Consider the following 144,179-nt stretch of genomic DNA (forward strand, 5'->3'; position numbering starts at 1 on the left):
ACCATTGTATATGTAAGTCATCCTCCCAAAGAGGCCACGTATTAATTACCCAATAAACAACTTAACTTATCAGTCTGATTATAAATTCCAAAAGGTATGTGGTGGGTGCTAATATCAAATGTGTGTCTGAGGGCGGTTGGGCGGCTGGCGCTGACGGCGACCACCGCACTAAGTAGGCCTATTGCCTTCTCAACGTTACTTTCTAACAAGCTTTGATTGATTGTTATGTTTGGGAAGGCATTGATTGTGATTAGGGACTCTGCCTTTGCGTGCCGTCGCAAATCGCAATGGATTTGAATTTATTTCTTCTTTTGTATACAACCTTTTCCTTTTGGAAAAGGATCATCGCCGGATCATTTTCCTAGGAGTCCCATGATCGTAACCGTTTATCATATATCCTACAATTAGAAATATTTCAAAATTTAAAATTTAAAATTAAATATAAATAGTACCTAACGAAAACTGATAACACGATATATGATGAACGATCACGATCACGGGATCTCTAGGATCCCTAGGAAAAGGATCTAGCGAGGATCCTTTTCATTTTCTTTCTGATTAGGGACTATCCCTAGGTGAAGGGAAACATATAAAATGTGAATGCGTTGTAGAGCGAATTGTTTAGGATATGTTTTGGAATGCTTCTGGCAATGCTAAATGCGTTTTTAATAACTAAAATTGTTTTTAACCGGTAGACGAAAATAGAAAAAGTAGATTTGTGAGGGATAGAAAAAAACTTGTGCAACCATTTATCAAACATTGCACAAGTATCTGAATTTTAACGAAAGCGTTACGCAAGATGATCAGTGGAACTCGACCTAAATTATGTTGACAAAAGAGTTCTAAATTCAAGTCAGATGAACAAAAATCATTCAATTAAAAAATTATAGATAAAGTTAGTTTTGAAAGCGATCCATTTTAAAGGTTTTTGATTAAAAGGTCCTTAAAGTTAGCATAACTCCTTACTATGTAATAAAAATCGAGAGAAGTGGTCATTGAGTTTGTCCATCGAAAATCATTTTGATCATTTCGTGAAAAATTTGTCAATATTAAATTGTCATGTAGCCGATCACGTGACCATCTTTTAAGTGTATCTTGTCAAACCAACCCTTCCACTTAATAAGGATATTGACAAATTTTCACAGAATGACTAAAATAATTTCGGTCGACTAACTCAGTACCATTTTTATCAATTTTTATAGTTAAGAATTAAGTAAGATCAAGTGATTAGGTATACCAATCTATGAGATTATTTTGGTTAAAAAACTCAAGAATTAAAAAAAAAAAGTATTATTTCAAACTTTGGAAGAAATTAAAAAGAAAAAGAAATGTGAGAGGGGGACATATGTGGTAGGGACAGTATTGATGCAGTGATATCGTATGATTGTTGTTAATAATAAGAGTTAAATAAGACAAGACAAGTGAGTGGATGAGACAGTTTGGTGGTGCGTCACAACTCTCAAACTCCCCGGTCGGTGCGTCACCAGCGCTCAAAACGGCCGGCGAATCACTTTGCTCACGGGCTCATAAATTTATTACTATTATTTTTTTTTGTAAATAAAATGAAATCAAATTCACAAAAAGACAAAGAATCAAGGGAGCTGTTTTTGTGTATCCACATTCCGAAAAGGTCATTTTATACTCTGTTACCTTACAACTTAACAACAATTCCGAGTCAATGTTATAAAATATTTTGTCAACAAAATGAGATGACAGATAGTTAAAGGAGAATCCTACTTTTAAGAGAGTCCATTAGCATTTCTCAAATACAAAATGAGAATGTATAAAGAGGAGTGTAGATAATATTCTTAGAATTACTTGGCTCTTTACATGTGAGAAGTTACTTTTTTTCTAATAAGACATGACATTATTTTACTATACAAATGTCATAATCTAAACGCTTCAGCTATTATATAAAGCAAATGAGTATTTGATAAACTGTATTTTTAAAAGTGTTGTGAGTATGAAAAGTAGTGTAAAAGCATTTGGTAAAATTTAATGTACAATTGACATGGTATTTGCATATAATTATAAAAATGGACATATAGTGGGGTTGTGACGACGACAGCGGCGGCGGGGGTAATGGTGGTGAGGTAGTGGTGGTGGTGATTGTAGCGGGAATAATAGGGGTATGGTGGTAGTGCCAATAGCGGAGTGTGGTGGTTGGGGTGTAGAAATAACAATGGTAGTAAGGGTGGATGTAGTGGCGGTGGCAGTGTTGGCGGCAACGTTGATTGTGGCAATGGCAGTGGTGGTGGGTGATGACGATCGTTTTGTTCACCAATGGATAAAAGGAAAACTAATGAAAATGGCTTGAAAACTTTGAGTTTTAACGAAAATGACAAAATAAAGGGTAAAGTGAATAGTACCATGTTTGACTTTTTAGTGTAAAATTATGGTTTTTCATTAAAGTGAACAATACTGCGGATTTTTCGTTAAAATTCCCATGGACAAAACATGTGTAAAAAGATAAATAATTTTGTTTAAAAAAAATTAATGAAGGTATTTCTTAAATGCATTCAATGTTATCTAATCTAAGGAATGAGAGAGATGGCTAAACCTCACAATGGATTAGTCATAATAATTTGGTTCGAATTCACTTTTGACAAAAATCAAACCTATGATGTTTACTTATAACTGAAAAGAAATATCACTAGACTGGAGTATGAAGTTGCAATGAAGGTATTACATGAATTGAAAATATTCATTAAAGGCTCAACTCCGCTTTTTATGAAGTAGCTTTTAAAAATAACTTGCTGCTTTTAAAAGTTCTTGCTTGAAGGCAATAAGAAGATATTTTAGTTTTACCATACGTTTTTTTTATTACTAAACTACCAAACGGAACCCAAATTTGAACCTATTTGTATCGTATAGATGACTACAAAGTCTCCAAATCGACTAAATTTTTTCAAAAATGAATTTTAAAAAAATAATAAAGAGAATCCTGGATTGGAATTACAATATTTACACAGTAAAATATCACGTTGTCATATAAGAAAAAACATAATATTCTATTATTAAAGTGCTAACGACATCACCGAAAACAAAACAAGAAAAACAAAAACCAGAACAAAGTTGAGATGGGCGCACGCGTGGGACTGAACACTGGAGGGGGGCAGGAGAAGGATCCAAAGTGAAACTGTGAAATGAATGATGCATGGATGACGGTACGTGCATGGTCTGGCCTTTTGTGTGTGGGGTAGGGTACCCTTCATGTGACGTGTCCAAACCCTACAAATTAGGGCCGTAAAATGAGCAGCGGTGGAACTCATGCTCAAAAATTGTGGTTAGAGTTCCTTGCGATCTAATCCCAAGGAAATTGTGGGTTGAAAACCATGTCGTTTTGTGGATGTTTTCAAGTTTTGATTGCTATGTTGAATTCGTCCAGTAAATTAAGGAGTCGATCTGACCATTTACACCCCAAGTTCGATCTATCCTACATTCTTATTTCGTTTGTATAGTTTCATTTATTGTAATGCCACCCCTTATTTTTTTCGTCTTTTTCACAAAATTTCTGCAATCATTTGATCTAGTGACACTAGTTTTGACTTTGCTAAGAGAAGGCATATATTAAAAGGAAAACTAATGAAAATGGTTTGAAAACTTTGAGTTTTAACGATAATAACAAAATAAAGGGTAAAATGAATAATACTAGGTTTGACTTTTTAGTGTAAAAATATGATTTTTCTTTAAAGTGAACAGTATCGCGGACTTTTCGTTAAAACTCCCTATATTAAAACCTTTAAGACGAATGATGAACGATGGTGGTTGAATACAAATTTATTAACGAGAACGATTTTCAAGGGACAACCCTTAGGTTTTAGGGTGGTGCTATCGACCCATCCACCCATTTTCACTTCCCTCACACTCCATTTTAATTTTTATCATTTGATCTCCTTCAACTCATTCAATCCGACGATCTAGAATTAAGAGGAATGGGTGAGAAGTAAAAATAATGTGCAGATAGTACACGCCTAGTCTTATTGGTCTTTGGTTGTTTTTGGTACAATCTTCAATTTTGTTTTGTTTTCTCCTTTTGGTATGTTGGAGGCCCAAACTCAAACAAACACAAAACGTACACAAGGCTTGAGCCCATCGAGTCCGTTACATCCAGGCCCAATACGAATCATGTATAAAATCGATCATTTGACTTGAATCACCGATTTGGTTGGCATAACACATCATGTGACGAGAGAGACAAAGGATACGAAATATAGTAAACTTTTATCTCCTTCTAAAGGTTAGAATCCGCGGGCTCTTGGTGCTCAGAATTCGATTAAATTGGATTGATAAATGTAGCAGGCTAAAGAAAGACGTGAGGAAAACAAACATTCCTATAGAAGATGGATTACGCGCGACATATTTCCTTCCCGTCTAATTACTCATTATGGTTTAGAAGTGAAATTTTATCAAACGTGAGATGCGGTTTGTGAGTTATCCAATTCAATCTAATCCATGCAACCGAAAAGATAACGATAAATTGCAGACATACCCGATAGGGAATAGTGCTTCTTCAAACATAGGAAAACGAGAAAGAAAATTAGAAAGGAATATTCACAATATTGATAAACAGAAATCCATACCTTGAGTGCCTAAAATAAACCTCACAGTCGTCGTTAGAGACCGAAGATGATCCTTGATCATACAGGGTTCACAGACAAGCTTCCGAAAGAAATGGAACAATTATCAGGCAGCAAACGGTAGCTTGCGAACATTAAACTTCCAATATTCCAACAAACATCAATTCATCCAAATTTCCATTTTAAAATGACAGTGAACAGCATATATTGCATTAATGTTATTTTAGGGAACGATGAACCTTCGCCATGCCATTACACACCGCTTGCATATAAACGGGTCCATTCCTTGGCTGCAAGGATCGAGGAAGAATGCATTAGCTTCAAAGTTGTTGATTGACATTCGAATAATAGGGTAAGCTGGGGGAAACCAATAGTAAGACAAGCGAGCGATCAACACACCTGTTTCAACAGCTTCAGCCTCATTCGATTTCCAATGCTTTGCGATGTTCTCTGAGAGCGGATCATCGGGGTTTGGGGCACTCAAAAGTGCCTGAATACTAGGGAAAAAAAGATAGCAACATTGTTGATAATTCAGTTTCAATTTTAACTTAAAAAGGATATGAACTCAAAAAAAGATATAACCATACATTACAGGCGTATGAACCTTCACTAAAATTTATTGTGATATTTTACCCTGTGATACACACGGATGTACGGTTTTGTTTTGATCACGGAACAGGTATAGATTTACTACAAAGACAATATGAAAGCATAATACCTCAAAAGTACAGTTCGAATCTGGAGAGCAGGACTCCACTTATCTTTCAAAATATCAAGGCATATCCTTCCCAGCTGGATTAAGAAAACCGTGCATGAAAGGCATGAAATTATTTGGGGAACCTTTGAAAGTGAGAGGAATGGGGGAAAAAAACCATACGCACAGCCTACCTTGTCAATGTTAGGATGATAAATTTTGGTGAGAAATCGAACCTGATACAACGGAAAAACAAAATGATTACTTGATCGACATAAAATAAAGAATGTTAGGACGTCTGGGGGCATGCTTAAGGAAGAAAAACTGGAGCCTTACACTGCAAGACCGAAACCACATCCTTACACATACACAAAATCAATAAACAACGACAACCAGTTGCCTTAGGAAGTCTTTAACAATTTCGGGTACCATGTTGGCATTCCGTGGAAAGGCCAGCAAACTATTCAACCGCACGCTACCAAATTTCATCTATGTGAGCATGCCACAATTGACAACATTTGCCAGTAAAGATGAAAATATGCAAATTATTCTTGGAATGTGTTTTTTTTTCAAAATCTAAAACACCATCCACGTACAACTATTAACCAATGTTCTATCATCATCAATACTTGCAATATATTCAATAAAATTTGAAAGTATTCCAGTCCATAAATCATTAACGATAAGAATCACAGTTGTCAAAAGAGTGTCAAATAAAAAATAATATTTATTCATAAAAGCCAAATGACTTCAGCTATTTAACTTCTTTATCTTTTGCAACATTAAGAATTCCCTCTGAGATCCTAAAGATCCACCCCAAATGCATTATATATACACATACCAAACAACAATTTGTCATCAGTAAATAGAATACCTGGCTTTAAAAGACTACCCTGTTTCAGAAAAGTTCTCAAAACACATACAGCTACAGTAGGCAAAAACCACACATAACAGAAAAGCACAGAACCCCATAAAGTGTCATCAGATTGCACGACGAGAGAATCATACAAATGAAAAAAAAAATATGATGAAATCCATCACAACCGAGGAACAAAAACTGTGAAGATAAAACCCATTTTATCAAATAAGGGTATAACTCCAGATATCTGAAGCAAGAATTAAAAGTGCTTCTGTCAATTGAAATGTTTTATTTCATACTCTCCCTCAATCTTTTAGCTGTTTGAGATTGTGCTATTCAAATCAAAGTACCTTTGGAGCAGCCATTGGATATTCTTCAGGCAAAAAGAGTTCCAACTTGAAAACTCCTCCTGAAATGAAACAAAATATATGATGATAAATCTACCAATTATGTTGGTAAGTGACGGAAAAGAAAGCATAGGAATAACAAGAAAAAGGAGCCATGTTAACCCATATTACATTCCTAAAACTGACATTTGATAGTTATGTTTCTGACTAAGAATATAAACTGTAGTAACCAAGTGGCAAATATAACAGCATATAAGAATAAATAAGGCTACCATTTCTCTCAAGCTGAAACAAATCAAAGTGTACTGTCACCTGGCACAAATGCAAAGAGAAATTTTCTCCAGTTGTATACACTGAAATTGTTGCCGACCCCACTTAGTGAGAAAAGGTTTTGTTGTTGTTGTTGTTGTATACACTGAAATTGTTGGTTGGTTAATATTTAAAATAGCGGAGTGGTGACTGGCTAGAAGGGCTATCTTCAATAATCTAGCTTGGTTTATTGTAATTGACACACAGTTGTTTGATGTCAAAGTTATACCCCTCTAACAGGCCAACAAACATATATTAGATAGACAGGCGGTACATAAACGGACTACACTTTCGCACAGTATGAGCGACATACAAATTTGCCAAGGTGAGATATAACTCTCACCAATTTTAGGGATGATTACTACATCATCTCCTCAATTAGCCTGCCTTTCTTAGTAGCATGATCTCCTCCTAGCCATCCATTGCAACTGAATCCAAAGCATTCCTGTTTTGCTGTACTTAGTCCTTGGGAATATTGCAAAAATCACTAGTCGCTCCATGACGTTGTCTATATATATACTTCGTCTAGAAACTGTAAGGGAGATTGATTATGCCCCCTCAGCACAATGTAATCCCAGGGAACTCCACTTATTACATTAGAAACTCTTTTCGTACACGAGTAATGATAATCTCAAAGATAAAACCTTCAGCGATCACTAACCACTATGTGGCTCAACAAAACGATCCAACCTCCTAGTCATCCCTCAAAAATACTCTGACATACAACAAAGTCCTTAATTTGTTCCAGCTCACTTTCACATAAAACAACACGAACACAAACATCCAAACAATAATAAGTCATCATTCCCCCAATCAGAGTTCCATCACGCTTGAAATCCTAATGTAGAGCTCAAACTTATAAATTTGTGCATATAAAACCATTTCAAATAATAAACCTTCTGTAGATGCATTTTTTTGAAATTTACTCAAACAAGTAAAAGATTTCAAACAATGATAACCAACCAGGTATGGATTTCGTAGATAACGTATTCCACAAATAAGTCAGTCCTGTTATATATACCTTCATAAGGAGATTGTGTCGGGCCAAGGATCATCACATTGAAATATCGCATATTGTCTTCTGACGGTGAAGCACTAATTCCCGGTGCTGTAATCACATTTCACGGCATCAAATAGTATGCAAACCTCAAATAACCCTTTAGAAATAAAACCCCAACAAAACTAGCAAACTTATATTACATCTAAAGCCTAAAAATACTATCACGCTCACATTTGAATTGCTTTATAAGACAATCGAAAATAACTTTAACCACAATTTCAAATTCCAGCTCCAAATAATTAGTGGGAAAGAATGAATCACTTACCAGGTTCACTAAGGAGACGTTGAGTTTCCTGTTGGATCAGAAACCCAAAAGCAAAAATTGTCAAAAAATTACCCAAATATCAAAACCACAAAACCCTAAATCCCCATTTGGTTGCTACGAAATTCTATATAAAGATCCAATCTTTTGAGGCACATATCACAGTAAAAATATTGGATGAAATTACCACAAAAAAAGAAAACCAATTCAAACTTTTTAAATTTTCGTTTCAGGGGACGCATACAGAGCGGTGAGAGGTAAATTAAAAGAGGGATCGCCAAGAAGATTGAAGGGCGAACCTTGATGATTCGTCGGGGAAGATTACTGTTCGCCATTCGAAGGTCGATTGCAGACTACGCAATGAGGGTTTTGCAGAGAGAGAGAGAGAGAGATTGCTTTTCTTCCTTTCCCTCACTAGGACGAAGAAGTGATCAAAATAAAGCACTCGGTTTACGAATATTGTACGTGTTTTTTTTATTTCCTTGAAAAATAAAATAAAAGGGAATGATTTGACTTGTTTATTATTCTTTCTCTCTTATTTTCTCTTTCATAAAATTATTATCTTCTATTTTATTCATCTTTTTTCCTTTTAATTTGTTTATTATCCTTTTCGTTTTCGGCTTTGGGGAGTTTTGTGCAAACCCAACAAATTTGTAAATGAGTAATCAGTTTAGTTGCTTTCTTCATTTGGTTGAAAGTAGTTAAATAGTTATGTTAGAACAAGCGACATTTTATCTTAATCTGTATTAACGAAACCTGAAACGTAATAAGGTTGAGTGCAATTCACCACTTGCAAAATTTATAATTGATCGATTTGATTCAAAGTTTAAATTGTCAAAAAGGGATCCATAAACAGAAAGTACAGGAGGGTTTGATGCTTATTTTGGTGATTTTATTAAAGGACTCGTTATGCTTCAGCCACCATTTTGTCTCCATCTTGGCTAATTGCTAGTCGTTCTGTTACATAAAAGGATATTACTAGGAAGATTAAATTTTTAAATAAAAATTTTATAAGCCAAATGATTTGGAACTAATGGGAAAAGGGTTGAGGAGACGATTATGGCGAGTGATTATAAATAGGATGATGCTTGTGTTTTCTTATGAGGATTTACTTGTCTCTTACTTATGATTAACAAATCTTTATTGTCCGAATACCGTAATTAGAATGGTCATTCTTTTTATCATTATTTAAAGACATCTGCAAAAAAATCATTCAATTTCGAGATCTTTTAGTCATCATTACGTGTTAAACCTATTAACAGTTTTGGTAACAAGTAACATTCTCATGATGAACCATCTATTTATTTTATGCATATGAATGACAAAATTCTCCAAATTGAATAACTTTTTGCATATATGATTTTTAGATGATGATAAAGTAGAATGAACGACTATAACTATGATGTTCGGATGATAAAAGTTCGTTAATCATAAGTAGTAGAACAAATAAGTCTCTCCATGAAGGAGGCACAAGCATTATCTGTTTGGTAACTGAACATGATTGATTATTGCACACTCATTTTTTATTTTTGTGCAATCACATCCTTATTCATTTTTGTTTCTTAATTTTCTTTGATTTATTTTGTTCAAAAACTGAAAATATACAAGAATGTGCAGAACAAAAAAAAAAGTGCAGAAATTACAATCTCTAGCTAGTAGATTTTTACAATCTTATATACTGCAAAATCTGAAGTAACAAATAAGATACGATTGCCTTTTGTGTTCTTCGAGTATGGTTTGTATTGTACCTCTTTCTGATCACCTCGAGTTGTAGAAAAATACAGAGCAATCCAAACACCAAAGTTCGACTTCCCTTCACATCATTCACAGATCATATACATGCAAGTTCTGTGTACTTTTCACATGCAAAGGTACAGAAACTCATAAAGATTATTCTCACGTTCAAACATACAAACACGCTTAAGTTTCGTCGGCCTTTCTGATTGGCAAATAACACTGATTTGATCAACTGCTAGATTTAACAAAATTCTGAGGCTTGGATCGACTGAAGTTTCCCCTTTGCAATGCTTTGTATTCTATTTCAAGCAGATTGATTAGTTTAAGCTGCAGTTATTTTACTGATTGCGAAATGCCGAGAGTTAAACCCTAAGCGACGAATGACAAGACACACAAAAAATTGTGTGGTTATAATAACTTGATATCCTACACATATCAGAAACTTTTTTTCCCTGTTGTCCTTTTTCTAAAATGATATTGATGATCGGTATTTTAATGGTAAACAAATTTGTAGTTATCATACTTTACGATGCTTGTGAACAAATTATATGTACATTGCAGAGCAAATGCTTGTTTGTTACAACACCAATGTATGTAGAGAGAGCTGAAGATAATATAATGGAAGGAAATAACATTAGAAAACAAACTCGGACGGTCGCACAAAAAGTGTGAAATCCTAGAACACCCCCCAATTAAATTCCTATTTCGAGTGTTCAATTAATGGCGTCCACAAGTTCGATCTTTCTTGTATATCAATAAGCGGAGGGAAAAAAACAAAATGTTTGAATTTGAGTGGCATGAAAGCTTGTATACAAATCATAATTATAAAAACCAAAACCAAAACCAAAACCAAAAACATAAATAAAAGCATCCAGTCATTTTTGGTCAAATTAACTAGTCCACTAATATAAAAATTAAACCTATTGTTGGAGAGATTTTTGAATGTGTAGGGAATACGTTTTGGTACACCAAGTGTAATAATATTGGTTGGAAACTTGATAAAAAAATATTTTCAACCAATTGTATTATGACGGACCAACACATTGAAAACATTTCTTCTATTATTGGTCATATTTGATTGAGTGTTTCTAATTCCGACTCCCACGTTAATTTTTTTTTCTTTTAAATTTCTTCTAAAATTAAATACCAAAAAAGTAAAAAATTGTAGAGAAATGGTGTATGATTAGATATTGGGATGGTTATATTTCTTCCCATGAATATTATATAATTAAGTAGTTTACATTGTAATGAGGACGGAGAGTTCAGTTATACATGATCATATATTTTATTCATCTTCAGTCTCCTCGGGGAACAATTCCTTAAGAACTGCCTCGCACTCTGTTGTACTCTCCTTCTTCATGAACCCAAGGGGGTTGGCGTAGCGAGCCATGGCCTTCACACCATTGTTGTGAGTGAGCAAAATCCTAGCCTTCTCGATGTCGAAGTGGTCAGCGCAATCACCGGTAGGGCTGCTCACGGTCCTCACCTCACAGATTTGCTCCTCAAAGTTCTTGTCGGCGGGCAGACTGTAGATGCCATTCTTATCGGTCTTGCCTTCGAGTGTGTATACCATTGTACCATTTTCACGGCTTCTGCACTCCAAGGCTACCGTAGCACCTGCATGCATGCAATTATTTTTAATATAAACACATGCGTGGATAGTACGGTATTACGTTAAAGAAAGAACTTGCAGCTCAAATGGTTAGAATATTTACTATGTAGTTATGAGTTCAATTTCATACCCTGAAATATAGTTTGTTTAAAGAAAAAGAGACACCTTCAAGTTTGAGGGACAAAATCACTTTGAGGAACAAATAACCTTCACATAAAACCATCTTCCTTTCGTTTCATAAACCAAAGAACGTTTGATCATTTGTGATAAGAAAATTGAGAAGCCTAATATATGGAGTCACTGATGAATAGACAAAACAGAATATGTATGTAATTTTGATATGAATGGATAAATCGGGACTTCAAGTGCAGAGGTGGATGCTCTTGATTAACCAATTGATTACGAGCCCCATGTGTATGTAACTACTAGTTAGACTATACTACTTACCGTCGAGGGGTGTGCTGAGTCTAGTCTCGAACTGGACGCGGCATGGGTCGCAGTACACCTTACCCTCCACAAATAGAGTTTCGATGTCGGCACCGGTGGTGGCGTATGCCAGAGAGTAGAAGCAGGACAAGGTAACGAAGAGTGCTGCGATACCCGAAGCCTTGGCCATTTTATTTCCCCTCGACTGGCGTTATGAATTTCTTGTTTCCTTATTATATATGGTGTTTGGTGTTCCCCCTCGTGTTAAGTTTCTTGAAGGCAACCAGGGTCTTTTATAAGTGAAAGAAATTAGGGTTGGTTAGTATTGTGTGGTAATTGTTGGACTTTCTATTTTAAAGTACGGTGAGGGAGTCAAATTACTTGTTATTTTCCGCAATTTTTTCCCTTTCAACTAAAATTTGACAAAAAAAAAAAAATGACAAAATGATAAGGGGAGAATACAAATGTTAGGATTGCATGAGGTGGATTTTTGGTCTGAAATCTGACAAGTCATTGTTCAAACTTCAAACATTTGGTAAATTGAGAATACCAATGTTTTGTAATACATTTTTCAAATTTCAAATGAACAAGAAGATTTGAGTATTTTACATGAAAGCTATTATCTCTAACGATCAATTGGATCTTAAAACGTAAAACACATTGTATGCGCTGGTAGTCTAGGATATTTCTTTTTATGTGTAAATGAAATATCTCATGTTCAACTCTCATAGTTTACAAATTTGATGCCTACGTTTTTATAAGGAAAATAACATTAAGAAATGTCGGCTTCCTAATTTAACATCTAATCTAACAAATCTATCGTATAAAAAAAAAATAAAGATTAGCAAATTCGGCAGAACTAGAAAGTATATGATCCCAAAAACAAAATCTTGAAACAAAGAAAAGGATAGAACGTAAAATAAAAAATAAAAAAACAAAAAATTTGAAAACAAAAGAGAACTTCAATTAGGTGAAGTAGCCAATGAAGAACTTGGCGGCAACCTTAGGCTTTTTCAGTTTAATTTTCCTCCCCTTGAGTTGGTTCTTTATGGTATTGAAAGGGTACGAGGAGGAAAATTGTTATCACTTCTGTCCCCTGTATTCTTGGCTTTGACATTCGTTCTTGTTGTTCAATGTTTGGGAAACCGATAATATTGCTTACAAATTTGTACTACGTGCATTGAGATATTCTCTTATATGTTCCTGCTTTCTTCTAGTAAGAGAACTGCTTAAGCTTGGAGCAAAGATTCAGGTCTGTGCGAGCACTGCTCTGGTTTATGGGAAAGACAATGGAAGGCAAGCAGATTTTCCTTCTACAAATTCGAATTTTTCCTTTCTCCCAATTGGAAAATAATATGATTGTGCTGATTCATGTCCGCTATCTTGTCTGCGTCTTGAATGGTTCTTCACTTGTTGCAAATGACATTATGGGGGATGTTGTGGATGCAAATTTTTTCATTCTTGTTCTTGGATGAAAATGCACCTACAAAAACAATTAACACCTTAGGTCAAGGCCAAGAGCCTCACACGCCCATGATGAATGTGGGGGAGGAGGGGGGGCTTTGGCCGAAGATCCTCCGATGTCAAAGTTAGAATTTTGAGGGAAAAGTTAGGGGTGGGTACAAAAAACTGAAAACCGAAAAAAACCGAAAAAATCGAACTGAACGAAAAAACGGAACCGAATTGAAAAAACCGAACCGAACCGAATTCTTTTGGTTCGGTTTGGTTTTAGTGATCTAGAAACCGAAACCAAACCGAACCGAATTAATTAAATTAATTTTTTTATTTAATTATTTGTTTTGGGTATTATTTTCTAAACCCAATTTGTAAGTTAAAATGTGCTAAACCCAATGTGTTGCCAAACTTTAAGCTTAAAATATTAAAAAAAGGCCTATAAAAACTCTAAACCCTAACCTATTATTTCTCCCCCATATAAGGTTCCGGAACCAAACCTTCTCCTGAAGTACCTACATCCATCTCCATAGCACTGTCTACTTCTGCCCCAGCTTTCTTTTCCAAATCTACTCTCATATAACATGTAACAGAATCCATAAACATTTATTTTGGGTAAATTACTTGGGTAATTTGTGATGGAAAAGAATCCAACACACACTAAATAAATCCACCAACGCATTACTTTTACTAATCAAGTTGTCAACATGCAGTTACAAGCAAACAACCCTGATCTTTGAACAACATCATACAATTTAACTTTTCTAAGTCATTTGTACGATTTTTGTGTTGTGAGGTTGTTAGTTTGGACTTTGGAAGACTTGATTGATGATTTTAGTTTAACTTTAAATGTTTATTTTCATTGTCTTTGATTCTAGTTAGAATGCTTATGTTATGATTGTGTTGGATATGTTAAAATTTAAAATTTCAATGTTTTTCATTTTTTGAAAAAAAACAAAAAACAAAAAACCGAACCGGAAAAAACCAAACCGAAAAAAAAATGAACCAAATCGAACCGAACTGAAATTTCGGTTTGGTTTCAGTTTTGGCAAAAAACCGAACCAATTTAAACCGAACCCACCCCTAGGAAAAGTGTTTGGAGAATTTTGCAAGAGGATTCGACTTAGGTTTTTGGAGAAATGGAGTGGTATTTATAGGGGTGTGGCCGGCCCCCTTTGAAGAGTTGGGAACCAGCCACATTTAGTGGTTTTAGGGTGTAATTGCAAGATATTATGTCACCATAATATCTTGCAATCAATTAGGAAATTAATTAATTACAATCAATTAGGAAATTAATTAATTTAGGTAATTAATCATATTTTGAATGAATATTTGGAGGTTACCTTGTGGGGAGGATTTGATGAGGATGGATGAAATAAGTTTTGAATAAATACCTATTTTGATCACTTTTGACCTTGATTGAGTGATAATTGTCCGCTGCTCGGGCGTAGAAGCTTCGGTGTGCCTCGAGAGTAATTTTGTCTTTTTAACCCTAGAATTCACGTGTCACCTCCATATTTTTCTCGATTATTTTTGGCTCCACAAATGCCCCCACACCTATTGGGCTGCTCGCAGGAAAGGACAACAGGTGTAGAGATCTTCTTACTTTGGGAAACTTAGGGTTGTTTACTGTTTTGATGTAGATTCCATCTTTAATTGGAAATTAGATCCTTCTAGGAAAGGGAAATAAATTTCTCTCAAAGCCTATTTAAGTCTACCATAAGTAGATTATTAAATCAATTTTGAAGAGCGATTTATTTTTTCCTGCAAGAGAGAGAAAGCTTAAAGGATATTTGTTCTCCCTCTCCTAGCAATCTTCTACATCTTGCCCGGGCAAAGAATAGTCTTTCGTTGCTTGCTTCGTCTTCACGCTGCTTCAAGGTAAGAAAAATTTAATTTTCCTTGTCATCTTAATTTTTTTAGGATCCTTAGGGCTTGAAATTTGGCTTAACAGAGGTTGAGAAGGTATGAAAAGGTGGCTGAAAGGCCACGGTACAGTTGCTACCGTGAGGTGGCTCCGTGGGTTTGGCACGGTAGTGGCTCGGCTCGGGCCGACGATTGGCGGCGCGGGCTTGGCATGTGGTTGGTAGGGGCTTGGGCGTTGCGGTTTGGGCCTATGTGCCTGGGCCGTGAAGCTTGATGCCTTCCTTTTTTGTTTTTTTGAATACTGGGCTCGAGCCTGTATAAGAGGAGATAGAGTGGGCTGCGGGCCGCTGGGTTTTGCCCGCCTGAGCTATCTTGGGCCGTGAGCTGCTTTCCTTTTTTTCTTTTTGCTGGGCTTAGGCCCATATGTGTAAGGGAGAAGAGAAAGAGGCCAATAAACCTTTTTGGGCTGTGGGGCTTGTTGCACATTTTTTTTTTAATTTTTTAAAGCAACCATCTTACAAATTTTCTTCGCGTCTTTGTAGAATTTCCTTAAGCATATCTTTCTCGAGCCATAAGAATGATGATGGTGTGCCGTCATTGTATCGTTAAGGTGGGTCTTTGAGCAAGGTTGGCTACTTCAAGGCTGCTCACTTTAAAATTAGCTCCGATGACTTGTTTAGAGGCTTCCTTGAGGCATATAGGCATGCTATTCCGTTGGGAGTGCGTGTGAAGCGTGTTAAGGATGGTAGTAGCCGTGAGCTGTGCAATGGGGCTCAGAGAGCCATCAAGTTTCACCTCTACTACTTTGTGTTGGGGTTTACTTTTTCTATGCCACATTTCTTCCAATAAGTGCTCTGCTGCATGAGATGTGCCCCCGTTTGACTTAGATCTAATCGTCAATGGATTTTGGTACTTTTTTGACATAGGCCATATCGAGGAAGTTGGGCAGCTGCAATCTCACCATAGACTTTTCGATCATCCAAGCAATGAGGATCATGATTGGGCCAATAAGACTTTGGAGATAAGTGGAGAATGGGAGTCTGATTCTTCTCTCGAGCTACGTTTTCCAACGGTTTTCATATCTGGTAAGTAGGCTGCTTAATCTCTCGGCTGCTTTGTATTTGCGCTAAGCTGCTCTCTAATTTTCTGATTGTCTCTTGCTATTTTGTGTAGATTCGGAATTTAGCTCAACTTTTAAGACTTCTCCAGACATGAAGAAAATGCATGTCGCTCTGTGTATCATCTCTGAGTAATGTGAGTGGTGTTAGCTGCTTAGTCCTCTTCGTCGGGAGAAAGGTGGGCTGCCCCCAAAAAGAGGAGATAAAGCAGATCAAGGCGGAGGTATTAGCTCGTCCAATCACCGTTGTGGAGCCCACTGTAAGTGAAGGTGGGAAAAAGAGACCTTCCCTGCCTGCTCAAGAGATGCCGATTGAGAAAAAGCCAAAGACTTATTCCACTGTTCATGAAGGTTCGTCGATTGCTCCCAAGCTTGTGATTTACTTAACTTCCCCCAAATGTGAGAATGATGAGGCTGTTAGATCCGTACCGGTGACACCTACCGTTCCAAATATGGCTAGTTCGATTGTTGATAGGATTGCTCAGCGTAAACGTTCATCTGTGCCTTCAATGTTGAAATTTGTGCCAAAACGTCTGTCTGGGGTTAAGTCTGGTTCACCTTTAGAGAGACTTATTACTATGAAGAGTGACAAGGTGCATCTGCCTGCTAAAATGGTGCCAAAACCCGTTCACTCTGCTACCGAGAATAATGAGACTGCTCATACGTGCAGTTGTGAGAAATCCACCAGGTTTGTTTTCGGGGAAGTTGCTGAGGTTTGTGCACTCTTGAAACCAGATCTGCTCGAAGATATAAATGTGTATGCCAAGTTTGTTGATGACGTCAAGGGGGTTGTTGGCCTGAGTTTTTTTATGAAGCATACGACTGAGTATATAAGGATTGTTCTTGTCACGCCCTGATCCCGAAGTACATCCAGGATCGAAACGTGACATCACCAAATACTCGTAACTCTAACATACCCCGCCTTCGGGAAATGGAAAAACACAACTTAAGATCCAACTGCGCAATAATTCTTTGTAGACTTTATGGCTGCATCTAACATCCTCGTTAGACTGCCTACGTACCCTAAATAGGGATCAAGCCATTCGTAGTTCATTATTCACTACACTCGAACATTCATCACATAAATCGTTATGTCCCAACAATCTACCACAATACATATCATGCAGTATTCCAAAGAACAAACGACGAAGCACAATCATACTCTCTAACCATATTTATCAACAAGTCTAATCATAACAATAACAATGATATCCAACATAACAATTCCACATGACGATTAATGTTTCCACTTCATCCATCACATAAATCATCATGTTTCCCACATAAAATCATAGTTCATAGCGTGTAACATATTAGAGAATTAATAATGCACAATATTATTCTCTAGAAACATTGATCAACTAAAATAATCATAAAAACAAAACTCATATCCAACGTCATTCCACAATCCAGTCAATTAATCAATTCATGAATCAAAGATGCATGATCTTAACATTTAATTACTTTAATTAATCAATGCGATAACATATTATTTCACGAATTTAACTAAGGAACTCTATATAATTTCCTACTTGGATTATGAGTAATAAACATGGTAATTCTAATTTGTATTCACAAGATCTATTGTGGGTAATTCCCATTCACTAGAATCTAGGGTTCTAGACTAATCTTATGGAAATGAGCGAAAGCAAGGATTTCGGACCACTCAATGGAATCCAACAACATCGGGTTCCAGACCACTCAATGGAACCAAAATATCAAGTTGTTTCTCGTAATCTACCCAAACCTGTCATATGTACAGTCATGCCTACATTATGGGAATGGTACACTGGCAAATCAGACACTCAGATAAGCTGCGAGGCTCAGGTGAGTGACAATAATACAAGTATGTGATATTCAATTAAAACAGACCATTAATCACACTCTATAAACATTAAGTATAAAATCATGCTTTATGGAATCATAATCAAGTCACTGAAAACTCCGTAGGAGTCACCCAAACATCTAACAGTTTTTCTAATTCAAACCATAAGATTACCAAAAACCATCATTCATTATGTGCATTAAAAACTAGGGCTAGAGGGACACAGTTCGGCCGAAGCCTACATATGTAACCAAACAGGAAGTGGCCCCTTATCGCGGATTAACCAAGTAGAGTCACTTCTATGCATCTGTTAGGCAGTGATCACCTATCGCGGATTAACCAAGCATGATCACCCCTAAGTGTGTGTATATGGCCATACCAAAGATATAAGGATCGCCTATTGCAGATTAACCAAGCACAATCCATAGAAAATTTGGTCCCATATCGCGGATTAACCAAGCAGGACCATAGTCCTCTATCGCAGGTTAACCAAGCAGGACCAAGATAACTAAGTAGGTAGTGACCCCCTATAGCGGATTAACCAAGCAAAGTCACACCTACGAAACTGTTAGGCAGTGATCACCTATTGCAGATTAAGCAAGCATGATCACTCCTAAGTATGTATGGCCATAAGGATCGCCTATCGCAGATTAACCAAGCACGATCCATAAATAATATGGTCCGCTATCGCGAATTAACCAAGCAGGACCACTAGTGACCCTCTATCGCGGATTAACCAAGCAGGGTCATGGTTTCCTACTAGCCCTTAATTTAACAAACATTTCAATATGCAATTCAAATCACTTTTTCACAAATATTACCAATCCATGAATCAATTCACATTTAATCAAAATAGATCGATGGCCAATTATAAAAGAATCATATTTTAACAAAAAACACATTTATAAAACTAAGTCACATTTTAACAGAAAACACATTTATAAAACCTAAATCATATCCACAAAGGGTATTAATATAAAGAATCGGGTAATCACCATATCACATATATTAAATTTACTCACCAAGATAAGACCACAAACCCTCATTGAGCCTCAATTGATACTAATTTTAACTAAATATTATGTTCTATAATGCATTGAGGTTTGGTGACGATCCAATGGTCGGATTGTTGTCAATCACACAAACAAGTGGCGGTCCAATTTGATCACCACACCAACAATTGAATTTCGGGAAACCAAGCTAGATATAGGTTCATAGGGTCACTAGAAAGTATTTGGTACTTTGACAACGTGGACGGTCCCACGCACCGCCACATGTGGTGGTAGTCAAGGTGGAGGGTTTAGAAACCCTGAATTTTCAACATTAACTAAATGAGTTCAAATTTATGTGGTAACTAGAGCTCAACAAGGGAAACACTTTTCACAACTAGGCCAATGATAAATTCTAACCAGAAACCGTCCAAATTCACTGGAGAAAATTGGATTTCTAGGGTTCTAAACACTCAACTCTAAAATGAATGCGAAAGTACAAACTAAGCATACCAACTTGAAGATTATGAAGAGTAAATGAAGTTTCATACCTCACTCGAAGGAAATGGTTACCGGAATCACAGGAAAAATGATAAAACCGCCGAAAAGTCGTGGGCTTTGTGGCTTTGAACTGCAAAGATGGAAAAGAAAATGGGAAATCTAACACTACAGAGATGTAGGGTTCGTCAAAAGCTTTTCATGGACACCAAGATCACCCAAAACGGAGCTCGGATGAAGGAGATACAAGCGGGTCAAATTTGTGGGTTAACGAGTCCAATTCGCCCCCCCCCCCCCCCCAAAAAATGGGTTAGCAGCAGCCCCTCCCCATTTTTTTAGAAACCTTCCCCATTTTCTGGAGGTTTCTCTCCAATTATAGCATTTTGGTAAAATTACCAAAATGCCACCAACTTTAAATGACTCTAACTTCTTCGTTATGACTCGGAATTAAGATCCATTTACACCTACGCGCTCATGGAATCGAACTCTACCTAACCAACCCAAGAGTTGACCGAAAAGGTCAAGAAAATTTGAAATGACTAAAGTACCCCTCACTTCGTTTTTCTTAAAATTAGAGAATTAACGAACTAGTTTCAATTAAATCTCTGAAATATGTCAAGAATAAGATAAAATACTAATTTTAGGGACGGGATATCATAGCTCTGCTGGATATGTTGCAGAAAACGAAGATTCTAGCAGCCGAGTCTATGTTCCTTGATCAAAAGGATACCAAGGCTGCCAAGAAGGTGGCAAGAACCATGGCAGCTGAAGCTTACTCCTCGGCCAAGAAAGTCAAGAAGTTGAAATCTGAGCTTGCTGCTTTATAAGGGTCTAATATTTCTACTTCCACTTCTCTACAGCTTGAGAATGTTCGCCAAAAGATCGTGGATTTGAAGACTAAGCTTGATGTAATCCAAGTAAAATATGAAAGTGCAGAGAAGGAAATTGGGTGTTATATACCTTAGATTCAAGACCTTGAGTGTGCTGTCTCTAAGCTTTTCTCCACTGCTTACGCAAAGGATAAAGAACTAATCGTTGCTTACAACTAAGTGATCCACTTCAAGAAGGTCGTTGATAAGCTTAAGCCTCAAGTGTTGGAACTCCAAGGTGCTTTGAAGATCAACGACAGTTTGAAGAAATAAGTGGAAGAGCTACAGCGGGTCCATGCTTTTCTGAGGAGAATGAGCAGTTAAAGGGTGAGAAGGCTGGGTTTGAGGCTTCGCTTATGTAACAACCTGAAATATCTAATTCAGAAGCCAAACACATATGTAGGCCATAACAAAATAATGGTTAATTATAATTCTAACTAACCACAGTAAAAAAAATAATCATTTTGTTTAATTTATGGCTGCATCTAACATCCCTACGTACCCTAAACAAAGGGATCAAGCCATTCGTAGTTCAACTTACGCTTCTAGAACAACATACTAAAATTTCATTCCGATCCAACAGTCGGATATCTGCCAATCACGAAATCAAGTGGCGGTCAATGTTTTATTTTACAAACTTGCAAATCCAATTCGGGAAGATCCATATGTCAGATTCCCGATTCGTAAGTTCCTAAGGTCTTCAAATATTATATACGATAAGGTCTCAAAATTTGGTGACGATCCAACGGTCAGATCGTCGATTCACAAATTGATCAAGTAAGGTATCGTAGTGAAGTTAGGTTAAAACGATCAACCTACGTCACATGAATATCAAAAATGAAATCAAGGCATCTAATTTAGCCTAAAAATAGCATCGATGACCCTTTGGCCACGTGCTGCTATGGGTGGTAGTTGGCTGTCCCAACTTTCCGGAAAATTTCAACTATTTCCAAAAATTCTTAAATGTTATAGAAATGAAGATCTCAAAGAGTAGAGCAAACTTTATAACTATGGCCACGTCCAATTTGGCCGGAAAAGGCTCCAATTTGACTCGAACCCGTAAAAAACCCTTGATTTGGGTAGTTGTCGATTCGTCACCAAAACAAACTTCGTCGCCTCATCAAAGGCTTGGGCCTTGCTCCTGGGGTTGGGAGGAGTCTTTTGGTGGTGGTCATCGATGGTGAAGCTCGCCGAAGCCACCAAAAAAAGATTAAAGCCGCCGGAAAAGTCATGGGCTTTGTGGCTTTGAACTGGAAAAATAGGGAAAAGATTGGGAAATCTAACACTACAGAGATGTAGGGCACATCAAGGGCTTTCCATGGACACCAAGATCACCCAAAATGGAGTTTGTATGGAGGAGATATGAACGGGTCAAGTTGGCGGGCCGGATGGAGAAACCTAGTTGGCCGGTTCTTTCTTTCTCCCTTCCTTCTTTTCTCTCCTTTCTTTTCTCCTTGATTGGCCAGTTCCCCCTCTCCTTTCCCTTCTTTCTCTCATTCCCTCTTCATCACAGCCACACACATGGCATCCCAGATTTGGCTCCAAAAATCTAGAGCCTTCCAGAAATGGTAAATTAACCATTTTGTCCTCGACTTCAATCGTTAATAACATCTTCGTTATAACTCTGTTTCACGAACAGTTTTCCCCTACGTACTCGTAGGATCTAACTCTATCCAAATATGTTAAGAAATATGACAAAATATATGAGGATAAAATACGTCCTCGTATAATACAATTTAGCCAACCAAGGCATTTTCATCTTTTCCACTTCCCGAAATTTTTTCCACATAATCATATGTTTTAAATATTTCTAGAGTATTACATTCGAACCCCATTAAAATAAATCTCGTCCTTGAGATTTCTACCCTCGAATAACAGAAAAGGAATTAACGCTAATTCCAACATTCCATATATAGTGAATAAAATCATAACCTCAATCTACGATTTTATTCAAGCCCCTAGAAATAAATACTTCCACGAAGTAATCATTTACACTTAGGTTTCCTACCACGCTCATTGGTAGGATAAATATCGAAAATTCTAGCCATACACATTCGCAAAATAATACCAAACATCAAGCCATAATCCTCAGGCCTAAATAAATACTAGATTATCAACCACATCTACCGTTGGTTAGATAAATACTAGCATCATAATCATTGGTAAACTACTTACCATCATTGGCTATACGCAGCCGTTACCATGATTCTTCCTCAAAATTTCTAGCCACAATCATTGGCGATATCAAACATCAGAAAATTTTTGCTATATTCATCCTCGGCAAAACAAATATCATAAATTCTAGCCAAACCATCATTGGCCAAATAAATATCAGAATTCAAGCCACCCCTACTATTGGTAAAACCACTTACCATTATTGCCATATTCATCCATGGCAAAACAAATGTCATAAGTTCAAGCTGTAACGATCATTGGCCAAATAAATACCAAAATACCAAGCTATAATCATCAGTGGCTAGACAAAAATCTCAATTTCAAGCCAATTTATTTACATTGGCAATTCAAATATAAGAAATTCCAGCCAAAACCATTGGAATTTCAAATCACAATCACTGGTAAAATCACTTACCATTATTGGCTAAACATAGCCGTCACCATGATTCACCTTCAGAATTCGTGTTCCAACATAATCCAATATGATGACCGGTCCTGCGGCCGATTACCCTTACTTTGATCTGACCATAATAGCACAAAGTAGGGTAACGTGAGTGTCCATTTAATCCTACACCCCAGAACCAAGTACCCTCCCAATATGATATGGTACAATTCCGGCTGTGTAAGCCTCCCAAGGTTTAGGGGATCGAAACCCAAGGCAGTGCATGGTGCCCCTCACTCCTAGTAACTCTCAATCCAGGAGTGTCCATTTCAACTGCCATACCACATAGACTAACCCGCAGGAGTAGCCTGACCGTATAACACCCTCTGAAGGTTTAGGGGATCGAAAACCAGGGGAACCTCACAGTCCCTTTCAATATTAGGTTATCAAAATCATCAATGGTACCTGCATTCACAATCCACAGGAACTTGCACTCACAATCCAACACGTGAGTGATTCAAGGCACATATATGTATCTCACATAACCATAGAAATTATGAAATAGTGCAACCACAATGCAAATCATAATTTCCACTCACAAAACTCCATAGTTGCCATGGAAATTGCACATGCCATATACGTGAGTGGTTCTTCATTTATATGTCACCTGGATGCCAACTTATTCACAAAATTTTGAAATAATGCATTCACAATTCATATGCATTTCACATAAATGCCTCATGATTCATAAAACTTGTGAAATATAACAATATCACCACAATCATATTTCATAACATCAAAACACGAAAATATATCTATATTCACTCTCCTGCCAATGAGAGATTCATAATACATATGTATTTCACATTAATGCCACATTAATCACAGAAATTATGAATAATGCACTAACAATGCAAATCATAATTTCCATAGCACTTTATTGACAAAAATTATGAAATAATGCATTCACATTGCACTTCATAATTCACCACAAGAAGAATTCAAGAGTATAACAAATTGAAAGTAGGATCGTTCGCTCTGATACCACTTTGAAACGACCCGAAATTTCTAATTCAGAAGCCAAACACACAGGTAGGCCACAATAAAATAATGATTATAATTCTAACTAACCACACTAAAAAAAATAATCATTTTGTTTAATTTATGGCTGCATCTAACATCCTGATTAGACTACCTACGTATGATAAGCTCATATTTATATATATTTTACATAAAATTCACTTGTCTTTTCTTAGTTAGTTCCTTATATTTTTGAGCTATTTACTATGTTTTTGTGTTTTGTGTGATTTATCAAGCAAAGAAAAGAAAAGTAGCACAAGTGAATTATTAAGTAACAAATTCGTCAAAACTGCCTATGCAGATTATCTGACTTTGGAAGCATGTTACAAACAGCTCAGAATGAATGAGAGAATGAGCCTTATATGCGTGGAAAGCTACGGATGTCTATTTTCTGGAGCAATTTACGGATTGTTAATCTCATTTTTCTAGAAGAAGTTATGGGCATTGTAACACTGAAAGGTCAGAAAAGGGCTAAGCAGATTTGGCTAATAAAAAGAGAAAGGCAACACATGGGCAAAGGAAACACACTCACATGGGCAGAAAATGGGTGGATTTTTGGCTGAAATAATGAAGAACATGTTTCTACAAATGCAAAGGAAAAACACACACACATGGGTAGGAATTGTGTGCGTTTTATGGTTGAAATGATGAAGCATGTGTGTGTAAATGTAAAGGGGAAACATGACAACACACACCCACACAAGCTGCACATGCAAAGGAAATGGAGTGGTTCTCTCTCAAGCCTATAAATACCACCTCCCATATTCATCAAAAAACAGATTTTCTCCTTGCTTTGGCCGAAACTTCCCACCACCATTCTCTCTAATTTCAGCCAAAAACCACCCCTAGCCACACCACCCATCAATCCTAAACCTTTCCATACCATTCCCCATCCATTCTACACCATAAAAACCACCCAAAACCGTCCAAAACCTCTAGTGCCGCTGCTTGCAAGGAAGGAAAGAGAAGGAACATCTTGTGCCGTGCCTATGCCCAAGCCTTGGGAGTGTTGGAGCGTTTCTAGGTGTTTTCTATCTTTGTTTTTAATGTCTAAATTTATGCATCTTTGCTTTGTAAGTATGAGGAACTAAACCCCTCTTAGTTAGGGGGTGATTCGAAACTATGTTCATGCTTGCAATATGATTTGATTACATCCAGTTGTGATTCATAAGTTGTGAATTCAATTTACTTATCCGTTCGTATAAAAACTGATTTGTGTATGTTGGTTGAGAGTGCACGCTTAATTTTCATGCATGAATTTGACGCTAGAATATAAGGGAGTTTCACCTAATCGTTATGAACTTATATTCACAAGTAGTGAAGGTTGCTAGTCACAATCACGTTAAGTAAATTCTTGGCATAAGTTTCATGCAAATCATAGTAACGAGTGCCTCGTCAATGCTTATGTTTTTCATAGAACTTAATGATTCTTGCTTGTATCTCTATTATGCAATTCATGTAGGGAACTTGTAGGGAATGTTTTGGGTTGTCGTATGCAATCATCCAACCTAATAACTTGTGGAAAAACTGAGGGTTAATTAGTGCAATTCACGGTTAATTTGGGGCGTTGAGTATTCATAGTTTATCGAAAAGCAACTGGAAATCGTTTTGTATGCAAGTGTGACATGTGTGGAGAAGAACCTCCTAGCTAGCCTTCCATCCATAAGTTTCATTCAAATTCATTTACAATCTGTTTTGATTCACCCAAATTTGTCTAAGAATCTGTTTACTTTGTTCTTGTCTTAATTTAATTATTTTCGTCCAAAATCAACCCCATCTTATTTCTTTGAGTCATATTAATTAGAACTTGTCTTAGATTATGTTTTTAAGTGTTTTAGTCCATTAGAAAACCAAAATTCGTCCAAGTTTGTGTTAGGTGTTCAAAACTGTCCAGAAAGTGTTTTTAAGGCAGTTTTGAGTGTTTATTTGCTGTTTTGAATCTTTTTGTTTATCTTAGTATTTTAAAGTATAGTTTTGCATTCTTTGAGTCTAGTTTAGTGTTTTAAACTTTGTTTCTACGTTTTCAAGTCAGTTTCCAAGTGATTTAGCAATCCCTCCTAATCCCCGGCCTAGAACGATCCCTACTTACATACTTTACTACATTTGATAAAAAGAGGGTTTAATTTGTGTGCTTATATATTTCGCATCAACGTACCCTAAATGAAAGGATCAAACCATTTGTAGTTCACCTTACACTTCTAGAACAACATGCTAAAATTTCATTCCGATCCAACATTCAAATCTCCGCCAATCACGAAATCAAGTGGCGGTTAACGTTTTATTTTAAAAACTTGCAAATCCAATTCGGGTAGATCCGTACGTCAGATTCCCGATTAGTCGATGCTATTTTTAGGCTAAATTAGATGCCTTGATTTCAGTTTTGATATTCGTATGACATAAATTGATCGTTTGAACCTAACTTCACTACGATACCTTACTTGATCAATTTTTGAATCGATGATTCGACCGTTGGATTGTCACCAAACTTTGAGACCTTATCGTACGTAATATTTGAGGACCTTAAGAACTTACGGATCGAGAATCCGACGTACGGATCTTCCCAAATTGGATTTGCAAGTTTGTAAAATAAAACGTTGACCGCCACTTGATTTCATGATTGGCGGAGATCCGACTGTTGGATCGGAATGAAAGTTTAGTATGTTGTTCTAAAAGTGTAAGGTGAACTACGAATGGCTTGATCACGTAGGCAGTCTAAATAGGATCTTATATGCAACCATAAATTAAACAAAATGATTAATTTTTTTTAGTGTGGTTAGTTAGAATTATAATTAACCATTATTTTATTGTGGCCTACCTGTGTGTTTGGCTTCCGAATTAGAAATTCGGGTCGTTACAGCTTACACAGAGTTAAGCTGATTTCTACAAGCTAGGGTATGTAGACCAACTCTTTGGGCGGTCGTTTGACTTTAAGTTTTCTGGTAAAGACTTCGAGATCTTCTCTATTTCTTTGGAAGACTTGTTCGCCTTTACTTTTGAGGCTTATATTGGTGAAGTAGTCGAAGAGGTTGGTGCCCAGGTTGGGGCAGTTGGGGATGAAGTGCTTGATAATGCTGCTACTGAGAGCATCGTTGCTGCTAAAGGTGTGGCGACCGAGTAGTCGTGGGATGTCCAAGTTGCTGAAAAGTAGTATTCTAGGTAGCCTTTAGGATTTTCTTTGTTTTCCTTGTTGTTTTTACTTTGCTTGAACTCATTTGGTCTTTGCTATTTGTTTATCAATTTTGCTAGAAAACTTAATAAACTTGTTTCCTTCGTTTTTCTCCATCTTTGCCTCTTTTGTTCATGCCCTAACCTTTAGACTTTATAGACCAGTGGCAAACGTGCTACTTTTCTGTGAGCAGATAGGCCCGCGTAGTCTATGCAGCCGTATGTTTTGGTGTAGAACTTTACAAAGTTGTTAGTCATAGGGTTGGCAGCGAGACGCCTTACTTACAGAAGCAGACAAGTCCGCGTAACCACTAGTCTGTTAACCTTGGCTTTCTCCAATTTTGTAGGTTGCGTAGCAATTATCACAACACTTTAGGAATTGGTGTAGGTTGTTCTGCGCTTGGTAGAGGTGAAGCTTATCGACTACGTAGCATGTCGGCAATGGATAAAGCTCCGTATCTTATTTAACCTTTCACAAGAATGTGCGGTTGTATAAGTTTAGCGCAGCTGTACTGCTTGAAGGGTAAGCCGTAGGCAGTTTTCCAAAAACTGTAAGTTACCTTAGTGCACTCGGTAGTAGCTTTATGGTTCCAGGGCAGCTGTCTATAGAACGTACTGCGTTATGTGCCCCATCTGTTTCTAGGGCCCGATTCCACACAGATTAGGCCAAGAGACCCAAAATCCTTCAGTTAGCTAAGCCTTGAAAGAGACCATTGTGGCTACTTCTAGGAATCCCGGTGCAAGCCATCGTGTATCTAGTTATACTAAGGCAACCCGGCTCATCCACTTCTGGATATTTGGAGTGTGGAGTTTATCCTCTTGCTTTCGAGAGTAGACTGTGTGGGTGTCGGGGAATTGGTTTACCCTATCGCATTGGAGAACATGGTTGGTCCTTCGGTGGGTGCAATTCCTGTGATGAGTTTATAAGAAAGGCACGGTCTTTTTTTGAAGTGCAGAAGTGATAAGTTGTTGTAGACATGTAATCGAGCCAAGTTGTAAATTACTTTTGAATTCCTCATTGAAAAACAAGTGAAATGAATGAAAACTTAGCTGTAAAGTAGAGATTGCATAACAACTGGATAATCTTCGGCTTGCGAGGTGGTGCCCGTTGAGCTGCTTGAGTTCTCCTGGCTTTGATGTAGTGGGAAGTCATGCATGGTACTTCATCAGATTGTAGGCGTTCCACTGGTTTTTGATCTCTTTGTCGTTTATGGTGGCGAGGGTGTAATTACCCTTGCCGCCTACTCTGTTGACCTTGTACGGACCTTCTCAGATGAGATCCATCTTTTTGGAGCCTTCTCTGTGGGCAGTGATGAAGGCTTTTCTTATGACTAGATCTCTGTGTTGGAACTGCTGGATCTTGGCCCTTTTGTTGTAGCTGGAAATGAGTTGTTGCTAGTAGGCTACGATGCAGGTGATGGTCTGCTCATAATTTTCCTCTACCAGATCTAAGCTTGTGGTCATCTCTTTATTGTTCTACTCAATGCTTGGCAGTAGAGTGTTGATACTTAGCACGATCATTGGGTAGAATGATTGCTTCTGAACTAAATGCCAAAGAGAAAAGAGTGTCACCGGTTGCTCGTCTTTTGGTGGTGCGATATGCCCATAGACATCTAGGGAGTTCGTCTGGACATTTTCCTTTCTTGTCGGAGAGATTTCTTGAGGCAGTCGAGGATCATCTTGTTTGATACTTTGGCCTGCCCATTACCTTGAGGATATCTTGGCATGGACATGTGCTGCTTGATGCCATATTTTTTTAATAACTTTGCCAAATCTTTGCCCACGAATTACGGGCCATTATCAATGATGATGAATTGAGGGATACCAAATCGGCAAATGATGTTCCTCCATATGAAGCGTTCTATGTTCGTCTGAAATGTGGTTGTCAAGGGATCTACTTTTACCCATTTGGTGAAGTAATAGGTTGCCATGATCATCATGCCTTTGCCCCCAATAGTAGGCCATTAGCTTTACTAGGTTGATTGCCCACTGCATGAATAGCCAAAGACTCGTTTACGGGTGTAGTTCGCTGGCGGACAGTGTTAGTACTGGCTTGTAGCATTGGCAGCGGTCACACTTTTGTATTAACTCCTTAGCGTCTTGATGCATGGTAGGTCAACAGTAGCATGCGTTAAGAGCTTTCTAAAAAGGATCGACCTCCGGGGTGATTTCCACAAATGTTTTCGTGGATTGAACTTAGAACTTTTAGGTCGTCGGGAGGCACTCGGCAACGGAGATGTGGTCGGGTGTATAAAATTCGAACGAGAATGCCGTTCCACATGTAGTAGCGTGCTGCCTTTATTTGGAATTTTCTAGACTCAAATCTTTCAGTAAGTGTGCCATTGACCATGTAGTCTATAATAGAACTTTTCCAGTTGGGAGTTATACTAACTTGTGACACTTCGTCTGTTGGCTCTTCCTCTATGCTCGGATGTCTAGGTACTATACCGGAATAGAGCGTTTGAGTTAGTGGTCGAGGATGGAGCCTAAGTTGGCTAGCGTGTCTGCGTGAGCGTTGTCGACCTGCGGAACTTTAGTGAGAATGTAAGTCTGAAATGCTTCAAGTTGCTTGTATACTTTTTATAGGTATTGCACCATCCTTGGATGTTTTGTCGTGTACTCCCCAGTAGTCTGGCGGGAATCGGAATGAATTGCAAGCTTTTTCACCGCCAAGTCTTTTGCCATTCAGAAGCCTGCTATGAGGGCCTCATACTCTACTTCGCTGTTGGATGCTTTGAAACCTAGAATGATCGCCTGCTCGAGTATTGAACCGTTTGGGGTGACATTGACCACACCTGCTCCCGAGCCTTTATAGTTGGATGCACCATCGACATGTAAATGCCAAAAGTCTCCGTTGGGAAGAGCAGGCATGGCTAAGGTATGTTTAGCTGCTTACGGGGCATCATTGGGTCTCTTTGTTGCATCACTTAGGCTAGGCGTGAATTCTGATATGAAGTTCACCAAGGCTTAGGTCTTTATGCGGGGTCAGAAAACTAAACCGTATTGGCCAAGTTCCAATGCCCACTTCATCACTCGTAGAGAAGCGTCCGGACCATGTAGGATTGATCATAGAGGATATTGAGTCATGACGATGACTATATGAGTTTGAAACTATGGTCTGAGCTTCCAAGCCGCAACATTTAGCGCCAAAATTAATTTTTTGATCTTTGGGTATCTAGTTTCCACATCGAGAAGAGCTTTAGAGGTGTAGAATATCGGCAGTTGGCCCCCAACTCTTTTTATATGAGGGCAGAGCTCACTGCTACTTCTAAGACTGCCAAGTAGATGTACAAGTCCTCTATTGTTTTCGGCTTTGATAGTAAGGGAGGTGATATAAGATACTTTTTCAGGTCTTGGAAAGCTTTTTCGCATTCTTCATCCCATTTGTCTTGATGTGCCCTCTTGATGGCCTTGAAAAAAGGTTTGCATCAATTGGTGGATCGCGAAAGAAAACGGTTGATGGCGGCTGCTCGTCCGGTCAAGCTTTGGATTTCCTTCAAGGTAGTTGGAGATTTCATCTCTAGGATCGCTCAGATTTGCTTAGGATGTACCTTGATTCCTCGTTGGGTTACTAGGTACCCTAAGAATCTGCCTAAAGATACTCCAAATGTGCATTTGGTGGGATTGAGCTTCATCTTGTACTTTATAAGGATGTTGAAAGTTTTCGCCAGGTTGCCGATGTGGTCTGACCGCTACTTGTCTTTCACCATGATGTCGTCGACGTAGATCTCCATAGTTTCTCCAATTTGCTTCTTAAAGATCATGCTTACTAACCTTTGGTAAGTAGCTCCCATGTTGTTGAGCCCAATGGGCATCACCTTATAGCAGTAGGTGCCTCGTTCAATCATAAACTCGGTTTTCTCTTTATCGGGCTCGTACATGGCCATTGGGTTGTAGCCGGAGTAGACGTCAAAGAAACTGAGCAGTTGGTTCCTAGAAGTTTAATCTACTAATAGATCAATTTAGGGAAGTGGATAAGGATCCTTTGGGCATGCTTTGTTGAGGTCGGTGTAGTCTATGGAAACCCTCCATTTGCCCTTCTCTTTCTTCTTTACTAGCATGACGTTGGTAAGCCATGCTAAGTGCACTCGTTCGGGTGCAAAATGCCTTCTTTTTTGGATCACAGGTTTGGCAACAGGGTCAACGTGTAGCTTGTGGCAAGCTATCTCGAAATCGATGCCGGGCATGTCGGAAGGTGACCACACAAAGATATCACGATTTTCCCTAAGGAAAGTCGTAAGTTCTTCCTTCTCGGCTGGGTTTAGATATGAACCGATTCTAGCCGTCTTTTCCGGCTGCTAGGGAACAAGAATGATGTCATTAGCATCCTCTTCGGGTTTCTATCCTATCTCGTCTGCTTGGGCACTAACTTCTTAATTCGTTTGTTGTTATTGCTATTGGGTAGCTTCTTCATCCTTTCAGACCTCGGTAGCATCTATAAGGGTAAATGTCTTCTTATTTGATTTCTTCAATACTTGCACGGTGCATCGTTGAGGTGTGGCCTAGTCAGAATTGATTTCTCCGACTCCTCATTCGGGGATGCAGAATCAAATTTTTTGATACTTGACTGAAGTGACGGCATCCAGCTTGATCAACCAAGGTCTCTCAAGAATCCCATTATAGGGAGATGGGTCATTTACGATCGTAAACGTTTGCTTGAGACAACTGGCGGTGTTTTCACGTCAAGTGTGATATGGCCGATGACAGTCAAGGTGTGCCCATTGAATCCGGTGAGTACCTCCGCTTGGTCTATGATTGTGATTTCCAGGCCCATCTTCTGAATCACCAAGAACTGAAGTAAGTTAACCGCACTTCCGTTGTCAACTATCATTTTGTCGACTATAACTTGGGCTAGTTACACATATACTACTAGTGTGTCATCGTGTGAGAAGTAGACGTCTTATGCATCTTGCTTGGTGAAGCCAACAATGGGTCTAAGTTGGGTGTCGACTGCTTGGACCTATGAGAATAGTAGAGCCTGTTGGTTCTTTCTCTTTTTGGAGTTGTTGGTGGCCCCCAATTGCTCAGATTCGATGAAGATGTGATTGATCCGAATCGTCTTGGTTGACGGCTCTTCATCATTGTCGACATTCCTTCTAAGCTGCACAGCTGGCTTGTCCAAATATCTGTCGACCTTGTTTTCTTTCATGCGCTTCTCTAGGTAGTTCTTCCAAGTGTAACAATCGTCGGTTGTATGACCGGGACCTCAGTGGAATGCGCAGTATTTGGTGTGATCCAACTTGGAAGTATCTTCTTTTGATTGTTTAGACAACTTGAACCATGGCTTATTCTTGATGTCGCGAAGGATTTGGTGGATCGGGATTGAGAACTTAGAGTAGTTCTTGGTCGTGGGTCGATCCCTATGCTTGGCATTCTGCCTGTTTGTACCGGACTGCTTCCCGTCCTTCTTCTTTTGAGCCACTGCCGACTCTTTCCAAGGATGCTCAAGCGCCTTGTCTGCTTATCGAGCCTCGTCCCAAAGTGCATGCTTTTTTGCCAGAGCGAAAGAGTCTGCCAGGTTATATCTTCTTTCATGATCAATTTTCTAAACAGTAAATGGTCTGCTGGGAGTCATTTTTGGAAGGCTGCACTTGCTATCGAGTCATCACATTCAACTATCTTCACCTTCTCTGCTTTGAACCTCTTCACCTAGTCGCGGAGCGACTCATTTGGATTCTTCTTCACATTGAACAAATGGTCGGACTTTTTCTTAATCGAGCGGTATGATGAGTAGTCTTTGGTGAAAACCAAGGAAAGATTATCAAAACTCCGGATAGATCGTGGTGGCAAGGTGTGAAACTAATCTTGTTCCGATAAAGGACTTTTTCTTGCACATAAGGGCATCTTTGTTCCAATAAAGGACCATCGTGCTTCGGTAGTGCTTCAAGTGCCTCTCCGAATCTCCATCTCCTTTGAAAAATGTGAAATGTGGCATGCTAAACTTGAGTGGAGGCTCTGTCTACTCAATCCCGTCCGTGGAAGGTGACTTGTTTATATTGGTCATGTTTCATCATAATGCTTCATCGGCGACTTTGTTGCATTGGAAATCATGCAATCGTTCATTTAAGAGATTTTCTACCTCTTCCTGAATCTGCATTTGTTGAGGTAGCTAAGCTCTCGGCTGCCCCCGATCTTGACCTGCTGGTCTAGGCTGCTCTTCTACGTGTACGACTCATCTACATTGCGGCTGCAATGCATGTGGTTCATTCATAGCAAGCGAGGGAATTCTTCTCAAGCTGCTGGTTGAGCTTGAGCCGGACTGAGTGATTGTTTCTCCTCGTCCTTCATGCTGCCTACTCCGATGTGAGGTGAATGATGCTCATTGCAGGGCTAGCCACGAATGAACACTTCGCTTGGAAGGTTGCTCATGTTGACTTTCGGAGTGTGGCCACAATCGTGAATGTATGCTCATTTGTGGGCCTAGTTGAGAGTGCACACTTATCCACGTGCTGAGACAGGAGTATAAACTATCTCGGGGGCCTAATCGGGAGTGTATGTTGGTCGAGTGGCGGCTTGCCGGGATACTACTGGAGAGGTTCTTCGTTTACCCTTGTCCTACTTCGGGACACCTCGTATGGGGCACGTTGGATTTTTGCACGCTACAAGAGCTGATTCACCAAAGCCGTCTACTGTGTAAGGGTGCTTGTCAACTCTATGACTTGTCGAGACAAGTGTTGTTCGACATTTGGATTGGAAAAGTTTGGAAGAAATGTATCTACTTGAGCAGTGGAAGTGTGGTAGACTCCGGGCACGAGATTTGAGTTGGGAAATGTCAAATCCGCAGAGAAATATGGTAAAAATGCTTATGGTTCAATCGTAAGCCCATAAATTTGAAGTTGGGACTGTTGAACTAATCTTGGACCGATTTAGGCTACTTGGAAGGCCACAGGAGCAAGTTGGGTGGCGGGTGTAGGCTTGGGCTCGGCTTGGCAACACGTTGGTCTCGCATTGGGTTTTGGCACACGGGCTGGCTTGGCTAGGGCTTAGGCCTTTGATTGAAGTGGCATGGCTTAGGCTGTGGCCTTGGCACCATGGGTTTTGCCGAGGGTGGCCACGGTGGTGCCCAGTGAGAGTGGTGTCACTCCACTCATCATTATGTTGAGCGTTATAGATCGTCGTGATCCTAATTCTTAACGTTGGAATTTCCATTTGTCGAGGTTTCTGAATCCATTGCCATTGTACTTTTCTTTTACGTTTTATCAAATAATTTTTAGAAATAAAAATTCAAAGAATAAGAACGTACGAAAAATCTACAAATGAACAAGAAAAAGAAAAACCTTAGATGCGAAAGTCTTCTATGAGTGTGTGACTTAACTTTCAATGAAAGCACCAATTTGTGGATGCAAATTTCTTCCTTCTTGTTCTTGGACGAAAATGCACCTGCAAAAATAATTAACACATTAGGTCAAAGCAAAGAGCCTCAAGCGCCCACGGTGAATTGGGGGGGGGGCTTTGGCCAAAGAACCTCCGATGTCAAAGTTAGAATTTTGAGGGAAATGTGTTTGTAGAATTTAGAGAATTTTGCAAGAGGATTCAACTTAGGTTTTTGGAGAAATTGAGTGGTATATATAGGGGTGTGGCCGGCCCCCTTTGGAGAGGTGGGAACCGGCTACATTTAGTGGTTTTAGGGTGTAATTGCAAGATATTATGTCACCATAATATCTTGCAATCAATTAGAAAATCAATTAATTAATATAGATAATTAATCCTATTTTGAATGAATATTTGGAGGTTACCTTGTGGGGAGGATTTGATGAGGATGGATGAAATATGTTTTGAATAAATACTTATTTTAATCACTTTTGACCTTAATTTAGTGATGATTGTTCGCTGCTCACGTGTAGAAGCTTTGGTGTGCGCTTGCTAAACCCAAGTGCAGGTGTCGCGTAGCAGTATAAACTCGAAGTCTGAGTGTTGTATTCCTCAAAGAGCGTTGAAAAAGAATGCAGAATTATCAAGACTGAAATAAAGAACAATATCGAATGAGATGTAACTTATAGAAGAAAAGTTCAACAATTAAAAACACTAAAGCATCAGGGTTCCACCCACATACAACTATGCAATTTCAATATTTCGATTCCTTTTTATAACTCAACTGAGATACCAACAAGAAGTGATCTCAACCGGAAAATATAGCAATTAAGTTTTCCTCATATAAAACTTCTTGAAAAGTGATTTTCATTGCAGATATTCAAAACAAAACGCCCATTCAATTTCTTATAAAGATAATCCCAAATATAATTTGTACCTCCGGCAACAAAATATTAAGAAATTACTCCGTCGAAATCGTACCAATCTACTAATTTAGTCAATTCACTAAAAGCATGAATGTGAAACAAGACTATACGAAAAACATGATTAAACCTATGAATCATAACCAACATTCATCAATCCAAAAATAGAATAAATAAGAAATTCCGTTGAAAATCCACAATGTAAAATTGACATTAAAACTCCGAAATAGAATCGAAATAATAAAACTACATAATCGTAATATAGGTTCCCCCTAGCCTTAGCTAGGGAGATTAGTTCTCCATAAACTAAATAGAAAAAGAATAGTCTAAAATTATGAAAAAGCATGCCCCCTTTGGAAAACAATCAAATGGAGATTATATAAGCTGCTGCCACAACCAACCTCCCTTCATATTCTTCTTGAATAATGGTCATTCATCAACCCATTATTAATATGTTAATGCCAATCCCCATAACCCTTTGAATAATGGCTGTTGATAAGTCTTAATGCCATATTGAAATGGTAATGTCTGGCTGTTTCTTTTTCTTCTTCGTTGCCTTCTGCTTTCTTCATTTCTTTTCGATAATTGACTTAGAGTTAATCACCAGTTTATTGTCTTGTGCCTCACCCTTTAATTGCCTTGCAACATTCTCATAGTCTTGCACATGAACATTAATATAATAGAAAATTAAAACAAATTAGATATAAAACCTATTTGACCAGTTATACATGATAAAGCACAAATTTGATAAATTACTAGAGAAAAACATGTAACGGGTATAATCAAAGCGCATGAGACATGCACTTTTGAGCAATTATCACACCCCCCAACTAGCTTATTGCTAGTCTCTAGCAATTCAAGCAACTGAAAACATACTCTAGCACCAAACCAAAAACAAAAAGTTACATGGAAAAACCAGTTTCCCCTACATAACCCTCAAAGCATTTTATTCAAGTGTACATAAAAATCAAGAACCTTAATAAGCATAAAGCAAGCGAATCCACAATATTCTAGTATTAGCAATAATTTCTCAAATATCCTTGGAGTGTAGTGTGTGAAATAGTCATAACAAGGTGATCCTCAGCTTCTTTAAATCTCAATATGAAAACAAGTGAGTCTCTCATAGGATTTACACTCATGCACTCAATATTTCTGCGTTAATGTGTCACACTCAAGTGATCTTATAAAAACATGCCGCCATATGCTTGCTTGTCCACCAACTCGTTATCAATATCATGTGACTACTTGAATCAAAGGTCTTTATTAAGGTTGTAATGGGGCTTGTGGTTAAGGTTAAAAAGAAGAAAAAGGAATGGGAAAAAAAAGAGCCTATGAAAATTAGTAGAGCACATGATGAAAATAATGGACTGCAAAGTCACTTGAATCCTCGGTGGCTCCACCAATATCTTGAACATAATAACACCTTTCACTATTAGAGACCAAATTTCATTGTGTTGGGTCTCAGACTTCATTTCAGCAAGATTGTGTTTTTGTTTTTTTTTTCTTCTTCTTGTTTTTTTTTCTTTTTTTCTTTTTTTTTTCAAATAAATAGTATAAACAAGAGTTAGTTTAGATACCAAACACATATACTCCTTTCCTTTCAAGACTTTTCCGTTCTACAAGCTCTACAAACTTCCATAGACTGAGGTAGGATATAGTATTTAAGCTTTATGGGTAAGGAGAACATGGGTCATGAAAAAAAAAACATGCTTATTTAGGCTCAAATGGTTATCTAAGGGATAATGTATTAGGGACACTAGCTTGTTTGGCCATGGTGGATATCCTAAATGCCTTCTTCATTTTCAAGTTATCACATGAATTGAAATATGTTCGAAATGTTTAAAGCAAGTTCTAGAGATACATGTGATTGTGAGATCATACGTACAAGAATAAAAAGTGATTGATGTATAATGTTTCGATCATATAGGCTCAAAAACTCACAAGGCTACATAAGATCACTAGATTCACATATTAATCTTTAAATCATGCATTAGTTTCACATCAAGATGGCTATGTGCATTGCTTTTCCAAGAATAATCGAAAAGGGAGAGAGCTAATAAAAGAATAAAGCTTCTCAATTAAAACATGCTCACTATGTCCTTAATTACCATGTATGAAATTCAATTCAATCTGATCATTGGGTTGAGAAGCTAATAAAAATCAAATTAAAAACAGTAAGAAAAATGCAAATTTCTTTATTTTTTATTTTATTTGGACTTTTTTTTCTTTTTAAATAAAAGGGAAAAAAATTACATAAAATAAAAAATAAAATGAAAAACAACTCGACATGTTGCCAAAAGCAAGTAAAATATACTTCTACTCCCCCTAACTTAAAACTGACAATGTCCTCAATGTTAATATTCATAAGAATAATAAGCAAGAAAGACACGCAATTTAAATTGAGAAAAAGATTTAGGAAAGAATACACCTGAAGGTCTATGAAGGCTTCAAAATTCTTCCAGCAACTTGTTGGCGACACGGTAATAAAACAAATGAAACAGAAAAATAAAAGAAAATATGGGCTAGAGTAAAGAAATCAATATTGATAAAGATCCTCCAAACCAATAGTCTCATCCTGCAAGGCAATACTTTCCAAAAAGGGCTTAAGCCGCTGACCATCAACTTTAAATACATTACCATTCGTTGGATCCTTGACCTCCACAACTCCAAAAGGAAAAACTCTTTTCACGACATAAGGACTTGTCCATCTAGAACGAAGTTTACCAGGAAACAAATGCAACCTCAAATTGTACAAGAGTACTTTCATTCGTTCCTTGTAAATTTTAGAACTTTCATAGGCCTCATTCCTAATTTCTGCCAATTCATTCAATTGAAGTTTTCTATTCAAACCGGCAACATCCAAGTTAAAATTTAACATCTTAATAGCCCAGTAGGCTTTGTGTTCTAGTTCCACAAGCAAGTGACAAGGTTTCCCATAAACGAGTTTATAAGAAGACATACCAAGCGGGGTTTTAAAAGCTGTACGATAAGCCCATAACGCATCGGTTAGTCGGATAGACAAATCTTTGTGATTTGGGCTAACCGTTTTTTCTAAAATTTATTTTATCTCCCGATTGGCAAATTCAACTTGGCCACTTGTTTGAGGGTGATAAGGGGTAGCCACTTTGTGAGTAATACCATATTTTTTTCATCAGAGCTTCAAATGGTTTATTACAAAAATGTTTACCCCTATCACTGATAATAGCTCGAGGTGTTCCAAATCGGGAAAAGATATTTTCTTTTAAAAAACGCAAAACAGTTGTGTGATCATTTTTCCGACATGGAACGACCTCAACCCATTTTAAAACATAGTCAACACCTACTAAAATATATAGATATCCGAAAGAAACAGGAAACAGACCCATAAAATCAATACCCTAACAATCAAACGGCTCAATGACTAAAATTGGATTCATAGGCGTCATATTTCTACGAGTTATGGCACCCAACTTTTGACAACGATCACAAGTTCGACAGAAAGCATTAGTATCTTTGAAAAGAGTAGGCCAATCAAATCCACATTGCAAAATTTTCGCAGCAGTATTTTTAACAGAAAAATGACCACTATATGCCTCATTGTGACAAAAAGAAATTATGGCATTGATTTCATGATCAGGCACATATCTCCTAATTATTTGATCAGGGCAATATTTAAATAGATATGGATCATCCCAAAAGAAATTACGTACCTCCACTAGAAACTTCTTTTGATCTTGCGCACTCCAATGAATCTGAATTTCACCTGTAGCAAGAAAATTAACTATGTTAGCAAACCAAGGTAATTTCGAAAGAGAAAATAATTGCTCATCAGGAAAAGAATCATTAATGGGTGTTGGTTCAGAAGAATCATCAAAAACCAATATGGACAAATGATCCACCACCATATTCTCTACCCCCTTTTTGTCTTTGATGGTGATGTCAAATTATTGGAGTAAGAGAATCCATCTGATCAAACGAGCTTTTACATCATTCTTAGTAAGAAGGTATTTGAGGGCTGCATGGTCAATATAAACAATAATAGGAGAACCAACAAGATAAGCCCGAAATTTGTCCAAAGAAATCTTTTCAGTTGTTGAATAATTCATTTGAGCACTATTCAAAGTTCTACTTGCATAGTAAATGACATATGGTTTCTTATCCCTTCGTTGCCCCAACACAGCCCCAATTGCATAATCACTCGCATCACACATGATTTCAAAAGGCAAAGTCCAATCAGGTGGTTGCATGATAGGTGCATAAGTTAACGTGCCAATTAATTTATCAAAAGCAATCTGACATGCATCGGTCCATTCAAAAGCTGAATCTTTTAATAAGAGATTACACAATGGTCTAGATATCGAACTAAAATTCTTGATAAATCTCCTATAAAAGCCAGCATGACCTAAAAATGATCTAACATCTTTGATGGTCTTTGGAATAGGCAATTTAGCAATCAATTCAATTTTAGCTCTATCAACCTCAATTCCACGAGACGAAATAGTGTGGTCAAGAACAATTCCAGATGAAACCATAAAATGACGTTTTTCCCAATTCAAAACAAAGTTCTTTTCTTGGCAACGAGTTAAAACTTTTTCCAAGTTATTCAAACAATCATCAAAAGAATCACCAAACACAGATATATCATCCAAAAAAAAATTCAAGAAATTGCTCCACCATATCACTAAAAATACTAAGCATGCATCTTAGAAATGTAGCAGGAGCATTACACAATCCAAACAGCATTCTACGAAAAGCAAAAGTACTAAAAGGACATGTAAATGTAGTTTTATCTTGATCGTCAATGGCAATTTCAATTTGATAATAACCTGAATAACCATCCGAAAAGCAATAAAATGCATGCCCAGCCACTCGCTCTAAAATCTGGTTTATAAAAGGCAAAGGAAAATGATCATTTCGAGTCACAAGATTAAGTTTTCTATAGTCAATACACATACGCCAACTAGAAATGACTCTAGTAGGAACCAATTCATTTTTATCATTTTTAACTACAGTTAGACTAGACTTTTTCGGAACAACTTAAGTAGGACTCACCCACTGACTGTCAGAAATTGGGTAAATGGTACCCGCAGCCCACAATTTTAAAACCTCTATTTTGACAACTTCTTTCATGTTAGGGTTCAACCTACGCTGTGGGTCCCGAGATGGTTTAGCACCATCTTCCAAAAATATTTTGTATGTGCATACAAGAGGACTAATTCCTTTTATATCAGCAAGAGTCGATCCAATGGCAGATTTATGGGCGGTCAAAACCTTAATTAACTTACCTTCCTACGAAGATTTGAGTTCGGAAGAGATTACCACAGGGAAAGTGTCATCTGGCCCTAAAAATGCATGCTTAAGACCTGTCGGTAACGACTTGAGCTCTAATTTGGGCACCTCCACACTAGATGGTACGACTTTTGATAATGGTGGAAGCTCCTCAAGCTTAGGTCTCCATCTATTCACTTCTTGTACCTGACAAGAATCAAAGACAGTAGCAATTTCAGTTATTTTAGTATCATTTTGTGCATCATGATTCAAAAGAAAAAGTTCTAAATCATCCTCAATTTGACTCCTCTCAAACTTTCCATGCATTGCAGTTGAAATGAAATTTACAACCTCACATTCATCATCTCCATGTGGTTGCCTAAAAACATTAAAAATGTTAACCTCCATTGTCATATTTCCAAAACAAAGTTTCATTATCCCACTCCTGCAGTTAGCATCACAATCACATGTAGATAAGAAAGGACGTCCTAAAATTATAGGAATGTGATTTTTAGAGTCTAGAACATGTGTAGTATCCAACAATAAAATCAACAGGATAGTAAAACTTGTCTACTTGGACTAACACATCCTCAATAACCCCTCTCGGAGTTTTAATAGAACGATTTGCCAACTACAATTTTACCTATGTTTGATTTAATTCACCAAGACCTAGCTGCAAATACACTAAATAAGGCAGTGTGTTCACACTAGCGCCTAAGTTAAGCAAAGCACGATCAATAAAATTATTTCCAATGACACAAGACAAAGTAGGACTTCCTGGATCTTTATATTTTGGTGGAATTTTATTTTGCAATACCGCACTCACATGGGCAGCAAAAAACGCAGTTTTCTTCACATTATGCTTTCTTTTATAAGTACACAAGTCTTTCAAAAATTTAGCATAAGCGGGAACCTACTTAATAGCATCTAACAAAGGAATATTTATCTTTACTTGCTTAAAAAGCTCAGGAATATCAGAGTTATAAACAGCTTTCTTTAAGGGTTGTAAAGCTTTCGGAAAAGGTACAGGCACATGATATTCCTTGTCATTTTCAAATTCTTTGAGCTTGTCAAGTTTATCATTACTTTTAGTTTTCTCAACCTGCTCAAGTAAAGGTGTTGTATCAATTATTTTACCGTTCCTAAGAGTAATCACAGACTTAGCATGCTCAAATTCGGTATCAATTGAATTAACACCTTTAGGATTAGTGTGAGTGTTATGGTTTATGGAATTGTGTTTTGTAGTGGGTTGTGCATGTGGTTTTGTCTTCAATCGTGGTCCCCATGGTTTTGTTTTCACCTTTTTTTCTATGGTTTCAGGAAAAAAGGTGGAACTGTATTCATGGTCCCCATGGTTTTGTTTTCACCTTTTTTCCTCATGGTCCTATTAGTTCCCCATGTGCCTCCAGGATTTTATGTTGTTTTCACCTTTCTCCTTGACTTTGTAGGCATGCCCGAATTATTTAGCCTTAAAATTAACCATGGTGGGAAGTGGTTTGAAAATACATGTATGAGAGGGTTTGAGGCTTGGTGTGATTACGTAAACAAAGACTTCATGTCTTTTTTGGAGATTGATGAAATGGTTAAAGAGTTAGGATATGATGGGTTTATGTTGTATCACTATAGGATTCCTGGGATGTCTTATTAGGAGAGATTAAGGCTTATTGAACGGGACCAAGATGTGGGTGAAATGTGCAAGTATGTTCCAAGGGTTGGGGAAATAGAAATGTACCTATAACATCTAAGTCCGAAGCAAGCTACCTTGAAACATAAGCTTTTGATGAATCTAGATGAGAGTGCCATATTAAAAAAAGGTGTCATTATTGAAGATATTGAGGAATCGATGGTGGCGATTTCGATTACAAAGGGAAGTGGATCAAAATTGAAGAAGGGTAGTGCAAAAGGAGGTGCGAATGACTTAGAAAAACGGCTATGTTTTTTGAATGACATAGCCTACAATGGTGATGATGAACATGAGGTTGAAGCAACTGAGTGAGGACAAGGAAGTGGAGATGAGGCTGAAAATGGTCCTTTCAATGCAGATAATAAAGGTGATAAAGATGATGAAGGTGATGAAACTGAAGAAGGTCATGAAGCTGAAGAAGTTAATGAAGGGACCGAAGTATAAGCTAATGAAGGTAAAATTTTTGAAACATTTATTTTTACAATTTTAATTTCAGTATTCAATTATTTTTACAAAGTTTAAGTTTTTAACAAATATGCATTGTTTATGGCAGTAAATGCAGAGGATGACACTACAAATAGTGAGTTTGTGGACAGTGACTACAATTTGGAAGATGATTGTTGTGCAGTAGATGATACGGCTGTAGAAAATGTCGTTAGAGATGTTGAAAGGGGTGAAGGGGTTGGGAACCAACATCCAGAAGACATTATTGATGCAAGGGATGTAGAAGACGTTCCCTTTGATGATGAAAGACAAGACTCAGATGGCCTGCACAGTGTTGACGATTTAGGTTCAGAATGTAATCAGAATGTTATCTACCCTGAGTTTAATGAAGAAGCCGACAGGGATGATCCAAAGTTTAAAAAGGGATTGAAGTTCAAAGATACTGCACAATTGAGAGAGGCAGTGTGGTCTCACTCCATTAAGCATGGAGCACCTTTTATTAAGCTAAAAAGGAATGAGAAATGGAAGATTAGTGCAAGGTGTGAGAAAAATTGTCCATGGAGATTGTATGCTTCCAGGATGCATAATGAAGATTCAATACAAGTGAAAACCTATGTTGGGAAACATGAATGTCCAAGGATTTGGAGGGAAAATCCTAATTGCAAAGTGGCATGGCCTGTGAAGATGTATGTTGACAAGTTTAGACTCAACCCAAGCATGCCCATCACTACATTTATGAAGACAGTGAATGAGGAAAGAATGGTTGAGATCCACCTTAAGACAACCTATAGAGTGAGAGCATAATGTTTGAAAATCCTTGAGGGGAGTAACATGGATCAGTACACAAAGTTATGGGAGTACTGTGATAAGCTTAGGAGGACAAACTCAGGTAGTACAGTTCAGATGAAGGTGCTGCCCTATGATGATGCCCATGTGATATTTCAGAGGATTTATATTTATTTGGGGGCTTGCAAAAAGGGATTTAAGAATGGATGTAGGCAGCTTGTAGGGTTGGATGGTTCTCACTTAAAGGGAGTGTTCAAGGGCCAGTTCCTATGTGCAGTGGGAATAGATGCAAATAACCAAACTTGGATTATTGCATATGCTATAGTAGAGCTCGAGAACAAAGATAGTTGGGTTTGGTTTTTGGAACTGCTAGCTGCTGACTTGGGAATTGTGAACCAGCGTGCTTGGACTTTCATTTCTGACAAACAAAAGGGATTAATACCAGCTTTTGAGAATGTGCTGCCTAATTGTAATCATTGGTTATGTGTTAGACACTTATACACCAACTACAAGGCAAATGGGTTTAAAGGGAAATGATTAAATGATGCCTTGTGGAATGCTACTAAGGCAACAACCATCGCTGATTTTGGAGAGAGTATGGCTAAGGTGAATAGGCTGAATGAAAAAGCTTATAAATGGTTGGAGAAAATACCAGCCTTGCATTGGAGTAGGTCACACTTTGAGACACATACTCAATGTGACATTCTCTTAAACAACCTATGTGAGAGCTTCAATTCTTTTATCCTAAGGTCTAGGGACAAACATATTATTACCATGCTGGAAGGATATGGTTGAGAAGAGATGCAATGAGTAAGGATAAATGAGCTATCTGCCCAAAAATCCAGAAGAAGTTGGAAGAGTACAAACTAAAAAGCTCACACACACTATAACTACATGGTCTGGAGGAGAAAAAATTGAAGTGGATGAAGGCAGAAGTAATATATTTATCGTGGATTTGAATGGGTGCACTTGCTCATGCAGAAGATGGGATCTGACAGGCTTTCCTTGCATACATGGTTGCTCGGCCATCTATTATGCAAGGAGACAGCATGAGGAATTCTTTTCCTCTTGGTACAAGAAGGAGAAATACTTTGAAGCTTACGAAAACTTGATTCAACTCGTCTAAGGCATGAAATTTTGGGAGCCATCTGAAAACAAATGCATTCTTCCTCCAACTTTTAAAAGGTAGCTAGGGAGACCAAAAAAGAGGAGACTAGGGATGGTGATGAAAATGAATTCAAGTTAAGCAAGAGAGGGCAAAAAAGTGTAAAAGTGTAGTGTTTGCAAGGCCTCGGGACACAACAAGGCTAGATGCCCTACCACTCATCCTTCTCCAGCTGCTAGAAAAGGAAGAAAAAGCAAGAAAAATGAGGTATAATTTTGATATTATTTTTGTTGATTTTTCATTTCTTAAGTGAATTTGTTATTTGTGAAGTGTAGTATCTGTTAGTGCTAATGATATATGGGTTCATTACTTAGGCCTCAACATCTAAGGCATCACAACCCTCTCAGTCATCGCAACCATGCACTCAGGAAGCTCTACAACCTTCATCTCAACCAACTCAAGCCTCTCAAACCACTTCAAAGTCTACTGCAAGAGGTTAGAAAAGGAAGAGGAATGTTCCTTGATGTTGCTTTAATGCTTTAGTGTTTTGGATAGAGTTCAATTAGTTGTTAAAGTTGACCAATTAATGTTTTGGACAGATCTTTAGTGTTTTTGGAAGAACACCTTGACCCATTAGTTATGAAAGTTGTGGTCTTTTGATACTTTTGCGTGAATTGGAGGGTGTTTATTGAACTTTGTTGTGAATTAAAAGTTGTTGACAATTGAACTTTATTGGTAGTTTAAATGATGAATTTGCAGATTTAGAATTCAAAGTTTGTTTGGAATTGAATTTGCAAATTTGGAATAGAAAGTTATGGGTTTTCCCCTATTTAATTTGATTTTAATTTCAAAAAAAATTGGTGGGAAAAAATGTACGGTACATGGTCGTGGGAAAAAAATTTTGGATGCGAAATATTTTTTTCCTTCTCTAAAAAAAAAAATCCACATGGCGCCACATCAGAGACTTAACAATTTGACTAACGGATATATGAGACTGTCCCAAAATTTACACTTTAGGTATAACTCTGTGACGAAAAAAACTTGATGTACTAAATGTTGAAAACCACGAAACATGAGGGTAGTAAATAGAGATTTACCCTTAAAAATATGTACAAGTTTATATGACATTTCAAAATTTTTTCCTCTTCCCAAATTATATTATATCTTATGTACTAAAACTCAAACCGGGTGGTCACTGTGGATGACCAGTGGACGGACTCTTTTGCCCCTCGTTTTTTCCTCATTTTCCCTTTTTGTGGCCTGCTTGGCGCAGTGGAAAGACGGTTTTTCCCGTTCTTTCCACACGTCCGTCATCGTTGATATCTCGGCTTCGAGTTCAAGAGTCTTCTTCTGCGTTTAACCTTTTGTTTCTTCTGGTCCTTCTTTGATTCCTGCCTTATTCTAGCTGTGTTATTCTGCGATTGTTTGTTCTTCTTAAATATTGTGGTCTCTGCCTCCAAAAATATTGAGCGCCGACTGTCTTTAGATCATTGGGAAATAAATTTTATACAACTGAGGTGTGATTCATAACTACTGTCTTTTAGTTTTTATAATGTAATTTTGTTAGTTTGGATGAAACTGTAATAATTTTGTTTTGGGTTAGTTGTGGTCTTCAAGAGCATTGCTCCTTTTAGTGTCGTATTGAACATCACCATGATATATAGAAAGTGTGAAAAAGTAAAGAGATGGATGCAATGGTAAATTTTCTATTATGCTTTATTGTACCTTATATAAGAGCAAGTTCACTCGTTTTAGTTTTTAGGAGGGCAAGGGTAAGACAGTAATTGTCTCTAAATATTAATGGTCTTCGTTCAAGTCTATCCGTTTGAAAAGATACGGCAAGGCTAAGTGCGATTACTCTTCACAAATACATTTTTATTTTTTCAATATTTTCTTGGCCCATGCTCCACATGTTATTATTGTCTTAGATTTTTTATGAGAATTTCAACCAATTTCATTGTGTCATGTATCATTATCCGTTAGTAATATTCGCTCTGCTTTTTGTTCAAGTGTGAACTTTCTAAGGCTTTCATATATATATATATATATATATATATATATATTATTTTAATTTGTTACCATTAGATTAATTCTGATTGTTGAAATTTTCAATTTTTTTTAGAATCAGATGCGCCACAAAATGCCACGTGGCACATTAGCATCATTTTCCAATTTTCCGTTACAGTTGAAAATCTAACGGTCCGAATCAACAAACCGTTGGAAATCCAACAACTGTGGTGCGCCCAAATTAGAGCGGTTTGGCTCACTTCGGTGCACGTGGTGGGCCCAGTCTTCTGTTGCTTGACGTCAGACCCAACGCCACCAATTGCCAGCAAGCTCAAGGCCCGGCAATTGTAGCAACGGCAATCCAACAGGTTTCTTGGAGCTCACCAATTGCCTGCCCAATTTTGCACCGGTAGACCAATTTTGAGCTACTAAATTCTAGCAACAAAACTCGTTTAGGAGGCTTTCATTTAATCTTGCAAACATACATATTTAAGAAAAATATTTCCCACTAAAAATAAGTATCTTTAGTTTCGGTAAGACGATATTATAAGCTATAACTTATGAGAAAAGAATTTAAATTTGAATGTAAGAACGCGGCATATACAATGTCTTTACCAACCGACATAACTTATATTTACAGAGTAAATATAAGTATAGAAGCAAACAAAATCATGTGGCTTCTTTTGTATCTCGTATCGGAGACTCCCGTACCTGGGACTCTCTTGAGTGAGAGTGGCTATTTACCCTTTTGACATCAGATGTTAATGTTTCTATTCGAATTCAATAATATCCACCCTTCGACAAAAAAAATAAAAAATAAAAAAATCATGAACACTATAATGCATAAGTTGGCATGCATTGTCTCATAAAAAAAACCTTATTATTTGGTTGGACGTAGGACCATAATTTTCCTAAATATGAAACCTATTTTGCACAACCACTAACAAATTGTTTGCACCTTTACGCAATCTCCATTAGAAAAGCCACAAGTTTCTCAACCAAGCAAATTTACATCATAATATCCAAAGGGTGAAAATTAGCCTTTTCTCGTTCTTTTATTTTCTTTTTAAAAACACCAAGAAGCAGGTGCAGCTAGCACCATCACTATGTCTGTCCAAACATCAAATGCCCCTTTCTTTCTTTTTCTTCTGCAAAACGGCCAAAGTACCCAGATTCTTCTTTTCTATAAGAAGCTTGCTAAAGACCTACTACCACACCAACTAACTTAACTACCTCTTATATTATTAGGGTGATTTTTAGTCACCACCCTTAAGTGGTGGTAATGGTCACCATCTTATTTATCATTGTTGGATGAGTTTAAATTTTGAGATTTTTATCTATCTAAGGTACAAATCTTGAAATTTAAACTTATATAACAATGATAAGTAAGCTAGTGAGCATCACCATCATTTGAGTGTAGAGAACAAAAATATTCCTATAATATTGTACACGAAAGGGGAAAGCTTCCTAATTGCAAAAACAAAATAGGGAGGTAATAATTAAAGAGTTTTTAAGCTCTTAATTAATGGTATTTAATTTGCTTGGTAATGAGAATTATTTGGGAGTCAGTCACCTACGGCATGCATGCGAATTGGATGAGACAATCATGGACTAAATTGCACCATCGTACCCTTTGGAACTTCACTTATATTGCCTCTTGTTCACTTGGAAGACATGAAAATTATGAACAAAATTGATTTTTCTCCTAACCATGCCAACTGGCTCACGATAAATTTATAACTCAATCAACTTTATTTGCTTTGATACTTAATATTTTGGGAACAATTTATGATGTAATTCATTAAATACTATCAATTGCAGGACAATAATAATTGGAGTACGTTAAAGATAGGGCAATAAGTCAAAAGGTTTGTGACACAACTATAAGCTTATCTTCTTTTCTTGGAGCTCTTTAGACTTGCAATTGGGCAGCTTGAGATTAGGAATTCCCTTGCAGAATTTAGTATTGTCAACAATTGACACAGCACTTTGATTTTCGAAAACACCTTACACTGATGGTGGTCAAGTCTGATAGGAAACTCAACTCACCATCTTTACAGCTTCGAAGATGATTTTATTGAATGTTGAGGGTCTTGAGGTTATGAATCTTTCAAAAATTTGGAATCCGCCAATGTGAATACTCAACAATTTCATGGCACAAACTAGACTTTTAATCGATGTGAATATTACATAAAAATACCAAATACAAGAAGTAGTAATACACTATTCACACAATGAACCTCATTGGTGATTATTTACATCGCAAACTTCCACATATACTGTGGTAACAAAAAAGCTAGACTTCATAGGCAGTACACATAATTTCTCTATCACAAAAGCACATAAAAGAGTTTCTATCCAAGAAAAGTATTCCTAATGGAATGAAGTTCAGATGCAGCATCGTTGATATTTTTTAGTCGATCTGATGCTGATTCAGTAGAACAAGCAATTCCAATTCTAAATATTGAACTCAAGCACACATCAACTTTATGAATTCTTGCACTGCATTGATTTGGATTCTCGTTCGTGCCTCCTTGAAGAAGTGGTGCGTCTGCAATCTCAGTAACTCGCTCGGGGAGAGCCATCTTGACAAAATTATGAAGGTTCAAGCTATCACCAAACATGTCGTCAGTGGGTCTCTTCCCTGTGAACATCTCCAACAAGATAATGCCAAAGCTATAAACATCACCATTCCTTGACACCTCACTCCCCATGCCATACTCTACAATTCAAACATCACATTTGTGTATAAATAGTTCAGTTTGAATTTTGTAAATTAAATACTCCAAAATAAAAAAGGAAATAAAATGAAGTATATATCTAACATATATATACCTGGAGCTGCATAACCAACCGTTCCTTTTATTCCAACGGAACTTGTCTGACTCTGAATTTCTAAAACATTGCTCGTTACTTGTGATAGAAACCTTGCTAATCCAAAGTCAGAAACATGACCAGTCAATTCATTGTCCAAGAGAACGTTGCTTGGCTTAAGATCACAATGAACTATTGGCATTTCACAATAATTATGAAGATAATCCAATGCACAAGCAACACCAATGGCAATTTCTAGCCTCTGAAGAAGACTTAACTTCTTGGATACATGATCTCTTAACTCTTCTGTTCCAATAGGTGGATGCAGCCACTCCTCTAAGCTCCCGTTGTCCATGAACTCATAAACTAGAGCCTTGAAATCATTACCATGAAAATCAACACTTGAACACACAGTTATAATCTTAACAAGATTTCGATGCCTAATATTTCTCAAGGCTTCACATTCGGCTATGAAACTCCTCGAAGCTCCATGGCGTAACAAGTTAAACACCTTCACGGCAACAAGTTGAGCTTTATCATCCTCATCAAGAACTCCTTTGTACACAGACCCAAAACTACCAGCACCAATTAAATTAGCATGTGAGAACCCGTCAGTAGCTTTGAGTAGAGTAGCATATGACACTTGCAAAATAGTGTTCCCCAAAGTGCTCAATGAAATTTCTTTCCTTTTCTTCCTTGACGAACAAAGAAAGAAATAGGAGAACACCATGGCTATTCCTAGAAGAGTAAGTCCAAATACTAAAGGAAGTATTAGTTTCAAGCTACGAGACAATCTTTGTTTCTTGGTCTCTTTAGACTTGCACTTGGGAAGCTTTAAATTAGCAATAGGGCTGCACAAATTAGTGTTACCAACAATTGAAATAGCACTCGCATTTTTGAAAACACCTCCAGTTGGTACCACTCCCCAAAATTGGTTGAATGATAAGTTCAGATTATTTAGGATTCTAAAGCCTTCTAAAAAATGTGGAATTTCACCTGAAAAATTATTGCAAGAAAGGTCTAGATCTTGAATCCCTCTCACTGAACTCATAGACAAAGGAATGGACCCGTTGAAGAAGTTTCCTTGCAAATGCAGGACTTCTAAACTCTCACAACCACCAAGGCTACTGGGGAGTTCTCCAGATAACATGTCATCAGAAAGATGCAGTTCACTTAGACTATGGAAATTCCCAACCTCCGGGGGAAGGGAACCTGTGAAGAGGTTATTAGACAAGTCCAAAGAAATCGATGAGGAGGGGAGTCTAAAAACTTGTTTGGGTATTGTGCCATTTAGGAGGTTATCAGAAAGATCCAACGCTTGCAACCCATGGCATTCCCCTAGGCTTGAAGGAATGCTGCCCTCAAGATGATTTCTAGCCAATCCAAGAAGGAATAACTTGGTTAAATTTCTTAAGGAAGATGGAATATTTCCTGATAATGTGCTATTGGAAATATCTAATATTCCAAGGTTTGAAAGCTTACCCATGTCAGAGGGGATGTTACCTGTGAATTTACTATTCCCCAAATACAACGATTTCAAGCTCACCAGATTCCCTATCCCAGATGGGATGCTTCCATATATTTGGTTACTGTGAACCCAAAACTTTTCAAGTTTGGTTGAGAAATTGGATATTGACATGGGCAATGTCCCTCCAAAATTGTTGTTGCCAATACTCAACTCTTTTAATTGTGTGGCATTGGTCAAGTCCGAGAGAAAACTTAAGTCACCATCTTTACCGCTTCCAATATTATTATCTGGAATGTCGAACACCTGGAGGTTGTGAAGCTTTTGGAGATTCGGTACCCGTCCGATTAGGTTGTTATGCCCAACATCAAATAACCAAACACTTGTAACATTGGATATTGAGGGAGGTATAGACCCAGTGAGTTGGTTTGAGTGGACGCTGAAGAATCCGAGATTAGGAAGACTTTGGCCAATATCTGATGGCATACTCCCTTGAATTTGGTTATATGGCATGGCAAATATAACAAGAGAAGAGAGGTTATAAATGGAGGAAGGGATGCTACCAGACAACTGATTTAAGCCCAATCCCAAGAAGGTTAATTTTTTCAATTGGCCAAGAGAACTGGGAATGTTTCCCATCAAGTTATTACTGAGAAGACTTAGTCCCTGGAGAGACGAAAGGTTCCCCAAGGAAGGAGTGACCTGTCCCGTTACATTATTATATTGTAATGCAAATTTTTGCAGTTTCGAGAGCAATCCAATTTCTGAAGGAATTTTACCCACCAATTTGTTGCGAGTGAAATCCACAAGGATAAGGTTGAAGCAATGTGATATATTGTGTGGAATACTGCCACTAAACGAGTTAACGTCTAATCGCAATACCTGCAATCTACGCAAATTCCCAATTTGTGAAGGAATTTCATGACTGAAGCTGTTGTTTTGCAGCCACAGCTCCCTTAGAAAACTTAGATTTCCAAAGTTTGGGGATAGTTTCCCTACCAGATTTTGAGATTGCAGGTCCAGGATAGTGACCCTTTGGCGATGTCGTCGACTGCATGTCACACCATGCCACATGCAAAAGTGCATGGATTCGTTCCAGGAGCTCATTACGTTGTAATTATGGAGATCTTGATTTATTTGAGCTTTGATGGCTAGCAGCGCCAGTCTATCCGTCGTATTCCCTCCGAGTCCCGATTGCAGGGAGCTCCAACAGCAAATGAACACTGCACTGAAAGGCAAGTATATTAAGAACAATTTCAAAACCAAAACCCCCATTCCTGATCTGGTTAACTATATAACTAGAGAGAGAAGCAGAAATAAATACAGAGATGGGTGTTGAGTTGCGAATTTGGTCTGGTGAGTTCCATTTGTTGCATGACAAGGAAATTTATAGAAGGAAAAAGCCCAAGTAAATGATAACCACTTTGACTGCCTTTTTAGAAGACTTCACTGCACTTTCAGTGAAAAGCAAGGACCAAGATGATTAATGCACAACCAAAACCCCCATTTCCGATCTGGTTAACTAATGACTAGAGAGAGAAGCAGAAAAACATAGAGAGATGGGTGTTGAGTTGTGAAAGCGATGAGTTCCATTTGTTGCTTGACAAGGAAATTTATAGAAGAATAGGATCATAGGAGGAACTTACACCACAGTTTCTGGTTCTTGAAATTCAAATATGAGTAGGAATAAGTCCAAGTAAATGATAACCACTTTGACTGCTTTTTTAGAAGACTTCACTAGCTTACTTCCACTACTGGGAACTCTTGTTGGGCACTTTCAGTGAACACCAACGACCAAGAAGATTAAAGCACCTTTATCCCAGAAGCTGAGTGGAAACAATTTGGCAACCATCCATAATATCCTTATCATGCGCTGTGATTCGGATTGAAATTTGGTGCTCCAGCACAAGTCGGAAATGAAAAAAGAGTTCATATATATATATATGTAACACTTAAGAAACAACAAATAGAAAGAAGGAAAAAAAAGTTTCTAAAGTGTCCATCGAGTATCATTTGACCTCATGTTGGTCTCATCCAATGTGAAGCCTCTTGCAAATATATGAAACCCTATATTTTGATCACATCAGATCTCACACGCTCATGTCACCCAATATGAAAGTTAACCTAACAGAGCAACCCTATATTTTGATCACATCAGATCTCACACGCACAAGGAAATTTATAGAAGCATAGGATCATAGGAGGAACTTACACCATAGTTTCTAGTTCTTGAAATTTCAAATATGAGAAGGATTAAGTCCAAGTAAATAATAAAAAGTAACTACTTTGGCTTGTTTTTTTAGACGACTTCACTAGCTTGCTTCCACTACTGGGACCTATTGTTTGGCACTTTCGGTACGCCAAGGACCAAGACCAGTAAAGCACCTTGACTTCAGAAGCCGACTGGAAACATTTGGCAACCATCCAAAATGAAAAAACAAATACATGGAACCCTATATTTTGATCACATCAGACGTCACACTGGTGTCACTTAATATGAAAGTTACTTTGCTAGGCGACCCTAGCTATAAATGGAAATTTTGAAGTCTCTACATTTTTTGAGGAGCTGGACTGTGAGATTGCTGATTTCCTCATAGTTTCCCTAAAGTACCATTGCAAGAAAGCTTGTTGTGGATGCAACCTTTCTAAAAATTGTAACAGTTACTAGTGAGATCAAGCTTTCTTAATTTTTAAACTTCATGGGGGGTCAAGACTCAAGAGCATTGATTGCAAATTGTAACATGAATGTTTGAGTCCCCTTTAAACACGTTGTCAGTGGGTCTCTTCCTTGTAAACATCTCCTGCAAGAGAATTCCAAAACTGTAGACATATCAAGTTATTAACGCCTCACTTCCCATACCATAATCTGCCATTCAAACATCAGAAAATACAGTTAGCAAACTGAGAACAAACTACTTGAATTATGCAAAATTTAAAAAGAAAAAAAAAGGATATTGTGGAGAGGATGTGAATATTTACCTAAAACCACATAACCAATCGTTCCTATTATTCCAGCGGAACTTATCTGATTTGTTGAAGCTTTTACACTGGTCAACTATGAGATAAACCTTGCTAATCAAAGTCAGAAACATGTCCAGTTGACATGTTGTCCAAAAGAACAGTACTTGGTTTCAGTTCAGATCACAATGAACTATCGGTGTTTCAGAGTGATTATGAAGATAATCGACTAATCGAGAGCACAAGAAACATCTATGGAAATGCTGAGCCTTTGCAAAAGATTTAAACTCTTGGGTGCCTCTCTTGCTTCTTGAATATCAGTCGGTGGATGCAGCCTCTTCTCTAAGCTTCCTTTTTCCATGTACTCATAAACCAAAGCCTTGAAATCATTACCAAGAGAATCAACACTTGAACATGCAGTTATAATCTTGATGAGATTTTGATGCTTGATATTTCTCAAAGTCTCACATTCATATAAAGAACAATATGTCAGTACAAAACCAATTTATAGTACTAGCAAAGTACATTGTAGAAGCAATTTCCTGACTCATAATTTCGTAAGTCATTTCTTAAATTACGTTTCTTGAAGGCATTAGATTAAACAACATGCCAAACTAGAATGATTGAATGCAACCATGACCGTATTAATAAGCACGCACTTCTATCTATCAAATATTAAGGCGGAAGTTAATATACCAAACAATAAATATTTTGTGACTTGCAATTCCATTTTGACGTAGGGACATTGCTCAAATAATGACACCAGGAACAGTGATTGTTTAGATTGACCCCTCGAAAAAGAGTAACCCGGCCAAGAGTATACCTGTCAAAAACATGATGACTATTACAAAATGCCTGCATATTCTGATACTACGTAGATACGAGGAAAATGAACTTTTATTTCCAATAACAAAACAACAACCTGCCAACACATACAACCCAAAACAACAAAGTAGAAGCCGCTATCAACAAAGTGACCAATTAGTACTACACAAAGAACAGTGATAACACAATGCCTTCTCCAAACCATTATGATCAGAAACAAGCAGGTACATGGAGTATTCGCGATGACAATAATGAAGACATATTATAGGACACATGATATCTACATATCTACACAAAATCCAGTTCTCTGATTTGATAAAAAAAAAATGTGCACGTGCCAACTGTGGCTACCAGATTCTCATGCAGGGAATCAATTAGGTTCATGAAGTCAAAAAATTAAATCAAAGATCGAGGAGGAGCTTACCCAACAATCAATAGTATCAAAGAGAGGACCCACAATACATATTGATACGTATTGGGTTTAGATTTAACTGGAGTAGTAACAAGTCTAGGGGGAGCATTCCGTTGGGTAAGCCATTTAAACTAGGGGCGGATGAAAAACAAAAATCCAAGAAGAAATCTAGAGACAAATCCTCCAATATGAGCAAAGTTGTCCACGTGTGGTAGAATTCCAATGCTAAGTTTATTATGATGATGAAAAGGAGAGTAAGCAATGCTGCTAACTGCGGATAGAAACCTGAAACCGTAAGATCAAGGGGTAGTGCACATACTATAAAGAGGTGCATCATCTTCTTACAGAAACTTTATTTACCTTATTTACATACATTGTCCAATTTGATATGAGCTCTGAAAGCATGCTTCCCAGTAAACCAAAACGTGCACCAGAAGCACCAACAGAAATACCATATTGAATAAAAAGAGCTGAAAGCAAACTCCCACCAAAACCAGACATGAGATATAGGAAACCAATTCGAACTGCAGAAGAACAAATCAGAAAAACGTTAGAATTTCAAACCAATTAGTTAAAACAGTTCATCAAAACAACTGTACATGATATAGATCAGCATCAAACTATTATTGTTTCAATCTTTTCAAATAGACGGCATCTCGAAACATTTCAAAATGAGGCGCCATGTCTACATGTACAGGATATCCAAAACAATCCTTGTTCCCACAGATGTGATGGAAAACTGAAATAATATCTCAGCTTCGGTTTCAAGCAATTTTATTCTGTAAAATGGAATACTAGGTCTATAACTAAAGCTTGAACCCCATCTTGGGTGTATACACTCTGTTCTTTGCTCACCGCGGAATAAAACGTCCTCTTGTTTCCATCAAACCTAGCAACAAACCGGTGTAAGCTATAAAGCAACCAGCACGACATGACCACTACTCTAGGATTACAATTAAATAAACGAATGCATGGAAATCCTCTGTAGATTAATCGCAAGGTAGCTAAAGCCATCCGGAAAGTGTTTCTCTTCTAGATTTATGAAAGAATCCAGATGCATACAAAATCCAAATTCTTGCTCAAGCCAAATTCCAATGAATACAAGACTCAGCATATTGGCAAGCACATGGAAAACTCCACCATGTAACCACGTACATGAGATCGTTGATGAACCACTCTCTGCGCGTCTAGAGTACCCACCTTTTCTAACCTTCAGGATGAAAACACATGAGAAACAAGTTACATATAATGAGCTAGAACCGCTTCTAGAGTAGACAGAGGGGGACAACCATGTCGCTTGCAGAGAGAGACAGAGATTGAGAGATTTGGTGCGGATCTTCGATTCCGGAGTGAGAGTGGGGAAGTGAAATTACCATTTTCCCTGCTTGATTCCACATCCAACGGCCACAAGTTATGGGCATTTCTGTAATTCGCACTTAGGAGGGTTGTTCTGTCGGTCTCAATCAGAGTAGGTTGAGGTAGACCTGTCATTTTTAACCTGATCCGTTAAAATTAGTTTTCGGATGGGTGATTAACGGGTCAACCCGTTAACCACCATTAAATAACTAGTCATTTTGGGTGAACCTGCGAAATCTGTTAATCACTCATTTGACCCGTTTAGACCATCTCCAATGGTGGCTTAGGCCATCTCCAACCGATGGCTGGCCAAATGGCTCGTTTTAGCCCTCCGGCCCTCCAAAATTCTCCAAGATATTAATATTTTAATAAACAGTACAGGGCCATATTTGCATCCGTCTCCAACCGAGGGCCATAGGGCCAAACATAATTTATTATTTAAAAACTACAACTTAAATTTTGTGAAATAGAAGTTATAGGAAAAAAATGGAATTTAAAAAAAAATATGAAACAAATTTTGTGAAATAGAAGTTATAGGAAAAAAATGAAATTTAAAAAAGGTATGAAACAAATTTTGTGAAATAGAAGTTATAGGAAAAAATTGGAATTTAAAAAAAAATATGAACCAAATTTTGTAAAATATAAGTTATAGAAAAAAAGTTATAGGAAGTTATAGAAAAAAAAAAGGTTTAAATTCATAAAAAAAAAATTGAATACAACGGCTAGTGACTGGCTAGCCGTTGGAATTCAAATTAGAATTCAAATTAGTGCCGGTTTTAACCAACACTATTCTAACTAAAATTCCCTTCCCCCCCCCCCTAAAACCCACTTCAACCCAAAGTCTAAACCAAACCTAAAACTTAAAACCTAAAAGAAAGGCAAATACCAGTCACAATTTAGCCCACAAAATAAAATAGGACCCATGGGCAAGGTATTAAATATCGGTAATATCGGAAATATCGGTAGTCTGAAAACACGGAAATATCGATGGAAATATCGGGATAATATCGATATCGATAAAAATTACATGGAAACCACGGAAATTGTAAGAAAAACTTGGAAATTTTTATTGAAACTTTGCAGGATGTTTATTTAGTCAATTATCTATTAGTTTATCACAAAAAATTGGAAGGAAATGCATTGCATGATGGATTTAACATTATCAAGTTGATTATATAGCGAGCTGACAAACATTGTGAGTGTAGAAAATATGTAGTAATTAATAAAAGAAGTCTAAACACACCATAATCATTTATATATAATGAATTAGTACAATATTTTACATTTTATACATTGCATGGTAAGATACATGAGTGACTTAATACCACATAGAGTTCCTATGAGGTTTAAATTTTTCACTATCTTCATCATCTCTATGTCCATACCTAAATGTTTCTCTATCATAAATAACTAATGTAGCACACATAAATCATCACCAACCATCAAGGCATGACTACATCATAAATCATAATATATTAACATATGAGTATACTATGTTAGGCATACCATTGTTGAAATTAAGTAAAACCAAACGATGAAGATCATTGGATTTTTTTTTAAGAGATTAAACAAGCATCGGTTATCAAACCATATTATAATATCCTTTTCAATTTCACACCAAGCACAAAAGCATATAAGTTCCAAAACTTACTCTATGTAACAAACTCAAATATCAATTTTACACCAGCCATATTGGAGCCTTCACACGTTCCAAATTATTTAGAAGACTTAAATTGTTTTATCAACAAGATAATGAGCATTCAAATGTAAATACCAAATTAACATAACTACGTAGATAAAACTTGGATAAAATCAACTACCTAAATCATAAAACACACCTCACAAAAATATAAAATTCATCCTATATATTTTGATCACCCTCTAATCTTATTTAATTAAAAAAAAACTACTCCCCCAAAACTCACACTGCCATTTGCACCAAACCACATTATCCATCATTCGAAGAAAACAAATTAAAACACACAAACCAACAAAAGGTCGATGACATATCACTGAACACTCCAGCTCCTCTCTCACCATGCAGACTCTCACTCTCCACGCATCCAACAGGTGTCCCTGACTCCCTCCACGTGTCCCCTCCACCGATGTCTTTCTCTTCCTTTAAACCCAAACCCTCATCCTCATCTTCTTCTCACTCTTATTTCTCGACCTCCGCCGACAACAAACACAGATCTCCCACGTCTCTCGATCATTCTCCCACACACACATACACACACGCACAGAGAGCCAAGGTCTCTCGATCCTTCTCCCACTCCCACACACACGCACAGAGACCCACATCGGCAGATCGGCTTCTGCTTCTCCCTCGTCGCCGCCGCCGTTGTCTCTCTCCTTTCTCTCTGCACCGATGGTCCAAGACCCACATACACACATGCACACCCATCATCATCAGCATCCTTCTTCTCCCTATCCTTCTCATCTCTGCAACTCGGCGAACTCCGGCGAGGCCGTGCGTGTCGACTCAATTTCCGAACACCTCCGATGGTTTCACGGCAAATTTCATATATACAAATGTTCATCTCGTCTTCTTTTTCATTTTCATACCTAGATCGGAGTCTAGGGTCCTGTTTTACAGTCGGCCGGAGCTTCTACAGCTCCGGCGTTCTTCTTCGAGCGGTCAGCCACCGATATTATCGATAAATTCGATAATATCGCGATATTATCGATAATCCCGAAAACCAGTTGGATATAGAAAAAAAAATCGGTACTCCTCAAAACCGATAATATCGACGATATATCGCCGATATTATCGGCATTTCGGACCATGCCCATGGGTGAGAGTGAAAAGTGGGCTATGAAGCCCACACCCGAAAACCCAACTCGCCTCATGCGCCCACTTTCTTCCAGCCGAATGCCCACCCAAGTGGGTTGGTCCCCTCTGATGTCAGGTTACTGTAGCCCCACGTTCAATTTTTTTTTTATATTTATATATTTATTGAATCTAAAGGTTTATATCGAATATAATCAAATCTAACGATAAAAAAAAGAGCTAACGGTCCAAATTTAAATCCAACGGCTAAAATAATTTTAAAAAATAAGTTAACTTAAAATTCAACCAAAAACTCTATAAATATCTATGTATTTGTTTAAACATCCATACAAAACTCACTTTTTTCCTACAATTCTTCCAATTTATCGGAATTTAAATATTTTTAGGTTAAAATATTTATAAAATTAATTTAGGATAGTTTACATATTTTTTTAAAAAAAGTTAATTTAAAAAATAGCCTTAATTCATTATTTGATAATCTAAGGCTAAAATTGTAGGCCAGAAGGGTGAAAGTAGAAATACTGTTTTTAGGTTAAAACCTAAATTTTTTGAGCTAAACATTTTTAGATTTTATATCATCATTGGATATGGTCTTATTGAGGGCTTTTGTGTAATATCAGTACTCCTAAAAGAAAACCCTCAGAACTCAGTCCATCTCCAGTTCTCCACTCTCTCTGCGCACGCCGTGTGCTCCTTCCCTTCTAGCTCCGGACCTCCGGTTATCTCCCTCATCATCTTCTTACAACTTCTCTTTTGTCCATCCTCAAGATTGCTCCTGGTAATCCTCTCTCTCTCTTAAATATGAGTTTTTTGTTGTTTCTGGGTTCTCTTTTGTGGGTGTTCAAAATTGTGGGTTTTGGGTTGTTTTCTGAAATGGGGTTGTGTGAAATTGGACTACTGGGATTTATGGATCTGGGCCGGGAATGTTTGTGAAGTTGAATGGATGCTGATTGACGGGTAATTTTTCAAATTTTGAAAAGAGCAAGAATCGATTAATGGGTTCATAGTTTGATTCCTTGAAATTCAGTAGAAAAATTGTTAACTGGTGGAGAATATTATGTAATTTGCAAGTTGGCATTTGGGAGATTTAGGTATTTAAGTGATGTGATTTGGATTTCCACTCATGATCTTCGTTTTCTAGATTTCTGTAGTAGAATGCATCTGTTTCAGAACCTTACTGTTTAATTGGATGCCCTCAATTACTGTATACCATCTATCAGTCAATTAAATCGGGTTCTTTTGTTTCGTATTCGTTATCTGATTATCCAGTTTAACATTATTCCTGGACATAATTTTTTGATCTTCTTTTCGTAGGGTTCTGATTGGTTCGTTGGTTTGGAAGATTGTAGTTTGATATATATATATATATATATATATATATATATATATATATAAAATATGTTAGACGGTTAGTTAATGTTTGTAATTTTGGGTAAAAGATGTGTAATTTGTATTGGAATGCAAAATGTAAAAAATAAAAAAAAAAATAAAAAAAATTGTTAACGGGTGTTAACAGGTGACTTATTAAGCTTAACGGGTTGGGTTCGGATGACCCGTTAACTTAACAGGTCGGGTTGAACCCAACCCGAACCTAATAAACCCGATTCGTTTACAGGTCTAGTTGAGGACAGTTTACAAAGTGACAGTGTTATGGACCCATAATATTACCAAGGTTTTATGCTTTATTACTATTAGGAATTGTTAATATGCCAGAGGCTATATAAAATCAAAATTTACACAAAAGAAATATAAACAAAAAAACAATTCAAGAGCTTGCTCTCTCTCTCTCTCTTCCTTTCCCCTCCCTCTTTATCCTTTGTCTTACTTGTAGGTTGATTAGAGCAAGTCCACCGGAGTGGACATTACCCAGCACTCAGTCCAAATAGCAGCCCAACACCATGTCCATTTCCTCCAGCCCGCGCAACAGCCTGGCACACAGTCCATGCTGGTCTCTGGGCCAGCTCAAAACAGACTGCCCAAGAAGCCGAGCATTTTGCTAGCGCGTGCATGTCACGGGGCCCGCGTGTAGGCGCACTCAGACCGCAACCCGAGTAGGCGACGTGGCCTGCTTTTACCCGTTGGATTTTCAACAGCTATTTTTTGTATACCGTTGGATTTCCAACGGTAAAAAAAATTTAAAATTTAACTTTTAAAATGGACCGTTCAATCACAGATCAACGGTCCACGTTTTTTTCACAAAAAATTAAAAACAATAAAAAAAAGGCCCAACAGTAAAAAATATGACCGTTGGCCATGTGGCAACTCCCTGGCTCTTGGATTTGAATATTTTTCAAATCCAATGGTCCAGATTAATTAACTATATTAAAATTTATTAAAAATTATAAAAACAAATACAGAAAAATTATTAAAAAATACAGAAAATTTTTAAAAATGTTAATTTTTTTTTATATAAATACCTAACACTCATCTTCCACCTTTACACCACATTTCAATATTTTCTACACTTTCTATACTATCTACATTTCAATATTTTCTACACTTTAAGAGAAAAAAATGTCTTCGTGGAAGCTCATTGAAGATGTTACGTTGTGTGAATGTTGGGTTCACACTACTCATGACCCGATTACGGGTAATGAGATGGATAAGCGAGAAATGTGGAGTAAAATTACAAAAGCGTTTTGCGATGTACATGGAAAAGACGCCAGAATTAGTCAAGGTCTTCAAGGTCGTTAGAAAAAACTAAACGCATCCTTTACTTGTTGGAAAAACGCCATCTCTCATGCTTCCGGTAACCTCCGTAGTGGGACAAATTTAGCGTATCAGGTGACAATATTTTTATTTATTTATACGCATTCCACCCACATCAATATTTTGATTTAGTTAAATTCGTATGTAATTTTTATGTTATTTCTTATGTAAATTTTATATGTATTCCACCCCCATCAAAATTTTAATTTATTTAATTTCTTATGTAATTTTTATTTAATTTCTTATGTCATTTTTATGTAATTTATATGCATTCCACCCGTATCAATATTTTGAATTTATTTATTTGTGTTACACCCGCATTTTTTAACACTATCTTATCCCACATTTTTATAGACACTACAAGCTCAAGCATTCTACAATTCAAAGAACCAGAACAAATCATTCAACAGATGGGAATGTTGGCAAATTGTCAAAGATTGCCCTAAATACAAAATTGTGGCAACCAGTCCAGAAGTTGTCATGCACGGTATGGATCTACATAGTTCTCCAGAATTAGATATGGCCGAACAAGAAGCCGATACATTTGAAGACACGGAAGGGACGCCTGAACAAGTGTCCGAGACCCAACCGACTCGTCAGTCCCTCAAGCCTCAAGGTAAAAAAGCATCAAAGAAAAAAGGTAGTTCTTCCAAAAATGACTACACTAAATATATGGAGGAACTTACTCGCCAAGGTGAACTGAACATGGCACGGGAAAAGGCTAGAGATGAGGAAAAAGTTGCTGCTATGACAGCAATAATAGCAGCTACTAGGGCCCGTGATGTGGCGACTGAGAGACAAAGAGAAATAGTTAATCGAGAGAACGAGCTGGTTAGAGAAGCACTTCATCGAGAAAATGAAATGCTTAGAGAAGAAATGATGGCTCAAGCAGATCGTGACACTATGAGCAAGTCTCTAATAGGACTGTCTCCGAATTCTAAATATTTTTGGACATCGGAAAAAAAAGATGTCATGCGAAGGAGGCGTGCAAGAGATGTGGAAACAAGTCAAGGGGGTTCTAGCTACACAAATCATGGCATCCAAGATCCTAGCACCACATATCCTAACTCGAGAGACTTTGTATAATTTTTATTTAATTTCTTATGTAATTTTTATGTTTTTTCTATTTTTTTTTAACTTTATTTAATTTCTTATGTAATTTTTATGTTTTTTCTTTTTTTCTTTCGAACTTTATTTAATTTCTTATATAATTTTTATGTTATTTCTTATTTATTTTTATTTTATGCAATTTTAATGTAATTATTTATTTATTTTTGTACTTTATTTAAACACATGAAATAAGATTACATAAACTCACCAAATAAACTTAAAAACAAAACACACTACATAAAATTACATAAACTTAAAAAAAATACAATTTATTCTTCAACCACAAGCCTCATTTTAATTATCTTCGCCTTCATGCAATCCCCACTGGTGCTCAATCAAGTAATTCTGGCGGGTTACGTGCCAATATGGCTCTTGCACATCAGTGTACCGCTGAACGTTCAATTTATTGTAATGTCCATCGCGTTCCAACGGCTCGTATTGCACTGGATCTTCGGTCCGGTCATGAGCACAGTAGATACGTGTTCTTAAGTTGTTCATCGGATTCGGCTCATATTCATCGACGGCATCATAATCATACTCATATTCAACAATCATGTTGTGGAGAATAATACACATCATCATGATGGATCGAAGAGCCTCGACATCAAACATTCTAGTTGCAGCCCTGACAATCGCCCAACGAGCTTGCAGGATACCAAAACAACGCTCGACATCCTTCCTACATCTTTCTTGACATTTTGCAAAGTGTTTTTCCTTTTTAGTATGTGTATGTGGCACTGTTTTGACAAATGTTGACCACCATGGGTAAATACCATTTGCAAGGTAGTATGATCCCTCGTATTGGGTACCATTAACCCAATATGTGCATCTCGTCGATTTTCCTTGCAGCAGTTCGTCGAACACTGGGGGTTGGGCAAGGACATTTAGGTCATTCTAAGCTCCTAGAACACCAAAAAAAGCATGCCAAATTCATGTATCAAATGAAGTCACCACTTCCAAAATGATGCTTTTGGCTCATTTTCTGTCGCCATATGCTCCTTGCCACGCACTTGGACAATTTTTCCAAGTCCAATACATGCAGTCGATGCTTCCAATCATGTCAGGGAAGCCTCGCATCTCACCCTTCCTCAGAAGCCTTCGCATGTCCCTTGGCGTGGGTGTCCGGAGGTACTCATTGGTGTAGAGGGCTTCAATTGCAAAGCAAAATCGCATCAGGGACTCCAAAACAGTTGTTCTTCCCATCCTCGCGATCTCATCTACTTGATCTACAGATGCTCCATATGCAAGCATTCGCAAGGATGCCGTAATTTTTTGCTCGGGAATAAGACCTAGAACATGAAAAGCATCCTTTTTTTGCACAAAGTATGGATCATGGTTACAAATATCACTCATGATTTTGTCGAACAAATTTCGTTGCATTCAAAAACGACGTCTAAAAATATGATCAAAGAATATGCTATTGGGAATAAAATAATCTTCCAATAGATCTTTACCTCGTTTTTCCCGTTTTCTATCGAGGTTTGCAGCACGTCTTAGTTTGGCTATCTGACCCATGGCTTCCATGACACGGCGGGAATGTGAAGCCTTCTGCCTTCTATGGTGATCATCGTCATCCTGCTCAATGAAGAAAGCCTTATCTCCACCTCCACCTTCCTGGAGATTGGCCAATTCTGCCTGTTGTGCCAACAACCTTTTCTGTTGCTCTTGCAATTGTTTATACACCCTTCTTGAACAAGACATTGTAATAAGAACTCAAGATTTGAAAACGATGAACAAAGATTCTGAGCTAAAAAGAATGATTGAGCTTAGTGTGAGGATGGATGTAGGGTTTATATGGACAAAAAAAAAAAAAGGATGAGGTTCTGGATAAGATAATGAGCATTCAAATGTAAATACCAAATTAACATAACTACGTAGATAAAACTTGGATAAAATCAACTACCTAAATCATAAAACACGCCTCACAAAAATATAAAATTCATCCTATATATTTTGATCACCCTCTAATCTTATTTAATTAAAAAAAAAACTACTCCCCCAAAACTCACATTGCCATTTGCACCAAACCACATTATCCATCATTCGAAGAAAACAAATTAAAACACACAAACCAACAAAAGATCGATGACATATCACTGAACACTCCAGCTCCTCTCTCACCATGCAGACTCTCACTCTCCACGCATCCAACAGGTGTCCCTGACTCCCTCCACATGTCCCCTCCACCGATGTCTTTCTCTTCCTTTAAACCCAAACCCTTATCCTCATCTTCTTCTCACTCTCATTTCTCGACCTCCGCCGACAACAAGCACAGATCTCCCACGTCTCTCGATCCTTCTCCCACACACACATACACACACGCACAGAGATCCAAGGTCTCTCCATCCTTCTCCCACTCCCACACACACGCACAGAGACCCACATCGGCAGATCGGCTTCTGCTTCTCCCTCGTCGCCGCCACCGTCGTCTCTCTCCTTTCTCTCTGCGCCGATGGTCCAAGACCCACATACACACATGCACACCCATCATCATCAGCATCCTTCTTCTCCCTCTCCTTCTCATCTCTGCAACTCGGCGAACTCCGACGAGGCCGTGCGTGTCGACTCAATTTCCGAACACCTCCGATGGTTTCACGGCAAATTTCATATATACAAATGTTCATCTCGTCTTCTTTTTCATTTTCATACCTAGATCGGAGTCTAGGGTCCTGTTTTACAGTCGACCGGAGCTTCTACAGCTCTGGCGTTCTTCTTCGAGCGGTCAGCCACCGATATTATCGATAAATTCGATAATATCGCGATATTATCCCGAAAACCAGTTGGATATAGAAAAAAAAATCGGTACTCCTCAAAACCGATAATATCGGCGATATATCGCCGATATTATCGGCATTTCGGACCATGGTTTTAGTTTAACTAAAGTTTTTATTTTATTTTTATCGTTTTCATTGCAGAGTTTGCAATTGGGGTGTGTATACGGTTGTTTTGCATGGCGTCCTGAAACATGTGATCATGTTTACCTTTTTTATAATGACTATGATGATGCAAAGGATATCTACGAGAAATCCATGCGTTGCAAACCCATATGATTAGAGAGGTCGACTTATCTTGGAGGTAATGCTAATAAAAATATGCCACTAACCACCAGTCTCATCTCACTAATTCCAGCATGCTTTTTTAGTGTTGCCCTTGCAATAAATATGCCGTGTTGCAAACAAGCACATAAAAAAACATAACTTTGATTTGGTGGTTTTTATAAGCTCATGATCTTTTCTACATCGAAGATTGATTATTCTATCTTAACCATTTGTTAGATAAGAAAATTGCCTGAGATAGTTCCAGTTTAAATCATCCTTTCTCTCTCTCTCTCTCAATCTTAAATAGAGACATGATTCAAAATTAACATCTCAAATATTGTTGATGCCACATCTTTTGTTGGGAAGTCATGAAACAAAAGACATGTTGCTAAGATCCTCAAAGTTATTTTCATATGATTATATCAGCTTTAATATCTAGTATATTCTAAAGTTGAGGAGCAATTGATAGCTTAGCTACAGTCAAATCTTTGCCACTCAATTTCACTCTATTTACAACAATGCCAGCCAAATGGGGCTAGGTTGGGAGGGTAATTTTGTCCCTATGGTTTAGAACGGATTGCAATGGGTTAGACTCGTGTGCTCTCCTCTCATCTCTCACTCTTCCTGTTTCTATCCTTGTCTACTGGAAAACCCACAATCTTTCATCTTCCTCTGCTTTTCCTCTCTTTGATCCCCATATCTCTCGACATGAAGCACACAAACCAAGTAGTGACAATCGAAAGCCTCAAACATGGCGGAGGCGAAATGGAGGTACAGTGACGGTCGACAACCGCCTCCGGTGTCGATGAATTTGGCCGTCGGAAAGCATCCTCGCTCCGATTATGGTATGTTGAGCAAACATTATGCATGGACTTGGAACTTCTTCCTTTGAATTGTAGTTGGAAGGGTGTATGATAAATTTAGTGGGATTTGAGCATGAGCCGGTATATTTAAATGTTGCCGTCCTCCACTGTTTGAGCCTGGGCCTCCTCTACCTCCATAGTGGTATATTTTCTTAGGAGCCTACTTTGCATGAATTATTTTGTATAATTGGTTGACTTAAATCTTTATTTGATCTAACTATTCCAATTTGGCTAATTTGTTTTTTAATTTTTTATTATATTGGAGTTGAATTTGGTATTTTGAGTATGCTATCTTTGGATGCTTAGAAAGATAGTAATTTACTTTTGTCTTTGATTTTTCACTAATGGGATGTTGTGATGGGGTTTAGCAATTTTCAGTACTCTTCAATTATTTTGAATTTGCAAAATCAAATAACTCATGGAAATAAATTAATATTTCATTAATCTGTATTTAAGAGAACTTTACAATATGTCATCAAGTTTAGACCGACAATAATGAATGGCAAACTTAGGATTAATGCCTCTATTAATTTGATGTTTTCTCATGGTCGAAAAATATATACAGCTGTCTTATTTATTGGACAACATCATTCATCCTCTATATTTAATATTAATTGCTTTTCTTAATCTAGTTTTCCGTCAATCTGTACTGCTACATAATCTCATCTGGTTTTCGATCTTGTGAAATGTTTTGGAGGGGGGGAGTGTGAAATGTGTTGATGCTGATGATAGTGCCGAATTTGGTGACACTCCTCAACTAGCAGAGCAGGTAACAGAGCTTTTTCCAACTCAAATTTAATGATTCAAGCTAGCTAAGATTTGCATAACATTCCCAAGTTGTAGTCGATGTGCCTAAGTGGTTGAGCGCTTGACTAATGTATGTAACCACTAAGATTTGGATTGTTTTTGTGGAGTAACAAATAACATTGCTAATTTCAGATTTATGGGTTTGAATTTTTAGTTCATTTTGCTTGTCAGTTTATCTAACTTCTTTGAACCAAATGCAAATTCCAATCTTGCATTGTTACGCCTTGAAATTAGAACAAAAAAAACTTGCATGAAATTGAAGTTCTCTTATTGAGATCTCATTTTTCTTCTACTTGAAGTTTTCTCTGATTGATTTCTGAATAATTTAGAAATAGGTATGTTAAATTGTGGGTTACGATTTCAAAACCTGTGGCGGAGCACGGGCATTTTTTCTAATATGAAACCTATTTTGCACAACCATTAACAAATTGTTTGCACCTTTACGCAATCTCCATTAGAAAAGCCACAAGTTTCTCAACCAAGCAAATTTGCATCATAATATCCAAAGGGTGCAAATTAGCATTTTCTCGTTCTTTTATTTTCTTTTTAAAAACACCATGAAGCAGGTGCAGCTAGCACCATCACTATGTCTGTCCAAACATCAAATGCCCCTTTCTTTCTTTTTCTTCTGCAAAACGGCCAAAGTACCGAGATTCTTTTTTTCTATAATAAGCTTGCTAAAGACTAACTACCACACCAACTAACTTAACTACCTCTTATATTATTAGGGTGAATTTTAGTCACCACCCTCAAGTGGTGGTAATGTTTACCACCTTATTTATTACCGTTGGATGAGTTTAAATTTTGAGATTTGTGTCTATCTAAGGTATTAAACTCATATAACGGTGATAAATAAAGTAATGAGCATTATATGAGTGTAGAGAACAAGAATATTCCTATAATATTGTATGCAAAAGGGGAAAATTTCCTAATTGCAAAAGCAAAATAGAGAGGTAATAATTAAAGAGTTTTTAAGCTCTTAATTAATGGTATTTAATTTGCTTGGTAACGAGAATTATTTGGGAGTCAGTCACCTATAGCATGCATGCAAATTGGAGGAGACAATTCAGGGACCAAATTACACCACCGTATCCTTTGGAACTTCACTTATAGCCCCATGTTCACTTGGAAGACATGAAAATTATTAACAAAATTGATTTTTCTCCTAACCATGCCAACTGGGTCACGATAAATTTTATAACTCAATCAAGTTTATTTGCTTTGATAGTTAATATTTTGGGTAACAATTTATGATGAGATTCATTAAATACTAACAATTAGTGGGTGATATTAATTGGAGTGCGTTTAAGATCGGGCAATAAGTTAAAAGGCCAATGACACAGTTATAAGTCACATTATTGTGACGTATCTTTGTTCTAAAAACAATTTTGTTAGTATCCTACTGATTGCTCAAAAAATAAATATCTATCAATTGTAATAAATCTAAATTCAAATCCATTAATGAACGGCTAAGAATTTTCATTTTTGCTGGTTTAATAGAAACTCTTTCATGCCACTTAGTATTACGGTCTAGTGGTATTTGATAGGATTAAAAGCACACCACAAAGTAGCACACAAATGTCCTATTGATTTTCCTTATCAACACTAAGATTTGTCAATTGTAGCATATGAAAATAAGGGTCATTCCCGCAGAATATTGTTTTATCTAACTACTTAAAATGTCACAAAAACTGGGCTGCTGTCTCTACTGACCAGCCACCAAAAAATAATTATTAGACCGACTTACACTTATCTAAAGTCTACGAAATTTTATATGACACTAGACACATAGAGCTACACTTACACAAATTTTTGGGATTTTTGGAGCTGATTTGCTATTTAAATTAAATCGAACAAAAACAGGACAAAAACAAATTTTAAATAATAAAAATAGATTGTAGTTCACAAGTTAAGAAAACGAGTTAGGGGAATTGCTATCCACCAAATAATCGTGCAAACATGTTATGTTTCATTCAAATTCCTTTTATTTCCGAATGAAGATGCTCAAGTTGGCTTAATGTTAGAACTCAACCTATTACTCTTTCTTATGTAGTATGTTAAGAGAATGGCGTTTTCAACTTGACTTAGTCCCTAGCATGCAATCTAGAATGGCGTGTTCAAGGATTTAACAAATAGAAATCATTAAGAATGAAAAGAGTTTGAGTCATCACAAGGCATCGTAAGTACTAGCGTTGTCTTACTTATCCTAGAAATTGGTTCACAAGTTAATCGCAATTAACAAGTTCTACTCTAGAACATATGTAGGTCCTCATTCGACAAGGGCAGACACACACATATTCATAGCGTTAGAATCCTAAATATGCTTACTACGTATGCATCCATAGAGAATACATAAAGAATTCATCAATGAGACAAGTAGTGAACCAATTTTCATCCATTCATAAAAACAATTCAAATAAAATGTCATAACAAACTTGCAATCATATTCAGGGCTTCAAAACAACCCCTAACTACTAAAAATTTAGTTACACATAATTCTCAAATAAAACCAAAAGAAAGACATGAGTTTGAGAAGATAAAACTGAAATAAGAGAATGCCAAGATTTTCTCCTTCCTTTCTTCCTTCCGCAACGTTGCTGCACTGTCTTTTTCCGTCCTTTCCGCTGCTTCCTGCAGCCTTCTTTTATTTTATTTTTTTTGAACAAATGATATTATCTCATATTTGGCTATGAAACTCTATTGTCAGTATAAAGAACCCCTTTGTATACAAACTCGAAACTACCAATACCAGTCAAATTAGCTAAAGAAAACCGATCAGTGGCTTTTTAGAAATTAGCATATGACACTTGCAAGTAGAGCAAGTCCGAATACTAAGGGGATTATTAATTTCAAGCTATAAGCTAATATTCTTTTCTTGGAGCTCTTTAGACTTGCAATTGGGCAGCTTGAGATAAGGAATTCCCTTGCAGAATCTAGTGTTGTCAACAATTGAAATGGCAGTTTGATTTTTGATTACACCTTACACCAATGGTGGTCAAGTCTAATAGGAAACTCAACTCACCATCTTTACAACTTCCAAGATGATTTTATTGAATGTTGAGGGTCTTGAGGTTATGAATCTTTCAAAATTTTGGAATCTGTCAATATGAATATTCAACAATTTCGTGGCACGAACTAGACTTTAATCGATGTGAATGTTACACAGAAATACCAAATACAAGAAGTAGTAATACACTCTTCACACAATGAACCTCATTGGTGATTATTTACATTGCAAACTTCCACATCTACTGTGGTAACAAAAAAGCTAGACTTCACAGGCAGTACACGAAATTTCTTTATCACAAAAGCACATAAAGAAGAGTTTCTATCCAAGAAAAGTATTCCTAATGGAAAGAAGTTCAGATGCAGCATCATTGATATTCTTTAGTCGATCTGTTCTGATTCAGTAGAACAAGCAATTTCAATTCTAAATATCGAACTCAAGCACACCTCAACTTTATGAATTCTCGCACTGCATTGATTGGGATTCTTGTGTGTGCCTCCTTGAAGAAGTGGTGCGTCTACAATCTTAGTAACTCGCTTCAAGGTATCACCAAATATGTTGTCAGTGGGTCTCTTCCTTGTAAACATCTCCAACAAAAGAATGCCAAAGCTATATACATCACCATTCGTTGACAACTCACCCCCCATGCCATACTCTACAATTCAAACATCACATTTGTGTATAAATAGTACAGTTTGTGAAACAAGACTATAGGAAAAACATGATTAAACCTATGAATCATAACCAACATTCATCAATCCGAAAATAGAATAAATAAAAAATTCCGTTGAAAATCCACAATGTAAAATTGACATTAAAACTCCGAAATAGAATTGAAATAATTAAACTACATAATCGTAATATAGGTTTCCCCCCCCCCTAGCCTTAGCTAGGGAGATTAGTTCTCCATAAACTAAATAGAAAAAGAAAAGTCTAAAATTATGAAAAAGCCGGCTCCCTTTGGAAAACAATCAAATGGAGATTATATAAGCTGCTGCCACAGCCAACCTCCCTTCATATTCTTCTTGAATAATGGTCATTCATCAACCCATTATTAATATGTTAATGCCAATCCCCATAACCCTTTGAATAATGGTCATTGATAAGCCTTAATGCCATATTGAAATGGTAATGGTTCGCCCTTTTTTTTCTTCTTCTTTGCCTTCTCCTTTCTTCATTTCTTTTCGGTAACCGACATAGAGTTAATCAACAATTTATTGTCTTGTGCCTCACCCTTTAATTGCCTTGCAACATTCTCATAGTCTTGCACATGAACATTAATATAACATCAGTAAAAAATTAAAACAAATTAGATATAAAACCTATTTGACCAGTTATACATGATAAAGCACAAATTTGATAAATTACTAGAGAAAAACATGTAATGGGTATAATCAAGCGCATTAGACATGCACTTTTAAGCAATTATCAGGGTGCCTCAAGGGTTTTTTTTTTTTTTACCCTAGAATCCATGTGTCACCTCCATTTTTTTCTCAATAGTTTTTTGCTCCACAGAAGTCACTAGTATTAGCCGGATTGGCTACAGAAGGCACTACAGAGATCAGCGGCGTTGCTCATATTGACAGTGGTTATGAGAATTTAGATATGAAACTTCATTTTCTAGGTGCTGATGTCAAAAGAATAATGCCTCTCGCTTCTTAATTGGTAGAGTAAGAGCCTTTTCTCCCTTATAATTCTTTTGCTCTTTCTGGATCCTATTAAGACAAATACAACGAATTTGGTGGTGCAAGGAGTTAATTTTGGAACTAAAAGTAATTACATATATCAAATATTAACATCTATTTGTTTTGGAAAGTTAGAATAAAGATATAATCTAATATAATAGAAATTAGAAAATCACAGAAAGGGAAGTCGGGTATGTCTTTGAATATTCAACGGGTGCAAACTGCAAAGTTTACGCTCAAACATAATAAACTATATGAGATCTCTATACATCTCTTTTGCTTTGTTAAGGATACACTATGACCACCAACTAATGATGTACCTGATTAAAGCTTTACTTAGCTGTTAAGCTGTGATGGTTAGAGTTTGTTAGATTAGTTGGTGACATAACTAATTGTATCTATTTATATATGATGTACACATTCTGTTGTAAGTAATGAGATCATTCTATTCAACAACTTCTCTCTCTACAATTCTCTTTCTACAATTCTCTCTCCCTCTCTACTTTCTGACTTTTCTTCTACGTAGTTATGAGTTTCTACATGGTATCTTCGCCGTAGTCTACCGACTTCAATCCACTACTTCCTTTTTCCTACACTTTCTCACCTTTTCTCATCTCCCAAATAGATCTTATCTGCCCTAATTCTCTCAATTTCTTCAATCTTTTCTCAAATCTGGCGAATGCTACAAACTCTGCGAACTCATCTTTTCTGGCTGCTCATTCTGGCTCTCATAATGAGGTTACAAATCCACCAGTTCAATACCTCTCTTCGATTACAGTTCAGAACATCACTATTATGGTGGCGACAAAGCTCAATCTTCACAATTACATCACCTGGCGCAATCTCTTCAGTCCTGTTCTGAAACGATTCGAGCTTTTAGGGCTTGTTAATGGCATTGAGATGTGTCCTTCTCCATTTGTGACTTGTTCTTCTGGATCTCGAGTTCCTAATCCATTGTATGAGACTTGGTGTGAACGAGATCAAATTCTGATGAATTGGATTAATTCGACTCCTTTTGAAGATCTCCTTCCATTGACGGTTGGCATGGATGATTCCCGATCTCTCTAGCAATCTCTAGAGCGTCATTTCTCTGGTGCTTCTCGCACTCATATTCACAGCTTACACTCGAAGATTCAAACTCTTCAGATATGCGACTTTTCCTTGACTGATTATCTTAATTCTCTCAAGGAGATTTCTAATAAACTTGATACGGCTGGGGAACCAATCTCTGACTCTGATCTTGTTGCTTACATCATTTCTGGTCTCTATGATAAGTATGAATCATTTGTAGATTCTATTGAAACAAGACTGGAGTCTGTTAATCCTGATAAACTACATAATTTACTACTGAGTAAGGAGATTCTCTTCAAAAATGCAATACTAGAGCATATTCTTCTGTTTTATGCCTATACAACTCAACAAGGACCTTCTGGAACCACTAACTATAGAGGTAATTCTCATCGATGCTTTTAAAATTGAAATCGATAATCTCAAAATCAGAATTTTGGAGGTAATTGTAATAACAACAACTCTTCAGGAGGTTTCCTTGGTCCTAGTCCTAGTTCAAGATCCATATTCTTTGGTCAGAAATCCAATACTTACAATTATGGCAGATCTCTTCAATGTCAATTATGTCTCAAATATGGACATGAAGCTCTCAATTGTAAGAAACTCTCTTAGTTTGAATCTCAAAGATCACACATTGGACCTCTTATTGGCATGACTGCTGCTACTTCCCCTCCACCAAGTTATTGGTTAACTGATAGTGGCGTCTCTCACCATGTGACACCTGATCCCACATCTCTCAATTCTTCCATTCCTTACACTGGTAGTGATCACCTCTTTGTTGGTAATGGTAAAGGTATGTGTGTATTTCTCATACTGGATCTGCTTTAATTTGTACTACAAATGCTACCTTTAAACTCAATGATGTGTTGTTAGTTCCAAAAGCATCATATAACCTGTTATCAGTTTACAAGTTTGTCTATGATAATTGGGCTTCTCTGACCTTTGATCCATTTGGATTCTATATAAAGGACCTAAGAACTAGGAGGATGTTCTTCCAAGGCCCATGTGAAGGTGGTTTATATCCTTTCTACTGGGATGCATCCAATGGTACCTCTGGAATCGCACTCTCTCGTTAGGCATTGTTGATCACTAAAGCTGATGTTCATATCTAGCATAAAAGACTGGGTCATCCATCGAATGTAGTATTACATACTGCTATCAATAAAAACCAGCTACCTATTATTGGTTCTGTCAATATAGGGTTTATTTGTACTGATTGTAAATTGGGGAAGGCCTATAGGTTACCATTTTCTACTTTGCCTTGTACTTCCACTAGGCTCTTTCATTTACTACACACTAATGTTTGGGGCCCTTCTCCCATTACTTCATGTACAGGTTACAAATATTACCTCATCTTGGTAGATGACTATACTAAATACAGCTGGTTATATCCTATGGTTTATAAATCTGATGTTTACTCAGTTTTCAAGACTTTTGTTCTCAAAGTTCAAACAATTTTTTACTGTAAGATACAATGCCTAAGGTCAGATTCAAGGGGTGAGTTCTTAAGCAAGAACTTTCAGAGTTTTCTTAATGAACAAGGCATTACCCATCAATTAAGTTGTCCTCATACACCTGAACAAAATGGGTGTGCAAAGAGGAAACATAGGCATGTGGTTGAAATGGGTAGGACTCTTCTTTCTTAGAGTGGCTTGGCAATAAAATTTTAGGTAGAGGCTTTTCAAACTGTTATCTATCTTATCAATAAGTTGCATCCTAAACCCTTTTATGTTAATCCTTGGGAAAGACTTTTCAAAGCAATTCCAAGGTATCATACTCCTAAAGCTTTTGGCTATGCTTGTTATCCCTGGTTGCAACCCTATTCATCTCATAAACTTGATGCCAAGAGCAAGCTGTGTGTTTTTCTTGGGTATAGTCTCAATCATAGTGGTTACAGATGTTTTGACCCTGTGATTAACAAAGTTTATGTATCAAGGCATGTAACTTTTGATGAACATCTGTTTCCTTTTAAGAATGGTATGTTCTTAGTCTCTAACTCCTCTCCAGTTGCACCATCTACAAGTTCCTCTCTCATTACTCTGACTCTTCCAGTTCCTTCTGCAACAACTAATTCCCAATCAGTCAGTTAAGGTTGTTCATCACATAATTAGGTCTCTACAACATCTACTAGTTTTCCCTCATCCACATTTACTACTTCAAGCACTCCACAACCTCTTATCTCTTTGGCACCTGCACTTATGCCCACTAATTCTCACCCAATGATTACAAGAGCTAAAGCTGGTATTCACAAGCCAAAGGTATTCACTGACCAAACATTCTCTTCCACCTCCTGTTAATTCACTTGCTTGTCTTCCTCCAAAACCTACAACTTTTCTGCAAGCTTCAAAGAATCCACACTGACTGGTAGCTATGAAGAAGGTGTTTCAAGCTTTGCAATCCACTGGAACTTGGGATTTGGTTCCTTCTTATCCTGGTTTAAATATGGTAGGTTGCAAATGGGTGTTTAAGGTCAAACATAAACCAAATGGCTTAATAGAACGATATAAGGCTTGTCTAGTGGCAAAATGGTTTCATCAACAAGATGGGCTTGATTTCTTTGAGACTTTCAATACTGTTGCTAAGTCTACAACTATTTGAATTCTGTTATCCATTGTTGTTTCCTATGATTGGTTTGTGCATCAGCTTGATGTAAGTAATGATTTCTTGCATGGTACTTTAAATGAGGATGTTTACATGAACCAGCCCTTAGCTTTATTGATCAAACCAAACCCCATCATGTATACAAGCTCAACCGGTCACTCTATAGTTTAAAACAGGCACCTAGAGCCTGGTCTGAAGCATTTTACAAGGTCATTCTGTCATTGGGATTTTCCTCTTCCTACTCTGACCCCAGTTTGTTTATCAAAAAGGATTCTACCATCATCTTCATCTTAGTATATGTTGATGATATCATCATCACTGGCAGCTCTAGCTCATTATGTCAATCTATTATTGCTCAGTTACAAACTATTTCCCTGTGAAGGACTTGGGTGACATTCACTACTTTTTGGGTATTGAAGTTCACAAGTTTGCTAAAAGGTTGTTTCTAAACCAGTCAAAATATGTTGTTGATTTGTTAAAGAAAACTAATATGCTTGGTGTGAAGTCTTGCTCCACTCCTGTTGGTTCTGCAAAATTGGATCACTCGGGTACTCTTCTCTCAGATCCTACATTTTATAGATTAACTGTTAAGACTTCACAGTATCTCACCTGGACATGACCTGATTTGGCATTTGCTGTGAGTCAAGTATGTCAGTACATGCATTCTCCTTGGACCATTCACTTGCAAGCAATCAAAAAGATCCTCCAATATTTGAAGGGCACTATTGATTCAGGCCTATGGTTTACTAAAGGTCCTCAATGCCTCACTGCATGGTCTGATGCAGATTGGGCAAGTTGTCCAGTTGACAGAAGATCAACTAGTGGCTACTATGTCTTTCTTGGTCCAAACCTCATATCCTGGAGTGCAAAGAAACAATGCACAGTTGCAAGATCTTCAATTGAGGCCGAGTACAGGTCTCTAGCCAATACAGTTGTATAACTTAGTCGGATTTGTAAAATCTTACAGGATATTTCCTTTCTCATTCTCAAAACTCCTGCAATCTTCTGTGATAATAAAAGTGCAATTGCATTGGCCTTCAATCCTGTTTTCCATGTCAAGACTAAACATGTTGAAATCGACTATCACTATATTGGAGAAAAGGTTCTTTGTGGCAAAGTCAGTGTGCATCATGTTGCTTCTCTTCTTCAACTTGCAGACATTTTCACTAAATCTTTGCCATCTAATCGGTTTACAAAGTTGACTTCTAAGCTTTCAGTTAGATCTCCTAACTTTAGCTTGAGGGGGTGTGTTAAGGATACAATAGGACCACCAACTAATGACCTACCTGATTACAGCATTACTTAGCTGTTAAGCTATGATGGTTAGAGTTTGTTAAATTAGTTGGTGACATAACTAATTGTATCTATTTATATATGATGTACACATTCTATTGTAAGTAATGAGATCATTCTATTCAACAGCTTATCTCTCTACAATTCTCTCTCCCTCTCTACCTTCTGACTTTTCTTCTACAGAGTTATGAGTTTCTACATGTTGCCCTTCAAACATTACATTAACTTTCCTCCTCCTTTATGTTGAATTCTTTTTTTTTTCGAGAAGGAAATTGAAGAGGCCTTGGAGCGAAATGTGAGAATTCTTGCTCTTCATTAGCTGTCCTGCAACGTCTGCTCGTGTGATTTCAACCTCCCGTATAAGCCCTTCAATCTGTTCAAAGAGTCTGTGATGGCAATCCCATGGTAATTGAATGCCAGCCGCTTGAATGCTGAAGTGGTGCAATATGACATGTGATGTGCATGTCCATGCGGCCAGGTCTCAGTAGAGCAGGATCTAGCCTTTCTTTGTGATTCGTTGTGAAGACCAGTAGGCGTTCTTCACCACAGCATGACCAAAACCGTCAAGGAAGTGGAGGAGCCCAGAGAGTGTCACCTGTCGATGAAATAATAAGATAACACATATATTTATAAGCATTAATTTCTTAAAGGGATAATTTAAGTTATCTATTCATCTAGAGCTCAAGTTAGATTCGTGTTCTAAATGAAAAGTGTAAACTGACCTGAGTTTTATTGTTGTTCCTCCATGATTCATCCCTCGATTCCCCATTTCGCAGCGTGATTGTGCTATCAATATCTTCGAAGATGATTATAGATTAGTAAGGTATGGAAAACAACTTACACAAGTCAGAATTGGAATTAATATTTGTTGGCTCCAACTCGTAGATCTCATAGTTAAGGTGATTACCCATGGCTGCAATCAAGCTTGACTTGCCTGTGCCGGGAGGGACACATTACAAGTATCCGCGCTTCCAAGCTTTGCCGACCCTTCTCTAAAACTCCTTTCCATTTATAAAGTTATTTAAATCATCCAACAAAGCTTTGTTAAGCCCTGCATCCATTGCTAGGAAGCTCGAAGGTAATTGGGTGGTCAAGCTTTGATAGCATCCGGGTTCCATCTCCGGTTTTTCAACTCTGTGGAACTTCACTGCCTTTTGTTCTTTCTTAATGCCCCTTCATCTCTCTGAAATGTTGGGCAGGTACAACTTCAACACCTTCCCTTTATGTTTCTTATGAAAAGTTAGCTCATAGGATCTTGCTTCTTGTGGTAACGATGCATTAAGGTAACTCCAATGTCTAACTAATGGCAATTTAACCTGTACACAAATCAACTTCCATTTCACTTGAAGATTTTCATATACATCAGCTATCTCTTAACCTCTATCCACTGTCACTGCTAGTTTCTTCTCTTGGTATTCTTGCTCACTTTGATTCTTCTAACAGACGGGGTTGTTAGAGCACCCAAATAAAGGTCGTACCCAGTGCACAAGGCTCCCGCTTTACGCAGGGTCTGGGAGAGGTGAATGTCGGCTAGCCTTACCCAAATAGTCCTTGAAATTCATCTATGACAACGGTGAGTTGAGAAGAGAAACATTGCAAAATGTTATGGAGGCCTGAAAAGAAATAGTTCCCAAGTTCGTCGGGGATGAAGTTGTTGGGAATACTTTGAAGAAGCATGCTGAAGCAGCAAGAGTGGCTATTGCAGGCAAAAAAGCCTTCGGTTCAGGCATTTAGTTAGGTTTAATGAAAAGTGGTTTCCTAATTTTCTCTCTTAGGTTGTTTCCTGGACAGAAGAAAAGAAGCATTCCTAAACTACGTTCTCTAAGTTTTCATGAAGTGTGATGAATTGTTCTGGTGGTTAGGATTTTCTTCTACAATCTACTGCATTTTGGATTTAAATTTTCTCTTACCGTAAATTAGTGTAAAACAAATGCTTTGCTTTGTAGCTTGTACCAAAACAAAGCACTTGACTTGTATATAACTATAAAATTGACCAAATTATTCCCATACTAAAATGCTTATTATTACTAATGCTAAATACTTCGAATAAAAAAAAATTAATTTCAATAAAATAGAAGTAAAGCCACCAATTCCAAACACACAAGAACATAACACATCTTGGCTTGTATAAAGAAAACAAAGAAAATCATATATCTTGATTAATAGAAGAACCAAATTTTCTTTCATACGTGGAACTAGGTTTAATTACATATGAATACTATTAGCTAATGCTAGCTAGTCTACTACAAAGCCACAACTTGAGCAACAATAACAGTAATATCGTCGATCTTGCCTCCTTTGTGCTCGAATCCAGCCTTTCTAGCATTTTCGGAAAAAGGGCTAGGGTTGTACTTATCGAACGAGTTATAGAGAGCCAGATTGGCGATGCTCGAAGCCAACGTGCCACAATCAAGATCAAGATCACCACCACCACCACCTTGTACAAGAACCTTCTCAATCTCACTTGGAAACATGTTGTCCAGCAAGCCATCAGTCCCAAGCACTAGCATGTCTCCGGGGACTGTCTGAATCCACTCCTCCCAAGCGCAGTCAGGGCGGTCGCTGCTGATGCTGTTCCCCAACTGATAGGGACAGTTGAACCTGCGTTGCTGAGTTGGAGATTGGTACACAACCTTGTTGTTCCTAAATAGCAAGAACCCACTGTCCCCAACGTTCACAGCATGCAAGACTCCGCTCTCTTTGTTAAGGCTGAGGATGCAAGCGGTCGACGAGCCTTTCTCCTTGGTCTTTGCATAAGCCTCCTGCAACACTTTTCTTGGATCAACGGCTCCGATCATATCCGCGGCCTTTCTTTTTCTTTTCTGTTCGTTGATGTTATTCGGATTATGGACGGCGATAAAGGCATTGTTCATGAGTTCCCTCGCGTACTCACCCGCGTCGATGCCTTTGTTAGCCCAACCGCCAACGCCATCTGCCACGCCGATAGTCAGCTTCTCCGGGCAGATGAAGTGAGCGTCTTCGCCTAACTTGTTATCTTTGGCAAGATACACCGACCCACAAACCATCTCGTGCAGGTTTCTCTTTGTTTCTTGACCATAGCTATTGTTGTGGTTGATGATACCATTGTGGTTTACGTACTTCAACATGAATAAACTCAAAGTAGCTTCCGTCAGCATCATCTGTTCCCCTGCATAGTCACCGGCGTCGACGTCTGTCTTGGCCCAACCGACACCGTCCGCCACGCCGATAGTTTGCTTCTCCGGGAAGACGAAGCGGGGGTCTTCAACCCTACCGGGCTTCTTAGCAATCAGCATCTTAGAAAATTAGTGGAGAGATCGAGACAGAGAGAAACAGAGAGAGAAGAAATTAACAGTGGAAAATATGGAGGTACTGAATTGATAACAAGTTTGTATTTATAAGTTTTCGTAACTGGTAATTTCATATTTTCCTTTTCGAACTGGGAAGGGTTTCTTTTTCCTACCGGGAATGGGATATATAGAATGTTGGCCACCGTTTTGGTGTCCCTAAAATGGTGTATGTACCTTTCATGTCTCCTATTTATTCATTTAACACGTGTCTTTAACGCTAACGGAAATTCTAGCCGCTCGCATAACATTCCGAACCCTCAAAACTTTGCCAAATTTCCATGTTTGTCTGATACTCATTTATTTTGGGGATATCTTTTTCATAATAAGTTTTTTGGATAATTTTTTTCATAACAATAGAATTTAACAAAAGTGTATAAGTAATTGACACGTGTCAAATAAATGACCAATGATCTTCTGCTGTGTATAACATAAATAATACTTAGGTATTCATTAGTGAGTACTCCGTATACTCACTTTTCAATTTAATCTAATGATATTAACATGGTTTTATTGTTTAAAAAAATAATACATATGTTTCATTTTTCTTGAACTTTAAAAATATTAGAAACATGTGTCATATGTTGATTGGACCATATCATAGAATGAATATATATAGTATTTATTAGTGAAATTGTAAGACTTCGATGGGTACATGGAATTTTTTTTAAAACTAAACTAAGGTCTCTTGCCCTTCAAACAACGGTTACATTAAATTCAACTAGTCTGCTCCGCTTCCATGTTGTGCTCTTCTTTCATACCGGTCTCATTAGTTTTAGCCTTGTGATCTTGTTGAGTTTTCTTCTCCAGCAAGAAATCGATGAGGCGTTGGAGCGAAATTTGAGCATCTCTGCTCCTCATTAGTTCTCCTGCAACTTCTGCAGGGGTGACTTCAACCTCCAATATAAGTCCTTCGATCTGCTCGAAGAGTTGGTCATTGCGAACTCCATGGTAATTGAATGCCAGCTGCTTGAATGCAGAAATGGTGCAATACGACATGTGAATGTGCATGTCCATTCGGCCAGGTCTCACTAGAGCAGGATCTAGTTTGTCTTTATGATTTGTTGTGAAAATTATAATGCGTTCATCAGTACAACATGACCAAAGACCATCAATGAGGTTGAGGAGTCCGGAGAGTGTCACCTGTTGATGAAATAGTTAGTAATAAGATCACGGATATTTCTACAAGCGGAAATGTTTTCTTGCCGGACTTATATGTTAACGGACACAGATTTTTGTTGTCATCCTATTGAGTCCGGACAACCCTTCGGGAAAAAATCAACCTGATCTACAACTTGTAACGAAACAAAGCATTTGACTTGTATGATTTATTAAAACTATAAGTGACTATAAAACTGACCTGATTTCTGTTGGTATTCCACGATTCATCCTCAGATTCCCGATTTTGCAGCTTGATTGTGCAATCAATGTCTTCGATTACAAGAATAGATTTGTCAGGCATGGCTAGCAACCTTCTCTTTACATCAGAATTGGAACCAGCATCGGTTAGCTCCAACTCGTAGATGTCATAGTTAAGGTGGTTAGCAATGGCTGCAATCAAGCTGGACTTGCCTGTGCCAGGAGGGCCATACAACAAGTATCCACGTTTCCAAGCTTTTCCTATCCTCCTGTAAAATTCCTTGCCGTTTTTGAAGTTGTTCAAATCATCCAACAAAGCTTTCTTAAGCTCCGTATCCATTGCAAGGATATCGAAGGTCATGGGGTGATTTAGAGTGACCTCTTGTGTCCCGTAACAGTCATACTGGGAGTTCGTGCAGAGTTTTACTACCCTTCGTTCTCCTTTGATCGCCTTTGATCTCTCTAATATGTATGGCAGGTAAGAATTCAACACCGTCTCTTTGTGTTTCTTGTGGAATGTTAGCTCGTAGGATCTTGTTTCTGATCTTAGGGATGCATTAAGATCGCCGGGATTACAAGCACGCGAAGATTCAACCTTTGTACAAACATATTTCCACATTACTTGAACACGGTCTTCAAAAACATCAACTATCTCTTCCCCTCGATCCACTGCGACTGCTAGCTTCTTCTCCTGTGTAACCTTGCTCACTTTGATTCTTTGAAGAGAAGCGGTCTCTATCGTCCCCAAATAGGCTTCAACAGCGTCAAAAACTTCATTCAAGGACATCCCTTGGAACTCCTCTATGACAATGGTAATGTGGGAAGAGAAACAGCGGGAAATGCTGTGGAGGCCGGAGAAGAAGAAGTTTCGAAATTCTTTGGGGATGAAATCGTTGGCAATGCTTCTAAGAAGCATTGCTGAAGCTGCAAAAGTGGCTATTGCAGGCAAAAGAGCCTTTGTCTCAGACATCTTGTAAGGACAAGGTGTTTGTGTATATTGAGAAATATGGAGAAGGATATGAAATACGACTTTGAGGTACGATTTGGGTATTCTGAAAACTTGTGAAGGTGGTGAAAACTAATGAAAATGTAACATGAATATATAGAGGTCGAGGGAGAAAGTTATTACAAAGACTTTCCATTAGAGGTGGGTCTTTTCGTCGACTTTTGACCTTGACTCTTGAGAAAGGATCATGAAGAAATTTCTTACATTCACCTAAGTTTCCAAGTTGAAACTTGCATAGCACTCCCGCCTAACGTATCGTACTCAGCGGGTGAAAGATATTTCCTCTTTGGCGTGCAAGAGAAGCCGATAGGAGGGACTGTCTGGGATTAATATGCTCTTTTTTTTTAATTTTATTTTATAAAAAAAAAAAAAAAAACAGTGCTTTAGAATTAAAAACATTCATTAAATGTTCAACTACTTTATATAAAATAAAGGCTTTAAAAGCGACTTACTAACTACTTTTAAAAGCTACTGAAAGGCATTACTTTAGAAATAAACACGATATTTTATTTTTACCAAAATTTATAATTGCTTAACTTTAAAATGAAGCGATTTCTTTTATGAAAAAAAGAAATACCAAATGGGGCAAAAAAAAAGAGAGTAGTGTACTCTTCCATCAATTACAAATTCTCAGTTTGGTGCTTAGGGACATCAAACGGTTAGAAATACAGGCAATCCAAGACACCATTGAACTCAACTACTCATTTTTCTGTAAGAACTTTGAGGAAGTCACACCTACCAAAACAGTTAAAACTACGTCAAAAGTCACACCTACCTACCAAAACAGTTAGAACTTAAAACTACGTCAAAAGTCACACCGACCAAAACGGTTAAAACAACGTCAAAAAAGGGGTTTCTTCCTTTTACTTTTCCTTCTTTTTCCCTCCGAAGAGAAGGCGGGTTAGCACTTTAGAGAAGTCATGCTGGTTCAGAATCTAACACTGTCACTCAGAACCAAGGTGTGATCCACTAAACCATCTCCTTTCATTTCGGGACCCTTCTAAGCAGCTTGTACATGCCAAAAATATTCTTGTGCTGCCACAGATACGGGATGAAAAAGGACCGGTACTTGGCAGGCGAGAGCTCTCTGTCTAAGTAAGGCAACGCTCCAATCACCTGAATTTAGAAGAAAACTAATTCAGCACATAGCAATTCATTTAGGAAACTGTGTGTAAATGCAGACTCAATTTTACCTCCCAAGTTGATAAGTCACTTCCCCGAGAAGGGAAAGGCCGACTAAGCTGCAGCTCGACAAGGAATGTACATTGATCAAGATCCCGGAGCTGTAACAAAATTGATTGGTCATTTACAATGAACGCAATTTTCAGTTTTATGTAAACTAGTTTAGAGAATGGTAATTGATTACATATTGCAAGTCGGACGCTTTGTTCTTGTTGTTAAGATATGGTGGCGCTGCTGCAGTTCCACCCAAGGTAGAATTGAAGGGGAAGGGAAGAAGTCCTCGGAACCCATCATCAATCCAACGAACCTCTCCCACATAATCAGGAACAAAAAACGACGATGGGAAACGGTGCCATTCACTTCCAACGCAGAGAACAGAACCTGAAATTCAGAAGGAAGCCCAGAATTTTCAGAAAGACATGGATTCCTAAAATTGCAGACCAGAATATCAACTAGAGAACCCAATAAGCTCCTTATGCAATTTGAGACCTCAACAAGAAAAACACGTGTGAAAAAAAATGGAAGTGTATGAACACTAAAAGAAAAAGCTGGCTACTTAATCATTATTAAGCTACACAGTTGTAGAAGGTTCGTATCAGTAAACAGAACATAACAGCAAGATACTGGTCTCACCTGTTCCTACATCGTCATGATCCTCTAAAAGCTTGTAAACCTCTATAGGGGCAGAATAACCATTGATCACTGAAAACGTACGAGCATGGGAGGCACATAATATAAGGCTAAGAACCACCGGTCTAAGAATCTTTGCTGTCTGTGTGTACAAATAAACAATAGTGTGACCATACGAGGTTCAGAAAGATAATTTAACAGAAATTTATGAAAAATAGGATAAGCTCACCATAACCGTCGGAGAATTTCCTTGGGAATCATAATCGGATCGGAAAACATCAGGAAAGCTCTCAATGACAGCCGAAGCAGCAACACAAATTAGAGGATATATTGGATAAAGGAACCTGCAATGATAAATGGAAATATCTAATTATCAATTGCATCTAAAGTGCAGTTAACTAACAATCTTAAGAATTCTGTGACATCACCAAATACCAAAGTGACTCACTAAATATCAAAACATTCCTATCCGAGACTACAAACGGACCCTTGGCCACTCAGAAATACACAAACTGGACATTGATGACTATGGGGAAAAAAATAACCCCAAAAAAAAATTTGTTGAAGGACAACGCAAGGTTAGTGTTGTGTATGATTATGGTGAGAAATATGGAAATATTAATAATCAGAAGAACCTCAGATTTTGTTTAAGTAGGATAGAGGAGAAAGTATAAAGGAAATATCAAGGCACCGAGCTATCAACAGCATTTCAATTTTTTTATTGCAAATGCACAAGTGAGCAAATTTAGGAAGTGGTAGATTTCGTCGGAGATAAGCAAATACGACTAGCAGGAACATACTCAAATTCAATCAATAATAGAACAGTATGTAACAAGTTTCCTGATATCATAAAAGGTAACATTATTCGAACCTTTCTTCTTTGTGTGGCTGCAAAGACATGAATGCCAACCAAATATAAAGTGGTGAGACAACAATCAGCAAGTTGGGGGCATACTTTTTCCTTGCAATCGGCACCATTGCCAAAAACAGCAATGCAAGTACAAAACAAAAGTTAAAATTGTTAAATCCGTTCCTTAGATAATATAGCGGCCCCTCAGTTCCATACAAATGGCTCTCACCGCCTCCTGCAACATTATAGATCAACAGATTTAACACAGAGGATGTCCATCTGCTGTAGTAGTAATGATCAATAAGAACCGACGAGACCTGAAAAGACCTCCAATGTATAAGCATAAGCATCATAAAAAAATATGAAAGAAATAACTTAAAGTGAAATATATAACTCTTTTTTTTTTTGAGAAGAAGTGAAATATATAACTCTATTTGTGCCAATTACGCAGGTCCAGGCTATACTTTGTACATCCACCCACAAAATACCAATAATGACTTACAAGAAGAGCAACAGAGATAGCTGCCCCGGCAAGAAAAGCTTGTTTGAATCTTCTAGCTAGAGAGTAGAATGTGACTGGTAAGAAAGCTAAGATTGAGAATGGCCAGCCAAGGATTACGCCTACAGCTGCGACTGTAACTGACATGGCGTATTTATCAAGTAGAAATAAGCCGGATGAAAGAGACATGGCATACATAGAGAACGAGCTTGGCAAGAAACCTGGAAAAGTAATGTCATCAACAATCATTTATGGAATAATTAGCTCCGGAAAAGCAAGAGAGCTAAGGCCAACTCACTTGTGCTAGCGAAAAAACAACCGCTGGTTAAGCATAGCATTGCAAGTGTGTAAGAAGCAAGACGTTTTCCATACTTTCTTGAAAGAGCAACTACCAGAACAGTGTCAGTGATAACAGAAAGGAAAGCAAGAAAGATTCTAACAGCATAGAATACTCTCACCTGTAAGCACAAAGAACTGGTTCAGCACAACTCCATAACACTAAAGGCAAGAAATAAATTTCTGCTAAAATAAAACAGAAAGTTCAAAAAAGGCAAGGGGAAAAAACCAATCGTACTTTTTCCTCAGCAAACAACCAGGAAGCAGGTTGACCCACCAATTCATGGAAAAGAATGTACAAATAGGACCGAAGTGCAAACTGTGAACTGCAAAAGGCGTATAACAATAAAATTCATACGTAGGATTTCTAAAATAGAAAACGAAAGCAGTCATTATCGCATTTACAATGGCCATGATCCAGACAATATTTTAAGAGCACACAGCAAAGGATACAATAACTGAGTAAAAAAGATATCATGCTACCAATGGTAAGCATTTAACTCCAACTACAAAATGCTAATCTAAACACATATATCCACACCATTAGCTCCATTCTAACGTCAGTTTGTAAAAATCAAACTCGATAAACCAAAAGCCATTACGCTGAAGATTCACTTACTAGTTATAAAACTACCGTAACGAAGTAAATCACATCGGTTCATATGAAGACTGCAATTAGTTCATGAGCTGCAATGCTCTACAAAATCTTGTACGTTAGTAAGCAGTAAGCTTTTCGAGGACAACCAAATTCCCCAATAAATTGAATCCAGAGCTTAATAGTTCTCTACAAATTATAACAAAAAATAGCATTATATTAACATCTTTAATATCAAACAAACTTCAAATAACCAAAAAGACAAATAATTTCATACCAAGCAAAATAAAAACAACCCAGAAAATAACAAACAATCAAAACCCAGAAACAAAACACCTAAAAACAGAACAAGTTTCAATTTTTCAGGGAGGAAAAAGAAAGAGAATTGAAAAGGGTACCTGTATTCCCAAGTTTGGAAACCAGATTTGTAGAGAAGGAAATGGAGAGGCTCCCAATAGTTGAAGACCTCGTCGCAGTCGTGTATGATGTTTGATGTGGCGCTCATGTACCTCAGCATTCCCAAAGCCACCAGCGGAAAGAACCACCCAAACCCTTTGTCGGCAGCGCCGCCGTCCGATTTCCCTTGCTTGTCGACTTTCGAGTAAGATGACGACGGCGGCGGCGATGATGATGATGAAGGATCATCGGACTGTTGAGGGCGTCTCAGCCTCGTGGAGAGAGACATGGTGAACTCTGCTGCTGTAGCTTTTCGGGGTTACTCAGTGAAATGGGTGTGTGTGTAGAGGAAAATAATTCTTTGCTTTCTTGCAAAGTTAAGATTAAGAAACTTTGGTGATTAAATTTAAAACTTCCACCAGTCCACCACTTGTATTAAAGTTTGATGTGGTGGGGAATTATTGGATTATTAAATGTTGATTAATGTACTTAATTTTTATTGGTGACATATCATTTGATTTTCAAATTTAATCTCACTAACATTATCCTAAAAAGAATATTGAGGAAATTTTACGATACTTCAAAATATGAGATACTAAACGCTTCTAAACCATTAATCTTATTTTTGGTCATTCATTTTAGAGGTTTTGTTTATTTATATTACAAATTCAATCCTCTTAGGCCATCTCCAACCGAATGAGGGCCAGACGACTCGTTTTAGCCTTGTAGCCCTCCAAAAAGTTAATATTTTAATGAACAGTGTAGGGTCATATTTCTTATAATATCCAACTAAGGGGCCAGAGGGCCATAGGCCAAACACAGCCATGTAACAAAAAATCATCTCCAACTGAGGGCCAAAGGGCCAAACATAATTTATTATTTAAATTTAAAAACTACAACTTAAATTTTGAAACTACAAATTAAATTTAAAAACTACAACAACTTAAATTTAAAGTCTATAATCATCATCTTCATCATCTGCCATTGTAGGAGTATAGTCGGAGGTAAACAACTGCCGTCAGGCCATAATTTCCCTCTTATTCCTATTAAAATAGGGCTTACTCATTGGAGTATAATATAAAAGGTTCCTTTGCACATTCCTATCATTCATCTCTTCTTGTATTTGTTTGGCCCGTTCTTCATGCCTACGGTTCATTTCTTCCGCGGCAATGGCATTTTGCTCTGCCATGAATCGCAAAGAGGCCGCCATTTCCTGTTGAAAGGCGATATCATCCTTTGCTTTGCCCTTTTCCTTCAATTTTCGGGCCTTGTTTCGTCCCATAGCCCTAGGTATGGAACCTTCACCCGAGAAGACGGATTTTCTACCCTTATTTCTTGAATGGTAGGAGATCCATCTTCATCCCCATCTACAACTAAGGATGCAGTTTCGAACATCAGTGTAGGACCTACTCTATGTTGAGGTGGATCTTCAAATAACACCCACTATTTACAAATTTCCCAACGACGGTGATGCTTAAAAGGTTTCAAGTTGCCCTCCATATACAATTCCTCCGCTTGGCGTACCTAGAAAATATAATTACAAAAATTAAAGGAAATTAATCTATGAAATTAAATGTAATATAATTAATATTTAAAGGAAATTAATTTATGAAATTACAAAAATTAAAGGAAATTAATTTAATAAATTGTGAAAACACTTACTTCGTCGTAGTAATCGGCGCCGTTTTCATATCTACTTGCGGCCGCTAACAGTGCTTGATGCCATTTATTCAAACTTGGATAAAGATGTTTATTCCATCTTGAAGAACAATTCTCGTGGTTTTGAGTATTCAGTGGAGTGGTGCCTTCGTAGAACTCATAGTATTTTTTGGACACACGAGTCCAAACACCTTCACTTGTTTGAGAAGTCTCCCTTACACTATATTCCGAGACCCATCTATAAGCCCTGCAAAGAGCTTCATTTTCTTTTCGGGTCTAAGCCCTACCTTTTATTACAGATCTGGCCATTTGAAAATTATTGAAAAAATTGATGGAAATATTATTGGAAGAGGTAAGAAAATAGAATGTGAAAATTTGAAATAGAATGAAATGAGATAGTATGGAATGGTGAAAATTATGTGAGAAATGATGTAGGAATGACTTAGGTATTTATAGGATAAAAGGGGGAATTTCTAAAAAAAAAAATTAAATTTGGCCGGGAAAAAAAAATTCAAATCCAATGGTAACTGACGTCAACTACCATTGGATTCAAAATTTTTGACCAACCCCGGACCGGCTAGCTGGCTAGGTTGGGCCAACCAGTTGGCCATTTTCTCCTTTTTTTGGCCTGGTGGGATCCACAAGCCATTTGCTTGACTCTCGGTTGGAGACGGTTTTCATGTCATTTCAAGTTATTTTTAATCATTTGACCCTCTAGACGGATCTGTTGGAGATGACCTTACACAACCCAAGGGTCCCAAACTTGTACAATCAAATATAAAAGCACTTCGAGCTGCAACCAAAGTTGTACGATCCTAAAATTAGGTATCCAATTGAATGTCCAATCGTAGTAATCGCATCTACTATGCAAGAAAATTATAGTCGTCGAGAAACATGCTTTTTAGGGAAAGTTGTAAAAATAAATAAATAAATAAAAACCACCAATCCGTTATTGTTCGCTTATGTATACATTCGGCAAATCATTTTAATTTTTATACAAGCGACATTTTACCTCTTTGCGTTTGTGTAGAAACAATCCTTGGATTTTGAAAGTTGGAATTATTTGATGGTCAAGAAAACAAGCCATGAAACATGAAGCACATAAATGCCATGCCATTTTGCATTGAAACACAACAAAACAGTTCCACTGCGTGTTTGCTTAAGTTTGTGTCAACAATGACAATGCTGGCTCTAGTTATTCTGCACAGCAATCTGATCACAGAACTTAAACAAGTTCGCTCAAATATCTGGCCTTAAGGTGGATGATTAAAAGGCATCATCCACTTTCGGGTAAATTTAACTCAGTTTTTCGGGACACAACCCGTCTCTCGAAAGCAGAAAAACATAACGAAAAGAGCAGAAATACACGTTTAACCGGTGTTCTGTAAGCCGGCAGCAATACCCTTCATTGTCAAGATGAGGGTGTCCTCCAGACCAGGCGCGTACTCGCTTGTTGGGTTCAGCTTTACAAGTTCATTAGCCGGCTTGTTTGTTTCGTTGATTTCCTTTGAGATGTGTGGCCGCAGTGTCACGTGGAAGTTTGGATCACGGATCCGTTTCAGTGTATATGCTTGGCAAACATTGAGGGTTGTGATGTATGAATCACGCAGGCGGAGTCTTTGCTTCAAGTGCGGGTCACCTTCGAGAAGATCCTTGTGTCCAGCAATCTACCAAGGGACAAAAAGGCAAACGTCAATTTATTTCATGCAGTAACAAATCACGACAAATGTTCCGAGAAAACTGATGAATTTCTTCATTGTTCGTTTGGTATACAACTATGAACTACTCAATGTTTTATGACGTACTCAAAATTTCATAGGTGTTCTCTCAAAGTCGAAGATTTTACCTGTAACAGAAAGTTCTTGGTTTCTTCATAGTTGGACCGTAATAGCTCTCCGAATGACCATAGGTCTTCTGAAACAAGGAGTTTATCATATAACGCAGCTATTCCGGGGTTTCCCTTGGCAAACACCATTTCAACCAAATCAATAGTGACCCTGAAGAAAGGCCATTGGTTGTACATCTCTTGCAGCATGTGAAGATTCTTAATGTCCTTCTTAATGACATGTCTGAAGGCTGCTCCGAAGCCTAACCACACTGGAAGATGGAACCTTGTTTGTGTCCAGGCGAAAATCCATGGGATTGCACGAAGGGACTCAATGCCTCCACTAGGCTTTCGCTTTGAGGGGCGACTGCCAATGTTCATCCGACCATACTCCAGCTCCGGTGTAGCCTGGATCACAAGTACGCAATGGTCATTACATCGAAAATAATCAGAGCAGAAAAATTAATGTAATTAAAGTATCAAATGCTTACAAGACGGAAGTACTCGACAAATCGGGGTTCTTGGAAAACAATGGAACGATAGTCCTCTGTAGCTACAACAGCCATTTCGTCCATAAGTGCACGCCATTCCGGTTTTGGTGAAACTGGCATATGCATTCCGTGCTCTAATGTAGCAGCGGTGAAACGCTGGAGTGTTCTAAAACACAAGAGCTCCTCTCCAAACGACTGCTCAATAACTTCACCTTGGACAGTGACACGGAGTGAACCATGAATCGTATCTGGTGGTTGAGACAATATAGCAAGATGGGTGGGCCCACCTCCCCTTCCAACAGTGCCACCACGACCATGGAACATAGTTAGCTTCACACCAAATTTCTTAGCAACGTTTATAAGCTCCTCCTGTGCCTTATATAACTGCCATGCTGCAGAGAAACGCCCAGCATCTTTGCCAGAATCTGAGTACCCAATCATGACTTCTTGCTTTCCATTGATTCGCTCTCTATACCAATCAATCGAGAAAAGCCGAGCCAAAGCAGCAGGAGCAGCCTCCAGATCTGCAAGCTTCTCAAACAGTGGAACAACTCTCAGTGGTTTCTTCACATGGCATTCACGTTGCAGGAGCTCAACTGCAAGCACATCAGATGGAGCAGTCGCCATTGATATGATGTATGCTCCAAAGTTATCAGATGGAAGTTCTGATATCACATGTAATGTGTCCAAAACATCAGAAATTTCTTCCGTTTTTGGAAGGTCAGGGCCAAACAGTGGGCGCTTGCCACACAGTTCAGATAAAAGCCACTCCTGACGGCGTTCTTCAGACCACTCACGATAGGAACCAATTTCCAGATGCTTGGTGATGGCATCAATCACATCAGTATGCCTGTCAGATTCTTGCCTAATATCGAGCTTCACAAGTGAAAGTCCAAAGGTAGACACTTGCCTTAAGAAATCAAGAAGTGATCCATCAGCAATTGCCCGGTCACCACAAGAGCAGAGTGATCTGTAACAGAGTTCGAGCGGTTCCAAGAACTACACATAATTTAAATCACAGTTAGGCTTACAGTCGATTAACCAAATGAGAATAAAGGGGCAAGATATAATATGACACCATCTGATGGATCACACAATTTCTTAAGAATGGCAGTACCTGCTCAACACTAATCAGTGTTGCCTCCTCTGGAATGTCAGAGTGCCCACTGGCTAACAACTGACGAGAACGTTCACGTGTATGATAAAGCTTATCCCTTACATCACCGAGAATCACACGGTAGGGTTCATTTGGAGGAACTTGCTTCCAAAATTCTGAATCAAGAAACAAAGGCAATAAGTATCACAAGAAACACAATGTTCGCCAAATTAGAAGGCATGAAAGGAAAACCGTAAGTATTGGAGGGAAAAATTGTGCTTGTTTTCTTGGTCTATAACAGTGGGTATTCCTTGGGAAAGCCTGAACAGTGAACAGGATGTAGATCCTTTGAATGTTATTCCTAATAATTAAAGGTCATCTGCCTTTATGGTTTACAAAAGCAAGTTCTCTAAATTAGATGCACTGAAGAATAAGACTCGAAAAAGTTTAACTATAACTGTAATCCACCATATGACTGCAGTTCACGTGCTATCTTCACATACTGATGTAGACTTTTAAGGCCGGATATATAAACCGATTTTCCTTTTTCTCCAGAGTTATCTCAGCCAGTGAAACTAGATCTAAGGTTTGTTGCCATTGTGTTACTGCAGCAATTTTATGGTTGTGGAGATCTAAAATATCAGTATAAGCTCATTTTATTTGGGCTTTACTTAGTGTAAAATTTTACTTGGACTGTACATTGTGCACCTGTTTATTAGTCAATATTTATGAAAAATGTTGGAAGAAATATATTGTAGCATGACGTGTATAGTCCACGTCATTCAAGTTTCTTTAAATCCATCATGTAAACAGTTTCCCTCTACGTCTCATTAAGAAAATGCAGCACAGGACGTAATTTTAAAAATCATATTGAGGGACCAACCGCAATAGAACTATGATTACCTATGTAGTGCTTTGCATCTCTCCTCGTGGACCTGTGAAGTACATCTGCACGAACACGGAGTTCATCATTGCACCGCCACATAGACAACTGCCAGAAAAGAAAAGAAATTAGCAAGATACAGAGACTAACATAGTAAAGCAACAAAATCCCACTGAAACCAAAAAGTAACCACTTAAATGAGTAACGAAACTCCTCAAACACAATTTCAAGATGCTTTTTCAGGTACCTCAAACATAAGATCCTCTATCTGAGAATAGTACAAGTTTGAAGCCATCATTCTAGCCAGTAGGCAAACATCCCTTGTTACCTCAGGAGTTACTCTTGGATTGCCTGCTCCCATGAAAGAAGATGTTGATCCAAATTAGTGAACGGTGTGCAAAAGCACACAAGTTGGCACATATATCATACATTCAAGATAGCACAATTCATGTTATTGAACAAGAGTCATACCATCACGATCACCACCCATCCAAGAAGAAAACTGAATAAGTGGGGCATTATGAGGAACCCGTTCGTTAATCCCAATATTCTTCAAAGCTGTGTCAACACGACGTAGGAACTTTGGGACACCCTTCCAAATTGTTTCATGGAAATAGCTCATCCCTGCTCTCATTTCATCTTGTGGTGTGGGAGCTGTTCTTCGGATCTCATCAGTACGAAATGCAGCTTGGATCTACAAATTGAAAAACCAACATGAAGGAGAATAATTGACAACTGATATCATTTCAAGCTCAAGCTCGAATTCTACAAGACTCAGAATATCCTGCCGGATTGTCTCATGTAAACATAATATTTGGAAAAATCTTGCCACTGTTGAATCTACCTGAATTTCAAATTGACGAAAATGCACTTTATGGGAGTCAAACATATTCTCAGCAATGCATATGTGGACAAAAGTCCTTTTTTAATGCTCACGTCAATAAAATCAAGATATTGATAGTACACATGAAAAAGTAAAATGGCTACCTCTCTCTGAAGTGCCTCATCAATCTCCTGCTTATCATCAGGAGTAATGTCTTTCGCATACAACTGGGTTAAACAATTCCGAATCCTGAACAAATGTGAGTGTCCAAGAGTGAGAGAGAGTGAGAGCCATAAGAATCTAAGCCATAAATCTACACGAGTTTCTACAAACAAAAGTCAAAGATGCAGATTGTAGTAGTAGTTCAAGAGCAAACCTTCCATGCTTCTGAAGTAAGGATCTACGAACTGATTGTGTAGGATGAGCAGTGAGGACCAAATCAACAGTCTGATTTTTAAGAGCATCAAAAACCTCTTGGGGAGACTTTTTGAGATCCCCCACAAGCCTCTTGAGAGTTTCTTCAATGTCTGATTCAGTCGTTGCAGAATTTTCATCAGCAAAGTCACCCTTTTTGAGCTTTTGTCGTCTGCGGTAAGCAATCTGGACCTCCTCAGCCAAGTTGGCCAAGCTAAGCATGTGGGCGAAGGATTTTGCAATAACAATAGAATCACCTGGGTCCAAACTTGTTAATACATTTCCAAGCTCTGACAGCTTTTTCGGGTCATGCTTTCCTTCATACTCAGCAGAAAGCTCATAACATGCTTGAACCTGTACAAACATAAATGTCATGAATGACGTTAGTGTTCCATAATCGTGCAACTCATAACACTCATCACAATCAATTTTGCCTCAAAACTAACAACATTAATGACTCCTTTTGTATTTTCTCCAATCCAAACCATATCCGACTGAAGAGCTCAAACTCAAGCCACTGGGGATCTCTCATGAATCATTAACCAATCTACCAAAAGCCTAAAAATTGTTGATTAAAATATCTAAATAGGCGGTTAAATACAATACGAGTTTCAAACTTCCACTTGCAAATTCAAGTGCTTTGGACCATAGGCATTGACCAAATCAAACATCTCAAACTGAGCCTAGAAAACTATTGATTAACATATCGTGAACAGAATTTGGGTTCCCATATAAAGAAGATTTCTATCGAAAACCAAGATTTGTACGTTCCTTAAAGGATTCATAAATCCACTAAAATCAAAGGGTTCATACAAATTCGAAATGGGTTTTCAAATTCACACACAAAGTTCCATACTTTTAGCAATACAATATAAATGCAGCCAATTCTAATCACAAATTCAAGTGTTTTACATCACGGGTACCAACCAAAATCAAGATTGAACATCACAAACCGATCAAAATCAATTTCACAGCTAATCGAACCCAAAAAACTCACCGTTTCCCTGAGATCCTCCCCATGTAAATCTTGAAGAATATCCAGAAACCGATCCAGAAGCAAAGCATCGTATTCCACCAGCTTGTCATCCTCGCTCACTTTGGCCGGAACCAGAAGCCGAAGCTGCGCGTCAATGGACGCCATCTTCTCCAGATTCCTGTTAGCCATTGCTCCCCACAGATCCTCACTCTGTGGACAACTAACCCACCACAAAAAAGTACAAAAAATCAGAACTTGAAAATAATAAAAACCCCAAAAAAAACTGAAAAATTGAACATATGAGCCTGAAATCTCGGATTGAATCAAAACACAATGGCACAAAATTCTGATCAGGACCCAGAAAACTAGAGCCTGAAAAATGTAGGAATCAACGGGCAGAAGCCACGTGCAGCGTGGAGATTGTGCATACTAAACAGACCATTCATTGAGAACAAAGCTGGTTTTTTTATGACCCAGATAAGAATGATCGCGTATTGTGTTGTCGACAATAATAACAATAATAAAATGGGGTACCTGAATCTGGGGAAGTTTGGATTTTCAGCAAGAAGACGAAAGACGAAAAGTGGGATCAATGAACCAGGGAGAAAGAGTGAGAGCTGTGAGATCCAAACGAAGGGGTGGGAGCGAGTATATATAGAAAGTGTCTGGGTCTGCGATTTCACAAGTTTGGTTTGTTTATTACCGCTCTCACAGTGTCTGACACGCTTCACCCTTAGGCATACTTGACTTCGCTTATTTACTATTCAACTGTTCATGTCCCCTCTCTCCTTCTCTCCATTCGAAGTTGGCCCTACTCGGGAGTGGGAAGTGTTGCAACTTGCAAGTGTGGAATATCCAGTCAAAGATGCTGTAATCTTTGCAAGTGTGAAGTGCAATTTGTTTACTTTCCATTGTGAGAATATAGTTTTCAACGTCAATATGTTGCTTTTCTGTAAAATTGAAAAAATAGAAAAAAGGGTTTCTCATTTTCTTGAAATGACTTAATTAAAAATAGGAAAATTTTGTTAACCCACTAAAATCGTTGCATCTCGTTCAATATATTAAATCTTGGGGTTAGTTGTTAAAAACGGTGAGCTATGGACGCGTCAAAATCTTCTTCCTTAAATAATATTGTTTGTTGAAAAAAAATAAATAAATAAATATATATATATATATATATATATTTCATTTGGTAGTTTGGCACGTCTATTTTTTTAACTGACGTGGATCCCAAATGAGTGTTGGTGCAAATTATTTGTTGTGATGTGAACTATAAAGTGAAACTATTTTAAAATAAACTATTTCGTGTGCTTGTTATCGTGCAACATGAATTAGTTTTACTAGCATATGGGCACACACAAAATGTGTGAGATTTTTTTTTTTTTTTGAAATAGAAGGAGAGAGGCAGAGAGTGATAGAGAATGTGGGAATGAGAAGTTTTTTTTTTTTAATTTTAATTTGAGATATGTTAGGATTACATATATGTGAGGCTTTGAAAAAAAAACAAAATTTGGTTGTGTAAAATTACATTTATGCCCCATATTTTTTATTCATGTTCTATTTTAATTAGAGAGTTAAACTGGTAATTTCATAGGATTTTGGTTGACAATGAATGTTTTATTAATTAGTAGAGATTATTATTCTTTTATCATATTGGAGTAGGGGGTTTAGAAATTAAAAACTATTATTGGCTAACTTGTTCTTCACAAATAAAAAATGGAAAACTACAAAAGGTGCTTGTTAATGCATATATAATTAGAGTCACAGTTCTAAAAATTTCTGTCTAGCGCCGCCTAGGCCTTGTCTAGGTGTTAGGCGGCTTGTGACATCCCGTCCCGAGATTTATCGTATTTTATTCTCAGTAGTATTTAACTTGTCAAAATACCCCTAAGATGTCACGTAGGCCTTCCACGTGGACTCAAATTTCCCTTCATTTTTCCAGTCATATTTTACTATTTTTGAATAGTACTTATTTTCACGAACATGTGGCCGCAGATGGAATTCAATTTGGAGTTATAACAAACAAGTTACGTTCGAAATTGTGTAAAAATATCCAAGATAAATTCTAAACTTGGAATTTCCCCTTGTGCAGCGTGCACCACTGCATGAGTCTTTTGGGACATTGAAATCTGGACAATGATTGTCTGCCCTTCACTTCCGATGCCTTTCCCGTGCCCTCCTGTTTTGTGTGGTCACAGTTAAGCCACGTCAACATTTTATATTGTTTTTTTATAGATATAATAAGACAAAAATGAATAGTAATATAAGGAGGGCACCGGAAGTGGAGGGCAGACAATCCTTGTCCCTGAAATCTGCCTTCATGCAGAGTTTTTTTTATAGGACTATGATTCTCTTCTTTCCTCTTTCCATCCTCTTCCATCCCTTCCTCTCATATTATCTTATGTTGTCTTTCTCTTGTTATAAAAAAATTAATATAAGATGTTGACATAGCTTAACCGTGACCGTTCAAATAGGAGGAGATGGAAGAATAGAGAAAAAAAGAAGTAAGAGAATCATACTCATTTTTTATTGCATGTATTGACGACTTTGGTTGGTGCGTGCAAATGAACCGTTAAAATAATGGTTTATTTGGGTTTTGGACAACCCACTTTTCCCTATCAGACATTGCCATTACTTTCCATTATTAAATCAATTCTCACTTTCTTTTCACTTTTAGAGCAAGTCCAACTCTAAAAAAAATACGCCAGCATCTAGCCTATTTAATTCATTCAGTGAATATTGATAAACCCCAATTAATAGTAAGCGGTCCTCATTGTGCCACGTTAGTACCCATTAATTTTAAATTTCAAATTTTTTTTACCATTGGAAATCCAACGGTCCAGAAAACTAGCTGTTGGAAATCCAATGGCCTAGAAACAAACCCGTGGCCTCCATCTGATCATCTCAGTGCACATATGTTGGAGGGTCATCCCCACTTTCTGTTGTGTATCGCACGCGCTTGGCATAAAAAAAAATCATATGCCTTCCGACGTCACGCTGGCGTCAGATGGGCCGGTCAATGGCTCTGTCGATTCTGGGCTAGCCTGGAGATCAGCTTAGGTTGGGTGCCAGCCTATCTGCTGGGCTAGAGTGGATTGGCTGGGTGCCGGCCTAATGAGTCCCCGGTAGAATTGCTCTAAGTATAAATAGATTGGCTTTAAGTCCTTTAATTATAAACAAAATGACTTACATAAAACGGATTTTAATAGACATGTTACAATTGAATAATTTTTTTGTTAAAAACGATATATTATTAGACCAAAACGCAAATAAGTATAATAAGCTTGTTTTTGTAAATTGGAAATATAACCAAAATTTGAACATCATATAAAAAAATAGCCACACTTTTTAAGTTTTTGATATTAATAAGTAAAAGTTGATAATAAAAAAAAAAGTATTAAGAGCAACTCCGCCCCTAAAGAAAATGAGCCAGCACCCAGCCTATTTAATCCACTCAGTGAACAGTGATATACCCCATAGAACAGTAATATGCCAAATGCATCTCCACCCCTAAAAAAATAGCCTAGTCAATTTTATTAAAATATTATTTTTATTATAAAATAATAAAAAATTATTTTTAATTTCTAACTTTATAAAAAAATAAAATATTATTATTATTATTAAAATAATTTTATTTTCTCATCTTCCACACCTCTTCCTCGTCCCCACCGCCGTCCACCCTTGCACTTCCCTTCAATTCCCACCACCGCCTCTAAAACTCATCATCTCATCCTCCAACGTCGTCACCCTCCTGTCCTTTAAATCCCAAGCCGACCTTAACAACAAGCTCCTCTACACCCTCAATGAGCTTCGACTACTGCATCTCCACACCTCATGTCCTTTAAATATTTTTAATTTCTGCATCTCCATACCTCTTCATCGTTCGTTTCATCCTCCCATCTTTTTCCCTCCATGGCTCCTTCCCTCCTAACACCCTTTCCCGCCTCGACCAGCTTCGCTCTTCAGCCTCCACAACAACTCCCTCTCAAGAGCAAAAATAAAAAAAAAAAGTGGTTGATGTCAGCCTGCGTCATGTAGGCCGTCCTATAAGTTTGTCAATTCTGGGCCGGTATCTTGCCTGGCTTGGGTTGGGTAGCTAGGTGCCGGGTTGTTTAGGGGACTAGGTGTTGGGATATCAAGCCTTGGTGGAACTGCTCTTACATACTCACATCTCTCTCCCATTTACAACTGGTTTCTCTCTCTATCTCCATTCATTTCCCTTACATGTCTCATTCTCTCTAGTTAACACACACAAGCCATTTCCTATACTCCATCACGTCATTCCCTTTCTTTTTTCACTCATCTCCATCACATCTTAATCTACATCACCCATAGCTCCCTCTCCCTGTGCAACTCATCTCTTCCTCTCGACACTACCCATGCAGCCATCATACCATCTCCAAAACTCCCCAAACTCAACCAAAAATCACCTAAAGCCTCTAGGACTTGTCGACGATCGCCTATGGAATAATTACTCCTCCGACCATGGTAAGCTCGGGGTTTCCACCATTAAACTCTCTCTCAAGTTTTTAGTACGTTTTACTAGCATGCATGTATGTTTCAATGCGTTTGAGGGAAGAATATCTAGCCCAGTACCATTTTTCCAGCAAGTTTGTAGGATTCCCGAGCAAAACCAGGCCAAACCTTGTTGGTTTGGTTGAGTTGAGCGTGTGGAAAGATTTCCCACAAACCCATTGACCACAGATTCGAGCTTGCATGCTTAAATCCATCAAGTTTATGCAAAACTCAATTTTGGTCGTGGCTTTTAAGCCAATTTATGATCACCTCCAACCAAGTTTTGTTCCCCCAAGAGGTATAAAAATGTTCTCCTCGTCCCAAGCTTCGTGTTGATACCTTATGTGCGTTAAATGGTTGAGAAATCAACTCAGGTTCATTTTTCCAGATTTTCAGGCGAAGGACCACGGAATTGCAGGCTATTTTCCGGCCAAATGCGACCACATACGAGAACCCCAATGGTATATTTCGTTAATCACGTTAGGTGTTAGAAATTGTACAATGTTAGAATATGCATGTTTGGTGGGAAATTTTAGTAAAGAATGTTGTTGCTGTACTGTTTTTACAACAAGTACCAACCTGCAAAAAAAATGTTGAAGCTTTAGGCCTGTTTGGTAATTCAAGGAAGTTGGGGGTATCTTTGCAATTACCTCTAGTTTTAGGGGCAATTTCATAAAATGCAAAAATTGGACAGATTATAATTAATCAGTCCATTTTGGGTATGATTTATGTTTAAGTACTTTGCTAAAGTCAACGTGACTTGGTATAGGTACAAGCTTATTTGGATTGACAAACGACAAGGCTCACCAAGGGCGAGCACGCTTTGGTTATGTGAGTCGGTCTTTTGGTTTTAAATATATATGTATTATATGTATGTATGTATGTATGTATGTATGTATGTATGTATGTATGTATGTATGTATGTATATATGATTTTTCTGCATAACTGTTTCTTTACATAATTGATGTGACATGCCATGTTTATCTTCTTATCAGATTTTCTACACTTTATATTTTTATTAACTACGAATATAAAATGTGGCATGACATCTTTATTTACTATATCTGCTCATTGTTATATGTTTGCATGGTGTTTATTAGTTAGATGTACTGTCCTGGGCCAAGGACTAGCTTCACGTGTATGTTCACATGCACCATTTACTTTCGCTTTGGATCCAGAGTTAGGTGCCAGCCTGTCCCTAGGTTTGTTGTTTGGACTCGTAGGTGATGCGCGCAGCGCTAGCTTCGCTTGATGTAGTACTAGAACGTAAAATCTACACCTGGCTTGTTCATGCAGCTACTTTCTGTATGACTTGTGTGCCTACATAGATAATGAGCAGTGATTTTCATAACAGTGGAATTTGATGATTTTTCATAACTGTGATTTTATGACAGCTATTTGAGTTTTGATGATGAGATATTTCGTAGTAGCACCCTATATCCTTTAACTCACTTATGCTGCAAGGTTCCCTACTACCTATTATTATATTATTATTTTGGAAAATCATATACTTGTTTTACAGTGAGAGGTTACATGTTTTCAAAAAGGTTTTAGAAAACTTTATTTTATAGACCCACTCACCCTTATTTTTCGCGCATCCAGGATTTTAGTGGTAGAGGTTTCGTGATGACGAGGATTGTTGGCAAAAGCTGTTATGTAGGAGACTTTTCCTTTCGGTATAAATGTTTTTACTCTTCTTTTACTGCAATTTATCTATGCTCTGACATCACTTGTGTGATATGGGTTCAATTCCGCTCACATGTTCACTCTAAATTAGACACTTTTAGGTTTTAATTTATTCACTTTTTCCACATCACTACACTTTATGGCTTCGTCACCTTCCAGGTGTCAGCCAGCACATTGCGATTCGGGGTGTCTAGGTGGACATTTTGGGTCGGGGTGTGTCACGGCTGGCCACCATCTAGTTTAAATCTTAGTCTTTTGAAAATTAAGAAATGACGCCAAGACCTCTTTAGGTATGTGCCTTGCCCGCCTAGACCACCCGTCTAGGTCGTGGCTCTTACTTAGACATGTCATTTTGCATTTTATTTTGGTTCAACAAATTGTAAGAGACTTGTTGAATACTTGGATGAACACTCATTATATGTTTGTTCCCAATATTTTCAATATGTTTTGATACATTAGTTTATATGTCATTTGATTTGCAATTTGTATATCTCAATATGATTATGTATTTTTTTTAAAGTATAAATGGACAATGTTTTGATACATTAGTTTATATGTCATTTGATTTACACTTTTTGTTAATAAAAAATCAATGAAAATGCTATTATCCCTTTCATACATAACTGCAGAAAAAAAAAATATCATAAAAGAAAAAATTATGAGCATTATTAAAATTACAAGTGATTACCCTCCAAATGCACAACCTTCCAAAATTGTTTTCGTCATTATTAATCACTTAAAATAAATCAAAATATAAGGGGCAATATTTAAAAAGTTTAACGTAGAATTGAAAGTAAATAGGGTAAATTACATAAAACTACATCAACCATTGGGTCATTAACAGTTTCATACCTCGTCTTTAAAAAGTTTCAATGTCATACCTAATCTACGAATTTGTTACAATTTCATACATCCTGTTAGTTGTCTATTAATTCATCTGTTAAATGCTGAAGTGGCATAAGATGGGGCCCATTTTCTATTAAAAAAATTATTAAAATAATAATTTACCCAAAAAAAAAAACCACACCCATCTTCCCCGACCCCAACCCCTTCCCCTTCCCTGTAACCTAGATCCCTTCCCAGCAACCCACCCCTTTCTTCCCCCTCCAGTCTTCCCCAAACCCACCACGAACCCATCCTCCACCTTCTCTGCACCTACCCTCTTGCCTCCTCTACACACCCCACTCATTAAATCCACACCCATTCCCCCCATTCAAAACCCCTAGTTCGTCTTCCCCCCACCCCAGCCTAACTTGCAACCCAGAAAAAAAAAACCCAGATCTCTTCTTCCCCGACCGCCCTTCCCTGCACCCATCTTCTCGAGGAAGATGAAGATGGTGGTTTTTTTTTTTTTTTTTGGGTTGCAGGTTAGGCTAGGGTGGGTGGGGGGGGGGGGTTAGTGAAGCAGGAGAGGAGGAGTTGGAGGAGAAAAAGGAGGAGGAGGGGGAGGGGGAAGAGCACCATGAGAGGGAGGAGGAGATGGAGGAAGAGAGGGTGCGGAGGGGGGGTTTTGGAGTGAAGGGAGGGTGCGGGGGAGGGGAGACAGGTGGTTAGGAGGCTCAAAAAGGGAGGTGAAGAGAGTGGAGGAGAGGGAGGTGGTTGGGAGGCAGAAGAGGGGGGTTGCGGGGGAGGTGGGGGTAGGGTTCTAGGTTTGGAAAGGGGGGACGGATGGGGAAGGGGGGATGGGTTTCGTCGGGGATGGAAAGAGGGATGAGATATGGGTTTGGGTTTCTTTATTTTATTTTATTTAAATTAATATTTTTTAAATATTTAATTACTTTTTAAATAGAAAATGGGTCCCGTCACTTGCCACGTTAGCATTTTAACTGAGGAATTGACAGACAACTGACGAATGGTATGAAATTGTAACAAATTCGTAGATGAGGTATGACATTGAAACTTTTTAAAGACGAGGTATGCAACTGTTAATGATCCAATAATTGAGGTAGTTCTGTATAATTTATCCAAGTATATATATATTATATCTGGAGACTTTCTTTTTCTTTTAACATAGATAAACCAGATGAGCCTCTACATTAGTCTATAGAAATACTTTTATATGAATGGGCTTAATATTCTACTCAATTGAATTGAATAACTAAGAGAGTTTATAATAATATTGTCGACATATACGCATACCAGAGCATGCGCACAATGTCAGGTCAACTGAAAATTATGGAGTAGGATTCTCTTCCCTCTTTTTTTCCCTTCATTTCTCTCCCCTCCTATTTGAACGGTCACAGTTAAGTCACGTGAACATCTTATATTAATTTTTTTATAGAATGAGAAAGACAAAATAGAAAATGTGAAAAAAGGAGATGGAAGGAGATGAAAAAATGAGGGGAGAATCCTACTCCGAAAATTATTGCATTCATGTAATTTTGTACGATTATTCTATGAACATATGCTTGCGCATGAGAGTCTCAACTGCATGCCATTTTTTTATTTGTGTGATGAATTGTGTTCAACAACATGATCCAAGTAATCAGGTTATGGGCACATCAATCGTGCACACTAGCATGTGATTCGGTCTGGGATCATGCTTCCATCTTTACCATGTGGTTTGATGTTGGAACATCTTATAACATGTGAAGAGTGGTTCAGTGACCAACTCCAATTAATTTACTCCACTCATCATATATTGTTTTTGTATAAAATACCCATTTGGCATTACGTGGTGTGAGTATATAAATTTCATATCGAGGAAAAAATTGACTTTGTATGTGTGTTATAAGTAGTTGAGTTATTCTTTATGTTGCTATTTTGTTTTATAGTGAAACTTCAACCTTATGCATTTGAGCAATGTTGTCGACATGTGAAGCCCAAATTACTTAGTTAAGGCAACATTCACGTGTTGTGGGGCCCAAGTTACTAAGTAAGAACAATACATAAACATTCAAGAAGTCATTTTACTTGACTAAAAATTATAAATTGACATTTTTATTGAAGCGACTGATTAAAGATAAAGAAAATTTTATGCAAATGTATAAACTAATGATATTGGAAGAGTGAAATATTTACTTCAATAAACGTTTGCTCGATCGATATTGTCTTTATATTGTTCAAAAACCTCACGGTCTGTTTAGTATGACTATTTTGTTTTTATTTTGTATTTTTATGAGAAAAGCATTAAAAAAATGAGAAATAAAAAAGAGTGAAAAGAGAGATGATGGATGAAAAGTGAGAAAAAAAAAGTGCAAGAATGATACAAAAGTGAAAATTAAAAACAAAAAATTGAAAACAATTTTGAGTTGTTCCAATTACGTACCTCCACTCAGTCTCATACTTCTTATTCATTCCTCATTTGAATTTCCAATGTATTTTCTCCCTACCTTTAGCATAGAAGATAAAAACTAAAAATTAAAAATAAATTTGTTATTAGGGAGCCCTCATTTTTTGAAAATAAATCGTCAAACTTGTGACTTTTCGCAACTGCAAGATGCAGGCATTTCTAATATCTCCAATCGTCGTTCTGGGAGTTTGACTTCTGGTAGTGCATGTAGTGGTAGGTCCAGTTGATTGATAAGTTGCAATTGTAGCTTATAAAAGTGCGTGTTTAATCAATCAACTGCTTATCAACCACTCTTACCTGGTTGACAAGTTATCAAACACAAGGCCTTAAATTCGCACCAAAAAATACGAGTTCTTATTTATTACTAACGAAAAAGAAAATTCAAAGCCGATAGTGAAGGCCGCTAGCCCCACCGTGATGGGAGCAAGCACGTTTGGTAGAACAAAAGTTGGAAATATGGACAGTAACACCGTGAATCTTGCAAGCCTTCATGGGGCATACCGCGTACGTCAACCCCGAACCCTTTGACACGAGAGTATTTAAGTGTGTCAAAAACACAGTAAGATACAACTAATGTTATAATATAATTAATTAAAATTTTAATTTTTTTTATTAATTATTGTATTATTATATTTAATATACTGGTCTATGTTTTCGACACCCAACAATGCATGATGCCAGGTACTTAATTTGTTTTGGGGATGCCGTCTTATTCATCGGTTTTTGAGATTAAAGAACAAGAAATGTTAAAGTCATGCCATCGTTTTGTCAATTCAGCACATTCCATGGGATTTTGAAGATGCTATTAGAGAGTTTTAATAAAACATTTTTGGTACTGTTAACTTTTAACGTTAAGGATATTTTTACTTGAAAAAATCATTCATGATACTATTCACTTACAACACTTTTTTTTTATCATTTTGATTAAAACTCAAAGTTTTCAATTCATTTTCCTAATTTTCTATATATTTTAATGCATCATTTAGCCTCAAAGTCGGTCTACCACATAGATAATTGCACAAATGTATAAAAAAAAATTATGATGTATATATTTATTTCTAGCATTTCAACTATTAAGTCCGTGATTGTGAATTCCTGATTTTTATGTTATATTTTAATGCATTATTGGGATGATGGGATCAGCTTCTTTGACTTGGGAAGTAAAACGATAAGTTGCACCGTTTATTGAGAGTCACAAACTCACAAAATCATAGACAATCGCAGATTTAGGATTTAAACTTTAGGTACCAAGGTAAATATAAGTTTTTAAGATAGAAACACAGGGTGAAGTGTGTAAAAAATAAAAATTTAGTTTATTCATTAAGTATTTTGTTGAATACTTTGTAGGCGTATTGTCGTCAATCAAACCATGTTGCATACATGCCAATAAATAGAGACATATGACAAAGGAGCCTGATGAGTGATGTAGAAAGAATTTATCAAGTGTTGTCGATACAACTTGTCGAGACTAGTATGCATTACATTAAATATTTAGTAAGCACAAAAAGGACCGGTACTAAACATTGAAAGGATCCTCAAAAAACCTTCGCATATATATTTTTCAAACTTCAAATGATCCTTGGACGATCTTGATCCCTACTTCCTTCCGCCTTTTAGTACCCCTATATCCATAATGCATGCATGTTTAAATAATGCAGAAGTTTTCCTTGATTGTATCTAGCAAGTTCAATACAAACATATGATAAGAGAGGCTGATCGGGTACCACATAAACTTGTTTGATATGATTAGATGATGGGGTAAGACTTTCTTTGAATTGAGAAACTTCTCGATTTTATTGTCGGTCTTCTTATAGAAGATAGTCTTTATATGGTTCTCACCAAAAAAAAAAAAAAAAAAAAAAAAAAAAAAACTCTTTTTATGTAATTTTCGATGCGGGTGCTTTTTTTTTTTTTTTGGTTGAAATACTACGCATGCTTCATAATGCTAATGAATATTGTACCATATTAAAAGAATGGGAGAGTGGGTAGAAGTGATTACATACAAAGAACTAAAAATAAGTTACATTTTACCACTTTAATTTTGGATCATCTAATAAATTCATACCTTATTTTTTAAATATTGTATATCAACGTACAATTCATTGCAATTTCAAACCTCCGTTAAAATTTTTATCAATCTGATCGTTAAATGATGACGTGGCAAACGCAATAAAAAGAAAAAAGAAAAAATTACAATGTCATACATCAATTTATAAATTCGTTAATGTTAGAATTTGTTTCGTTATCTGTTAATTTGTCTATTAATTAACTATTGACGTGATAGGTGCGAGGCACACTCCCCTTCCCACTGGAACTCCACGATCCTGACTTGTCCACGGTGGAGTGTGACTAATCTCATTCGCTAAATATATCCTTTTGCGCTGAACCAGCGTGTACAGATACCGACCCGGTCGTTGAACCCAGTAGCGCAGCTCCGTTTGTCCGTTGCTCAAATTCCTATTCACATTGTCTCTGTTCTCTATTTTTGCACCGCCGGTTGCTCCCCCTTGGGAATCATTCCGTCTCCTACCTTTTTTTCCTCCGACTTCCTACTTCTCAATGCATGCATCTCCCGCTTCGTCTGCGGATCCAGAAGTGCAGTCTTCAACTTCGATGACTCGATCGGAGACGTCGCGTTTAGTGGGGACGGCGGCGTCTAGTGCTCGTTCTCTCTCAGATTTACATCGAACTCGTTGGCCAGCTTCGATTTTTCTAATGTGTCCAATCTTGGTTAGTTTGACTTATGGTAGTGTAGTGGTAGGTGATCGGTAAGTTGGAGTTATAGAGAGGTGGCTTTCGGCTTATTAAAGTGTGTTTTTTAATCAACTGCTTATCAGCCACGCTTATCTGGTTCAAGTTATCAAAACAAGCGCTTAAATCTTATATTCGCACCAAAAATTACAGGTGCTTATTCATTATTCACGAAAAAGAAAATTCAAAGTCTGATGGTGAAAAGACCAGTAGCCCAACCGTGATGTGAGCAAGCACGTTAAACAAAGTTGAAATTATGGACACTAACACCGTGAATCTTGCAAGCTTTCATGTGAGCAAGCTTGTCAACCCTGAACCCTTGGACACGAAGATTTTTTCAATGTGTTGTAAACATGACTTAATACATAAATATAATAATATAATTAGTTGATAACTTAGTTTTTTTTACCAATTATACTATTACGTTTAGTAGTACAGACCTGTATTTATCACACTCTGAAAAATTCTCCTTTTGACACACCCAGCAATGCATGATGCAACTACTTAATTTGTTTTGGGAGATGCCGTCTTATTCATTGGTCTTTGTGATTAAATAACAAGAAATTCTAAAGTCATGCCGTCGTTTTGTCAATTAAGCAGATTCCATAGGATTTTCAAGATGCCACCGTCAATAAACCATATATTTTAAGGCATTATTTAGCCTCGAAGTCGGTCTACCACACACATAAGTGTACAATAATGTGTAATAAATTATCCTTTTTTTTTCATGTATATATTATTTCTAACATTTCAACTGTTTAACTCTCTGTATTCCTGATTTTTAATGAAAGATTTTTCTATTACTATATTATATTGGGCATCTGCTTCTTTGACTTGGGAAGGTAAGTGATAAGTTGCATCGTTTTTAGAGTGTCACAAACTCGCAGATCACGGACAACTTATCAACATCCCTATGTGCATAATGCATGCATGTTTAAAGGATAAGGTTACAGAGAATAAATTTTTTAAATTAAATCTGCAAACTAAATAATAATTATTAATAATTGAATTATTATGTAAGTGTCGATTAACGTGCTTATTATATATTGGTGATATATAATTTAATTTGTAAATTTGATTTAAATTATTGGTCTTCCTAACATTACCTTTGTTTAAATTTTGGTATTCCTAACATTATTTAGTATTCCTTGATCATACTCAGTAAGTTCAATACAAACATATGTTAAGAGAGGCTTATAGACTAGCACATGGGCTTGCTCGATCGGTATGGTTTGGCAATGGAATAAGACTTCCTTCGGATTGACAAACTTCTCGATTTTATTGGTGGTCTTCTTATTGAAGATGGTCTTTTTACGTAGTTTTTGGTGTGGGTGCTCTTTTTGATCTCTTAGTTCGGGTTAAATTTCTCCTTTTACCGGTATGCCCAAACAAAGCATTATATCTTCTGGTTTGCAGGTATGCTTCATAATGCTAATTAATGAATATCGTGCCATATTTATAAAAAATGCGAGTGGGTGGAAGCTTGAATTACATACTAATGATCATATTACTCATTAATTTGATCATTACATAATTTGTGTTGTATTATATACTAAGGTTATAAAAGACAGTACTAGTCAAGCGGCAGATTGGGGTTTAGCACCTAGGTGGCTAGGCGGGGGCCTAGGTAGACTAAACGTATTTAAGTAAACTTATTATACACCATATCAATAATTGCTTGTTTATACTTAAAAATATATATAATTGTATTAGGATACATAAATTGAAAAATCGAATGACATATAGATTAGAAAGTATTAAAACATAATGAAAACACGGGAACCAAAACATAATGAAAACACGGGAATCAAAATATAATGAGTATTCATCCAAGTATTCAATAAGTCTTTTACATTTTATTAAAATAAAATAAAACACAAAATGAAAGTTATATATTTTTTGTCTAAGTTAGAGTTGCGATTTAAGTGGGTGTCTGGACGGGTCTAACCGCCCATTCTTAATTTTCATACGCCTAGGGATTAATTGGGCGATAATCAGTAGCCTAGCACCTAAGCGGCTCTAGGCGGGGTCTAGATGGAGCCGGGTGGGACCTAAAAGGCGTCAGACGGAGATTTTTAGAACGTAATATGCTTTTATCTATCCGTTTTTTGTCATCGCAGATTGAAGGACACATCCAAAACGCATTAAAATGGTGATGGCCTGTGGGAGTTTAATGTCATTTTGATTACGTTTCGAATTCGGCATGGGGATTTCCATATGGAATTCTAAGCTTTCCTATAGTCATATTTGGCATGCTAAAAATGATACTTGTCGTTCGGGAGGAGCATGTATATGGCATATTTTACACGTGGATGGTTGGTGGAGCTTCTCTTTAGGGTTGTGGAGGACGTCGTACTAGGGAGAATTAGACTCGTCAAATTATTCTTATATTGATACGATATATGCTTTCTGAATTACAACCATTAGATTTCAATATCTGAGATGCACAATTAATTATAAAACCTATATACTTGTACAAAACAATGTTGTTTAAGAAACATTGACATACTGCCGGTGGGCTATTTGTGATGTTGATTTTGTTTGAGTTACAGATTTACTGTGTGGTAATTTAAGTATGATGATTAGTGTCGAATTCTCTTATATGAGTGGATTACTATTTGAAGGTTAATTACTAATTAGTGCTCCTCTAGATGATGATATATTATTTGCTCCATTACAAATTCCAGGTATTCTCTAGTCAGCTAATTTGAGTGATTAAAATTTGAGTCATACTCTCTCTTTTTCCCACTCCCAATTAGCGTAGATTAGAGAAATTTGGTGATCTACTGAGGAGAGATTCTTTAATGTGTCTATATTCCAAACACATACGTTATATGTCATTATACGAGTGAAAAAACACTTGAAAAAAGAACCTCTCTTACTTGTGTAATAATATATGACGTGTCGCCCTGTGTTCCTACTACACTAAAAAATCTCTCTCTACTAACAGAAGATAAAGAAGTGGTTCAAGGGAAAAATGGATTGGCCAGTCCAATAAGCTGATTTTCTAAATTGAATTTGGGACCCAAATACTCACGTGTGTGTGTCATAGAATATTAAAACAAAGAGGCCCAATTAGTTAATTCAATATTAAAGAAGAAACCCAAGGGTAATTAAACCCACCTAGTCAACAGTCAACACACACAAGGCCCCACCATCTCTCAAAGTGCGTGTTTACTTACAAAGATGAAAAATCGGAATTATTTTAATTTGAGTGTTTTTTTTTGTGGTTATTAAAATACGAGTATAAGAATCATTTTAATTAACTTTTTTATGTTGTTATTTTCAAATATTGTCATAATCTTAAAGGAAAAGAAAGGAAGCCTTTATTATTCCTGTGCTATTGGACTTGCATTGGAAATAGAATCCCGTTCCTTTTATGCTTTAACGGCATAAACAATAGCTTGAGATTTGAGTCCATTTTAATTGGTTGTCTAATTCAGCCCACCAAATGGGCTCTAAGGGTTATTTTCAAGTTCTTAGTGGATGTGCAAACCAACTCTCATAAGGGTTAGAAGAATGCAATTTGAAGTAATCCAAATTAAACAATAAATGTATATTGTTTGATTGCATTCGATCACGTAGCATCGTAGAAGACAATTTTGTGTTTTGATTATATTTATTTATTTTTTCTTTCTCTTTTTGTAGCTTTGATTGTTCGAAGTCAGGATATAATAAAAGATATTGTGATTAATAACCATAAAAATTTAGGTAATGCAGTTGAGGACTTTGAATCTATAAGCTCCTCACCTCAGGCCCCAAAAATCATAGGGTACGCCATGCAAATCAACAGTATAAGTATCAAGTAACATATTCATAATGAACTGTCAATTTATTAATATATTTGGCTAATCAAACAGTCTCCAACTCGAATAATTTTTTTGTAGGGATGATCTTCGAATGAAGATTAAAAAATTGAACAGTTCCAATTATAAAGTTTATACAGTAATGATACACTATTCACAAATGGTGGAATATGTGCATTCCGATGAAGGGAACGCCGGTATAATGCTTGCATGCATGTTTCAAGCTCGGAAATGCGCGCATGGATAGACTGCTGTAATGTGTTTATGTGTTTCCAAACGGCAAGAGAGCTATTGCCATTTTATGAGAAAATGGAGAGGGAGAAGAAAATACATCAATGTTACCTTGGCAATACAGAATTAGGGTCTGCAGGCCGCCATCTATAGACATTTCTGGCCGTCCACTTTCAGACGGTCAAACTCTTTCTGAATAAAAAGGGAAGCTCGATGTGTCGTAGAGTGGATAGGTATAATCATAAACCCTAAACTCCGTTCTTTACAAATCGCAGCTGGTGATAACTACTTTCGCACAGAAAATGTAATTGGCCTTCATGAAGGCATAAATTTATTAGAAGAACATAAGCAAATAAGCCAACGCTAAGCAACATATTTCCCCTAGCTAATTATTGGCAGAGAAATTAAGATATGAATGAACATGCTAAATCAAGCCACCTGGGAAATGAACTTGACACATATTCTTCCTTGGCCATTTTCTTTTGCCTTTTCTTGCTGTGTAGCTTCTTTCAATTGATGATGAATATTTATGTTCATTTGAGTATTATTTCTTTGTAAGAAGTTGTCAAATCTCCATCCTTTTGATGGTATTCAAAGAAAAAAATTGTAGAGAATCTCATTCCAGGTATCTGGGACTCCACAGAGACACCAATGAGTACAATCCATTCCCGTGCGGCCTCCCAACCCATAAATTGAAGGATGTCCATCTTTACGCAGGAGCGAGAGGTTTGTTATATCGAGCAATGTCACTGGCTTTTTGATAGTGCTTAACACATTCTTCAGCACACCCAAAGCTGGTGGCGAAGCTCCTGGATAGGGCCCAAGCAAAGGCTCCTTCTGCCCGACACAACTTTTTGCACTTGGTTCATGCCATTCACTGCCACTAAAATAAAAAATAAGAAAAGTAAGAGACTATAAATTTGATTGATGTAATTGGAAAAAAACAAACTCTATAGACAAGTCTTCACACCAAATTATTCGAAATTCATAACGATAGTCATTCACATGTATGTAGATAATTATCACTCATTTATTTGCACGTACGTGTTAATTTTTTTTGTACATCCAGGATTGGCAAACACTCATGATGACATCTAATAAAAAAAGTTGAACTTGATTCATGAAGTTGACATTTTACAAAGGTCATTCAACCCTTTTCCTTAAGTTATAAAATGGTAGATTACATAAAACTACCTCAACTATTGGATCATTAATAGTTTCATATCTCGTCTTTAAAAAGTTTCAATGTTATATCTTATCTTTGAATTTGTTGCAATATCATACATTCCGTCAGTTATCTGTCAGTTGAATGCTGACGTAGCATGAGGCAACCCCATTTTTTATTAAAAAAATAAAAAAATATTAACTAAATATAAAAAATTATTAAAAAAGAAAAAAAAACCAAACCCAGATTCCCCCGCCCCCGAAAAAAAACCTTCCTTCCAAACCCAGAACCCACCACCCTCACCTCCCTCGCAACCCTTCACGTTCTCCCTCCCGAGCCTCCCAACCACCTCCCTCTCATTTGCTCTCTTCACCTTCCCTCCCATTCAAAACTTAAAAAAAAAAAAAAAAAAAAACCAGTTGAGGTGTTTTGACTTCGACGGGAAGGATGAGGTGGTCCGGGAAAGGAAGGGTTGGGTGGGGTGGGGTGGGTTGCGGGGGGGGGGGGAATGGTGGGCTTCTGGGTTTGGAAGATGAAGGTTTTTGTTTTTGGAGGGGGGGACGATGGATGGAAGGAAGGTTTTGGGGGGAGGGGACGACACAGACGACGGATGGAAGGGAAGTTTTTTTTTTTGGGGGGGGGGGGGGGGAAGACGGACGATGGAAGGAAGCTTTTGTTGGGGGGGGGGGACGGACGGAAGGAAGATTTGGGGGGGGGGGGGGGAGGGACAGAGGGAAGGTTTTTGTTGTGGGGGGATCTGGGTTTGGTTTGGTTGGTTTTTTGTTTTTATTTTATATTTAAATGTTTTAATGTTTAATTAATTTTTTTTAATAAAAAGTGGACCCCACCTCATGCCACGTCAGCGTTTAACAGAGGAATTGACAAACAACTGACGGAAGGTATGACATTGCAACAAATTCGAAGATAAAGTATGACATTGAAACTTTTTAAAGATGAGGTATGAAACTGTTAATGACCCAATAGTTAAGTTAGTTTTATGTAATTTACCCTTTATAAAACCATAAGAGAGAAATTGCACTATAAAGAGTGTTGTGAAAATAAGATGATTTTCGTGGAATACTAATAACGGTTTCTCTTAATTTAAAATCCAATGATGATTAGTTTAGATTAGTTATATAAAAAAGGGAGACTTTGGATGCGGTCCCTAGTTATGAATAGTCTTTGACTGAAACCTTGTTGGTTTTCAATTTTTGATCCAAGTCCCTGAAATTAATTGATAATTTATTTCTATGTACGTTACTATATTTTTTAAATTAAAAATTAAAATTTATAGTTGTTTATAGTAATGATATTTTAAATAAAAAACCATAATTTGTGTGATTAAAAATATTAAAATATAAATATACTATTGTGTGTGTGTGTAAACATGGGTACATTCATAAAAAATAACCAAAAAATTATTGTATCAAAACATGGGTACATTCTTCAAAATGGGTACATTTAGCAAAAATAAAAATGGGTACAAATAAATAAAAAAATATGGGTACAATACAAATAAAACTTTAAAAAATATGGGCACAAAAAGAAATTAATATATGGGTACAAATTAAAACTGAAAGGAAAATTGGTACAAATTAAAAAAGGGTTGCAAATTAAAAATGGGTACAAACTAAAAATAAAAATATATGATAAAAAATTTAGCCATAAATATAAATATACTAATTGTAATATTTTTAATATTAAATGAATATATTTAGAAATAAAAAATATTTTATTATTGAAATAATTAATGATATTATTAATACAAAGGACCTTGATCAAAAATTGAAAAGTAATAAGGTTTTAATCAATAGAGTAGTAAAAATAAGGATGAAAACCTAATTACTCCTATAAAAAACTTACTTGTAATGAGAGGGAGAAATTCCTTGGAAGAAAACCCTAGACTTTGCTGGATCAATGTTTGAATCCACCCATCCAGCCCAAGTCTCGAGCGCCTTCTGAAAAGCAAGCATGCGGTCAATGTCTTTGCTGGTCTGGCCTCCTACTTCAACATAATCCCATCTGCAAAATTATAATAGTTAGTTATGTATTCACCTTCTAACTACAATTAAAGTCTAAGAGTAATTAGGTTTTCATCCTTATTTTTACTACTCTATTGATTAAAACCTTATTACTTTTCAATTTTTGATCAAGGTCCTTTGTATTAATAATATCATTAATTATTTCAATAATAAAATATTTTTTATTTCTAAATATATTCATTTAATATTAAAAATATTACAATTAGTATATTTATATTTATGGCTAAATTTTTTATCATATATTTTTATTTTTAGTTTGTACCCATTTTTAATTTGCAACCCTTTTTTAATTTGTACCAATTTTCCTTTCAGTTTTAATTTGTACCCATATATTAATTTCTTTTTGTGCCCATATTTTTTAAAGTTTTATTTGTATTGTACCCATATTTTTTTATTTATTTGTACCCATTTTTATTTTTGCTAAATGTACCCATTTTGAAGAATGTATCCATGTTTTGATACAATAATTTTTTGGTTATTTTTTATGAATGTACCCATGTTTACACACACACACAATAGTATATTTATATTTTAATATTTTTAATCCCACAAATTATGGTTTTTTATTTAAAATCTCATTACTATAAACAACTATAAATTTTAATTTTTAATTTAAAAAATATAGTAACGTACATAGAAATAAATTATCAATTAATTTCAGGGACTTGGATCAAAAATTGAAAACCAACAAGGTTTCAGTCAAAGACTATTCATAACTAGGGACCGCATCCAAAGTCTCCCTAAAGTCTAACTAAAAGAAAACCAAATATTTTGTAGTAAATATAGTTTCAGGCCGGCTTACGGTTGAGAGGGTCCTCTGCGATTCCACCAATGCCAAGTGTTAAAGATGAGCATGTCAATATCCTTCCATAAGTTGCCTCCCACAATTGAATCAAGCTTCAAGACCCTCCCAATCTTTTCTTTTACAATATCTACTAGATACATATTACTGTCTAGCATCACTCTAATTCCATAATCCTGCAAGTATTGATAAAGATCCCAAAAGAAAATTGAGAAAGAATCACATGCTTCGTGTTTGGTAGGATCATGACAGAAGTTCTTGTCAACTAGTTTGTCCAAGGGAACTGAAATGTCAAATTAAATTTCACGAGAGTAAATAAGCCACATGGATGGACCCACTTAAGTTACCTAATGAAGCGGAAGAAAAAGTCTATAAACTTTTGGCATTGATGCATTGCACTCACCTACCACATTTATGTGTGATTTGACTTCACTTGATTTAAGTTGGTTATCAACTAAACAGGCAATAACATTTTATTGCTAAAGGTTTAATCATATTATATGTTACTAAGCTGTTAATTTTGACTACTTATACAAATACAAATGTATGTGAAAGGTTTTGATCAATTCATATCTTGACTTGATAACAACAGGTGAAACTATATGACAATAGAATTATTCTCATGACAAACAGGAAACAATACCCATAACGAAATGTAGATTAGACGAACCGTGAATTCGAAGATAGATACAGTGTCTACTCTTGTCACATTATAATTAGCAGTTGGTACAGCAGAGTGAAGTATGCATGTCAAGGACTGCCATTGATTTCGGCTCAATGAATCTCCAACGAAAATGATGTTCTTCCCTCTAAATCTTTCGAAGAAGTCAAGTGCGTCAAATCTGAATATCAAAGTTGTCAAAAAACTTTAAGCTGGGTTTCCATAGGATAAACTATCTATCATTCAGGTAAAACATGTAAATGCAGATTAATAATGTTTTTCTTCTATCAAATAGTTTAACACGTTATACACTACGCTGTCTGGTGTTGATTAACATTTTAAGTACACAATATGCTTCTGCATTCAACAATTATCGATATGGTCAATATGCCACTTGTGTATGCGCGTGTTAAAAGAAAATAAAGTTAAACGATAATCATTATTCATCATGAATCGAGAGGATAATCCATATAGGCATACAGTTCAACGACAGGAAACTGCCAGTAGGCTGCAGGTTCAATGCATATAGATTTAGCATTGTTTTCTATCGAGCAGTACAATTCGTTCTGGCCAAATACTTTTCTGCCGATCCTAATTTTACAGAAACCAGAGAGATAGAGAGATTGGTGCACCTTGCTAAATCACAGTCAAGTGGTTGCCATCTGTATTTGGTGTGAATCTGATCGGGACGGCCATTCTTTTGGCAGCTAAACTCGCGCTCAATGAAGGGGCATGAGGAAGGATCGTAGAGCGGGTAGGACTGGTCCAGAACCCATCTACCTTTGAAGAAATCGCACGACGATGGTGACTCATCACCTCTTGCACGTACTACTACTTGGTAGTCACAAACAACAAGAAGGAGGAGGAGGTGAGCAGCTTCCATGAATCCTTTGTGTGTGTGTGTGAGAGAGAGAGAGAGAGAGAGAGAGAGAGAGAGGTTTACAAGAAATGATATGGGACTACAAACTCTTCTCTTAATCTTCTCTTTTTATCTTATAGCTAGTTAGCTACTATATTTATAAGTCTTGTCTGGAGTATACGTGAGAGAGGATGGAAATTAAGTTGGCAATTTATTTATCTTTTAGTTTTCTCCTCACGCGCATCTCTGTTTGCTTATAATTTTTTGGATAGAATAAATTAAAAAAAGAATTAAATAACAGCTTTAAATAAAAAAATTCAAAAGGACAAAAAGATGGGTAGAAAGTATTGTCCCTTGTTTTTGGTATTATCTTTTGGGGTTGAGCGTTTCCCATGCTAAATCGGTAACACGGTAAATGTGTTGCCAATTTTAGTTAAGAAAAATCTTGCTTTGCAATATATTTTATAGAAAAAATCCTCCGTCTTTGATTTCCTATTTACTAAATTTTAAGTTCCTTTTTCTCAACCAACTTACTCTATTCCCTCCTTTTCAACCATCACCAAGAGACGAGCAACCGGCAAAACTCCGTTCTCCCTAGCGTTTGCCTCTAAGGCAATCATTCCTCCCAATATCAGCACTGTATTGCCGAATTCTGAGTAGAACGAGAAGGAGATGGTCACAAATTTAGACTTGGAAAATAAAGAGCGCAAAAAAATTATCACCCGCATTGAGGCCTATCAGCAGCAGCTCATCTCTAGCTACAACCACATAGCCAAAATAGTATAGTGGTCATATAAGGGAAAGAATAAAGTACTAATTAAAATACTAATTTAGGAATTTCGAATTTGTAATTTTATGGTCATCTTCTGGCTTTTCAATGTATTGGCAGCTGAGTCAATGTATCTATTCGAATTTGATTCTCAATAATATAGGCATTTTCTTTTGAAAAAAAAGAAAAACTATAATTGTATCATTACTTACTGGTGACCTAATTAAATTCCAATATAGTAATTAGACGTGACTCATTTCATCTAATTACGGGTTAATGTTCATTATAAGAACTTACCGTTGTAGTAACTAATTTTTTTTTTTGGTCAAATTTGTAGTAACTAATTTATTCACGGAAATTAGCTCATCATGTGTCATATTCAGTTGATAACTAGACATTGGAATAATAGTCGGTGACTTTAACTAGTCCCACTCCATTGTCTTATTTTCCCACCTACCTTATAATTTCACTCATCATAAAAACTTAATAAAAAACTCTCTTTTCCCACCCACCCTTATTCCTAATATAACCTTTTATATATCTCTAAAATCTTTTAAATTTTATTTATTAGAATATATATAGGATATATATATATATTTATATATCTCTTTAACAAAAAAAATGATAAAAATCGGTTAACCATCCCAATTCCAAAACCATCGAAGCAACAGACCTCCAAACCCCATCTGCACCACGATCCCCAATACGACAGCTGCACCAACACCCAGGCTCCACCCTATCCAACCTTCGCAGCACCACCATAGCCTCAAAACTGCCCACCTCCATGGGTTTACCCATCTTCCTTTGCTGTACACAATCTCTTTCACTGCTGGAATTGGATCAAGATTGTACACTGTCATGAGAGAAAGGGAAAAGGAAGGATTTGAAAAGAAGGTGGAAAAGAAGGTAGCCATCATCAATGCCGCCGTGAGGGAGGCGTGTGGTTGTGCACTTATCGTGGTTATAATAGTGAGAACGGGGTGGGAGTTTTCTGATTTTTTTCGTTTTTTCTTTTTTTTTGTTACTATTTTTGTTTTTAATGAAAAAAATATAATGCTTACTTGACAAAATACAATTTGTTATTGTTTAGGTCCTTACGGTCATTCTCTAAAAGGACATAGTTGTTAATAGGGGTGGGTTCGGTACGGTTACCGTACCAAAACCCTCGTACCAATTACCGTACCAAACTTTCGGTTTGGTAAAATCTATTACCATTACCATACCAAACTTTCGGTATACCGAAGTTCGGTATTGCCAAATGTTCGGTTGGCATGGTATGACAATGATAATTGCCACTTTATTTTGAGACAAAATCTGTTTTTGCTTTGTTCAACATTTTATATTTTGTGCCTTTGTAATAAGAAAAAGATATATAAACCAAATGCATCGACGTAAGAAAATTCTCATAACAAGTGCCCAAATGGATTTCGGATTTCCACCTTCAAATGGATTTACAGTCGCATGACATGTTGATGAATTACTTGAAAATTATAAGCTTGAAACAAAGAATGGAAACATAAAGCAGTACTATAGATATACAAGGACAATGTGTAGCCTAAATTTCTCACCTTAGTAGTACCGATTGATTATTCAACAGAAGCATAAAGCAACACTATGGCACTACCACAAGACTCACCCCTTTAACTTAAACCTCACCTTAGTTGCTGATGTCTCATAAATGATAGAGGGAGAGCGAATAGTCACTCACTAGTTTGTGTCTACTGTTTGTAGGGTTTATTTTTAAATTATTAGAATATTATAAATATATATTATAATTTATAAATATGTGTTATATTATAATTATATACTATATAATTTATATATTATATTAATTTTTCGGTACGGTATGGTAATACCGTGGTAATGATATCCATTACCAATACCGTACCACAAACTTTCGGTACGGTACAATACCGTACCATTACCGTTGGCACAAAAAATTTGGCACAAAATCGGTATGGCACGGTTGGTAATTCGGTTGGCATGGCAATTTGGCAAAAAAATCCACCCCTAGTTGTTAATGAAATTTTCACATTTAAGTGGGGTGGAGAAATAAGAAAAGGGGGTGGGTTTAACACTTCTCTATTTATATATTGTTTCTTTAATACTTTTCTTGCTTGTGTCTTAGTTGCTTCTGATGAGCAACTGGCTAATCTTTATCCCTTGTATAGTTGCACGATTTATCACATCATTATACTAAAAAAAAAAGATTTGGGGTTTATCAAGAAAAAGAAAGATCTAAGACGATATCGATGATAATGTGATGTCCATTTTGAACCTGGATTGTCTGCCCTCCTCATCTCATTTCCTTCCCATCCTCTTTTATTTTTGTGGTCACGGTTAAATCACGTCAATATTTTATATTCTCATTGTTTTTTGTCTTATTATTTGTATAAAAAATTAATATAAAATGTTGACGTGACTTAACTATGACCACATAAATAAGAGGGGATGAGATGGCAGAGGGCAGACAATCCAGGTCCTCTTAGAGCAATTCCACCCCTAAGGACTTTGCGCCAGCACCCAGCGCATTTATTCACTCAAATGAACAGTAACAGACTCCAATGAACAGTAATAGGCCAAGGCATCTCCACCCCTAAAAAAATGCGCTGGCACCTAGTGAAAAAATGCGCTGACACAAACGATCTCCATCCCTACAAAATGCGCTGGCACCCATCCCATTTAAACTATTTTTAAATTTTGTCTAAAAGAATAAAAAAATAAAATAGTTTTAATTTCGTATAGGATTTTTAACCAATCTCGTCACGCCACATGTCATTATCTGAACGTACTATTTTGTGAATAGATTTCCGCTAAGATTTTCAACCAATCCCGACACGCCACGTGTCACTTCCGTTTTACAATAATTTAGCCAAGATTTCGATAAGATTTTCAACCAATCACGTCATGCCACGTGTCATTATCTGAACGTACTATTTTGTGGATAGATTTCCGATAATATTTTCGACCAATCCTTACACGCCACGTGTCACTTCCGGTTTACAATAATTTAGCCAAGATTTCGATAAGATTTTCAACCAATCACGTAGTGCCACATGGCATTGTCCAGAACCTCATCCTTTCCTTTTTTGTCCAAATAAACCCTACATCCCTACATCCATCCTCACACCAAGCTCAATCCTTCTTTTTAGCTCAGAATCCTTGTTCATCGTTTTCAAATCTTGAGTTCTTATTACAATGTCTTCTTCAAGAAGGGTGTATAAACAGTTGCAGGAGCAACAACAAAGGTTGTTGGCACAACAGGCAGAATTGGCCAATCTCGAGGAAGGTGGAAGTGGAGGTGGAGATGAGGCTTTCTTCATGGAGGAGGATGAGGATGATCACCATAAAAGGCAGAAGGCCTCACATTCCCGCCGTGTCATGGAAGCCGTGGGTCAGATAGCCAAACCAAGACGTGTTGTAAACCTCGATAGAAAAAGGGAAAAACGAGGTAAAAATCTATTGGAATATTATTTTATTCCCAATAGCATATTCCCTGATCATATTTTTAGACGGCGTTTTAGAATGCAACGAAATTTGTTCAACAAAATCATGAGTGATATTTGCAACCATGATTCATACTTTGTGCAAAAAGAGGATGCTTTTCATGTTCTAGGTCTTATTCCCAAGCAAAAAATTACGGCATCCTTGCGAATGCTTGCATATGGAGTATCTGCAGATCAAGTGGATGAGATCGCGAGGATGGGAAAAACAACTGTTTTAGAGTCCCTGATGCGGTTTTGCTCTGCAATTGAAGCCCTTTACACCAATGAGTACCTCCGGACACCCACGCCAAGGGACATGCGAAGGCTTCTGAGGAAGGGTGAGATGCGAGGCTTCCCTGGCATGATTGGAAGCATGGACTGCATGCACTGGACTTGGAAAAACTGTCCAAGTGCGTGGCAAGGAGCATATGGCAACAGAAAAGGAGCCAAAATCATCATTTTGGAAGCGGTGGCTTCATTTGATACATGGATTTGGCATGCTTTTTTTGGTGTTCCAGGAGCTCAGAATGACTTAAATGTCCTTGCCCAATCCCCAGTGTTCGACGAATTGCTGCAAGGAAACTCGCCGAGATGCACATATACCATTAATGGTACCCAATACGAGGGATCATACTACCTTGTAGATGGCATTTACCCAAGGTGGTCAACATTTGTCAAAACAGTGCCACATCCACAGACTGAAAAGGAAAAACACTTTGCAAAATGTCAAGAAGGGTGTAGGAAGGATGTCGAGCGTTGTTTTGGTATCCTGCAAGCTCGTTGGGCGATTATCAGGGCTGCAGCTAGAATGTTTGATGTCGAGGCTCTTCGATCCATCATGATGACGTGTATTATTCTCCACAACATGATTGTTGAAGATGAGTATGATTATGATGGCGTCGATGAATATGAGCCGGATCCGATGAACAACTCAAGAACACGTATCTATTGTGCTCATGATGGGACCAAAGATCCAGTGCAACACAAGCCGTTGGAACGCGATGGACGTTACAATGAATTGATCATTCAGCGGTACACTAATGTGCAAGAGCCATACTGGCACGTAACCCGCTAGAATGACTTGATTGAGCACCAGTGGGGATTGCATGAAGGCGAAGATAATTAGAATGAGGCTTGTGGTTGAAGAATAAATTGTATTTTTTTTTTAAGTTTATGTAATTCTATGTAGTGTGTTTTGTTTTTAAGTTTATTTAGTGAGTTTATGTAATTCTATTTATTTGGTGAGTTTATGTAATTCTATGTAGTGTGTTTTGTTTTTAAGTTTATTTAGTGAGTTTATGTAATTCTATGTATTTGGTGAGTTTATGTAATTCTATGTAGTGTGTTTTGTTTTTAAGTTTATTTGGTGAGTTTATGTAATTCTATTTATTTGGTGAGTTTATGTAATTCTATGTAGTGTGTTTTGTTTTTAAATTTATTTGGTGAGTTTATGTAATCTTATTTCATGTGTTTAAATAAAGTACAAAAGAAATAAAGTTTTAAAAATAAATAAAGAATTACATAAGAAAAAAACATAAAAAATTACATAAGAAAAAAACATAAATAAAGTTCAAACCTAAAAAAAGAAAAAAACATAAGAAATTAAATAAAGTTCAAAAGAAAAAAGAAAGAAAAAACATAAAAAATACATAAAAATTATACAAAGTCTCTCGAGTTAGGATATATGGTGCTAGGATCATGGTTGTCACAAAAGTAGCTAGAACCCCCTTGACTTGTTTCCGCATCTCTTGCACGCCTCCTTCGCATGACATCTCTTTTTCCCGATGTCCGAAAATATTTAGAATTCGGAGACAGTCCTACTAGAGACTTGCTCATAGTGTCACGATCTGCTTGAGCCATCCTTTCTTCTCGAAGCAATTCATTTTCTCGATGAAGTGCTTGAGCCATCCTTTCTTCTCGAAGCAATTCATTTTCTCGATGAAGTGCTTCTCTAACCAGCTCGTTCTCTCGATTAACTACTTCTTTTTGTCTCTCAGCCGCCGCATCACGGGCTTCAGTAGCTGCTAATATTGCTGCCATAGCAGCAACTTTTTCCTCATCTCTAACCTTTTCTCGTGTCATGCTCAGTTCACCTTGGCGAGCAAGTTCATCCATATATTTAGTGTAGTCATTCTTGGAAGAACTACATTTTTTCTTTGACGCCTTTTTACCTACGGGCCTGAGGGACTAACGAGTCGGTTGGGTCTCGGGCACTTGTTCAGGCGTCCCTTCCGTGTCTTGAAATGTGTCGGCTTCTTGTTCGGCCATGTCTGGTTCTGGAGAACTATGTAGACCCATACCGTGCATGACAACTTCTGGACCAGTTGCCACAATTTTGTATTTAGGGCAATCTTTGACAATTTGCCAACATTCCCATCTAGTGAATGATTTGTTCCCGTTCTTTGAATTGTAGAATGCTTGAGCTTGTAGTGTCTATAAAAATGTGGGATAACATAGTGTTAAAAAATGCGGGTGTAACACAAATAAATAAATTCAAAATATTGATACGGGTGGAATGCATATAAATTACATAAAAATGACATAAGAAATAAAAAAAAAATGACATAAGAAATTAAATAAAAATTACATAAAAATTACATAAGAAATAACATAAAAATTACATACGAAATTAAATAAATCAAAATATTAATGTGAGTGGAATGCATATAAATAAATAAAAATATTGTCACCTGATCCGCTAAACTTTTCCCACTACGGAGGTTACCGGAAGCATGAGAGATGGCGTTTTTCCAACAAGTAAATGATGCGTTGAGTTTTTTCCAACGACCTTGAAGACCTTGACTAGTTCTGGCGTTTTCTCCATGTACATCGCAAAACGCTTTCGTAATTTTACTCCACATTTCTCGCTTATCCATCTCATTACCTGTAATCGGATCATGAGTAGTGTGAACCCAACATTCACACAACGTAACATCTTCAATGAGCTTCCACGAAGACATTTTTTTCTCTTAAAGTGTAGAAAATATTGAAATGTAGATAGTATAGAAAGTGTAGAAAATATTGAAATGTGGTGTAAAGGTAGAAGATAAGGGTTAGGTATTTATAGGAAAAAAATTAACATTTTTCAAAATTTTCTGCAATTTTTTTAAAATTTTCTGTATTTTTTAATAATTTTTCTGTATTTTTTAATAATTTTTAATGAATTTTAATATAGTTAATTAATCTGGACCGTTGGATTTGAAAAACATTCAAATCCAAGAGCTAGGGAGTTGCCACGTGGCCAACGGTCATATTTATGACCGTTGGGCTTTTTTTTTTATTTACTTTTTGTGAAAAAAACCTGGACCGTTGATCGTTGATCCAACGGTCTATTTTAAAAGTAAAATTAAATTTTTTTTTTACCGTTGGAAATCCAACGGTCTAGAAAACTAGCCATTGGAAATCCAACGGCATAAGGGAAGCCACGTCGCCAACTCGGGGGGGGGACTGAGTGCGCTTGCACGCGGGCCCGCGCTCTGAAACCTTGTCGGGCACTCGCGCCACGCCTGCGTGAAGCGCACGCGCCAGGCCAATAGCCTGGCTTCTTGCTCAGTCTCTTTTGGGCTGGTCCAGAGCCCAGCTCGGGCTGGGTACCAGTCAAATTGAGGGGTGGCCTTGGTTGACAGGGTGCTGGCCCTGTTTTTGTGCTGGGTCCTGGGCAAATTCCACTGGGGTGGAATTGCTCTTAATTCCCACTTATGAGTCTTTTTGCTTAAATGTTCTATCACTTTCTCAAAGGGTCCAGTATATCAACATCAACAAAAAATTGAAACCATCACGCAACTGAGTCACATGTTGTAGGGGCTAAATTATGGAATCAGACGTCTCACCTAATCCGACTTAACTTTTTTTTCGAGAATGTGAAGGCAAAATATTTCCACATCAATTTTGCTTTATTGGTATCAAAATTCGGATAGAGTCTGTCGGGTTCAACACATAGATGTTTGAAGTGCTGTTTTTGATCTCAATACCACAAGATTCACTTGACTAAAAGAGAAAATATGCGTGCCATTGTTGGAGGATGCAAATAGACAGTGATTGGTGTTCGAGTGTGTGTAAGGTTGCATGTAAAACTGACTTCTTAACCAGAAGATTGTGAACTGAGTGGGAGGGTAGTTCAGTTAAGTTCATTTTTGTGCCTCGAGAGAATGAGGACTTAGAATTCAATATGAATTTGTGTGTATTTGCCTAAAAAGTAAATGAAAGAGAAATAGAAACTAAAACGAGAAATTGAACATGATTAAGTCAAAAGTAAATCTAGGATGGTAAGTCATGCTACATGACATGAAAAGTAAATGAGCTGAAAATGTTAAAAAAAAAAGAAAAAAGAAAAAAAAAAGAGTAAAACTTTAGCAAGATTCAGGCCATGAAAGGTGAGATAATGCAAGGGAAGTCCATTGAGATCACTGGTACCAAAACCAAACTGGACTAAGCAGGAAGTAAGTGCCTCATATAGGAAATCAGGGATTGTTGGAACCCATCAACCAAATCAGACCACGAGAAGGCAAAGCTGTAAGAGTTTTAGATCTTAGGGATCGTATGAGGTGTTTTCTTTGAAGAAAGACTTTTAGATTGTAGCTGAATAGCAATTTGCGTTGTGCTAAAAGCAATGGGATTGATTGAAAGTCATTTGAGGTTTGTATAATTGTAGAGACTGAATTTGACGAAGAGCATGAGCTTGAAGGTCTTTGGTTTTATTTATAGGCATTGGAGAAGGACCAACCTCAATGCTATCGTTGAGCTAGAGCATGGGTAGATTAGTCATTTGGTACTTATTTGCAATTCTTAGTTGGTGGCATTCATTTGTGTCTTATGGTGGTTCGTACGATTGTCATGCATTAGCTTGTCCTCGACATTTAGCGACATATTCTCGAATTCGATCGTTCGTGTGGCAGACACGTTTTGGGGGGAAAACTTTTTCCGATCCCTCGGACGAGTTGGAGTGAAGTGAATTAGTCATCCGATAGGATAGGATTCTGCATTGGGCATAAAAGTTGGTGAGCCGAAATCGTGCGACTTTGTGTAACTAAAAATAGATTGGGAAAAGAAGAAGTAGAGGGAAGGGAAGCTAGGGTAGCTATAACACAAAGAAAATTTAGAAATCTAAACTCATGATACCATATAGAAATATAGAACTTGTTGATTTCAAAGATAGCATAAGGGATGACATGTTTTGTTAGGAATGTCGGTACTACAAGATAGAGAATGCACAAAGTAAAGTAGAAAATGGACACCAAAAATTTACGTGGTTCGGCAATTTATGCCTAAGTCCATGGAACAATGATTAATCTTCACTATATGAAAATGATGAGTACAACAAGAGTAGTCTTACCAAGCCAAAGACAAGGCTTGATGGATACAAGAAAATATAACACACACTTTCTATCACTCTAAACTTCTTGATGGATACAAGAAAGTATAACGCACACTTATCACTCTAAACTTCACTCATACAATGTGTAGTGAAACACTCTCACTCTCACTCTTGGAGTGGAACTCTAGCTTTGGACTTGATCCTTTTCTACTCACTACTTTCTTGATCGGTTACATCACTACAACATCACACCCATATTTATAGGTGAGGGTTTGACATTCTACTAGTTTCTAGTATATTCTACAAACCTCTAGGTTAGATAATTCTAGACTACCCATCCTACTTTTGCATGCTAGAATTTTCTAGCATCCATCCTTTATAATGAGCTCGACCTTTAATGTCCTTCATCATGGGCTGGACCCATGGTATACCAACATGTTTGGCTTCTGCCTTGGAATCTTTTAAAACTCTTGTGCATGAATTTTTTTTTTCAACTTCTATCGTCGAATCTATTAGTTTTAGGCATGTTTGGCAGAGGTTAACTGTGTTTTCGATGCTTTAGCCAATTATGCTCACTTTATCTTTTCCGACGTAATTGGGTTTGTACCTTCCAATCCTGGCTAAACAGACGTTGTGTGATGTTATATGATGCTTTATGTTTGATGACCCTCGTGACTCTGGTCTTTAATCTATTTTATATCCATTAAAAAAATAAATTGAAAGTCAATATTCAGGGGTTAAATATTTCCTAAGGTTTATTTTTTAGTTTTCTTCTTTGGTCCTTTCGTGGTTGGAATGAAGATCAGTATGACCAAAACTGAAAAGACTATTACCCATTTTTTAAGACCTGAAAGCAAATTAATCACTAGAAGAAAGGACATATTTTAAGCATAGCCAATTACTCCTCAAGGCTAATGCCTCTCAATTATATATGCCAACTTAATTTAGCATATAGAATGCTCGATCGCTAAGCACAGCAGAGGTTAAACACCGGAAACATTGATGATTATATTATATACTTATAACCAAATTGTGAACATAAAGATATATTCGTTGTTCCCTGTTATGTATATATTGTTCTCCATGCACCTGGAGAATCATAACAATTATTTATTGATGCAATAACATTTTTAAGTTCAAATGACAATAAATAAATACAAGTGATAATGCACCCCATATTAAACTAGTGATTACTGATTAGGTGTCTTAATGTATGCCACGTGAGTAGAATTGGCAACCTTGGTCAAGGTTTTTAAATCATAAGCAATCCAACACCTTGACGTATCTTGGTTGTAAAAGTAGCCCAAACACTTGCAATCCGAAGTACACTTCTTACCACAATCGGTCTCCTTTATAGCAGTTCCCCGGGTGTACTTGCTCATGAAGTGATCAACCCCTTCAACTTTGTAGTAGTGGAAGCTATTTGCTGCACAAGAAGCTAGCTTCTCAGGCTCACAAGCCTTGCTCCAGCCGAATAGTCCCTTAGAGGATGGGCAAGCAACACATTGGCTGTCCTCACAGAGACCGAAGTTTCCACACCGCTCTGGCAATTGGCACTCGGTTTCCCATATCGAATTATCTCTGTCGAAAAGAGTGAAGGTCACCTCCCATGCACGCCAATCCACCTTGTCATAGTAAGTGTACAGCTTGACATTTCCATCAATTCCAAGCCTAAGGAATGTCAGTGTGCTATTGTATTTTGGTCTAGCTAGAATGGCATTTCCACCAGAGGAAGAGTTGGCCACTTGATATTCCAAGCTTATGTCATAAGCATAACCCTCATCTGTGTCCGGTGCAACATTCAATGTGACATGGTCAAGTGAGCCTTTCTCAATGGTAAACAACTGAGAATAGAGTATTGATTTGGGAGAGTTGTTGCTCTTATAGTACAAAAATATTCCCTTAGGCTCCATCACCAAGCTGTACGGCCCATCTTTGTTTTCTGTCTCGGAGACCCGACTCACCAGCTTGTTTATTGTTCCTGGCCTTAGAGATTGTCCCACCAACAACGTGTCGGTAGGGTGGTCAAAGCTTTGCCAAACAAAGTTGCCCTTGGAGTCATAAAGTACCATGTTGCCTGTTGGAAGCAACTTGAAGCCTACCACACCTTTGTTGGCAGTGTTGGTTTGCCAAGCCACTCGGCCATCGGCATCCGCCAGTACAAGGTTGCCATCTTCTCCAAATGCGAGGGTGGCATTTTCGCCAACTGGGTTTCCTCGATTGGCCTCCCAAACCCAACGGAAGAGTGACTCCGAACGAGTCAAACCCATGCGAAGAGCAAGAGTAAAGGCATTTGGGGTGGTGTTGTAGAAGGCAAGTTGGAAGGGAGAGCTAAACACACTGAGCATACGATAGTTTCCATCGTATTCTACAATGTAAGGCCCAAATTCACCTTCATTGACAAACTTGAAAGTTTGATTTGCGGGAACTTGAGCTTGAGCAACGAAAGCAAAGAGTGAGAAAAGAAAGAGGGAAAGCAAAGGTGACATAGTTAAATTATGTAGTAGAAAGCTTGTTCAAGTTTGATCTAAAGAACTTAGTAGTCCCTCTATTTATAATTTGGATTGGGATCATTTCTCAGATCTGGTCTTTGATAAATATTACTAAGATATAGCCATCATTCATTATTGCGTGCACCGACTGCTTAGACGCCAATGTTGATCAACCCTACCCTGCACAGCTGCACTTTGTATAAAGCGGTAATGATCGTGTTGGATTTATTATAAGATAATGGTATATTATGATAAGGATAACGTTCGGATACTAAATTTTAAAATTAAATTAACAAATTAAATTACGTGTCACTAACAGAAAATAAACATGTTAATTATTCTAACACACATGATTTACAAAATTTAGTTTAATTAACACTTAAGTAATAATTCAATCATCAACACCACATAATTTACAAAATTTAATTTAAAAATTTGTTTTCTTTAGCATTATTTTTATGATAATGCGTTCTCAAATATGCGAATTTATATAACTTTGTATATTATATAATTTACACATATCTAGAAACAAACTTTTTATATTACATTGTACCTGTTTGTTTTTTTTTTGAAAAAGTAGATTTTATTAGATATGAATAGGAACGTTTACATTTTCTGCTAAAATATTAAATAAAAACTCCGGACCCAAGGTATCCCACCGGAAAGATCCTCCATGTGTGAAGCAACAATATGAGCAATGGCATTTCCATTCCGCTTCACAAACATAAACCTCACCCTTCCAAGCTGAGTTACCAGCAATCCAATATCATAAATAAAACATTCCAAAGTAGCATCAATTGCATATTCCTTATTGATCATTCGAGTAAGCATCAGGGAGTCGGATTCAACCTCCACATTTTGACAACCCATCTCAATACATGTTTGAACTGCAGCACGTACGGCAGCAGCTTCTGCCATTGCTGCCGAGCTAAACAGCAAACATCCCACCCCTCCCGCTGCAATCAACATCCCTGCAAAATCGCGCACAATCCAACCATAGCCTCCTTTACCAGTTTTACCACATCAAGCCCCATCACAATTAAATTTGGGGTGTGCTATCCACATACAATTTTTTACTTCTCACACATCTTTTATTGATTTATGTCCCTTGATCTTCTACAATTCATCCGATCCGACGGCTGAAAATTAAAATAGTATGTGAGATGTAAAAAAAGATATGTGAATATTACACCCCTTAAATTTAAGGACACCAAACATTGTACGTGTTTGATTCTCTTTATTTGTTTGTTTGGGAGTTGATAATTACTATTTTGTACTTCTAAGAACGGTCTAGTTGCGCATATTATAACGATTTTCCTCATCTTATACGATAAGGCGAAGACCATCTGTCCAAATCACAAAGGTATGTCGGAAGGTTAATTGTTTAAGTCAAATTTGTCAATTATGTAATGTATCACTAATTAAAAAAAATAAGTACGGATATCTCCACTTTTTTCTTTTTTTTGAGAGAAATAGGAATTTGATAATCATTGCAAACAACGCAATACAAGATATCTCAAAGCAAATAAGCGGGATCTTTCGCCCACAAACTAGCTAGCATACATCATTTGCTATGTAGGGAGCGTCAACCGTGCGGCAAAGCAACCATGGCTTCCATAATCCTTCCACATGCTACAAACCTAGCCTGAACCACTAGCTGAGAAAGTCTCCAACGACTTGGATTGGTTGGACCAAATCAAAGTAACTTGACACCAAACGCCGAATACAATCTATAGATAGGTGCTCTCCTAGAGAACCTAAGAAGACCTAGGAACCTTAAAGAGCAATACTCTTAGACCATCTCCAACCCTTGGGCTAAAAGCCAAATTTTTTAGCCTGGAAAATTTGGCTTTTAGCTCAGAAACATCTTTTCTGCTCCAACTCTTCTGCCCTAAAATTTTAGCACGGAATTATTAAAGAATGAACTTAGGCTAATTTTTTTCTTAAATCAATTTTTTTTTTTAAAATATGTAGATTATTGTAAATTAATTTTATGAACATTTTAATCTAAAAAAATTTAAATTCCGATAAACATTTGACATTTAGCCCGGGGGAAAGCTGGGGGGGGGTATTTGGCCCAGAAATAACATTTGGCATTTAGTCTAAAATTTTAACATGAGTTGGAGAGTGTTTGAGAAGTAATTTGGAAGGTAATTTGGCTTTTAGCCCAGGTTTGAAGATGGTCTTAGGAATACCATGACTAAACTAAGAAACTCAAAGAAACTAAATTTATTAAACCTCGGTGCACTGAGGCCACCGGGAAAGGAGGATGACAATGAAAATGGGTTCGACCCACCAAACAACCCTAAGCCAAACCCAAGTCCTGAATCAGACCCAAATCAAGATAACCTTGAAAAGGGTAAAACCCGGATCTGGGGAGGAGACCCGAAGTCACAGATCAGCCGTGCAAAAAGGTGGGGGATAAAAGCAGGGATGGAAAAAGCTAAAAGGGTGTCAGGGTTGGCACATGGAAGGGGGAAAAAACCGGAAAGGGAAAGGGAAAGGACTCGGGCGAAGGGACGACACAAGGAAAGGGGAGACATGGGAAGGGGGTATAGAGAGGGGTGGAAAAAATCGAAAAAAAGGTGAGGGGGAGGCTGGGAAGGGGAAGAGTTGGGAATAGGAAGGGAAGGAGAGTTAGGAAGAGGAAATGAGGGGTTGCTACCGGCCCCCAGCCATAGCCAGAGACCGGCGGTGAGGGTTGGGAAGTGGTAGGCGGCTAGGGTTTTTGGCAGAGCAAAAAACAGTTACGGATATCTCCACTTAAGTGTCTTATTTTTTCACTCATCTTTTAATAAAGATGTTATTAACAAATTTACCCTCGACAAAATGATGTATAAGCACCTGGAAGCTGTGAACGTTCCAACTTCCAACGAACTATTGCTCTCTGGCTCATTTTCTTTCTCTATTATAGTATTATCCTCATTTTCTATTTCCTCCATCCGATTTGTTTTTCCTTTTTTAAATTTTACTATTCTTGTTGGTCACCCAATTTGTTAATTTTGGATTTTTAGTCATTGGGTCATTGATTTGATCATTTTTGGATCTAGGTTTTTGCTGGTTGTGGCAACAGAGGATGGTGGTTATGGTGGCATTATGGATTTATGTGGGTGGTGCATATGGTTGGCTGGGTGGTGTTTGTGGGGTTGTGGATTTTGTCTTAGGCCTCTTTGTTGTCATTCTTGTGGTTAACAATTTACCCACCAATAAGAAACTGGAGATGCGAAATTGGGAGGCATCTTTGAATAACAATCTCACATTGTTCCTCCTCAGTGAGATTGAAACGGGGAACAAAAGAATGAACCACATCCTCCATTGACATCAAGAGACGACAGAGAAAGTTCCATTAGCCAATACACCACAATATTTTGAACATGCATCAAGAGGAACCCAAGAAGGCTTGGAAACCCTAGACGACGGCTAAGGGAGAAGAAAAAACTCATGCCCTCACGAGAAGGGAATTGTAATGTTTTAACTTTTTATAACGGGTGAGATATAATGTGGGTGTGAAAATAGGATAATGGGGTGATCGCCTAACATCACTCTAAAAAATATGTACATTAATTAACAGTTCAATTATAATTTAACCACAAACAATCACATCATAAGTTTTATAAAATATAATTTAAATAGATGGTGACATATCAATATAAAAATTTCTCCACCAAACTCTCAAATATGCACTTAAATAAAGAAATAATTCTACACCCACTAACCCTAAACCCACGACACCACTACACCCCCTCCACTATACCAGGGAACTATACAAATTGTAAACTGGAAGCATGTATTTTCATTCATTAACTCAATGTATAAATAAGCACAACAACTATTCGATGATTATAAACAATTATTTTTTCAAAAATTATATTTTATCGAATGAGGGAACTCAAGCAGTAATATTAAAACTGTGGTTCCCATTTGACATAATTCTCCCTAGCGCTAGCGAAATTTTCCTCTTTTTTTCCTCCTCCTTCCTCTCGTGTTACCCTTTCAGAATGGGAACCACCATGCTCTTCCGGTGTCGGCGTCGAACGTGCTCCGCTCTATGCTCCGTCAACTCTTCGTAACAAGATCTCTCTCTTTTCCGATTAGTTAATCTAACTTTGCATAGAGAAACAAGTAGGACAGAATGAATAAAGAGAAAAAAAGAACATCGATCAATAGTCGCCGGCGCATGGGTTGGATTCACCGGGAAAAATGGAGGGGTGTCGTGGTTTAACTAGGTAGCTTCTCCGTGTATTTTCGATTGTGGTTGATGGAGACTGGATGGTATAATTTTTTTGTTAACACTAGTATATAACCATACACAAAGGGTGTGTGAAATGTTTTATTTTCGTTTTCAAAATTAAAGGATTGAGGAAGTGAGAGAGAGAGAATGTGGGAGTGGGAAGAGAGATTTATTTATTTTTTTTTAATTTTTAAAAATTAGAGATGTTAAAATCACTTGTAGGTGATACTTAAACAAAAGCAAAATTTTGTTTTGTGAAATTACGTTAATGCCCTTAATTTTTTTGTTATGATAAAAGACTAAATAGTTTTTTTCACCTTCTTTTGGTTAATAAAAAGGATTCTATTAATATGTTTAAATAAGAGCAAATTTAGGATTTTAGAATTTATAGATATATATAGAAAAGACAAAGGCCTAATTGGATTATTAGTCCCAGTGGTAATATGGTGGTTGGAAGATAGTCCATGTGGTAAAAAAAAAAGAATTTAAGTCCCTGTGGTGAAGTCTATGAGGATTTATGCCCAAAATTAAATATTTCGTCGATTCTCCGTTAATTATTAGCACTTAAGCCAAACATATTAAGTTAAAACGAATCTCTCATTAATTGTTAGCACGTGTGGCTTACATGTAAGGCTAACTTTATTTTTTTTTAGTTTCATATGTGAGTCTTATGTACTAACAATTAATGAAGAGTTGACGAAATCTATAATTTTGGGCTTAAATCTAACAGATTTGACCACAATGACTTAAATTCTAATTTTTTTTTTACCACATGCTATCTTCCAATTATCTTATCACCACATAGATTATTAATCCAATTAAGCCTAAGATATATGATTCATATCTAAAAAATCATTTTATATAATTAGAGGGCTTGTAAATCTCCTCAAGTGGCTAGCGAAGAATATTCTTCATCTAGGTCGTGTCTTCGGTTTTCTTTTATTCAATATCGGTTGGGATGAAAAAGAAAAAGAGATTCATGGTTTTGGACTGCTAAACCTAAACAAAGAATATTTGTTCACAATTGATATCTTGTAGTTGATAAATTGCATTATTCTTTGTTTGCAAAGTTGTTAATGTGGGATGGATATTATATCATACATCAAATCAGCAATACTTCAAATGAGCAATATATACATTAATATGCACAATTAACAAATACGTTAAACTGCTACACGAAATGCAAACAGTGCAAATTTATAAAAGACGATAGAGACTAAAGATACTTAAAGAATAGAGAGATGATTTCTATCTTAATATTCCTCTTCTCATTTACTTTTCACAACTCGTCTTTACACTTACATTTCGATATCTATATATAATTAAGGCTATGTACCAAAATATCTATGACAGCCTGTAAACATAACCACCTAACTAAACTATACAGATGTAATAATACAGTTATAACAAGAATGATTGTCTAACTAAAATTATATGAACTGTTATGACTTGGCATCTTTATCTTTAGAGACGACAAATCTAGCACCAAAAGTACACACAACACCACCGCTAAAAGTGAGGCCACATCAAACCACCACTGGAACTACGAAGCTACAACAAACTGGCCAGAGCGACATAACCCAGCTAAGTATAACACGAACAAAATACAACCTAAAACTTAAAAACTACCTAATCCGAGAAAGTACCACCAATCAACTCGTCTCCTTGTGAGGATTGCACCTATACTAGAAAGATTCAACATCCGCCAAAAATAAACATTGCTCTAAAAATGTCTGAATGCCTAAGGTAGCGGATCGATGGATCTGGTCGCTCAAGGCTGCACAAAACGCTACATCCCATTGCGTAGGGCAACTCATCTGTCAAGTCCAGTCACCTAAGGCGGTCATCCACTAGATTAGGGTTCACATGGCAATGGAGCAGCCATGTTAGAATACCTAATGCAGCGGAATTAACCAATCTTGTCAGAATACCTAATGCAGCGGAATTAACCAATCTTGTCGCCCAGAGCGGCATGGCCATCGAACACGGTCCCTAATACGGCTTGACCATCAGCTTTGGTGGTGTTAAGGATAGTAATGCAATGGTAGAATATGGAGACACTTGTCAAAAGATTAGAAAGGTTGTTAGAGTTAATTACATTGTGACTTAGACAATAAGTTTCATAGAAGATAGTATATGGTCTTGATATTGGAAGAATGTATTAAGACAGAAAACATACATGAAAATATTACTTCTCTATTTTTGAGAAACTTCCCTCTCTCTCCCTATCTTCTTTCTTCTTCTCCATATCTTTCACAAGCATTATACATCTCATTCTTCTCTGAGATTACAGCTTGGTTAACATGGTATCGTTGCCGGAATAGCTAATCGCTCGGTTGGATATTTTCGATCTTGAACTGCTTCCGCTCATCATTTCTGATCCCATCATCATCATTTCTGGTTTCTTGGTGTTCTTCGTCTTCTCTCTACCATTTTTCTTGGTGTTCGTCTGCTGTGCACATCAAGTGTTCGATATACATCCTCAATTGTTATTCTTCTTCAAGATTTCAGGTTTCTTGCAGAAATGGTTACTGCTTCACAACTGTAGATTATTCAGTCTCCAATTACATCCCCCATATCCACTGTTTCAACATCTGTGACAATAAAGCTCAATGAGACCAATTGCTTGGTTTGGAATTTTCAGATGTAGCTTCTTCTTGAAGGGCATAGAATTATGGGTTTTGTGGATGGATATGCACCTTGTCCTGTTCAATTCATAAGGGTTATATCTAAAGGGTCTGAGGTTGATTATGAAGGAGTTCTCAAACAGAATATGATGACTACAAGATCTAGAAGATGCATTATCTTGCATTGATGCAAATGATTACTGCAACACTCTCGTCACCTGCTATTTCTTGTGCTATAGGGAGAACTAGTGCTCAAGATCTATGGACAAGACTCAAAGAACAATTCTCGACTGTTACAAGAACAAGTATTTTTCAAATGAAGTCAGAATTACATACTATTAAAAAAGGAAATGATTCTATTTCTTATTTGCAAAGGATCAAGGAGGCTAGAGACTATCTTTCTGCAGCTGGGGTTAAGTTTGATGATGATGATATAGTAATTCTTACTCTTAATGGCCTATCATCTGAGTATAATACCATTAGATCAATCATTAGAGGCAGGGAACATGTTATTTCTCTTAAAGATCTGAGATCTCAATTGCTTGCTGAAGAAGCAATGCTTAAGAGTGCCTTTGCAACTCCTTTTCTTATTGCGATGGCTGCTGATAATAGTGGTTCTCAGACACGTTTTAATGAGAAATCTGGACAATAGTCTTCTTACAAGAATCAAATTGCTGGGTCTAATTCTGAAGGATCTTATGGAACTCAATAAGCCTTTTTATTCAAATCTAGCTCGTGGGATTCTTGGAACTTCATCACTTCAGGCTAATTCTGGAAATTCTTGTCAGATATGTGGCAAATATGGTCATCTTACTGATACACATAGATTTCGGAACACTGAATCTGCAATAGTTGAAGGCAGTGGCGAAGCCACGTGAGGGCGAGGAGTGGCGGCCGCCACTCCCCTTGCCGGAAAAACAAGGCTGGAGTGCTGGCCAGCCCCTCCCCTCCTGCTGCTGCTGCTCTTTGTGCTGTCTGGTTCTGCCCTACACGCAGCAGAGCTGCTTTCAATTTTTTTTCAAAACGCCCAGGCCAAAAACTTCAATGACTCCACCGTCTACAAGTCAGGTTCAACGCCTGCATTTTCTGAAACTTTGGTGCTTGCATCATCTGTAACTCAGGTCTATTCGAAGGAAGAAAAACAAAAAAGTAAAGAGGAGAAAACTAGAACCTTCTGGAAATGAAAAGCAAGAGAATAAAAAAAGAAAAGAAAAAGGACAAGAAAAGCAGGAGAGAGGTGAGAGAATTGAAAAAATGATACAATAATATTTAGATTTTAAAAATAATTTAGTCAGTTACGTAGTCCAACACTGCATCAAATGTTTTATTATTCTTATACAAGTTAGTTCATGCTAAGCCAATCCAGCTTAGTCCATAAAGTTAATCCAGTCTGAGATAGCCTAGTGCAACAAACGCACTCTAAATTTATAATCCTAACCCTAATAAATTATTTAATACGAATTTTGAGACCATTGAGTTAGATGAAATATTGGCTAATCTTCATGCAGACCTTAGACATAGACGTCAAATGCTTGATTATCCACTAATTATTGTGAAGCAATTCGTAGACATTATCTTCAAAATGATCATTGTCAACCTAGAGACCACATCATGCCAAGAAAAGTTAGCGACAAAAGATGTTTTATCATCGGTTGGTTTGATAAGTTTAAGTGGTTGGAGTATAGTATATCAAAAAATGCTGCATTTTGCCATTATTGCTATTTTTTTCAAATGTGATTTCGATCAAATGAGTAGCACTGGAAGTGATGTCTTCACTAAGAAAGGGTTTACAAATTGGAAGAAAGGACCCCAAAATTTTCGAGTCCATGAGGGAGGTGTTAGAAGTCTTCATAATAAAGTTGTACAACAAGCTATATGTTAGTGTATAAGCTTCTTATATTGGCTTTGTTGTTACCAGTTGCAACCGCTTTGGTGGAGAGAGTTTTTTCTGCTATGAAGATTGTGAAAACACCATTGTGTAACAAAATGGGAGATCAGTGGTTGAGTGATATCATGTTTGTTTACATTGAGAGAGATGTATTTGCTTTTATTGATAATGAACCTATTATGCGACGTTTTCATGATATGAAACCCCACCGACAACAATTGTAATTTGTTTGTATTGATATATTATGGAAGACATTACTATATAAAAGGATTTGGTTGTTGCTATTCTTTTGAACCTTGCAGTCTTTTAACTTCGCCCCTCCGCTCATCAATTTCTGGCTTCGCCACTGGTTGAAGGGTGTCAAATATGTGGAAGAAAGAACCACAATGCACAATTTTGTCATTTCAGGAATGCCCACATTAATTTTATTATGGATCAATGAATGTTATGCATGTCAATGCATCTGCACCTCCAATGGACTCAACCTTTTCTCAGCAAGTTTGGCTTACAGATTCAGGTGCAACAAACCACATGACTGCAAACTTGAAGAATTTGTCATTGGCAACTCATTTTCCTTCCACTGAGATGATTCAAACTGCTAGTGGTGAAGGTTTGAAAGTCTCTCATAAAGGATCTTCCATATTGCAGACTCCCTTTCATAATCTAAAATTAAATTCAGTTCTATATGTGCCCAGAATATCTCAGAATTTACTCTCTATACACAAAATTTGTCTTAATAATAATTGCTGGTTGATATTTGATGCTTGGTGTTTTTGGATTCAGGACAAAGTCACAGGGAGAATATTGTTCAAAGGTTTCTGCAATGATGGATTGTATCTCATCCCCTTCACGTTATCTTCATCTCATACACCAAAAGCCTTCTTTGCAGCTTATATTGGCAAACCAGTAACCTCTAGTCTATGACACCATAGGTTAGGCCATCCCTCCAACAAAGTTGTTTCTCTTATGCTTAAGAAATCAAATGTATCTAGCATTTCTGATTCTATACCTGTGATGTGTTCAAGTTGTATGAAGGGCAAAATTAGCAAACTACCCTTTAATTCAGCCACATACAAATCTATCAAACCTTTTGATATTGTACACAGTGATGTATGGGGACATACCCCATGTCTGTCTATAGAAGGTTTTAAGTACTATGTTACCTTCATATATCAATGTACTCGATTTTGTTGGATTTTTCCATTTGTCAATAAAGCTGATGTTTGTCCCACATTTATTACATTCTATCAGTTTGTACTTAATCATTTCTCAGTGTCTATTAAAACATTTTAGAGTGATGGAGGGGCTGAGTATATAGGGAACCAGTTACAAACCTTTCTTGCTGCCAAAGGCATTAGTCATCACTTATCTTGTCCATACACCCCAAAACAAAATGGTTTGGTCAAAAGGAAACATCGTCACATTATTGAAACTACAATTACTCCTTTTCAAACATCTTACCTACCTGTACCATTTTGGTATTTTGCATGTCAAACATCAGTATATCTTGTAAATCGAATGCCATCACAAACTCCGAATCAGAAATCACCATTTGAAATGCTATATGGTTCTGTCCCTGATGTTAGTCACCTCAAAGTCTTTGGTTGCTCTTGTTATCCACTCTTAAGACCTTTAACCTCTACAAAGTTGCAACTTAGAACAAATAAGTGCATTTTTCTGGGATATGCATCAAAGCACAAGGGCTACCTATGTTATGAAGTCATAAAAAAGAAAGTTTATATTTCCAGGCATGTTTTGTTTGATGAATATGAATTTCCTTATTCAGTTATTGCATCAACACATGCACCAAGTCCTCATACATCACAAGTGTCAAAACCAAGTATACAACCATCAATGCCTAATCTTGATAATGTGCTAGTCTCACCATCATCACCATCACCATTGTCCATTGATCCTAACCTACTACTTTCAACACAATCCATAAATGCAAGTGAACAATCTTCATTTACACATATCCCTGTGGCTCCTGAGGTTCCAATTGAGAACTCTATGGTCTATGAGTTTCAACCTAAAAGTATTCAATCAGTGTTATCCATTCCTCCATTGAATTTACATCCAATGCAAACTAGATCAAATAGTGGTATTTCCAAAAATAAGGCATTTCTTACTACAGTTCAAGAAAGTGGGACTGTGGATCTCTTTACTGTTGAACTTGCAACATACAAATCTGCATTGAAGTGTAAAGTTTGGGTTGATGCAATGAAAGAAGAATTAGATACACTTCATACTCAGTCTATATGGAGTCTAGTTTCTCTTCTTGCACAGAAAAACATTATTTGTTGTAAATGGGTGTTTAAGATTAAAAAAAATGCTGACGGATCCATAAGGAAGGCATAGATTATGGGGAAACATTCAGTCCAGTCGTTAAGCCAACAACTGTGAGGCTTATGTTGGCTATGGCAACTCATTTTGGGTGGATTTGAGACAATTTGATGCTGATTGGGTCGGAGACCCTAATGATAGAAGATCTACTACTAGTTTTGTGATTTTTTTGGGTTCAAATCCGATCTCGTGGTCCTCTAAGAAGCAACAAACAGTATCCAGGTCATCAACGGAGGCCGAGTATTGAGCACTTGCTGCTACTGCAGCTGAACTGGATTGGATTAAGCAATTATTAACCTTTGTGCATCTTGATATTCCTTGTTCAACAGTTTTATACTGTGATAATATGTCAGCAATAGCATTAACATCAAATCTGGTTTTACATCAACGCACAAAGCACATTGAAGTTGACATTCATTTTGTTCGCGAACGAGTTACAAAGCAGCAATTGCATGTTCAGTTTGTGTCTTCCAGTGAGTAATATGCAGACATACTGACCAATGGGTTATCAGCTTCTCTCTTTCAGACTCATTGACGCAATCTCAGTCTTGATTCCACCTCTCTTGAGCTCGAGGGGGGATGTTAAGGATAGTAATCCAATGGTAGAATATAGAGACACTTGTCAAAAGATTAGGAAAGTTGTTAGAGTTAGTTACATTGTGACTTAGACAATAAGTTTCATAGAAGATAGTATATAGTCATGATATTGGAAGAATGTATTAAGACAGAAAACATAAATGAAAATATTACTTCTCTCTCTCTAAATCTTCCTCTATCTCTCTCTATCTTCTTTCTTCTTCTCTGTATCTTTCACAAGAATTATACATCTCATTCTTCTATGAGATTACAGCTTGGTTAATAGGTGGTACAAGGTAGCGTAGCCACATAACATGTTGAGGAAAGCGTTAGAAGCATCCCTTGGTGAACACCAAATGGGCGTAAATCAACAGACCTCACCACCCAAGGTGTTGCAAGCGGCATATCTTTTGTCTGGCCCAACATGTTTGTCAAAATCCATCCAAATGTGTCATAATCAATTTGGCTGCATGAAGCAGCCACCGTGGTATCGAGCTAAGGGGTAGATCTGACCCACTAACGACTACTAGAAGTGGCTCACAAAACGGTGGGGAGAAAGGAAGAGATTAGAGAATGAAGGCGGGTTGGATAATTTAAGAAAAGCTAAAAATAAACTGAACTGAAAAGAAAGAGAAAAGATCAGGGAAAAAAATGGAGGGGTGGCGAGGAAAAGAGAAAAACACAAAGGTGATAGGTAGGAAGAGGACAAAAGGACAGAGAGATAGGGGAGGAAGAAGTAGGTATATGGCGAGCTAAGAGGGATAAAAAGGGCGGAGGGAAAATGAAGGAAGAAGCAAAGAATTGCGAGGTGGGAAGGAGATAGAGGGGAGGCAGGGAGATCTCCAATAGGCCCCAAGGGGGAGTACAGGACATGCGGTGGCGATGAAACCTAGATCTAGGATTTTTTTGGCAAAAGGTTTTCTGGTGTTTAGAGAGCAAGCACTAGTAGACAAAAGCTCATCTATCACAGTCAATGACCGTAGTGGATTACAATCCACCATGGACATAGTGCCTGTTAGTAATCTAAACCTGATAAAAACTCTTAGTTTTTACCATGGGCAATGCCCATTGTCAAATGCAATGTAACCACTGATTGTGCTATGGCCGTTGTGAGTTACATATTGACCATAGACCATGCCCGTTATAAGAAAAATTTCAAAAATAATTAATTATTATAAAAATAAAATATTTTTTATAAACAAAGTTCACATTCAAATATTACACTAAAGCTAGCAACATAACCAATTAGTAGTAATAGTAAGAAACTAGTACATGCTCACACACAAAGTGTGTGTGAAATATTTTAGTTTTGTTATTAAAATTAAAGGAGAGAGGAAGAGAGTGGGAGAGAAGTGGGAGTGGGAAGAAAGGGAGAGAAGTTTATTTGTTTATTTTTTTTATTTCTTTAAATTAGACATGATACAATTACATATAGGTGAGGTTTAGAAAAAAAAACTGCAAAATTTTTTTTTGCTTTTTTGTTGTGATGAAGACAAAAATGTATTTTCACCTTCTTTTGGTTGACAAAATGAGTTTCATTTATATGTAGTTTAGATATCAAGCCAACGAGTTATACTACATTTTTGTACCAAACATGTACAACTTTGTTTCATACTTTAAAACAAAACTTAAGTCCTAGTTCCAAACTTGGTGCTCCAATTATATTCGTCTTCCATGCATTCATCTCTTCAAGAAGACGCACATCTCTAGCAAGCCAATACACACTTTAAATTTATAGGTGCCTGTAATGTAAATGCAGTAGTTGATATTTGAGTTATAACCCTTCATATATTAGAACCACCAACCACCTATGAGATAAAGAAGGAAAAATATAAAGCTTAGAATTTGTTGATGCAGTGAGGACTTTGGTACAACAGAAAATGTTAAGTTTGTGACCTTCGCTAGATTGCTCCGGTCACTAGTATGGATAGGTATGTAAATGGACAGAAATAGGGAAGCAAACATGAGATGTACATGGTTCACCCAGATTGGCTATGTCCACGGAGTTGAGGAGTTCTTATTAATTGTGAAGGGTTTACACAAGTACATAGGTTCAAACTCTCCTTTAGTGAGTTCTAGTGAATGATTTAGTACAAATGACATTAGGAAATATTGTGAGAGGATATAAGAATGATAAGTTTCCACTCTTTTCATTGTCTTCATTTGCTCATTTTGTAGTGATTTTTGGAGACAAAGTGCTCTTATAGTTGAGAGGGTTTTCGGTAGTCTTCTCCACAATATCAAATGCTTTCACTCTTTTTGTTTGAGTATTCATGTATTTGGTTAAGAACATGATGAACTGGTTGAGCTTTTCTTCGTGCCCTAGGATCTTCTTAGGTTTAGATCTTTCATGTAGTGATAGAGTTTGTTTCTGTTTGTTGTAGATGTCAGAGCCTAGAAGTCCTAATGGTGAGGGCTCCCCTAGTTCTAGTGATAATTTCTCAAAAGTGCATGTCTAATGCGCTTTGATTATACCCGTTACATGTTTTTCTCTAGTAATTTATCAAATTTGTGCCTTATCATGTATAATTGGTCAAATAGGTTTTATATCTAATTTGTTTTAATTTTTGACTGATGGTATATTAATGTTAATGTGCAAGACTATGAGAATGTTGCAAGGCAATTAAAGGGTGAGGCACAAGACAATAAATTGGTGATTAACTCTATGTCGGTTACTGAAAAGA

The 144,179-nt window shown here is 37.2% G+C and overlaps 10 protein-coding genes and 4 pseudogenes across 10 annotated transcripts; 2 read left to right on the top strand and 12 right to left on the bottom strand.

The window, feature by feature from the left end:
* Window positions 1-4,562: 4,562 nt before the first annotated feature.
* On the bottom strand, window positions 4,563-8,569 carry LOC126589921 (ubiquitin-conjugating enzyme E2 35). The gene is made up of 8 exons (XM_050255368.1): window positions 8,411-8,569; window positions 8,115-8,142; window positions 7,811-7,897; window positions 6,484-6,542; window positions 5,469-5,510; window positions 5,299-5,372; window positions 4,980-5,077; window positions 4,563-4,870 (listed from the first exon to the last, which is right to left on the bottom strand). The coding sequence occupies exons 1-8, from the start codon at window positions 8,444-8,446 to the stop codon at window positions 4,833-4,835; spliced, it is 462 nt and encodes a 153-aa protein (XP_050111325.1). The 5' UTR covers window positions 8,447-8,569; the 3' UTR covers window positions 4,563-4,832.
* Window positions 8,570-11,010: 2,441 nt separating this feature from the next.
* Window positions 11,011-12,163, bottom strand: LOC126589922 (olee1-like protein). Its single transcript, XM_050255369.1, has 2 exons — window positions 11,908-12,163; window positions 11,011-11,465 (listed from the first exon to the last, which is right to left on the bottom strand). The coding sequence occupies exons 1-2, from the start codon at window positions 12,074-12,076 to the stop codon at window positions 11,134-11,136; spliced, it is 501 nt and encodes a 166-aa protein (XP_050111326.1). The 5' UTR covers window positions 12,077-12,163; the 3' UTR covers window positions 11,011-11,133.
* Window positions 12,164-38,074: 25,911 nt separating this feature from the next.
* LOC126590454 (uncharacterized) lies at window positions 38,075-40,049 on the bottom strand (annotated as a pseudogene).
* A 2,694-nt stretch (window positions 40,050-42,743) lies between these two features.
* LOC126590455 (uncharacterized) lies at window positions 42,744-44,236 on the top strand (annotated as a pseudogene).
* A 4,723-nt stretch (window positions 44,237-48,959) lies between these two features.
* Window positions 48,960-53,330, bottom strand: LOC126589923 (probable LRR receptor-like serine/threonine-protein kinase At3g47570). The gene is made up of 3 exons (XM_050255371.1): window positions 53,303-53,330; window positions 49,647-52,318; window positions 48,960-49,533 (listed from the first exon to the last, which is right to left on the bottom strand). The coding sequence occupies exons 1-3, from the start codon at window positions 53,305-53,307 to the stop codon at window positions 49,166-49,168; spliced, it is 3,045 nt and encodes a 1,014-aa protein (XP_050111328.1). The 5' UTR covers window positions 53,308-53,330; the 3' UTR covers window positions 48,960-49,165.
* A 428-nt stretch (window positions 53,331-53,758) lies between these two features.
* Window positions 53,759-56,515, bottom strand: LOC126589933 (RHOMBOID-like protein 1; annotated as a pseudogene).
* A 3,533-nt stretch (window positions 56,516-60,048) lies between these two features.
* Window positions 60,049-63,370, top strand: LOC126589934 (uncharacterized). Its single transcript, XM_050255380.1, has 2 exons — window positions 60,049-60,210; window positions 62,496-63,370. The coding sequence occupies exon 2, from the start codon at window positions 62,622-62,624 to the stop codon at window positions 63,225-63,227; it is 606 nt and encodes a 201-aa protein (XP_050111337.1). The 5' UTR covers window positions 60,049-60,210; window positions 62,496-62,621; the 3' UTR covers window positions 63,228-63,370.
* Window positions 63,371-77,784: 14,414 nt separating this feature from the next.
* Window positions 77,785-79,343, bottom strand: LOC126589929 (AAA-ATPase At3g50940-like; annotated as a pseudogene).
* A 513-nt stretch (window positions 79,344-79,856) lies between these two features.
* LOC126589932 (probable protein phosphatase 2C 55) lies at window positions 79,857-80,832 on the bottom strand. Its single transcript, XM_050255378.1, has one exon. It carries the CDS (start codon window positions 80,751-80,753, stop codon window positions 79,857-79,859), a length of 897 nt encoding a protein of 298 aa, XP_050111335.1. The 5' UTR covers window positions 80,754-80,832.
* Window positions 80,833-81,540: 708 nt separating this feature from the next.
* Window positions 81,541-83,663, bottom strand: LOC126589926 (AAA-ATPase At3g50940-like). The gene is made up of 2 exons (XM_050255374.1): window positions 82,300-83,663; window positions 81,541-82,082 (listed from the first exon to the last, which is right to left on the bottom strand). The coding sequence occupies exons 1-2, from the start codon at window positions 83,266-83,268 to the stop codon at window positions 81,657-81,659; spliced, it is 1,395 nt and encodes a 464-aa protein (XP_050111331.1). The 5' UTR covers window positions 83,269-83,663; the 3' UTR covers window positions 81,541-81,656.
* A 230-nt stretch (window positions 83,664-83,893) lies between these two features.
* LOC126589925 (dol-P-Man:Man(6)GlcNAc(2)-PP-Dol alpha-1,2-mannosyltransferase-like) lies at window positions 83,894-88,174 on the bottom strand. Its single transcript, XM_050255373.1, has 11 exons — window positions 87,795-88,174; window positions 87,040-87,127; window positions 86,764-86,923; window positions 86,469-86,686; window positions 85,988-86,283; window positions 85,346-85,460; window positions 85,120-85,258; window positions 84,671-84,867; window positions 84,498-84,587; window positions 84,123-84,420; window positions 83,894-84,039 (listed from the first exon to the last, which is right to left on the bottom strand). Exons 1-10 carry the CDS (start codon window positions 88,079-88,081, stop codon window positions 84,289-84,291), a joined length of 1,722 nt encoding a protein of 573 aa, XP_050111330.1. The 5' UTR covers window positions 88,082-88,174; the 3' UTR covers window positions 83,894-84,039; window positions 84,123-84,288.
* Window positions 88,175-90,537: 2,363 nt separating this feature from the next.
* LOC126589924 (phosphoenolpyruvate carboxylase, housekeeping isozyme) lies at window positions 90,538-96,661 on the bottom strand. Its single transcript, XM_050255372.1, has 11 exons — window positions 96,494-96,661; window positions 95,981-96,179; window positions 94,946-95,337; window positions 94,734-94,818; window positions 94,218-94,440; window positions 93,994-94,097; window positions 93,767-93,854; window positions 92,885-93,039; window positions 91,768-92,766; window positions 91,298-91,684; window positions 90,538-91,118 (listed from the first exon to the last, which is right to left on the bottom strand). Exons 2-11 carry the CDS (start codon window positions 96,146-96,148, stop codon window positions 90,822-90,824), a joined length of 2,898 nt encoding a protein of 965 aa, XP_050111329.1. The 5' UTR covers window positions 96,149-96,179; window positions 96,494-96,661; the 3' UTR covers window positions 90,538-90,821.
* A 15,885-nt stretch (window positions 96,662-112,546) lies between these two features.
* On the bottom strand, window positions 112,547-117,919 carry LOC126589931 (protein trichome birefringence-like 41). The gene is made up of 5 exons (XM_050255377.1): window positions 117,544-117,919; window positions 116,921-117,092; window positions 116,251-116,426; window positions 115,270-115,428; window positions 112,547-113,124 (listed from the first exon to the last, which is right to left on the bottom strand). The coding sequence occupies exons 1-5, from the start codon at window positions 117,792-117,794 to the stop codon at window positions 112,833-112,835; spliced, it is 1,050 nt and encodes a 349-aa protein (XP_050111334.1). The 5' UTR covers window positions 117,795-117,919; the 3' UTR covers window positions 112,547-112,832.
* Window positions 117,920-128,321: 10,402 nt separating this feature from the next.
* LOC126589928 (epidermis-specific secreted glycoprotein EP1-like) lies at window positions 128,322-129,880 on the bottom strand. Its single transcript, XM_050255376.1, has one exon. It carries the CDS (start codon window positions 129,825-129,827, stop codon window positions 128,529-128,531), a length of 1,299 nt encoding a protein of 432 aa, XP_050111333.1. The 5' UTR covers window positions 129,828-129,880; the 3' UTR covers window positions 128,322-128,528.
* Between the last annotated feature and the right edge of the window lie 14,299 nt (window positions 129,881-144,179).

This window comes from Malus sylvestris, chromosome 11, assembly GCF_916048215.2.
Source record: "Malus sylvestris chromosome 11, drMalSylv7.2, whole genome shotgun sequence".
Lineage (NCBI taxonomy): Eukaryota > Viridiplantae > Streptophyta > Magnoliopsida > Rosales > Rosaceae > Malus > Malus sylvestris.

Excerpts from the sequence above, each read along its gene's own strand:
- LOC126589921 (XM_050255368.1), bottom strand. The coding sequence starts at position 8,446 with ATGGCGAACAGTAATCTTCCCCGACGAATCATCAAG. Across the intron at positions 5,373-5,468 it reads ATCATCCTAACATTGACAAG|CTGGGAAGGATATGCCTTGA; the intron begins GTAGGCTGTGCG and ends TTCTTAATCCAG. Across the intron at positions 5,078-5,298 it reads ATTCGAACTGTACTTTTGAG|TATTCAGGCACTTTTGAGTG; the intron begins GTATTATGCTTT and ends TTTTTTCCCTAG.
- LOC126589922 (XM_050255369.1), bottom strand. The coding sequence starts at position 12,076 with ATGGCCAAGGCTTCGGGTATCGCAGCACTCTTCGTTACCTTGTCCTGC. Across the intron at positions 11,466-11,907 it reads ACTCAGCACACCCCTCGACG|GTGCTACGGTAGCCTTGGAG; the intron begins GTAAGTAGTATA and ends GCATGCATGCAG.
- LOC126589923 (XM_050255371.1), bottom strand. Across the intron at positions 49,534-49,646 it reads GGTTGGTTATGCAGCTCCAG|AGTATGGCATGGGGAGTGAG; the intron begins GTATATATATGT and ends TTTGAATTGTAG.
- LOC126589934 (XM_050255380.1), top strand. The coding sequence starts at position 62,622 with ATGCACGGTATGGATCTACATAGTTCTCCAGAATTAGATATGGCCGAA.
- LOC126589932 (XM_050255378.1), bottom strand. The coding sequence starts at position 80,753 with ATGATGCTGACGGAAGCTACTTTGAGTTTATTCATGTTGAAGTACGTA.
- LOC126589926 (XM_050255374.1), bottom strand. The coding sequence starts at position 83,268 with ATGTCTGAGACAAAGGCTCTTTTGCCTGCAATAGCCACTTTTGCAGCT. Across the intron at positions 82,083-82,299 it reads GGAATACCAACAGAAATCAG|GTGACACTCTCCGGACTCCT; the intron begins GTCAGTTTTATA and ends TTTCATCAACAG.
- LOC126589925 (XM_050255373.1), bottom strand. The coding sequence starts at position 88,081 with ATGTCTCTCTCCACGAGGCTGAGACGCCCTCAACAGTCCGATGATCCT. Across the intron at positions 87,128-87,794 it reads TTCCAAACTTGGGAATACAG|TTCACAGTTTGCACTTCGGT; the intron begins GTACCCTTTTCA and ends CGCCTTTTGCAG. Across the intron at positions 86,924-87,039 it reads GGTTGTTTGCTGAGGAAAAA|GTGAGAGTATTCTATGCTGT; the intron begins GTACGATTGGTT and ends TTGTGCTTACAG.
- LOC126589924 (XM_050255372.1), bottom strand. The coding sequence starts at position 96,148 with ATGGCTAACAGGAATCTGGAGAAGATGGCGTCCATTGACGCGCAGCTT. Across the intron at positions 95,338-95,980 it reads GGGAGGATCTCAGGGAAACG|GTTCAAGCATGTTATGAGCT; the intron begins GTGAGTTTTTTG and ends ATGTTTGTACAG. Across the intron at positions 94,441-94,733 it reads ATGAGGCACTTCAGAGAGAG|ATCCAAGCTGCATTTCGTAC; the intron begins GTAGCCATTTTA and ends TTCAATTTGTAG.
- LOC126589931 (XM_050255377.1), bottom strand. The coding sequence starts at position 117,794 with ATGGAAGCTGCTCACCTCCTCCTCCTTCTTGTTGTTTGTGACTACCAA. Across the intron at positions 116,427-116,920 it reads TATCTATCTTCGAATTCACG|GATTATGGAATTAGAGTGAT; the intron begins GTTCGTCTAATC and ends CAATACTTGCAG. Across the intron at positions 113,125-115,269 it reads ATTTCTCCCTCTCATTACAA|TGGCAGTGAATGGCATGAAC; the intron begins GTAAGTTTTTTA and ends TTTTTATTTTAG.
- LOC126589928 (XM_050255376.1), bottom strand. The coding sequence starts at position 129,827 with ATGTCACCTTTGCTTTCCCTCTTTCTTTTCTCACTCTTTGCTTTCGTT.